The sequence below is a fragment of the Pogona vitticeps genome, chromosome 6 (assembly GCF_051106095.1).
Source record: "Pogona vitticeps strain Pit_001003342236 chromosome 6, PviZW2.1, whole genome shotgun sequence".
Classification (NCBI taxonomy): domain Eukaryota; kingdom Metazoa; phylum Chordata; class Lepidosauria; order Squamata; family Agamidae; genus Pogona; species Pogona vitticeps.
In genome coordinates this window covers 83,833,153-83,954,397 of record NC_135788.1, presented here as the reverse complement: position 1 = coordinate 83,954,397, position 121,245 = coordinate 83,833,153, and the positions used below count along the sequence as shown (strand labels likewise).

Genomic DNA, 121,245 nt, shown 5'->3' with positions numbered 1-121,245 from the left:
GCAATCACTGTTTGCACAATGACAATGTTTGTGCAAGTGACACAAGCATGCATTACTGCACTGCTGGGACTTTCTGCTTAGGGGAAGAGTGGCTTTAGTGTTTAAGGTGTCACAAGGCATCTTGCTTCAAAGATCTTACTTAATGGTTGGCGTCCTACTGGTGTTAATGTACGGTTTGCATACATTGCCATAGCTAACTGCAAATAATACATGAGGTGCCACATCAATCTTGATTACACAATGAGATATGTGACTAAGGTATTATCACACATTTTTTCTCATATTGAAATTAATTCTTCTTCATCTGTCCTTTTCAGAATCTAAGACTGTCTTAATTTCATCAAAATGTTTTTATACCCATTTGCTCAATGCATTAGAGAGCAAAGAGTAAACATGTTGTAAGCCATTGTAATTTGAACAATAAAAAAGGAGGCCAGACATGTTGGGAAATAAACACACTTTCAACAAGCCACGCTTAAACTGACCAGTTTCGCTGAAGAAAAAGTGGTTTGGGACCCTGCTCCACAAGCTGCTTCCATTTGGATAAGGACTCCACTGTTATTTAATTCTTAATACTAAGAACACATTTTATTGTTCGTATTAAGGATAGCAGAGAGAGCAGCAAAAGGAGCCACATAAAACCAATCCATCAAGGCACTTTCTTAAAGAATTAAAGCAATTTTCTTGGCATAGATTTCAACAGCTATGGACCAAAAAGCCTTCCCCCAAAAAGAAAGATTTTTGCTGCCCGAAGGGAAACAATCAGTGAAAGAAAACTGTAGACTCATCTTAAGAAGGCAATCCAGAGCATAATGCACGTTAATTTAGTTAATTTGTTTTTGCATTTTAAAAAATGATGAAGGGAGGGTCTAATACTGAACCTACATGACTAAGAGTAAAGAGTTGGAACTCATTAATTGTTATATGAAATATATTTTGTCAGTTTGCAAAACATGCTCAAAACAGACAAACAAGGTGCAGCAAGAAACCAAGGTCCAGATTCCTATTCAGACAAGAAGCTAATTACCACAGGAAATCTAAAAAGTCAATGAGCAGATATTAATGACTTTAATGTAATTCCATTTATTGTATTTCTGAAACAGAAGAGAAAACATTGATAACAGCTTTCCTTTTCACATGGAACTCTGTGGAGCAAACTGTTAGGATAAAGATAATTATATATATTTAAACATAGTAGGTAATTGTGGAGTAATTAATATAATGTTATTTCACTTGTAGATTTTTGTTTGACTGCAGATGCAAGATAATGATATAATGAATAACTGATATAAAACAAAAATACAATTATCATGTATTTTCGTGTCCAGAAGAATTCCAGTACAATCACTGCAAAGCAAATAGTGCCCCATATGGAGCATCTCATGCATCATCATCATCATCATCATCATCATCATCATCATCATCATCATCATTATTATTATTATTACTACTACTACTACTACTACTACTACTATTATACTGAAGACTATTAATAATAAACACTATATATTGTAGTTGCATGTGACAGATCAGAATAAAACTGAAAAGAGATTTTTATACAGTTTCCCTGAAAATAAGCTCTAGTATGATTTTTCAGGATGCTTGTAATATAAGCCCTACCTCCAAAATAAGCCCTAGTTAAGTGAAATCCTGCCTTCCACCATTGTGTAGCAACCAGAAGAAGATGACCTAACTGTATTTGAATAAATGTAGATTGTTGTACCTGAAAAAAACAAAACATCCCCTGAAAATAAACCCTAATGCATTTTTGGAGCAAAAAATAATATTAGACCCTGTCTAATTTTCAGGGAAACAAGGTACTTGTTATGCTTATTAAGAATGTTTCTGCACATTAATGCACAATGGATGAATAACTGATATAAAACATAAAATCCAGTATTTGTTTCTGTGTACAATTTTATTACTATGTTGAAATAATGTTTTGTTCTTTTGTATGTACTGGAATTCCAGATAAACTTCTGTACGCAAGGCTAACTTGCATATTCCTCAGGGTATGAAAAGGAAGCCGTGCCTTTAAATAAAAGTTAACACAATACAGTACAGTAGATCCTGCCGGACGCTGCAAAGGCACACGTTCTGTTAGATGTGTCAGTTAGTGTGTGTTTATTGAGAGCGGGGTGATCTCATCAAGATATGGAGTTGGGTGTAATCACTTAAAAAGGAACGAATCGAATGTACAGTACAGTACTGTAAATGTTTCACTACGTCGAAAAGCAGAAGCCACTGCCTCGTTTCTGTTCGCTTTCGTCGAGGACTGACCCTCGCTTGATGCCGTACCGAGCTGGGACTTGGGCGGTCGTACAGGAAGTGAGGAAGATGGCGGCCTTAAAAGCGGCGCGGAGGCTAACAGGTCAGGGAAAGAGTGGTTGGGCATTGCGTTTGGACAGGAATTCTGTAAAAAGACATAGTTTCTTTTTTTAATCATTGGGGAGAGGGAGCGGTGTGCTTCTTTTAGCAAGCTCTGACGCAGCGTCTTGACGTAGCTCCGAGAATTGCCTGTATGAGTAGTTGGTGAATTCATTGGACCGACCCTCTCAGGCTCTCTTGGGTTAATCGAAGGTATTAATAATAATATTTAGTTCTAACAAAAAACATTCTCTTTGACTCTGAACAAGACTGTATTAGAGTAAGTGAAGGCAGTGCAGAGGAAAGTGTGTAAGATTTTTTTTTTTATGTGGGAAGGTGGACTGGGGTTGGTAATAATAGATTTAGATATGTATCTGTATATGACCGTGGCATCGCAGGAAAGGCAAACGTTGTATTCAGTAGGTTCTTTCGGCATTTGCTTCATGGAGGCTTTCCAAAATCCAAGAAAACCAAACCCCCCCAGCAGCCAAAAAACAAAAACAAACATTTCATCATCAGTTTATACTTGACAGAGGAACTGGGAAATTGAGAGTAGAATAGGATGGAATGAAAGCTGCAGTTTAGCAAATTTTGTAAGTCAGCATGAAACACATACTGTACTTCTAAACTTAAGAATGTATGTAATTTTGTAGAAGCAAGACGGGCTGCAAGAAAAAAAGGGTGGGTATTTTCACCTAGGAGTTTCTGATGAGTTTTTTTGCAGACTGCAGTGTGCTCTGTTTTATTTGCTGTGAGCTCAGAATCCTTCCTGGTGGTTGTTTGCAGAGGTTTTCAATCACCCATTTATAGATTGATGTTTTAGTTGGGAAGCCAGTAAGCGTATCCCCATGTCATCTGGTCAATGGGAGGTTGATCTGACTTGTCATCTTGGACTAGGTCCTCATCCTGTTGTACAAAAAGTTTCATAAACCTTACAGTGATGAGCCATACCTGTCCCAATATTGGCCTGCAGGGATGGGATTTGGGGGGGGGGGGGAAGAACTCCCAGTCCCATCATTCAGTGTGAACACCACCAGGATGAATTATGGGACTGGGGCCCACTAGATCGCAGGAAGTAGAACAACCCTTTTATTTCCAGGTGGTTCCTGCATAATTTTTTTGCACCTTTTAAAGGTATACCACTTCATTTTTGTGAGTTGCAGGGGATCCCTGTAGGCCTTATTGATATGTCATGATAGACAGAATTCCTGATGATTATTGTTAACAAGTTATTAACTCAGATAACTTAAATACATAGAGTCTCAGATATCTTTCATTAAGGTCTTCATGTTATACAGTTTGCATGCAATGTCAGAGACATATTATTTATCATTGTAAAAGAATATTCTACACTCCATATAATTTTTCATTTTTTACGGATGAAAAAAATGGGGAAAAAGTTTGCCCCCAGTTTTTCCATTCCCCCCATCTTCCTATGTCTATTAATAACTAACTACCCTTCTAGGTTGCCTTTGATTGCATCCATCAGATGGTGGGAGTGACTAAACCAGGAAGCGTCCATTGTCTAAATCAGATCTCTAGATTTTACTTTTGTAATAGTTTGGAACCATAAGCCAAGAGCTGACTTTGAATTACTGTATTATTTTAGTATGCGAATGGACCAACAAATCAGATTTCAAATGTGATGTTAAACAGATCACTGTTGAAATTTTCCTGTTTTGTTAATTGTTTCCACTAGTACAGGAAGCAGAGTGGAGCTGTTGAACAGTGTGCCTTAGCACACATGCTTGTTGTAGGTTAGCTAGAATGCATTCTGACTTGTGTCCAAATAGACCCATTATTTTCAGTAGTTTCTAATGGTCAGAACTCATATGTGAAAGGCCAAATAGGGAAAACAAAGGTGCCAAGCAAAGATGGTACTTTTGGCTTTTTTTTAATTCCATCACGCATATTTCTCCAGATCTTCCTGGGAAGTGTATTCTTGCTGACTATTAGGCTATATGGAGGGTTGGCTCCCAAAAAACTATATCTCTCAGGTAGCACCGTGGCAACTTCCTTGTTTTTGAAAGTAGATAAACTGAAATAGCTAAAGAAAGGTGGTCTTTAGACTTCTCCATCTCTCAGAATTCTGCCTGGGGAATTCTGGGAATTGGAGTACAGTACAGAAATTCCAAGTTGTATATCCCTAGTGCCCAATTCCCTTGCCCATATGCATTCTGTACTCCATACTCAGTGGTGTTTTCTTTCACTTCCTCAGGGGTTTTAAGATCGTTCTGCTCTTTGGTCCCATCAACCTATAACAGCCCTTGCAGTATTGGTCCTATTGCACGACTATCTTTGCTTCACACCAACAATGAGCAACTATTAACAGTATGTACCCGAAGACCTCTTCTTTCATTTGGCAGTGCTTCTTTTGGGCATCCAGTCTCAATAGTGAACAGGTAGGCATGATGAAAAAGTTTAACAAGGGGCTGGTGGATGGTTAGGTTCCCTTTTCCTCCTCTTCCTATGCCCACACAGCATAGGAAGAGGAGGGAAGGGATCAAAGGGATCCCCCAGCCGCTGCGTGATTGCTTTGATTCCTGCTTTCCCTCCTCTTGCTATGGAGGGAAGGGAGGGGGAAAAAGACCTGATGAATGACGAATTAATTCATTGTTCATCAGGTCACTGAGGGGCAAGTCATGGGTCATCAGGTTTGACAACCCACGAACCAAAATGAAGCATCATTTTGGTGCTTCATCCCCATCTCTAATTGAAATGTTAGTTTGTTCTGTTCAAGCGAATTGGTGGAAACCAGGGTGGGGATGCTCCCTGTGTTCAGAATCCAGTTTTTAAGCCCGTACCTTTTTGGGAGCCATATTGTTTGCCCTTCCAGGTTAAAGCAAAAAGTGAATAAGATTTCACACTTAAAAAAAGAAACCTCCTCTCCTGAAACAAGGAGCCACAGCTATTGTTGAGGAGTATCATGCTCCATAGGTATAATTTTTCTATTTTACAAACTGGGCAAAATGGCATTGGGTGGCTGTGGGAGACACAAATGACAGTGGGAGGGACAGCACTGTTGTAAATCGGTGACATTGAGACTGTCATATGCTACATTCAGTATTATATAACTATTTCATTACATTTATTATCTCTAAATGTTTTTTTCTTGATTTTAAACAAACTACAGTGTAATACCTCTGTTTCCAAGTATCTTTAATCAGCAAGCAAGGACTGTCATCACATATAGCTTGCGGAAAGGGAAGAAAAAAACTGTAAAACCTGTGGTTAAGAGATTTCTCCGACTGCACTGTGGCCTTTGGCTACGAAGAAGGGTAATAATTATTACTTTATTAAATACTAGACTCCTCCTAGGTATATAATTTATGATTGTGGGACATCTATATTTGTAACACAGTATTTGTGGTAAAAACATGGAAGACACATAGAAAGTCTCTTTAGTTGAAGCTTATCTGTGTTGTGGCTAGCCATCTTTGTTTTTGTCAAGAAACAACTTGTTTATTCCAGTAGGCTTTTCCAATTATGTTGTCTATGGATCCTACTTAAACTGCAGTTAACAGCCTAGAATGATACGTGACTACTGCCAAATTAAATGTATTAGTTATTTTAGAATGCATTTTAAATTGTTTGATCACTGTTATACAGTGGTGCCTCACTTGACGATGATAATCCGTTTCAGCAAAATCGCTGTAGAACAAAATCGTCATCAAGCGAAAGTAAAAAACCCATTGAAATGCATTGAAAACTGGCTCAATGCATTTCAATGGATGAAATACCTCATCGTGCAGCGAAGATCCTCCATAGGGTGGCCATTTTCCGATGCATGTTAAGCGAGGAATCCATCCTAAACACAGCGGGGAGTCATTTTGCACAGCAGGCAGCTATTTTGGGAGCCGCCGATCAGCTGTTCTAAAATCGTCGTTTAGCAAAAAATCAGTTCCCGAAGCAGGGAACTAATCATCATAAAGTGAATTTTCTCCCTTTTAAACATCGTTTTGCAATTGCGATAGCGATCGCAAAAACCTCATCGTAAAGCAGATTTGTCGTGGAGTGGGGTAATCGTCAAGCGGGGCACCACTGTAATGTTTGTTGCACAGTAGAGTTATTGTTATGGTTTTATACTTTCTCTGGGTTTTTACTGTTTAATGCTGTGAACAGCCCAGATTGGCCTTTGGCTAGATGAGTGGTAAATAAATTAAACAAATAAACAGTCTTAAAATAATTTGTTTTTGACAGGCTGGTTACAAGAAAAAGCTGTGGAAAAAAACCTCTATCCGGAAAAAGTGCTTGAGAGAACATGTATTCTGCAATAAAACACAAAGTAAGCTCCTTAATAAAATGACCACTTCCTTCTGGAAGAGAAGAAACTGGTATGTCAATGATCCCTACTCGAAATACCATGATCGTCCAGGCTTTCCCTTCTGAATAGTCAAATGTGGAATTGCTTTGGCAGTCCAAATACTGAATGTTAGAATGAAAATGGATTATTATTATGTATTATAATTTCCTATATGTGTAACAAACAAATAAAAACCTTATTAAATTACTGATGAAAATTTAGCTATTTCGATTATTTGTCTTAATGCTTTCGTGGTCAGTCAGTGTACCTGATAGGCAAAATGTGATAGATGCAGGTTATGTTGATTGCGAGATCTACATTTCCTCATACATGTCAGGAAATACAAATGGTGTTAGTGACAACAATTTACTTATTGTTATAAATAGCTCTGCACAGTTTAAGAATATGAATTTTTTTATTAACTAACGACACATAAACCTTTTTAAAAGAACATGGCTTTCTTATATTCCTAATCCTTGATGTATTTCTTGGAAAAAGCAAGCACATGCTGTGAGTCTTCAACAGTAATTGATACTATAAAACTTTTGTTCTGATTGTTGCTTGCTAAATTATGCTTAAAGTGCAGTAGCACCTTCCCATATATATTCTCCTGTACCTAGTATACAGTATACTGCCCATTATAGTGTAACATTATGCTCCATGAGTTTCTGTAATCTCCTTTTAAAGGCATTCAAACTGGTAGCCATCACTACACTGCTACAATCTGTTGCAGATTCCTTGTTTTGATTTTGCAAATAATTGCTTCCTTTTAGGTGTCCCAAATCTCTTTATTAAGCTCTTGGTGCTAGTATTATGAAAGAGGGAGAACCTCTCTTCACTTTCTCTTCATCACTCATAATTTTACAAACCTCTGTTATGGCTCACCTATATTTTAAGCTAATAAGTATCATTGTTGTAACCATTCACAAGGAAGTTGGTTTTGTCCCTTGATCTCTAGTTCCCTCTTTCTGCCCTGTCTTCTAGCATTTGTTGTTAACAAAAAGCAACTCCATGTAAAATGCAGAAACTCCAAATTGGTAGGATAGAGTAGAATGATGAAGGGTCCCTTAGTGAGCTGTATGGCTGAGAAAAGAGTTTAAATTGGTGACCTTTCTCTGCCAATATAGCCCGAGCTCTACAGCATGTTTATCCTGATTGGCCTATACCTATTAAGATGCCAGTTTTAGGGATAACACAGATATTATAAAGACGTCAAAGAAGTATAATATTATTATTTGGCCTACACAGAACAGAATGACAATTCACCTTTTTAAAAGAAAGTTTAAGACTTTATTTTCAAGATGTATATCAAGCAATATAACAAAACATAGACCTTTGGAATACTGTCGTAGTGCTGGGTCTTATAATGCATTCGTAAGTGTTCTATTCTAGCACATCTTTGCTACAAGTGACTGAAAAGAAACTATATTCAGTGCACAGTTATGACCCTCAGATATTGGCCATTTCTGTAACTTCCCAATACAGTATTCTTAACAATTTACAGTGTTCTTTACAATTTCAAATAGTGCAAAACAGGTACCCACAAAAAAGGGAGGGGAAAGCAACAAACACTAATTAACAAGCATTTAGGCACAAGTACATGTATCAACCACTTAACATATTTATCTTGCAGAGCATGGCTTGAGGATAGCAGGCTGTTTATAAACTGGTCAAGGAGCATTCCACACTGTATGTGACATTTGTAATATCTCAGTTTTTAAAACAAAATAATAGAGATGAACTTCTTCCACCATACTTCTGTAGCTTTTCTCTTAAATTACCAACAGAATTCTTCATTTGCATTGAAATTGTTTTTGTGTCTAATATAGAGCAGCCTTCTTAGTTACACAGGAAGCTGCTTTGTTCCAAGTTAGACTGTTTATGCTTTATACCCAGCATTATCTCTTGTGACTGGCAGTAGTTCTTAAGAGTCTCTAGCAGAAATCTTTCATATGACCTCATAGCTGATCTCACAATTGGATAGCTCAGGGATGGAACTGGGATATTCTTTATACAAAGCATGTGCCCTAACACTGAACAATGGTCCCTACTCCTTAAACAATCAGGTTTGATAAACCATGGTACCTACATTAATACTGTATTGATAATGTGAATGAGGGCTATCAAATCACAATAGCATGCTCTCTTCTGAAGAAAAATCTGGATTGGCTGGTTTTATACTAAGTGCAGACAAAATGCAATTCTATGCTTGTCTATGTTTGGGAATCCTTATGTTCTAATTTTAGTTTACAGTACTAAAATTGCAGCAGCAGGAACCTCAGACCTATGTGCGTCCTTCACTGATTGGCCTTTTGCTCTCTCCATCTCTGAAATGCAAAAACAATAAGGACAAGCTGAGGAGCGTTGGTTAGAGTTGGCTATCTATAGATGCACACGACTCTCACTATTGGTCCAAGGCAATAAGACAAGAGAATTGGAGCTAGACAGTGGAGCACATCAGTCTTAAGCATATATGAGGAATGCTCACTGCCTTGCCCAGTATAAATAAGTAATACTACATGATGTGTAACTTTTCCACTGATAATTTATAGCCCTAGTCATTTTGCAGAAAGCATGTGCCTTGCATTTGTAATATGCTAGATGCTCTGGTTTGCTGAATATCTGATGAATAATAATAGCACCCCAGGCCAACTTCTTCTAAACAACCTGCTTCCATTACAGCACAGATTAAACATCTGTTGAACACAAGTGTATGCTTAATGACCCATTTATGTTTCCCACTGATCTATACACAGATATATAATTTGGCTGATAAATTAAGCACATCTGCCAGACAGCTTTTACTTCTTTTTTTACAGTGAATTGATTTGAGAAATAAGGCAATTAAACAGGTTCACCTTAGCACTTGAAAGGAAGTCCAAAACAGTCATGTGTTTGATAAAACAGCGGGTCAGATATGCTTTTTTAACTCTAGCTAAAATAAATGTTAATACAGTATATGAAGATACACTTAGAGATGTATCTTTTTTTGGCATAGTTGAATATAACTTGGTCAACTTTTCATTTTATTCCATCACATATAGCATGATAGCAAAACATTGATCTGCTTGCAAGATAAAGTAATTTCAGCTAATGTGGAAATTTTTAAAGTGTGTGCAGAAAAGGGGACAGCTATGGACACATAGATTGCAGATTATTTAATGAATGTCCAAGTCAAAAGATTTTGAGGTACATGCACTAGCTTTTCATATACAGTATTGTCCAAAGTTCTGTTGCATAGTTATGATTGTGGAAGACAAGTGGTGTGATGTGCAGTGGCTTCTTAATGACAGTTAATGATTCCTGTTTGGATTTTGGGGCATATGCCAACCCACTGGACTGACATACATCTGAAAATCAAAGCAAGAACTTGTTATTTAGTAGTGGGAAGCCACTGCTAGTTAACACATTTTGCCTTCTGCACGCATAACTAAGCAACAATATAGAAATGGCAGTAAATCCAAATATGCTGCTTTGGGAAACATCTTTCTTATAGAGCAGAAATCATGTTGCTAACATGCTTAAGCAATGGTAGAATATTTACAGCATTCCAGAAATCTCAGAAAGTTCCATGGTAGCATTTAGAAAGCACCTGGGGGCAGGTTGGGATATGGTTCCTTAAGTTCAAGACAGTAGTATTAAAAAGCAGCTTTGTAATGTTAATTTTGGAGCCTGAAATATAGTCACTTGTCATTACCAATAAATTAAAGATGTTAGTTGTATCATTTGTAATCTGCCCATCTTTTCTCAACAGCAAGATCTTTTATGTCCTACAATATTAAATGTTTTCTAACAAGATAGATCCAAGAGCAAACACAGATGTCTACAGAAATAACTTCTAGATTTTACATGCTTTACACTTACAGGATACACCAATGTGAAGTACAGATACACAAGCCCTAGCACATTTTTCTCATTTTGTACTTCTCTATAATTACAAATGTACCACCCAATCTAAAGACTATTGTGACCTATACCAGAAGCTATACTACAGCCAGAATCTCTGAATTATATGAAGGAGTTCAGCTACAATGGTCTACTATCATTCTGTCAATGATATGTCTACATGCATGCTGGGTACACTTTAGGATTAAAATCCATGTGCAAACAAGGTTGATTTACACCCAGATCAATCGGTATATTGCTAATGTGATTGTGGCATACATCCTAGCATTATTATTTTTTAAAAAAAGATGTGTTATGAACATGTACAAAATGGCCAAGATTTATAAGTTTTTTTTTCATTTTATACACAATACAATTCTTATCAATGCAATTCCAATCTTCTTTACTTAGATGGCAAAGTCCAACTGGTTTCATGAGGTACACCTGGTAACTGATGAACAGTAAATGAAATATTAACAAATTGTGATGTTACTATTAAGACTTTGATGCCTCTACAACCAAAAGAATTAATGACTTCCCACACAATTCAGAGTCTTATAAAGATAAGATGGATACAGCTTAGGTAGAAAAAAAAAACTGTGGCCCCTGTTAGGCTGCTTTATACATTGTGAAACCTAAAATAAATACAGTTGTTCCAAATATTTAGAGCAAGTGAAGAATTCATTTCCTGATTGTATTTCATACAGCTAAAATTAAGGTGACACAGCTAAATAATTACAAATGTACATCTTCAGCATGGTAGCTGAAAAAATTGCTATTTTGCAAATAAATCCAAGGATAGCAAGAAGCATTGTTGCAAGTTTGCAATGCACACAAATAGAGCACAAACATATGGAAAAGGAAGCATGAAAGGCCATGTTTACAATGCTGCAATATCAGAAACACATCCATCTCACCACTGGTTTTCCTCTTACATTATTATCAGAGTAGATCTTTTAAGGCAGAAGAGAGACATTCTGTTGATCTCGGTGCTAATGGCTCACCACACTCACATGGTTTCAGTGGCAGATGAGGAGGTACTTTTTTTCCTGAAACGAGGTCTAAGGCTCCTAGGCGGTGCCTGTTAAAAAAAAGCAAAAAAGTTGTCCTGATTTCATTTCCATTCATTTAACTTCCATAGAAAAATGTATAATTTGTATAGGAATATATCAGTTGAGGGTTTCCCTCTTTAAAAGGGAGCTGAGTTGGGCTCATCCGTTCTTAGAAAGCGACACTGGAGCAAAAGCGATCCTTCGTGTTATGCATGAACAGCATCACTTGAAACAAAGTAATCTGGGGCATTCAAAATCAGTTGTAGAATTGTAAGGATCCTGTTGTAGATTAACTTCCCAGCACACTCCCAGCATGGATTGTAGCAATGGCACCTGGACTTGGAGTGGGACACACACTTAGTCTTGTTAAGCTGATGACATATAAATTCACAAGCAGAAAAGGTAGGGCATGGAATTAATTTAGCAATTCTGCTATGTGGCAGTAAATGCACACTGCATCTTGGTCCTCCTATCACCATGCTTTGAGATACCACTTCAGAGGTGGCATATGGCATGTTCATTGATTAAATAAAGAAAAAATATACAGTATAACGGATCCAACTCAATGAGGGTGTTTCCTCCCTATACTGTGTCCCAGACCCTGCTTTATTTACCTGTCCCTTCCTCCACTTTTTCAACCCATATATGCATATATACCTTCATTCCACTAGCAAAAAGGTATTTGCCTTTAAACTCTCATACCACAATCAATTAATTAGATTCCTTGTTTCTTACATCAAAGAAATGCCTCCCTCCCAATTTCTAGTCTACATCAGGGGAGGAGAGGGAATCCTTCAGTAGGATTTTTTTAAAGTGATGTATTTTTTAAAAAACTTTTTTTAAAGTGATGTATCACTGTAAATGTAAAAACATAAATACAATTTGTCCTTTCCCCACTTGTTAATTTTTTTTCTCACAACTTTACTGCACGTTTATGGGTTTATATTCTCAACAGCTTCTCAGTCTGCATCTGGAACTTTGCCAAAATATGTTTAGCTACACCTCAAAATGCAAGAACATGTTGCCTTATTCTTATTGCCATGGAATTATTTTCAATGTTAGCTGCTTCCTACTTGTACTGAATTATAACAGAATATAACATGATTAAAAGAACTAGCATTTGCTAACATGATTGAATTAAGAGAAGATCACACTACTTGGACAGATGTGAGATTTCCATTTTTCTCCTCAGGGTTAAAAAAATACATTTTTTCTTATAAAGTTTCCTTTGATTATACAGTGGTGTCTTGACTTACGAACATCCCAGCCTATGAACTTTTGAGTTACGAACAGCTCCGTTCGCAAAATTTTGCTTTGACTTGCGAACGGAGCTTTGATTTACAAATGGAAAAAAGGCAGGGAAAGGGGCAGGAAATTCAAATATACTAACTGTTGGTGGCGAAGAGGCTGCTTCTTTGTAGCTCTTTCGCCCCAACGGTTAGAGCAGGGGGTCAGGGAAATTTGTAACTTTTACAGTACAGGAAAATACTGTACCGGGAAAGGGATGCAGCAGGGGCTGGGCCGCTGCTGGGTCCCATTCCCACCGAGCCAGGGACTGAGCACAGCCTGCTGTTGGCAGGTGGCTCCTGGGCTGCTCTTCGGGGCTCCTCGCCTGATGCAGCCTTCCATTGACCCAGTAGCGGTCAGTCCCTGGCCAGCAGGAACGGGACCCAGTGATGGCAGCAGCATTGGGCAAGGAGCCCCGAAGAGCAGCCCAGATTCTCAGCACGGGGCAGAGGGGGCCCTGATCCCGGAGGAAGGGTCCTTGCGCACAGCCTCCTCCACTTTCCTGGCAGGCTGCGCTCAATCCTTGGCCCTGTGGGACCGGGACTCAGCAGTGGCGGCGACATAGGCGGAGATCGGCGAGAAGTGCCGAGGACCGACGTGGCCACCCTGGTGAACAGCCGCAGGTGCCGGTTCTGGAGCTGGATGTGGTATTGGGAACCAGCAGCAGCAGCAGCCCACGGAGGCCATCGGAGAAGGCTTGGGACTGCCTATTAAGGTAAGGTGCAGTTCTTGGTTTCTAAAACTGTTCTGGATTGGTTTTGCAGGGCTGGGGGGTGTTGTTTCTATGGTGTGTTGTTGTTTGTTTTTTGCTGTGTGTTTTTTGCAGTCCCAGCATAGGGCTTGCAGTGTTTTATTTTTATTTTATTTTATTGAGGTCCGTGTGTTTTTGGCCGGAAAGGATTAATCGGTTTTCAATGCATTCCTATGGGAAATGCTGATCTCACTTACGAACCTTTTGGCTTACGAACATCTTCTGGGACGGATTAAGTTCGTAAGTCCAGGCACTACTGTATTAAACCAGAACTGAATGATTGAACTAGAGGCAATGAGTTAGAAGTCAGATGCTTTCATTATCAGTTGTGGCGGCCATTATCCTGTGTACTGGCTAAGATCAGGCCCATCTTCACCAAGAGTAGAAGATTTGCTTGTTTCTCATTTTTTAGATATATCACAAATTTTCTCAGATATATGAGGTTTTGGAAGGCATTGCAACTACTGATAACTTGCTGACTACCACAGATCCTTATGAGAGGGCTGACACTGGCTTGCAGCTCTATGTCTTCCATGTCACTTCAGGGTTCCACCTAAAGGTTGACAGAACACAATGAATGACTTCCTTTCCTGAGCTAGTATTTGGTAGAAGTGTTAGCTTTGGCCATTGATGCAAAGAACACTCTAAGGTGAGAGGAGGAAAAGGGCAGGAAAGTTCCTGCACAAGTAGCTTTATACCAAATGAGATTAGAAAAGAGGAAGCTACTGGAGGCCTAGAGAAGCCTGCAGGGAAGATGGAGAGAAAACCAGGTACAGAGACACAGAGAAGGACTGGGGTAGAGTCTAAGAGTTCAACAGAGGCAGAAGAGGAGAGTGGAGCCAAGGAATGTGCTGATGCTTTGGAATGGGCATGTGGGGTCAACAATTCAGGAGTCTATGCCTGCTTTTCCAGACTCACATTGGTGAACCTTCTCAAACTGAATCCAGAGTTTCCCAAGGCAGCAAGGTTTTAGTGTTTTGGTTCACATCTGAAAGATATGAGCCTATTGTGGGTCAACAGGAGATCCTTCCAGCAGTATCTGGCAGGACTCCTAATCCAAAGGTTATACTGACCCTGACCCAACTGAGAAGGTGGAGACATTAGAGACAGTTTAAGAGACTGTGCCAGATGGCCAAGACTTGAAATAAGGAAAGATTATACTGTGCCCTATTTCCCTTTCTGTTTGTGTTTAAGGACTAGTACTACCGGGGTGAAATGGAACAACCTGGATGTGACAAAGAGACTGGACAACAGGGTAGTGCAAGGTTGAAAACATGTCAATGGATCCCATGACTCCCTTGTAAATAATAGATCTAGTGCTCTATTTAACATCCATTAAACCATGGACAGATTGAACCTAGTCACAATCCTATGTGCCTTTTGGGGAGCTATAGTGCATATATAGCATTGTCATTACCCCTTTTCTCAAGATTAAACTTAAGCATGTGCAGGGGAAAGGGCGGACTGTGGTGAGCAAGATTTTGACGGACAGGAGTGACTAACTTTGTTGATACTGATACACACAGCAGTGTAGTTAGTTGTTCATGGTCTCTCAGCAGTAATGATAAAATACACTAGTAGCAGAAGACATGGCAGAGCTCGTCCGATAATGCTTGCAGCATCACTGTACACATCATTCCGGTCAATGCCCCCTATATTGTCCATGAAGAGAAGCAACCAATCAACCGATAGCAGAAACATCAGGGTATCTTCCTTTCCCCAACACAAGGCCAGCCACTACACAAAAAGTTTTACAGACTACCACCTTAGGCAGGTAAACATGTGCGATTACAGAAATACATCACAAAGTCATGTACTGTATCACCTAATTTGAATTACACATTCCATGGCAATGGTTTATAAACTGATACTGTGGTACTATAAAATGTTAGTTGATATCCCATGTTCAGCGTAGTTAGGTGGGTGGCATGTAGGTAGAGTGCTATAGCCACACTGGACTCTTAATCAGCTCAGTAGGTATACCCTGATGATTAGGTAAAGATAAAGGTTCCCCTTGATTTTTAGTCCAGTCGTGTCCAACTCTAGGGCGCAGTGCTCATCCCTGTCTCCAAGCCGTAGAGCCAGCGTTTGTCCATAGACAGTTTCCATGGTCACATGGCCAGCATGACTAGACATGGAAAGCCGTTACCTTCCCATCGTGGTGGTACCTATTTATCTACTCGAATTTACATGCTTTCGAACTGCTAGGTCGGCAGGAGCTGGGACGAGTGACGGGAGCTCACTTCATCGCGTGGATTCGATCTTACCACTGCTGGTCTTCTGACCTTGCAGTATAGAGGCTTTTGCAGTTTAACCTGCAGCGCCACCACTACACCTAAATAGTAGCGCTCTTAATTTTACTTTTATGTACCCTGTTTCCCCAAAAATAAGACCTAAACTGAAAATAAGCCCTAGTATGATTATTCAGGATGCTCGTAATATAAGCCCTACCCTCAAAATAAGCCCCAGTTAAGTGAACCCCCCTCCACCATCGTGCAGCAAGCAGAAGAAGATGACATGACTATTGTGATGATTGCCCCATGTCACTCCTGCCAGTCATAATCATGAACTGATTTGCATACGCCTATGAGAGGATTGGAGGGGTGGAGTCAGAGGATACATGAAGGTTTGGCAGGAGGAGGGAGAGTCAGACAGTCAGAGAAAGATACAGATAAAGAGAGAGAGATAAAGAGATAAGAGACTGGTTAGTCAAAGAGAGAAGGAACAGATACTAATAGAGATAAAGCTGGTCAAGATAAATGGATAAAGTGGTAATTATATGGCAAGAGAAAAGTATGTATTGAGAGACCTGTTAATGATTTACTTGTGTACAATGTTCATCTGAAGAAATTCTGTCATTGTTAAATTGGCTTCACTTCAATATATAAGTTTTGTTTGCATTCACAAGACAAGTTTTTTGACAAACTTCATTTATATTGTGGATTGAGGCAGTCCACTGGTGGCAGTGAGAGGAAAACATGACTGGATCTTTTGTGAGGGCACAACACGTAGGTGCCACAAGAGAGAAATTAACAGTCATGGGCACTTCACACAAAAGGCAATTGGCCAATCCTCCCTCCCCATTTTTTTCAAGCTGTAGAGGGTGTTGATCAGATTGTAGAATGGCAGAGATCCAAATTCCGGTAACCCTCAGGTCCTTAGAAAATGATTGCTTCTACTTTCTATGCTGTCATTAAATTGTAGGAGTTGGTTCTAACTGTTAGTTCCAACTAGATTAAACCCATTGAATCAATTACACTTGCATTGGTATTGATATAACAATTTCTTTTCATTCAGTGGGTCTACTCAAATAGGGACTTTCAATTGAATTTAGCTCAAGAAAACACCAGTCATATCATTCATGAGTCATATCCCAGTACTGAAGGGATATGCCTATGATAGCACAATACTTTTCAGGAAGCAACAAAATCCATTTAATTGAGTTTCAGCCCCACCATCTTTTCTACTGCAACTCTGTTTTGGAATCGGGTGTGGCGGCCTTTAAATTTTAATGCCCATTTCCAATGTGGAAGTACCTCAATGAGTGGATCCTTCTTTTGAGGTATTTTAGTCTTGAGTTTGCAATCCAATGAGTCCTTTTCTTCATCATTTGAGGATACAACGTCAGTTGGTTCATAATTTGTCACAGGTAACTTTTCAAAGTCTGACTCATCCTCTAGTTCAACCACTTAGAATAGCCATTTAAGATCTAAATGGTGAAGAGCAACAGGACATGGAAAGGTCAAAGAAGACACCCAGGAGTTGGCAAACTGATTCACAAGTTCCCCACTGCACAGCTCATGCATTTTCCAGGGGTTAATAATATCAGTGCTTAAAAGACACACTGTAGTAAGAACAGCTTTTGTCATCACTGTTTGCCAGTGTAGGTTGCTTCAGACTTCAGCCTAACTCCCCCCAAAATTCTGAACTACGTATCCCTATACTCACTTGAAGTAAGTCCCCTTGAATGCAGCAGGACTTACTTTTGAGTAAACTTGAGAACACAAAAGGATTATAAATCTAGAAGCCTACATTTATTCTCAGATGGCTTGGTGTGCATATTTTTCATCCCTGTATAAGATCACAAAATGAAACATGATTTATTAAACTGACAAAATGCCTAAAATCTTGCTGCTTAATTACATACATGGAAGGTATTCCATGTAACAATCAGTCACTTCTATCCCTGCTAGAATTCTTGAGTACACACTCAATCCAAGAATTTCAGCAACAACTTGTTAATTGTCAACTAAAAGAGACTGGCCAGAACACTGTTTGCCTTCTGCACGTGTAATTAAGCAATAGAATTTCAGCCACTGGAAACATTTATTCTACCACTGTCCACAAAATAAGGAAATACTGTAATATGCTCAAACCTTACACAAGGAAACGGTATTTAATATGGGTGTCCACTGATTGCTAAAAACCCCTTCTGTTAACGTTACTGATGGTTTTATAGAATGTAGAGGCTAATTCCTTTAGAACTTGTGTGGAGAAAAGTGGAGAATAATGTTAGGGGCTATGTTGTGTTGGTTCCTGCAAATGGATTTATCATCACAGAACTAATAGGAGGCCGGGGTATCACCATAAGAACATGAATGTTTATTAACCTCCTTTTGAAGAGGCCAGGGTTCAGCTGGCAAGAACAAAAAAGAAGCATTTTCTTGTTGTGTTTTGAATTAGGAATCAGGGATATTGTTGTAGCTGTAGATATTATTTATAGATTTAGGGAAAACTGAGAAATACCTAAGGTTCTCTACAGAAACGAGATGCAAGACAGAAATCTGCTTGCTTCCAATAGATTTTGTATTTTGTGGAGATAATAACAACAATAATAATTCTTTGTGTATTACTGAGATAATAACAGTCTGTTTCCAGGCCCAATTCAAAGTGCTGGTCATTTCCTATACAGCTTGGGTTCAGTATCTGAAGGACTGTATCTCCCCATATGAGTCTTCTTGGCATTTAAGATAATCAGAGGAGGTCCTCCTATCCATCCCACTGCCGGTGCAGGCACGGTTGATGGGGGCCAGAGAGAGGGCCTTCTCTATGGCAGATCCCAGGTTACGGAATGCTCTCCCTCGGGAAATCAAGCTGGCCTTCTCTCTTTCGTCCTTCTGCCAACAACTGAAGACCCATCTATTCAGGCAGGCTTTTAACAATAATGGTTGGGTCCCTGAATGCCATTTTTAAGTTAAGATAGTTTTTAATGCTTACCTGTTTTTAATTATTCAACTATATTTTAATTAGGTACAGTTGAATTGTGTTTTTTTAATTTTATTATGTTTTTAATTCTATTTTAATATTGTGATCTGCCTTCATGAGAAAGGTGGCCTATAAAAGAACAAACAAGCAAGCAAGCAACCTTGCATGCACTAACACTGGGTAACAGTGAGAGGCGGCACTTCACAACCTAAAGTGATTCTCCTCTGCTGCTAACGGTTTGCGGAAGCTCTTCCCAGCACTGGATTGCCCTTCCCATCTTCTTGTTTGTTTCCTTTGCTTCCTTTGGTTGTTAGTCTCTTTCTCCTTTCCTGACCTCTGAGCATGCAGCAAACATGGGAGAAGTCTTTCCCACATGCAGAAACTTAATTTTTCCTTTTTATTCTTCTGATTGTTACTACTGATGGCAATTGTACATAAAGATACATTTTCTTCACCTAAAATGTTTCCAGAGTGAACGTTAACATATAAAGTTCCAGTCACTGTGAACAGGGGCGGGCTACTCTCTCACACTTTCTTTGTGCACCCTGCTAGCTATAAAAGGAATTAACAAAATTCTCCAATAGGCTATTGGCCCAGACAGAGCGGTTTTGCTCAGTGGGATGACTAATCAGTACTTTTCAGGTTTGTTTCTTAGTCTCTCTCTCTCTCTCTCTCTCTCTCCTTTCCTGGTGGGCTCAAGTAACCTGAACTCAGCTACTAATACTGTATTTGGAAGATTATATATTTTCCTATATACCATGTTTCCCTGAAAATAAGACAGGGTCTTATATTAATTTTTGCTCCAAAAAACACATTAGGGCTTATTTTCAGGGGATGATTTATTTTACAGTCATGTCATCTTCTTTTGGTTGCTGCACAATGGTGGAGGGCGGGGTTTCATTTAACTGGGGCTTATTTTTGGGGTATGACTTATATTACGAGCATCCTGAAAAATCATACTAGGGCTTATTTTCAAGTTAGGTCTTATTTTTGGGGAAGCAGGGTATTTGGTTACAGGTTGGATTTAGAAAAATGGGTGTCTGTGTGTGATGATTATGCAATCAACACCTTTGACCACTAGATGATGCTGTTCCACATGTTTAGCAAAAGATCTATGCCTTCTTTTTGCTGTGTTTGGGAAGATCCTGGAAAATTCTGCTGTGTAGTGGAGGCCAGTGGTACCAGAATAACATGGCAAAACATTAATAAGCTTTCTTTTTCAAATGAAGTATTAGACTCTGTTAACAGGGAGTGTATCTGGGAAAGGTTCTGCAGCTGCTCAGTTTCACAGGAAGGACAGGAAAAAAGAGATTTTTTAAGACACATACAAGAAAGTAAAACACACACACACACAGAGAGAGAGAGAGAGAGAGAGACAGACAGACAGACAGACAGACAGACAGACAGACAGACAGACAGAGAATGACACAGCCCCATTACCATAACTAGTTCAATATACAGTGAGTTAAACGTTTGCTACTGTACTATAGATCAGCCAAAAATCCACTATTATTCACAGCTGGCATTCTTACTATCTCTGAGGCTTCAGTTAAGCCTGTAAGATGATGACAAGTAATACAGGGAACTTTGCAATCAGAAACAGTGTAGTTATCCTCTAACATCTTTTACAGTTTTGCAAGCTGCAAGCTAGTTTGCATTTGTCATCAAGCTGATTTTTCAAACACAACATTTATGAAGACACTGTTCTGAGGGAATAACATTTAATTATGAAACTATCCATCCCTTCTGTCCCCACTCAATTATTTCGCAACAGAAAAGGAGTTTAGAAGGACATTGGACAATCTGTGCTTATGTGTTAGCAGGACACCTGCCTCTTTCTCACAGAATTATATTCAGAGTAACTGAATAGTGACCCTGCTTGCAGGGAAATTCTGGGGATTGCAGTTTAAAAATTTAACATTTCCAAGCTTTATTTGTGTGAATCACAGAAGCATCTTCCTAACCACTGTAGGTAACAAGATGCTGGAGGAACCTTGTTTTGATGCAGCAAGACCCTTAACAGATATTTAATACAACACAGGATAAACGTTGGGTGCACAACTAAAATTATTATTTTGCCTCATGTTGCCAACTCCTAACCTGGCATCGTAAGCTCATATCAAGGGCAAAAAGGTTTTATTACACCTTAGGGAGCAGACAGCATAAACTAGGCATGCTGCAACTGTAATTCTATGGAGCAAAAGTGACATAAAAGATTTCTTAGGTTTTCTATCATTCTGCTGCAAATTTAGTATGTCAAGGTGCATTTGGCACACTTTGATTAGTCAACAAAAGACATCAGATGCAACATATACCATGTACATTGCACACAGTATTCACCCATCTGAATAAATAGAGTTAGAAGGTTCAGTCATTTAAGCAGATAAAATCTGGATTAGGCACGCCAAACCAAGACAGAAACATCCTATACATTACTGAACTCTGAAAGGTAAGTGATTTTTAAGTCACACAGTACAGTCCTATGCATATTCACTGGAAAATAAATGCAGGTCATGCAAATTGATAACACTTACATCATTGTCCAAAACATTTACATAAAGGGAAGAAAGAAATATAGTGAACAGAAAGCACTTGGGAGGGAAAAAAACAATACATGTTCTATCTTAGCAGTCTTTTTTTTTTTTGCATGGTCACAGTATATGATTTGAGGAATAGTTATTAAACTATTTCAAACTTCAGAACAGTTCAATTTTATTATAGGAACCACTGGACATCACTGAAATTTATGGTTTGATCACCATGCTGCAATAAATTAATGTTTTACGTAACAGGAAAGAATATATAATTCAGGAAGCAATTTAAACAGCTAACAATACTCAGCAAGAGTCACCAGAACAATCAAGAATATTACTTTAAAGAAAATTATTTCTAATTTGTCCAGTGACAAAATTAATAACAGTTCACATTCTAGTTAATAGACAAAACAGCATCCTTTCTAAAATGTTAAGTATAAAGAAGTTTGGAGTCAATTCTCTGCTTATGTCTGTTTGCCCATAAACATAAAATCCCATAAAATGTAGTTCCAGAATATAAGGTTTTGGGTTATAGTAATCAGAAATCATACACAGAGATGTTTCAAGAGTTCTTCTGACTTCTAAAAGGAAATACTCAATAGCGTTCTACTGAGCGCACTAGCAGACAGCAAAGCTTTGATATAGTAAGAAAAACCAAAAAAGAAAACTTGCAGGTCTTATAAAAGAATAGGATACTAAAAGAAATATTGTGTCTATAATGAATAATTATACGTTGAATAATTCAGCTTCAATTAGAGTAGGATACTCTAAACAGGACCATTCAAATTGTTAGTACTTTAGCTCACTTCAAGCCACTTTTTTGACCATTATACTTGGTTAATGCATTCAAGTTGACATCCTACACATGTTCAACCATCCTTGACCTTCAGGCTGCAATTTACAGTTGGCAACCCAACTTCAACTTTTAAAATGGGAGATGCAAATACTTTTGTAGGAAGTCATCCCCTCTCTAACCTAAATCCAATGGCTGCATTCTACCCAAACTCTCCTTCAACGGATACAGTAATCACCTTTGTATATTGGCCAATGGACCAGATGACTATTAGATCAATCTGTGGTAAGCACCAGAAGAATGAAATAGAGCACACAGACACAACCATCAAAGATAGGGAGGGTTCTGCTTGGCTTCCAGGGGAAGCTATTCCTCGGCCACTGACTCTATGCATATGCTGCAGGAAGAGAACAGGATTTTTCAATTCTAAGGGGTAACTGCATTACCCAGTGGGGTACACCAAGCACTCTATACACAATTAGGGCACTCTTCTATGCCAGTGGTTCCCAAACTTGGGTCCCCAGATGTTTTTGGAATAAAACTCCCAGAAGCCTTCACCACTAGCTGTGCTGGCCAGGATTTCTGGGAATTGCAGTCCAAGAAAAGCTGGTGACCCACTGTTTGGAACCAGTTCTATATTGTTACTTCAAATCTTATAAAACTGGATGCTGGAAAATGGCTAATTCCTGACTGAAATTAAATCAAGGAGGGAGTTACCCGCTGCAACTCAAATAAAAGAAATGAAAAAGGAAAAACAATCTATGTTCTGCTGCAAAAGCTCTTTCTAACACTAGTGACCTTCCGGTTAAATCACAGAGCTGTCTTTCTATTCTTTTGGATCCGCCTTTCACACAGAAATGGGATGTCCACTGGCCCATTTAGTCCAGTACTGTCAAATCTATCCAGTAGCAGCTCTCCAAAGATTCAAGCGAGTGTCCTCATCCTGCTTGCACATCCTAATAAAGCCTGACGGTGGTCCGCCATCCATGTGCTAATCAAATCTGATCCAGTTTAGCCTCCAATAGCAGATGAGATAAGTATGTTCAAGGTGGTACAGTGGTGATCGTACTCTGTTTTGCTTTCCTAATTTGGGCTGTGATTAATTTTTGCATGCTACCACCCCTATTTTTCACAGCTGTTCCTTTAATTAACTAACAGAGGAGACAAGGTGTTAATTACGTGCTGTCAAGTTGATTCTGACTTACTGTGACTCTTGTCTGTGTTTCTAAATAAAAAGTACTCAGAAAAGGTTTACCGCTCCCTTCTTCTGGGGTCAATCTAAGACTGTGCAGCTTACCCAGCTGGCTTTTCTTATGTTAGGCACACAGGGAAATGGAACTCTTGACCTCTGGCTCTGCACCAAGATACTCCAACTCACTGAGCTATCCAGCCAGGTTCATATGGGCAGAGGCTGCCTTTGCTAATATTGCTTCTCCACACAGGAGACTAGTGATGCTTTTTCTGAATTATGTGAGGTACTGGGAAAGGATGGGTAAAGCAGTTGCTTCCTTTGAGCAGTTTGCTATGTGTTTTTCAGACAACGTCCATCAGATTCACCTTGATGTGAATTCTGATATTAGTGCAGGTCATCTTGCTGCAACTTTGGCAACCACTTGTCCTTTTAGCTGAGATTCTTTTCAGCTTATAGGTCTCAAGGATGTGGACAGAGTGCTTGGAGTGGTGAGGGCTACCACCTGCTCACTTGCTCCTTGCTCCTCCTAGCCAATTAAATGCACCAAGGGAGGACTGATGCCATGGTGAAGGGAGGTGATAAATATTTCCTTAAAGGAAAACTCTGTCCTTTCCGACCTAAAGGAAACGGTCATAAAACCTTTTCAAAAGAAATCCACCTTGATCCAGAAGCTTTGATTAAACACAAGTCAGTCTAAAATATATTATTTTTGGCTAAGATACTTAAGAAAGTAGTGGCCCTTCAACTCTGGGCATTCTTGGATGATACTGATTATCTGGTCCCATTTCAATCAGCCAGGATATGGAACTGAGACTGCTTTGGCTGTCTTGATAGATAACTTATGCCGGAGACCGGATGGGGGTAGTGCAACCTTATTGATTTTCCTGGACTTTTCAGTGGCAATACCACCCACCATGACATCCTATTGGATCACCTGGTTAGGTTGGGTACTGGAGGTATGGTATTACAGTGATTCTAATTCTTCCTATCAGGTTGTACACAAAGGTTGGTGTTGGGGGGGGAGCATTGTTTGGTGTCACGACCTTTGGTCTGTGGGGTTCCTCAAGGCTTCACCTTATTTCCTCTACTGTTTAACATTTATATGAAGCTACTGAGAGAAGTCATCTGAAGCTTTGGAATGAGGTGCCACCAATATGATCACATGCAAAGTATCTTTAATCTTTAAAGCCCTAATTGCCCTATGGCCTGGATATCTGAGGGACCTGTTGTCTTGTTATGAGCCTGTCTGGACTTTAAGAAAATATCTGGTATAGCTATTTGGGACACAAACTGCTGGACTCCCAACCTCACCTGTTTTAGTGGTCTAATAAGGGTATTGCCCACCCTTGTATTTGGGCACTCTCCCTGAAGAAACTCAAATGCCCATTCAGACAGCTACTCAAGCCCTATTAATGCATTCCTAGTCTGAGGTCTGTAATCACATAATACGGAGCGGGGGGTGGGTAGAATGCTAGCTCCAAAACTTACATGTTTTTGCTGTCCCCTGTGTTTGCAGAAGAGAGCTATCTCTATCCACGGAGGCCTTCCTCATGATTTAGAGAGAGCTGTTTCCCCAGAGTCCTGAATGAAATGGAGAACCTCTATGGGTAGTGGAGACCCTTCTTCAGGCTCCTTCCTCCAGTGGCCGTGGGAGCACAGGTCACGATCGCCAGTGATGGGAGGAGCCAGAGATACCCAGCAGGACTGGGAGGAGGGAATGGGTGTTTGTTCAGGCATTCACACACAAACACATACAGGAGTAGGTGGACAAGTCTGCATTCAGTTAGGCACTGCCACACGTCCGTCCAATTCATGCACCCTGCAACTCAGCAATGGAGCAATAAAAGTTGCCTTCCTCCCAAATTAGGAACATTCCTACCTGCTGCTGCTTTTTTTCTGTGCCTGGTTTCAAAGTTGGGCAGTTGACTCTTTCACTCACATTCATACAAGTCATTGTCCTTCTCTTCCCCCACTCTTTTCTTCACTTGCATACACTCACATGGATCTTCATGGGTGCGTGTTTCAGTGGATCACTCTGCCTAGAATTCTAAATGTATTTATTATTTTAATGTATACATACAGCCACAGTGTGTTGCCATAGTCCACAAAATACATGTAAATTATGCTAGCATACCACTATGGGCTTTGTTTGCGCCTGGGAAAGGATTTTAGCCAATATCACAAAACCAAGAGAGAGTGCTAATTAGATTTTTTTTATTATTATTTTTCATAAGTTTGAGCCTTGAGACACAACCACCACATGTGGTAATATGAGCCATAACCTTGACAGCTTCTCCAGCACCCAGAACTAATTGTGCTATTAATCTGATTTAATCTTTTTAGGTGTGCTTGATATTATTTTGTTATATTAACATTTGCTATATTTGATGCATTAACATTTGACGTATCAGATATATTAACATTTTAGGTGTACTTGATATTATTTTTCTAAGATAAGCATGAATTTGGCAAATGTCTTTTTCTTTCTATGAAACTGCGATGTTTTCCATTATTAGTATTATGGTACCATTTAATCTAACTAGAAACCAGCTCTCCAAGTCCAAGTTCTCATACCGGAAGTCCAAAGTTATTGCATACAAGAGTGTCAAATCATGCAGTTAATTCAAAATTAAGTGCGAACTTGGTTTTTATGCCTTGTTGTGACCAGACCAGTTTAAAAGAGGATGCAAGGGGGGGGGGGGACAATCTTAATTTAGGCCAGCCATGACTTTAAGGCCCATGGAACAACATGTTACCAGTAATGGCACTTGTTAGTTTAAGTAATGCTTACTTCACGTCTGTTGGCATAACAAGAAACATCATGTTCAACGTTGTTAAATGCCTTAAGAAAAAAATCATTTAGTTTGTAAAACACTTATAGAAAAATTAAAAGAACACTATACAGTCTGTAGAATTCGGTTCAACAGCTCACTGCAATGGCAAGTTATCAAAACCACACACAGCAACACAGCATAGATTTTGGAGGCAGTTACCACAAACTTAGCAACAAGCCCAAGACAAGGGATGTTCGCTGGGGATATGCAGACTGCAGTACAGAAAACCAGCACTCACCTTGGACAACTCTGCAAACTGTACAACAAGCACAAGCTGGAAAAGGAGCCAGATATTAAGAGTCGTTCATGCTAGAGTGAGAGGGCAACTGGAGGGTAAGAAGCATTTCCATTTCCCCAAGCCATTCTGGAGGCTAGGGAATGGATAATCCCACACCACTGTAAAAGACAGATCTATGTTCCACTAGAAAACATTGATGGTGATGTGTACAGGCCTACCTGTGACACAAAGGGATATCATTTGTCCCATATACTGTAGTGCATACAGACATAGTATGTTTATTGGCATTGACAAACAAAGTGGAAAATGCTCCGGGACTGGGACAGCCTAATTCACAATCTTTTCTGTTGACTACATGACATACAATTCCATGTGAATCAGACTGGAGTCGCCCCCACTCCATATCTGCAGTTTTTTCCTCCACTTCTGGGACTCCTACTTCTTCAGAATCAAATCCATCTGCATTGGTTCAGGTAATGTGATTGCTTGAACTGATGTGGAGTAATTTGTTACCGTACTATTTGAAGGATTCCACCCGACTACAGCAGCAGCGACAGAGTCATGGCAATGGAGAAATTGGCTTTTTAATCCTCTCCTCCCCACACCTGGTGCCTGGATCTGCTCACATCTTCCCTTCCCTCTTTTTACTTTTACTTTACTTTAATTAGATTTATACGCCGCCCCTCTAGACCAGGTCTACTCGGGGCGGCTTACATATATAAAACATAACAAAATTTTTCTTTTCTTTTCCCATTCTTTTCCTTTCCTTTTCAAGGCTTTCTGATCTAACACTAGGGCAGTTAGGTGACCAAAGGAGTGGGGGAAGAGTGAGAAATTGGCTGAGAGAGAGGAGGAGGTTTTAAGAACCTATGTTGTAACTGTGCCTCCTGCAGATCTGGATGCCCAGAGCAGAGATACCTTAATAATCTGGAAACAAGGCTGACTGAAAACTTCCTCCTGTCTCCTTGCCAATTTCTCTTTTTTTTAGGATTGTATAGCTTGCCCAGACTGGCTTTATTTGAAGGAGGCACAGTGAGGAATCAAGCTTCCGATCCATGGCTCCAAGTAGTCCAACTCACTGAACTATCCACTGAGTTAATCTTCCTTTAACCTCTTGATAATATCCACTGTATCACAGGGTCTTGGAAATGGAATCAACCACCCATACAAATTAGCAACATAAAATAGTAACTAGTCTCATAATCTACATCTCTCCATTTCCATAAGGAAATCAGACTGCTGGACCACAGAGTATCAAATTCTAAGCACTGCCATAAGTTACTTCTCATTGACTTGAAGTACAATTAGCCTCAACCCTCAGGCCAGCAGGCCACAGGCAATGAGAACTGGAATCCAGCAAGATCTGGAGAGTCACAGGTTGCCAAAAGGATGAGAAGAGAGACTTCTCTGAACATGTAGCTCCTGGGTTTCAAAGTCTCAAAAAGAGTGTGCCTGAAAACCAGCCTTTTACAGATGTTCTTCCAGAGCTGTATAAAATTCCCTTTCATCATGTTTTCCCACCCTTCTTATGCTTATTTATTGTTCCATTTGGAGAACTGGTGACAAGAGGAAGAAAATATCTGAAGACTAAAGGCACTTCAGACACCCACCTGAGCGCCCAATACTGTCAGATGCACTTTTGGATGTTCTGGGCTGGCTCTCCTTGCTACTTGACCGCATTGGAACTGATGAGGCTGGAGGAGGCGGAGTCACTGTGCTGCTGCTTTCTCCCCTAATTGTTGTGAGATCTTGCATGCTAAAGCTTCGAAGTCTCTCCGACAGAGCTCCTTGACCCTATGGAGATAGACAGAAAAATAGGAAATACTTTTAAAGCAACCAATTTATTGGCTACATATCTTTAGGGCAACATTCAGTCAGTACACATGTGAACTAATATTGAGGGAGAAAACTGCTAATATTTCCTGAATTAAAATTGGAGGCATCTTACTCCTCCATTCTAGAAGACTATTTGTGTGTATGTGCATGTGTGAGAGCAGGGGCGGGGGTGTTCATCCAGACAAGTTGTTGTTATGTATCAATGTGGGTTGGAGCTGTGGTCCCTCTCCTGCATTGAACTAGATTTACTCCCTGCAAGATTTCCTTACTGTAGTCAGTATTTATTCAGTGTAACCCAAACTGAGTTTCTATATGCCAACATCCCTCCTACCGTCTTCCCTCCCCATTATCCACCCCTTGCCTATTTCCTTCCCCAGTACTGCCTGATTTGGTAGCAAAGGTTTCCATTCTGAAAAGAAGGGTGTGTTGCTTTCTTCCTGAAGAACAGCTTAGAAGCATTAGCTCTTTATGTCTTTTTTTTAACCAACATGCTACATTTATCTTGCTAGTCATAAAACAGAGGGTGAGAGGCAGCTGTGCTGGGGAGAAACTCCCCCTCCCCATTTACAGAGTCAGGCAGGGGCAGCTCTGCTCCCTGCTAAGGCTATTTCAAGGGGAGTTCTACTTGTACATTTCCCCCATAGGGTTTATCTTTGTTTAGGAGGAAGGGACAGATGGGGTAACAGATCTGGAAAAACATGGGCTAAGGTAAAAGAAAAACAACTCACTTCAAAGTGAGGTAAAATACCCCTGAAATACAAGGGAAGGGGAAGGGATTGATCCAAGAGCCCAGTAATGTCATGAGGCTCTGTTCAAATAATTGAAATCAATGGGCAACTGAACACCTCTCTTCAAATAAGAGCAAATAGGATATATGAACAGGCTCAGAAATAAAGACTGTGCCCAGTACGAGTTCCTTCACTTGCAATTATAGTTCTATTCAGGCATTATAATCCATGTAGAAAGTCCAAGAAAAAATGGAAATGTTCTACCTGTTCTATGTATGTATAGAGGGGGAAAACTCTGGGGAGGAAGGGCAATCCATGGGGGCTCTCCACATGCATCGGGATACAGAAAAATGAAGGGATGAAGGAGGAACAATACTAGAGCACTCCCCTTTGTTGTTTGAGCTTTCTCTATAGAGTATAATGGCTTGATAGGGCTTATGTCATTACCCATTACCCTGTCATTATAATGAGTGAACAAGTTATAGAGTGCTGCATTATACTGTGTCAGAAAATTGGCTCACCTAGCTTAGAAATGTCTACCCTGACTAGTAACTGCTCACCAGGGTTTCAGACAGGGATCTCTCCTAACGCTACTTGAAGACATCTGCTTTAGCAGTCTTATGGCTCTTCCCAGATCTCTCTTAACATAAAGTGATGGATGAACCTAACATCAAATGGGTGAGTTTTTCAAGGGGCACTTCAGAGATCTCAGCACACAATTTAAGAGACAAGTATGCTGCTGCAAACTTCAGACAAAATTATACCTCAACACAGTGAGGTACGGAACACTTTTTACCTAATACAGTGGGGTCTTGACTTAAGAACGGCTTGAGTTAAGAACATTTTGACTTACAAACCACTCTCATAGGAAAATATTGACTTGACTTACATACTTAGATTTGAGTTAAGAACTGAAAAAAAAAAACCACGTGGGAGGCAGGAAAAGTGCAAAAGTTGAACTTTCAGTTAACTGTTGGCCAGTGAAAAGGGTGCCTGTCTGCTTCCTCACTCCCAGCGTTAACTTTAGAGAGTTGATTTGGAGACTGTCTTCCGACTGCCTGGTACTGAACTGCCTGGACTGTATTTTCCCTGCCTTCCCTGAACCTTCCTTGACCTAAGAAAAAAAAGAAACAAAATATTCCCCTCTAGTGGTCAAAGGCGGAATAGCAGCTTCCCATTAGTTTCTATGGACAGAAAAGAGCAGATACGGATCAAATGGTTTTCAATGCATTCCTATGGGAAATGCAGATTTGACCTAAGAACTTTTTGACTTGAGAACCGCCTTCCAATACGGATTAAGTTCTCAAGACCCCATTGTATTGTAACTCTCCTATGAAGAGTTACAATACTGTATCTTCCTACAAAGAGTTAAAATATTTGAACGTATCGTCTACCTTAGTTTTACTCTCTCTGTTGCTGTAACTGCTGTCCTCCAAGCATCCTTCTACAGAACACTTTGATTTCTATCACCCTAACCTCTTCCTCCTCTTAAAAGTATTACAGAATACTGGGGTGCAGCAGGAGAGATGTTGGTTGATCAAATATGTAATGAAATAGCAAAGTCCTCTTTAGGGGGTTGCAATATAGAGCAAAGTACATAAATTAATAAATAGACATCAAGGAAAGAGCTGAGGATTATCAAAGATTGGGAAAACCGTAACAAAGATTTATTGAGTATGTGAATGAAAAAAAATACAACAAATGTAATATCCTCCGTAACCTATTGCAGAGAATTAGATTTTAAAGTAGGAACCAACCATTTTTTCTATAAAATAATCCATAAATCATGAATTAACTGTAGCTTTTAAGTGATGCAAGAATTTATCTCTAGTTAATATTTTCCAAGTCTAGTCATACTATCACTAGCTACTAGATTGTTCTTTCCATGCAGATAATTTCTATTTCCCAGATTCTATGAAGGTCGTTTTGGAACGTTATGAGGCAGCATAAAAACTAAAATTGATCCATTTATGAAACTTTTTTTATTCAATTTGTGAGAGTTACAGATTTTAAGTCTAAGCAAATATTTGGGTTAGAGTTTGTAAGCCCCTGTTGAATTTCCAAATGAGTCTCATACTGTATATGGCATCCTCTGTTCAGTGTTTCTTCTATTAGGTGTCCGTGCAGTGTGCTCCATTTGATGGGTCAGAAAAAATGTGCCATCAAGTACAATAACCATACGTACCTCCTGAAGCATCTGTTTTTCTATCTAGATATTCCAGATAGAATATTGCATTTTCTGATAAAATAGTATTTTTATTTTTCTTTCTTTCTGTGATTTAATGTATATCTGTTCCCTGAGCAAAACTCCCATCATACCTAATATTCCTGTCTATGCCAATGAATCTCAGTTAATTAAACTAACAAATCTGGCAATATAACTTAATGTTAAATTACATCAGGACTGGGCAACATACAGTCCATGGGATATCCCCAGCCCCCCATATTCCACTTTCACCCAAAAAAACTCACTTTGGGCAATATGTTGGATGGCTCAAAATATCCCCTTGTGTTATCTAGGTGATGTGGGGGAACAATTCTGCCATGTTTGAGCCCCTCAGCACTCTTGCCCCTTCCCAATATCTGTCAATTTAAAATTGTTTAGAAGAAATGGTAAAGGTTCCTCTTGACATTTAGTCCAGCTGTGTCTGACTCAAGGGGGTGGTGCTCATCCCCGTTTCCAAGCCATAGAGCCAACATTTTTCCGTGGTCACGTGGCCAACTAGAGAGTGAAAAAAAAGTACCAGTATGGTGTAGTGGATAAACTGATGGGCTAGGACTCTGGAGATCAGGGTTTAAATCCCCATACAGCCATAGAAACCCACAGAGGGAGTAGAACTGGTAAAAACACTTCTTAAATATCTCACATACCTTGAAAGCCCTAACAGGGCTGCTGCAAATTGGTTTCAATTTAATGGAACATAATTAACTAGAGAGTGCAAGGGGCCTTTCAAAGCTTTTTAAAAAACCTTTCATAGAGGGGGAAATTGAGGTGTGGGGAAATGGAAGTGGAGATGGCCTTCCAAGATACAGGGACAGACATGTGTGATCCTCCAGACTTCTAGGGATTTCCCATCCCGATGTAGATCTTATGGTACATTAAATCCTATGGCCAAATTTGCTATCTGTCTACCTACTACTGATGAAACCAAAGTAGACTTTAAAGCTACATGCACAAAACCTAAAGAATGAAATGGAAACCAAACTAGTATCAGTATTGCATAGATTAGTCCCAATTGTAAAACAATGCATCATTTATTACAGTCACCAGATTAAAAAAAAGTATACAAGTCATATCTATAGAGTCTGCAGAATTCATATACTGTATAGGAATGTTAACACTGATACAACCCCTGGGAATCTTCTACCAGTAGCTATATGTCTTCCAGCTATTATTGGTAGTCATAATGCTGGATTTCTATTTGATACTTTGAAATAAGAACAGGCAAGACAACCAGGTGAACTAGTCAGTAGAGAAATAACATTGATTGCCTAGTTCCATCATACAGAATTTGAAACTGAAGAACATGCTCTACAGATTCTACCTCTTGGTTATAACATACACAGATCCTTGCAGATAGAGAAACACCAGCAAACCAACCACTTAATGAATCAGTAGGCAAAATGTTAGATTGAGCTCACATAAAAGCCAAGCAGTATTTCACTAGATACAGATTACAGAAGTAGGGGGGAGCTAGTTGATAGTGACCATAGCTAGTTTTTCTAATTGCTACATTACCAACCATGCTAATCACCACGGTTAGTATTGTGGAGTTAGGCGAAACATTCACAAGGTTACCTGCCATTCTTTCAGATCCACATAAATGAGAACAAGAAGAAACTGGGAGATCTATTAGATGAAAAAGAAATCCCATTGTGGCAACACATGGCATGAATTTGGAGAATACTCTAAGGCAATGGTCCCCAACCTTGGGCCTCCAGATGTTCTTGGACTTCAACTCCCAGAAGCCTTCAACACCACCTCTGCTGGCCAGGATTTCTGGGAGTTGAAGTCCAAGAACATCTGGAGGCCCAAGGTTGGGGACCACTGCTCTAAGGTATGGTAGAAACTTTGACCCTCCAAATGTTTTAGGCTCCTCCTCCTACAGTTTTGTATCATTGGCCATGCTGTAGGGGGGAAGGATTTGGGAAATGGAGACCAGAAACAACTTGGCAGCCAAAGGTCCCCATCCCATCCATCAGCTGAAATCCTATTGCTTAGCTCAGTATGTTACACTAGAGTAGGCCAACTGAATCAGTGGGAATTTAGTGAGAACTCTGTAAGTTTCACAGACCCAAATGGGCCTACTCTAGTTGCAACTTACTTTAATGTAGTAAGTCACAACTAGAGTAGGCTGATTTGAATAAGGGAACTGAGATTCAGTGGACCTACTCTAACTAGCATGACTTTATGTGCCAAGCAATAGGATTTTGACCAACATGTAATCCCTGTCCAAAGATCTTACTGATCTTATTGAGGGAAGAATGAGCAATACATTGCAGGGAGAATGTTGCACATGCAGCTACTTCAATGCTGAACTCTAGGATCTTAACTGAGAACCCAATACCAATAATTTACTTAGGTTTCAGATAATGGTATAACACAGCACATTGCAGGTGCCAGCTTTGTAGTTCTGTCTTCCACTCACAGCAGGGATGGACAAGGTGTGGCCCATGCACTGCATTTGGCCTCCAGGCTGTTTTTGTAGTCCATCCCACTGATTATCACCCCACCCCAACCCCTTTTTTTAAAGGTCACTGAGTGAAGATTTTGCATTGAAACGAAATGCAGGGCCAGTCTGCATCTTGTTTTGAACACAAAACTTCTACGTCAAAACTGGAAGTTGACAAAAGGAAACAGGAAAAATTTAAAAAGGAGAAATATTATAGCACATTTTGCCTCCCACCCCCACCCCCATTTTTCTTTTTCCTCTTTAATTTTACCAACATGCTGGGACAGATTAACATAACTACTTCTCTGGAAACTGCTAAAAAGAAAAGTGGACTGCTAGCCACCTCAAAATTTGATTTTTATTTTTTTGAAAGCTGTTTGGGACTGATGAGTTTAGGACATAAGGACTTTCAAGCAACCTGGCTTGATTGAAAAACCCCATGAGAGAGCATTATATCACTCTATAATAAAGCAGGAAAGCCTTAAACACAATGTCAAATTATAAATAAATAACAAGTAGAACAGCATACTCTTCTTGTTCTCTTTCTGATGCTAGCTAATAGTTTTCCCTTACTAAACTGAGGCTTAGCTATGAGGCAACGATTCCAGAGGCTAGAGGTGTAGAAACTCTTTTTTAAGGTCACAGATATCTTGTGAATGGAAACATTTATTTCTTTATTCCACATGTGGCCTTTAAAGAAATAAATTCCACAATACATAATTGCAATACTGAAGATATTCATTCATTCAATCAATCAATTTATTAATTTATTTGTACACTGCCCATTTAGCCAAGGCCACTCTGGGTAATTCACAACATAATCAAATAAGGCAATACCACAGGTAAAATAAAATCAACATATAAACATAATAAAAGAGAAACATTAATTAAACTGCTACATAATTAACAATTAAACATTAAACATTTTTAAAGGCAATAGGATTGATTCATGGCTCAACTTTTCAACAGGTTTCCATTGACAGAAATGCCTGCCTAAACAACCAGATTTGTAATTATTTTTTAAAAGTTATTATATAATGATAACAAACAATGATTTAAAGTGCAGTTAAATCTTTAATATGTTTCAGGAGTTTAAGAAGTCCTGAAATTTAAATATTTTCTTTATAAGAATTAAATTATTTATTATAAAATTATTTAATAATTTTGTTGTTGCAATTAGGTATGATGAAATTCACTCATTCTATGGTCACCTGTGGATTCAAGAAATACTTCCCATCACAACTTATCTGCTTAGTTCTCAAAACAACAATAAAAAAAGAAATTAAAGCACTACAGTCTAGCTGGCTACTTTGTACGCAATTTGAAATGTATTTTGTAGAATGTCAGTTTCAAAATGTAATGAATGCTCAAAAGAAAAAAAAATAGTTACATATACACAGCCATTTCCTGATACGTATAAGGCACAGAAGAGTTACAGTTAAGTATTCTCAAGAGGGCTGTTTGCTAGTTTTGCAGGCAGACACATTCTTCTGTTATGTCCTGTGCTGATAACATCATTTTTTTTAACACCAAGGCTAATTTTGGGTGGCCATAATCTCAAAACATCAGTCAATGGAAATCTTGAATGCTCAGGGTTATGTATTCACAATAGGATTGTGAGTTTTTAGACATCTGTGACCTTCCTCAATTTATTGATTGCAAGAGGGCTATACAAAATAATAATAATAATGAAGGAATTCAAACTGTAAAGGGATGGGGCACAGATTGTCACTGACTAAGAACAACATTCAGTTGTGACATTAAGGTTGCCACGATAGCCTGCATTATCCTACTGGTTACCTTGGAAGCTGCCATCACAGCAGCTGTAGCGGCAACATTTAACCCCCGTTTCCCAAAATGTACCAGGGCATCGTAGCTTCGATCTTTTGCTTGGACAAGACAGTCATCTATTTCCTGTAAGGAAAGACAAAAAAACCATATCAGAAACACACTCAAAAGGAGAGGCAAATCACACTTTTCTTTCCTTTGGCTTGTCATTAGCCAAAGGGACTCCTTTTCCAAATCCTTTCTCTGTATATTTGAGTCCTATGTCGTTTTAAATTTCAACAACAATGACCTGGAATTAACTCAGGTTCGTCAGTTTGGGTGATACTCCTTGTACCAGCTGGGGTGAAGACCGTTTCAACCAGGGTTAGTGTCAGAAGTGGGCAACCTGCCTAGCCACCCGAGGCACCAAGATGAAAGGGAGCCAAAACAAGCTTTACGGCTCAGTATTTCTGCTAGAACAAAATAAATAGCAAGACAGACAAATGACAGACCAGGGCTTTAATCTCCGCACTCCCAACTGAGGAGCCTTGCTGGTTGTTTTAGTGCCCTCTACACAAACAAATTCCCTGTAAAATTAACTTCACGTAGAGCAGAAACAGACATAATAAGTTTCGATAAGAACAGGAAAAATCCTGAACTAACGAAAGCAACAAATGTGTAGGGGCTTCCCTCACCTCCTGGAGGCTGCAAATCAATTTGTCTGGTGACTGGTCCTCCACATGAAACTGAAAGTGACCAGAGGCCCACTTCTGACTTCATAAAAATACTTGGGTGAGGAGATTAGGCGTTAGAGAACATTTATCTCATTTAAAAGGAGAAACACCACTTCTGAATGGTGCTTTTCCCCTACCCCCTCTGTTTTTTGGTGAGCAGAACAGGGCTTTACTCTGAAGTCATGTTACAAAGGTCTATACAGCACTACAAATACCATAAAAGCAGGAAAGATTGCACAACTGATGGGGCACGGGTACTACAGGCATACTATTTATTTTAGAGCCAACCTGGTTGCAACTGGGACAGCTACGCTTGTTTCTTCACATCTCTTTCTCGTGGATGCACAGAGTGCGGGAGGGAATGCTGAATATTGTTATCAAAAGGGAGGTACACGAGAGGAGGACTTAAACCATCCCTCCTCTGTTTTCTGTTGCTGAACTAACAAGTACAGACAGGTACAGTAAGAAAGACTGCATGCTAAAGAAAGCATGTACACAGTTGTGCCTCGCTAGACAGTTACCCCGCATGACAGTTTTTTCACTGGACATTGGCTTTTTGCGATCGCTATAGCGATTCACAAAACAGTGATTCCTATGGGGGAATTTCGCTGGACAATGTTTGGTCCCTGCTTCGCAAACCGATTTTCACTAGATGACGATTTTGACAGCTCCCTCCATGCTCGCAAACAGGTGTTTTTGGGACCTAAGCTTCGCAAGACTGATTTAAACAGCTGATCGGCGATTCGCAAACCGGCTTTCCTATGGCCGATCTTCGCTAGACAACGACGATTCTTCCCCACTGGAATGCATTAAACAGGTTTCAATGCATTCCAATGGGGAAATGTTTTTCGCTAGACAATGATTTTGCTAAACAGCTATTTCAGTGGAACGGATTATCATCGTCTAGCGAGGCGCCACTGTATCTATTTATTTGGCTTTAATTTGGCTTAAATTGACTGTTCCTGATGGTTTAACTGAATTCCTAATCCCAACTCTGTTAGAGGCAGGCCAGGCCATTGAGCAATCTTCTTCCTCCCAGCTAAAAAGAAACTCTTGACTTTCAAAAAGGCAGAAGGGGAGTGGGGGGGGGCAGATTGCCTGTGACTGTCCTCAGTTTTAAGAGATGGGCCATAAATTCCAAACTGCTAGCTGAGGAGGAGCTTGAAATCAACATGCATGCTGCAGCTATTTCCATCTAAGAGTCTAACCTGGCCTCTGCACCACCAGCCACATGAATCTGGGACATTAATAACAGCACATAAGTTTAGAACTGCCCACAAGAACTTGATGCACAGCTTTGAAGAAGATGATTTATCATAAGAAGCTTGAAGTTTGTTTTTTATTTTATTTATTTTGTTTTATGTTCTTAATGGACGATTAAAGGTATCACCTGCTCCTGCATTTGTATCTTTTCTTTTGTATCCCTTTTGATGCCAACAGTAAGTTACCAGACACACGCTTTATGTATGAAGACGGAACACATGTGATAGAAGGGTATCCCTTTTAGTTCTGGCCCAGTGGCAGAGCCACAGGCCTGTGTGGAAATGGCACCTCTCAGATTTCCTTCCATTCTCCTACATCTGCCTGAAACAAAGAAGCTCTGGCACATAACTGAGTACCAAAAACCAAATACAACCCAAGTCGAAGCAAGGTGTGGTGACAGCTGCTAGTCCACATAACTTCTAGCCAAAACAGATAAATTGAATCTCACTAATAAAAGCTCCCTTCCACCACCCCATCGCTGAGGACAAACAACAGATGGAGGCCATCTTTTTCACAGTGCCACTTGCAAACATTCAGATGCATCTACTTGGCTACTCCTGGGAACAGAAATATGGGGTAGAGGGCCTCCTCATTCTACCAGGCAATCTTTATTTTTCTCAAAAGAAGTCCTCCAACATATCCACTTCTTATTCTTGCTAGAACCCAAGCTATTGTGACTTCCGAAACTGTGTATCATTCTCACAGTGATAGGTGCATTTGGCCATCACTGCTCAAATTAATTTGACTATGACAGTAATGGTTTTGGTTTTTCTGCATACGCTTCTGCAGTCTGTAAGAACAAAAGCCTAAATCCAACTTGACACTAGTTATGTGAAATTCTCACTAGTGTATGTCTTTTGCATGGCACTGCTGTGCGAGTATTGCAATTAAAGATGAGCACAAATGATCAGTTTGGTGATTTGTGCCTGTTCATTTATTGGCCAAACAGGTGTTCGGTGCTTCCCTGCCCCACCTCCTCTGGGAGCTGCCTCTGAGTGGGCGCCTGCCAGGGAAGGAGGGCGTGGGAAGCACTGAACACCTGTTTGGATGATAAACAAATGGCCACAAACCGCCAAACCATCATGGCCATCTCTAACTACAACACCACTTGCACAATCTCTTCTGCAACAAAACCAGCTGTTGGTTACCACCGTTGTGCTAACTCTTAAAATGAACAGCCACCACAGGCAGACACGAAGACTTAACTGAATACAAACCAAGGCATTGTGAATTAACAGTGCTCAGCAAATGAAAAACAAATGAAAAAGAATTGACAAGGAAAATGCACCAGTAAAACGAGACAAAGGCAGAAAATGTAAATAATATACGATAAATCTTGTAACATATCCAGTCAGAATCCAGTCCAACTGAATTCAACAGCATATCTCCCCAAGTAAATGCGTGTAGGGTTCCTTTATAATAACTCTTGTCTGAAGCACCAAGAAACCTTTACAATTACCTTTTCTTTCGAAGACAGTGTTGGGTGTACAAATTTCCTGTATAGAAGGCTGGAGCCCTTTGTGTAAGGAGACAATAACCAAGCTACAAAAGCTATTTTGAGTTCATAATAAAAGGGAAACCTAAAAGAAAACAAAGTGACATATTTACTTCTGGAAATGGCATTCAGTTACAACTGAAGATCAAAGCCTTCTGCAATTAGTTTTTCTGTTTTAATTCTGGGTGGAAATCTAGAATTCTACATGTGTGACTCACACCCTCAGACATTTATGGCATTGGTTTTGAAAGGTGGAGTGAGTAAAGCTCATAGATTCGCAACAGTTCTTTTTTTCAGTTCTTAGAAGGCCAATTATATTTGAGTGCTACCACCAGAAGGATGGGTAGGAGACCTCATTCATTACAGCTTGCTGATGTATTTCAAGAATAACTATGCTGACTCCTACTAAGTCCTGTCCTGTTCACTTTCAGGAGACAGCACCTCAAACTTTTTTCTGCGTTACCGACTTTTTCATGGTGCCAGCATTTAAAGGCTGCAGGTTACCATTCCACATTGATCATTTCAGTTTTTTCCCCACTTTTAATTGTTCTTTTAGAATGTGCACAAATGTCTGGCATAAGCCTATGTACTCAAGTTGTTTTCAAGTCGGCAGCAATATCCAGTTCTGTACTTCTTACTTTTTTTTAATGACCACTGATGACGGCAACATGCAAGCAAACCATTTATACCAGATTAGATTTCAGGAAGCCACAATATGTTCACCATGGAGTTGCCCAACTCTTTCCATTACTCCCTCAATAAATGTACCCATATCTACCCTGCAATGAAAATACTAGATGATGGAAGAACAACTAATATAAATATGGACTAACAATAGCAAACAACCGCCTAGAGTGGTCGAAATGACTAGATAGGTGGTATAAATAAATAAATAAATAAATAAATAAATAAATAAATAAATGAATGAATGAATGAATGAATGAATGAATGAATGAATGAATGAATGAATAAATAAATAAATAAATAAATAAATAAATAAATAAATAAATAAATAATAGAGAGAGGAAAAACATCTCATTCTGCTTGTGCTTTTCCTGCAAGATTCCTATCCTTGCCTTACCTTCTCTTATGTTTCTTATGTTTTCTTAATTTTCCTACCATTCTCTCATCCCATTCTCCAAGGCTGGTTGATTTGTTTCATGGTTATAGGATGCATGCATACAAGTACACGGCAGGCATGTCAGGGCGAGAGCTGACTGTTCAACTTGCAACCGCAGTGCTGCCCAATTTGAACAGCAGCCAAGTCCCACCTACTTGCTTCTTTCTTTTCTTCTTTCTTTCCAACTTCTCAAGCAGCCACTGCCAACTTACTCTCCACCTACCCATAACTTCTCCCCACTCCCCTTAACGATCACCAGATGGGGAAAGTGGAAGAGGATGGCCAAGTGGCAAGTGTGGAGGGAATAGCCACCTCTTCTTAGCCATGTCTTACAGCCCAGTTAGGGTAGCTGTGGAGCTGGAAGCGATGGGTTGCTTTCCCTCAGCAACTGCACTTGGGTTGATTCAACTGCCCTTCCCAGCAGTTCTGGCAGCCCTTATAAAATTTAGAGGTTGGTTGAGTCAACACCAGCACGCCATCCTTCCACAGGCAATTCTGAAGTACTTGTTCTTTTTATATTAGGAAGGTGGAATATGCATTTCTGCATTAATATTTTCTCTGCTGCAGTCACATTGTCTCGCATCCTCTCTATTATTTCAGTTACTTTCTCTGGGGCCGAATACACCTCAGATGGAGACAAATGTAATGCTACCAAATATAACAACTGCACAGCATTTTTTTACCATCTCTGACATTTTATTTTGTTCCCTAGCCCCGCTATACCACCCCACTCTTATATTTCCAGTGGAGGAAAGATACAGTTTCCACAAGAAGTGTTCTATGCAAAGTGTGTTATTGAGCTCCTCCTGATATTATCTTTTTTCCCATTAAAAATAACAACAGCAATACCAACAAAAATGTATTTTTACTTTAAAAAAACATTTTCAGGAACCAAGAGAAGAACTGTGACAAATGGATACCAACCAGCAAAGAAAAATATCCGTGAATGTCTCTGCTGTTGTGAAGAGTGCAAATATGATCCAATACATCATCCATTTTACCTAGGAAGTAAAAAATGGTTATAAGTATTCCTTTGCATGAATAGTCAACTCCATACCATTTCCCAAATTTCCTGTTTCAATTTTATATACATACATTATGCTTTCCTTGAAAAGCACATGTTAACCGTAATTCATACAATTGAAAATTCCATACTTTTTCATTATCAGCCAATAAGAATTTTCATCAAATGCCTAAATATTTAGTGCAGTGGTTGCATGCCAATCTATGGGGATCACAAAATTGAGACTTTAACTGTTCTTGTAATTCAAGAATCTAAGGCTATCTTATCAGGCAAAATCCAAAGAAATAAAACAAAACAAGACAAGACAAAAACATATAGCACCTTAAAGACTATTATATTTCAATGTGAGCTTTCGTGAACATGTCCACTTTGTCAGAAATATGGAAACAGAATGAAATGTTGAACGAAATATCAGTTTCATACTAAATATTCATTGACCCTTGAATGTATGTTACATTTACATACAGTAATTTATAGCTTATGTTATATTGGGTCTCTGCTGTAAAAATTCTTCAGGAGACAGTAAACACACACCAGACCTAGGCAAAGATGCGGGGGGAGAGAAGAGGGATGTATGTGGGATGTTAAGATTGGAGATTCACTTAAAAGGCTACCTTTATATTCAACCTGAGGGAGAGTGTATAGAAGGAGGCTCTCACTCCTTCTGGGTAAGATGAGAACACAAATTATACCTTCAAGATGTAGAGAGTTGTAACTGATTCTCCTCCCTATAGAAGGAGCTTTCAGAATGATGTTAATGAAAGCTTGGATTTCTGCAACAGGTGATCAAGTGCTCAGTATCAAATACCCTCAGTGCACAGATATGCTGGAATGAATCTTAGAACCCTAATTAACCCCAAGTCTCTACAGTAACTGAACTATGCAGAAGTTACAAGCAGATGTCCTTACATTACAGGATGTGTTATTTATACTTCCACGTGTTGCATGATATTCCTGCAATGCTCTCTTGTACTAAGAATCATTAGCTGTCATCTGCTTAGCCCTTCAATATCAATATCAATGGGAGTGAATACATAGGCATTTGGCCCACTGCTTGGTGTGGTATTGGGATGGACTGGTTTGCTCCTTTTGTCGGTGATGGTGTAACTGATACAGTTGGTGTAACTGATAGAATGAACAAGCCTGTACCCAGGGCATTCCTATCCATATCTTTCTGGGTCTTTGTCATGAATTACTTTTTTTAAGCAAGATTGCTCCATTTTGGTTTGTTTCTAGAACTTAACTCAAATCTAAGTATGTAAGTCAAGTCAATATTTTCCTATGAGAGTGGTTCTTAAGTCAAAATGTTCTTAACTCAAGCCGTTCTTAAGTCGAGACCCCACTGTACACGTTCATACATTAAACACATTTTGCCCTTATTTTAATTAACTTAGAAGGAAACATAGTTTTGTCACCCAAAAAGGGAGTTTAAGAAATGGAAGAAAATCTAACAGTCAAATTCAGGTTCATCCAGACAGTCTGTTACTTAGACAAACAGACTTTGTGTAAGAACTACAATAACTTTCCTCACAAATGTTAGAATACACAAACCGATTCCACATTTCCTGTCTTTGTATCAGGGCATGTGTTTTCATATTATCTTCAAGTTAACTAATAGGGAAATAACTTTTTTAAGTTTTGTCATATTCAGATTCTTTAAGGCAAAGTGCCATAGAATTATAGAATAATTGAGTTGGAAGGGGCCAATGGGACCATCCAGTTAAACCATATTGCTCAATGCAGGAATACAAATCAAAGCAGATCTGACAAACGGTTGCCCAATTTTCTCTTGAATGCCTCCAGCACCAGAGCGTTCACCACCTCCTGAAGTAATTAGTTCCATTGTCATACTGCTTTAATGGTTAAGAAGTTTTTCCTAATATTCAGCCTAAATCTGACTTAATGTAACTTAAGTCCATTATTGCATGTCCCGCACTCTTGAATGACTGAGAACAAATCCCGCCCCTTCTCTGTATGACTACCTTTCCAGTATTTGAAAAGGGCTATAATATCTCCCCCAGTTTTCTTTTCTCAAAGCTAAATGTGCCCAGTTCTTTTAGGCTTTCCTCATAGGCTTATTTTCCAGTCCCCTAATCGTCCTTGCCCTCCACTGAACCTGTTCCAGTTTGTTGGCATTGTTCCATAAGTGGATACAGTACTCAAGATGAGGTCTAACCAGTGTTGAACAGAGGAGGACTAATATGTCACAGGATTTGGAGACTTCTGTTAATGCAGCCTAAAATAGCGTTTCCCTTTTTTTGCAGCCCCATCGCGCTGTTGGTTCATATTTAGCTTGTGATCCACAACAATTCCAAGATCCTCCTTAATAGAATACCTTATACTGAATATTTGATACAAAAAAGAATGCAGAGAAATCACATCTGAAACTCTAAAGTATATAAGGTCTTCTCTGCTTTTCCTAAAGAGCTGAATACAGTATAGACCATTAGAGGGCATTTTGAAGGCAGAAACCTAGGTTTACCTTAATAATCCTATGGCTGCTGCCACAGGATATTCCCAGAAGTGTTACTTACATATTCTTTAATATCCTTTGATTTTACAGCTTTGTAAGAGTAATATGCAGGGTATAGAGTGCCAAATATAAGCCTGGAAGAAAAAGAAAAGAAAATTCATTTCCAGTCACAGTAAAATATCGGTTACTGCATGTACCGTAAATGAGTACACTTTCCCAGGAAAAAACTGATCACAAAGCTCTTGTTATACTTTTCACTGAAAGGAGTTAAATGGAGATCAGAGCAAGAACGCATAAGTTAATGGAATGTGTTACTCTGTACAGCCACTTAGGGTTTTTTTATGTATTTTCCTGTTTAAATGGTCAGAAAACTAAACACAAAATCCTTACTACTGTTATGTAGGTATGAGTGGACTAAATTAGTTGCACTTAAACCCCACTAAAATCAACAGAGCATTAGTTGTAACTAACTTGTCCTACTGATTTCCACAGGACTGCATTTAATTAATGTAAGATGCAATTCTATGCAAACTTACCAATATTTCAGCCTATAGATTTATTTACTAGGTTTGTGCAGTCACTCCATAACTTGGGTTTTCTGGCTGGTTAACAAAACAATTAAACGAATTAAAATTTAGTATATGCACATAAAACACTAATTAAAGTTATCATGGTTAAAATATAGTTTTAAAACAAAAGGACACTTTCACTAACAGGGGAGTAAAGTCCATTGTAGTGAATAGCTATTACTTCTGCATAGCTATGCAGAAGATTGTATATCTAGGTGCCTTAAAAGATATACTGTACAATTGTTCCTTCAACAATGCTGGGATTAGCAGTGGCAGACTCCCATGTAGTTCAAAATCTGAGAATAACTCTTACGCGCCCCCCCCCCAAATATTAACTCCCCTGACCTGCATCAGCCTTCTGACATGCCCCAGCACCCTCCCTGGCTAACACACGGCACTGCCATGTGAGGAGAGGAGGCCGTCTGGGCCCCCATCAACAAACCACCACACCACCACTTCCAGGAGCCTCAGTAATTTTATTTATTTATCAGAATTATATACCGCCCATCTAGAACGTGTCTACTCAGGGCGGTTTACATATAACATAAAAAATAAACTAAGGTAAAATCCAGATTAATGACAGAGTCCAAGATGGGAAAGGAAGAAAAGAATAAAAAGAAGAACGAGAGAGGGGAAAATAAGAAAAGGGGAGATAGGCTAGGTAATGGCTGTAGGGAAGGCCTGCCTGTATAGGCCATGTCTTCAAGTTAGTCTTGAAGGCCCTCAGCGAGGGAGCCAGGTGGATCTCTACAGATAAATTGTTCCAGAGGCGAGGGGCCACTGCCGAGAAGGCCCAATTTCTAGTTTTTTCCCACCAGGCCTCTCTTGACTTTTTTCAGGTCACTTCCTGGAGATGAATAGCAGCACGGTTTATTTATTTATTGAATATTTATTTACTTATTCAAATATTTATTTATTGGAAACAAAATCAATGTATAACCAGACCCATGCTGCTCCAACCCATGTGATTCAAGGAAGAAGTACGCAAGCACATTCTGTCTCGAATGCGGCTGAAAATATGACACCTGTGAAAATTGTTAGGAGGAAACGAATACACATCTGTATTTAAATGAATACACAGTACACAGAAGAAAAAGACTTTTTTTTAAAGAACACAACAATTATAATATAGAAACAAAACTTCAGGCTAGTAAAGCACCAGCTGGGCTTGAAAACAAATTTTCACCACTGAGCACCCAAAGGAATTTTCAGGTAAACCTGGAAAGCATCAGTTGGCCAGCACGATACATGAAGGATGCGAGATAAATGAAGGATGCAGTTTTTTTCACTCCTGTATCTCACTTGGCATGGGCAAGCTGCCCAAATATCTTATTTCCTTATCTATTAGAAGGTACAACTGGCTTGACCATGCCTCCTGAACTATGCTCATGTTGGCTTCCAAAGACTTGCAAAGAAAGAAGATCAAATGCTGTCCTGACTAGCATTCTGAGAAACAGTCTTAAGGCAAACTATTAAATAAACCTTTTCTTATGCCCATGATATAAGGGATTTACGGGTCATTTTCTAGTTAATCAGCCCAACTACTGTTTCCAAAAGGAAGCTGCAAATCACCACTACACCTATGGTCTATAAATATGCAACAGGAGATGAATCACTGAAGGTCAGGTTTATTCCAAAACCAATTTTTCTCCTCCAGTTTCCTAAACTAACCCAGCCCTTGTTCTTGGTTCCTACACCAGTATAATAATACAAAGGGAGAAAGTGGTGCCAGAAAGCTGTTCTGTCATGTGCCAACAATAATCCAAGCATTTCTATTGTCTGAAGTGGGAAGCAAATCTTTATACCCCACACATACACTGTGAAGGGGTTGTCACCAAAATCCCCATGTTGCTGGTGTGTGCAACAGCTCAGCCCCAACAACTGCTGCACCAGAGAGGGAAACACCTGGCCCACCTGTCATAGGAGGTGGCAAAGCTGAAGATAGTGCCAGCTGTGGTACAGACACCAGCAACTCTCCATACTCCTGGAAAGAGAAGGAGGGGTACACGGAGATTGGTTCTGGTTAGAGCCAGCTGCAATTTGAATGCTCGGTTCCAGAGAGTTCTCATAGCCAAAGCATTATGAGAGAGGTGACCTGAGAAATTGCCTGTGCCACAGAGGCAGCTGCAGTAGGCCTCCCCAGGCCTCATGGTAAGGCCATCCATGCCAGCTGTTATAGCCATCATTTCCTGCCTATAATTTTGGTTGACTTACAATTCCAAAAGTGGCTGAGTGAGCCTGAAGTGTGGCTGCATGGAAGGAGAACTTCCAGGTCTTTCTCTATGTCAACATAATGGGAAAGAAAATACTGAGGGGAACCAAGGAACAGCTATTAGAATTGTTTGGGACACCCCCCCTCCGGTCCTGAACATGGTGGGAGCAGCACTCACAGCATCATGTGAGAAAAAAGGGGGAAAGGGTATTGGTTGCCCCTAAGGTGTCCCCAAACTTAGATAGCTTGGATAGTCTTGGTCACTGGTTCTTAACCTTGGGTTACTCAGGAGTTTTGGACTGCAACTCCCAGAAGCCTTCACCACCAGCTGTCCTGACTGGGGTTTCTGGGAGTTGCAGTTCAAAAGCATCCAAGTAACAAAGGTTAAGAACCACTGGTCTTGGTGACAGGAGCCCTGTGTTGAAGCTGCTACTGCTAAATGCCAAATCGGTAAACGGTAAAACAACAGACATGCAGAACCTGATCCTGGACGAGCAGACAGATCTGGCCTGCATTACAGAAACTTGGTTGGACTAGTCTGGGGGTGTCAATCTCATCCAGCTTTGTTCACCAGGATTCTCTGTGCAGCAGCAGGCGAGACCTGGGGGGGGAGGTGGAGTTGCAGTGCAGTGGTCTATCATGATTTTATCCCCCTCACCAGGTGCCACATCCCCTGGTTTTCCAGGTTTGAATGTGTGTATTGGAAAGTGTAAGCCTGGGACAGAACAGGGAATCTGTTGAGCAGCCCACTCCGCTGCTCAACAGTCTCCCTTCCTGAGCTCATTGAGCTGGTCTCGGGGGTGGTGTTGGAGTCTTCTTGACTTGTTGTGCTGGGGACTTCAACATTCATGCCGAGGCAACTTTGCCAGGAGTGGCTCAGGACTTCACGTCTTCCAGGACAACCACAGAACTGTCTCAAATCGTATCTGCCCCCACTTACGCTGCAGGGCACACCTTAGACATGGTTTTCTGTACTGGGGTAAATGTTGGTGATCTGAGTGATCTGGGTGTGGAGGAACTGTCTGCAGTTCTGTTGTCATGGACATATCATCATCTGGTGGGGTTTAGACTCACTTGAACACAGAGCCCCTGCAGGGGTGGAGGGGGCCAATTAAGATGGTCCACCCCAGGAGGCCAATGGATTCAAATGGTTTCCTAATGGCTCTTGGAGAGATTCCAGTTGCCTTGGCAGGTGATTCTGTCGAAGACCCGGATGACCTCTGGAATGGGGAAATGGCCAGAAGGTTGACACAATCACTCCTAAGTGCCCCCTTCCACAAAGTAGAGCCAAACTCTGGTTTACTGGGGAACTGGTGATGATGAAATGAATTGGAGGCCAAATAGAGTGCCAATGGTGGGAAGCTTGGAATTAATCCAACCGAATATTGGCTAGAGCCCATTAAAAGGCACAATCCATGGCAGTGGTGGCAGCAAAGAAGTCATTCTTTGGTGCCACCATTGTGTCTTCAGAGTTGCTCAGCAGAGCTTTTTTGAATGGTCAAGGGCCTATTACATCATGGCACACAGGAAGATGGTGTTGATCACTCTGCAGCTCACTGAAAAATTTGCACAGCACTTTGCAGGCAAAATTGCTCAGCTCTGCTCTGACTTGGATGCTATAGTTCGTAGGTCCTTAGCCTGTGGTGTGTGGACCCCAGGGAGGGCTCAATGTCCTAAAAGGGGTCTGCGAAGCCACGAAGAAATGTTATGATCTTTTCCAGTTAAAACTGAATTAATTAATTAATTAATTAATTAATTAATTAAAGCAAGCAAACAAGAAACGTAGAACAAAATTTTTATTTCCCTTGGTCGTTTGCACAAAATTTCACTTTTCTAACTTGCTGGCTCCATTAAAAGAGAACAAAAAACAATAAAATCAAGACTTTGGTTTCTTTCTTAAGGATCCCCAGTTTTAGCCAAATTGTTGTTTCTTATATTGAGCCTTTGTTTCTGTTGTTTTCAAAATATTCTCCATTTCCACTGCCTTAAGTAATTTTTCCTTGCTTGTACTGATATAATCATTTAGGCTTCTTTTTTCCTCCTACCTGCTGTATTTGCATTAATCCTCCTCCTCCAATTATTATGATTATAATTATCATCATCACCACCACCACCATCACCATCACCTCCACCACCATCACCTCCGCCGCCACCACCACCACCACTACTACTACTACTACTACTACTACTACTACTACTACTACTACTACTACTACTACTACTACTACTAATAATAATAATAATAATATGTATGTATGTATGTATGTATGTATGTATGTATGTATGTATGTATGTATGTATGTATGTATGTATGTATGTATGTAATAATTCCCAAAAATATTATTATAGGAGTGTGTACATTAACAGATTGACTTATTTCTCCCTTCTCTCCAAATCTGAAGACCCTTCATGGGAAACATTAAATAAATATCTGATGCACTCTGGAGTTTTAAATCTTAGGTTGTGCCTTGGTGGTACATGGCAAAAACAGATATTTAAAGGGGGTTCCTGGTAAAGAAAAAGTTAAGAATCACTGGCCTATCAAATCCTTCAGCAAAAAGGACTGGAAAGTGTTAAATCAGCCTTTGTGTCATGTAGATGGTACAAACTACTTTGAATGCAGGTTAGTTAGCCATTAACAAATTAAACTATCCCTACCATATAAACGCTGCCATACGAGTGCAGTAAAAAGAGGGGTACGATTGCCTGCACCCCTTTAAATACCTGGTTGTCAGGAAAGCTGAGAATGAGTATCAGTCATTAACAGAGCATGTCACAGGGTGGCAATTATTTTGAATCAATATAAGGTAAATGGGTGTATTTTGGTGCTATTGTCCTGGCCAAATCTGCATGCAGGTTTTACAGCACAGCAGAAAAATAAAAGAGTCTTGACCCACATCTAATAGTGAAATATCCATTCCAAATGTTTGTTTAAGTTTACAATAGAACTTTATCCCACAAAGCAGGAAACAAGGACTTTGCAAGGCTTGACTTTTTCCACCAATCAGAGTAACAACTGCATGCAATCTCTCCATCTCTGTGACTTTATTTATAGTTCAACCACACTTTTTGGCTTGTTGCTATCTCATGATCTGTGTTTCCTACAAAACAGATTCCAGCCTTAGGCACTAAAATTGGCTTCCTTCATTTATCTTAACAACAGAAGCTAACTTGGTATTACAGGGCAGCAGAATTTACCGGCCTTGTGGAACATGCTTATATATGGCAAGGCCTTGGACTCTTTCCTACAGGAGAAGCAGAAGGAATGTTCTATACTTCGCACACATCTCTAAATGTCAAACTACAGGTTACACTGGAACTCTGTAACGAGAACTTCAAATCTCATTTTCCTTTTAAAAAGTGGTAAAAACACTAAAGGTTCTCTTTTTTGTAAACAATAATGCTTGGTCCCAAATCTTGTTGCTAGGCGATAGCAAATCACACTATAGCAGGCCCACTGAATTTGGTGAATCAACTCTTCCGTAAGTTCCATCATTTCAAATGGGCCTATTCTAATTGCAACTTACTTTAACACAGTAAATCTTACTTTAACATAGTAAACTGCAATTAGATTAGGCCCATTTTAATCCATGGAACATATGGAACTTGCTAAATCCTCAGTGATTCAAGAAACCTGGGTTTGATTTACTATGTTAAAGGCGATCTACTATGCTAAGCAGCAAGATTTTGGCTGTTAAAATATGGTATAAAATAGAATTATTATTTAATGTGCTGTCAAATTGGAACCAACTGATACTCTAATAGGGCCATCATAGTAAGTGAGATATTTAAGGAGTGGTTTTAGCAGTTTCACTCCCCCAGAGATGTTCCAGGGCTGAGATGGGATTCAAAGCCAGGTCTCCCGAATCCTAGTCCTTCACTATATCCATGACACCACACTGGATATGCTAGAACAGGATACCTGAAGTATAATTACAAGTACATATATCATATCATATCAACTACAAATGTGCTTTTAAGATATTTTTTGATACGTTTTATCATGAATTAAACAGAAATGACCAACACTGGGAATAAAAAGAATAGACCTAATGAACTTCGATAGTTATTTTTCCAAAGTGTAAAAAAACAAAATCCCAAATTCATTTGACTGCAGGAAAAAATGGATACAGCCTTGAGGTGCCTTAAGGACTAAACAAATTTATTATGACATGTTGACGTTGACCAGAGCCTACCAATCCATCAAAATCCCATATCAAACAAAACCAAGTTTTCCATAATTCTGTCTACAAATCATTCATTGCAATCTCTTACGAGAGCAGAGTTCTCATAAGGTGGCTTAAACACAATAATGTACAAATGGTACTTCTAGAATTTCAGGTACATGATCTGCAGGAACAAAAGCTTACTGAGGGGTGTACATCGACAGTTCCAATACAAAATATAAGACTAGTTTTACTATAACATCTCAATAAGACATTGCCCTGGAATCCTGGCTATATGATTTTTGGTGACCTGAAGCTTAAGCTGAGGTATATCCTCTCCCTCCACCCAGTTTTCTTAGACCCATTTAATTCAGGTGACACCACAGCTTGGAAGAGTTATTTTCATGGACTTCAGTTCCCAGAATCTCCCTAGCATGAGAGGTGGCCATATTTGCCGAAAGATTCTAGGAGCTGCAATCCAAAAGTAGCTTTTCAATGTGTGCTATGAATTTTATTTAACTTATATGCAGAATACATCATGCAAAAGGCAGGACTGGATGAATCCCAAGCTGGAATAAAGATTGCCGGAAGAAATATCAACAACTTCAGATATGCAGATGATACCACTCTGATGGCAGAAAGTGAGGAGAACTTAAAGAACCGCCTAATGACGGTAAAAGAAGAGAGCACCAAAATGGTCTGAAGCTCAACATCAAAAAAACAAAAAACAAGACTAAGATCATGGCCACCAATCCCGTCACCTCCAGGCAAATCGAAGGACAAGATATGGAGGCAGTGACAGATTTTACTTTCGTGGGCTCCATGATCACTGCAGAGGGTGACAGCAGCCACAAAATTAAAAGACGCCTGCTTCTTGGGAGGAAAGTGATGACAAACCTAGTCAACATCTTAAAAAGCAGAGAGATCACCTTGCTGACAAAGGTGTGCATAGTCAAAGCTATGGTTTTTCCATTAGCAATGTATGGAAGTGAGAGCTGGACCATAAAGAAGGCTGACCGCCGAAGAACTGATGCTTTTGAATTGTGGTGCTGGAGGAGACTCTTGAGAGTCCCCTGGACTGCAAAGAGAACAAACCTTTCCATTTTGAAGGAAATCAACCCTGAGTGCTCACTGGAAGGACAGATCTTGAAGCTGAGGCTCCAGTACGTTGGCCATCTCACGAGAAGAGAAGACTCCTTGGAAAAGACCTTGATGTTAGGAAAGTGTGACGGCAAGAGGAGAAGAGGATGACAGAGGATGAGATGGCTGGACAGTGTCTGCGAAGCAACCAACATGAAATTGACAGAACTACGGGAGGCAGTGGAAGATAGGAGGGCCTGGTGTGCTCTGGTTCATGGGGTCACGAAGAGTCGGACACGACTAAACGACTAAATAACAACAAAATGAATTTTTAACATGTGGAAAAATGTCTGAGCCCCACTCTGTCCAGCCTTGACTTCCCCTTATTGAAATGGAAAGCCTGAAGAGTTTGGCTCACATACTGTGCAATAGTGGTTTGCACATACAGCACAACTGGGACTCTGACTGTATGAGTTTGTCTGTGTAAGTGTTATCTGGGGTCAAAATAGTTTTGAGAGGGAGAAATTCTTGAGGATCCCAAAGGGATGTTCCCTTCAATATTAAAGATACAAATTATGGCTTTTTATGGGATGGAAGGGAATGAAGGCTTCAGGTCTTATTTCAAGTCACTCGTTCTACTATTTTGAACTTGCATGGATTTAAGAAGCCAGGAGAGAGTAATGGCATTTACCTGGCAATGTTTCTCAGCATCCCATGACAGAAGGCAAAAGTGTTTGCTCACTAATTGTCCAAATCTGTATCCACTGCTGGTAAAGCTGAGCCCATGGAACGTTTAGGAAAAAACACGTCCAGTACATACTTCTGCTGGTGACAAAGGCAGCAGCATAGCCTAAGGCTGTCCCACAAACAATCAGAGGACATGGCCAAGAGTACAAAGGTGGTCTAAGACCTTTCAGTACCCTGGACAGATCAAAGTGAATGGAGAACCTAGGAAGAGTCCCTCCACCCTACACATTCTCTATGACAGAGGTCATCAACCTCCAGTCCGCAGTCCGGTGCCGATCCATGGCCTGATCCAGACCGGGCCACAAAGACAGACCTTCCCCCCCGCACGACCTCCCCTCCCCACAGCTGCTTTGCATATGTGCGCATGTGCCAGCACTGGCATGAGTGATCACCCACCCCTTCACGCATGTGCCCAAGTGCCCTGGCAAAGGGATGGGCGGGTGGGTATGCAGGCACCCTTGTGTATGCGCAAAGGGGTGCAGGAGCGCTCACGACGGCGCTGTCGAGCGGGTGCTCCCCCACTGCTTCGCATATATTCCCGAGAGTACGTGTGCACCCACACGCACATGCAGGGGGGGCACCTTCCTTGGAGGATCAGCCGGTCTGCAATCCCAAAACAGTTGGGGACTGCTGCTCTATGACAGAGTGGTAAATGACCCCTGTGGTTCCTTACAGAGCAATGGGAACCTTTAATGTGATGGTCATACAGCCTGGAACTCTGACCTATTTTCTGCCACGTATGGTCCCTAAACTGATGAGCACAAGGACCTTGGTGGCAAAATTTCATCCCTTTCAGAAGAATCTAACCCACTTAAGTTCATTGTCAAGGTCCAGGTTTCAGACCTTTGGGGTTTGCTAGCTCCCTTCCCTATGGCCAAGGCATCTAGGCCTATAGTGCCACTTCTTATAATGAAGGAGGTGCGGAATTCTAATACCACTGAAGGAAGAAGAGAGAGGAGAAATCAGCACAGAAACTATAAACAGATGACAACAAATATGAATTACTTCAGTAGGTCTCAATAGAACATTGTGTGGCTTCTGACAGAACTGTCATGTGGTATACATGGATCTCTGAGTTATGTTTTGGAACCTTTTTTCTCTTGTTTTTATTGTCTCTGCTATTACTGTTTATGATTTTGTTCTCCTTGTTAGCTGCCCAGAGTAGTAGCCTGGCTACTAGTTGTGTGGGGAGAGAGAGAGAAAGAGAGAGAGAGGGGAGGGGGAGAGGGAGAAGGGGAGGGAGGAGAGAGAGAGAGATGTGAATGTTTGGTGCAGCCCCAGTACTCCTGTAATAGTGTGTAGCAATGTTAAAACTAGAAGACAACAATTACTACTGTGGCTCAACCTTTTAATACTCATTGGCGATCCAATTGAATATCTTTCCATCTTTTAATTAGTCTTTCACTGTAAACAAATTGCCAAAATGATTCTTTAAAAACATAATTGGAATTTGTACCATTCAAGTGCCCTGCGTGTGGGGACAGAAAATCTACAGTGGGATGCCATCAGCCACAGTTACTTCAACCTCTTGCAGATTAGCAAAGTAGTAGAGCAAGTACCTCAAAATGTTTAGATGGTTTTAATCCAAATATAAAAGCAAAGGGTATCCCAAAGGATTCATAGAAGAAACATTTCATGAATAGAAACAATAAACTGTAAATATTTTGAAATATGTGAAATATTAAACAACTTTAGATGCATAGATCTATACCAATTACAGTGGTGCCTCACTTGACGATGTTAATTCGTTCCAGTGAAATAGCTGTAGAGCGAAATCGTCGTCAAACGAAATTAAAAAAACCATTTAAACGCATTAAAAACCGGTTAATGTGTTTTAATGGGCGAAATACCTAATCGTCCAGCGAAGATTCTCCATAGGACGGCCATTTTCCGGTGTCTGTAGAGCGAAAAATCAGTCCTAAAAACAGCGGGGGGGGGCATTTTGCACAGCGGCGGCCATTTTGAAACCCGACAATCAGCTGTTGGAAAATCGTCGTAAAGCGACAAATCGGTTCCCGAAGCAGGGAACCGATCGTCACTAAGCAAAAAAACCCCATTCAAACATCATTTTGCGATTGCTTCGTCGTGAAATGGATTCATCGTTAAATGGGGTAATTGTTATGCGGGGCACCACTGTACTTCATTAAACAAACTACTAATTAAAGGGTCATACTGTATCTTACTCTTCTTAGATGCACACCTTAATGTCTCACCAAAGCTGAGAGCAATGCTGTCAGGATCCCAGACTCCATTATGAGCCTGGATTCCTAGCAGGGTCACCAAAGGTGGAACGGTCACAGCTGAGACACCAGACTAAGATGCATCCACTCTCTTCAAGGCAGCTATTGGCAGCAGCAGTAGCTGATGGTGACACTGGCAGAGGAGGAAGTATGCAATGGTAAACCCTACTGAACTTCCCTTACCATGAAAACTCTATAATGAGACTGTCCAAAATGAAACAAGAGATAGTGCTAGAAGATGAGACTTCCAAGTTGGAAATCATTCAATCACTACTGGCTGTTACTGGATTGACTGACATTCAACACCACTGGAGAAAAGGTAAAAACACATTAAAAGCATCATATGCAGGTTGCAACATATACAATACTCTCTACCAGGGAAGACCCTTACAGAGGTTGCCCTAAGTCAAAATTGACTTGATAGCACACAATTATTACTATTATGTTCCCTATAATAAAAAGAAACAGAAAAACTAGAAATTCGCATTATTTCTAATTCAGGCTTTGTTTTATACAAACTATGTTTTTAATTGTTTTATTTGTATTTATTTGGTTATTTTTTGTCCTAAAATTTTTAAACATTTTTTCTACCTACAGTGTCTATTATTTCTAGCCAGGAAAATGGCCAATGGCAACCCTGCAGTGCAGCTTTCTTAATAGTATGGGTTAGTGATGCGAGTTTGTCTAGTGTGGATCTCTAGCCAGATATTCCAAATGTACAAACAACTCCTCCGTTAACAACTAATAATATCAGGGCCTGTGTACATTAAAGCAATACTTTGGAATATGTGTCAGTGTAAATTTATATCAACTCCAAGTCACATGACACCACCTGGTGTCTGAACTGCAGTTTGCATTCCCTTGAAGCAAACATTTAATCCAATATTTTTGAAGGGATGCCCTTGCGAGACATGTGCGCTCTCTCTCTCGTGCACCAAACCAAGGCTGGAATTCAGAGAGTGTGCATGCTCAGAGGAGGGAAGTGCAATAGGAAACAGCCAAGAAATCTGTTGCTAGAAAAGCCTTTGTGCACACAGCAGCACCATGTGCGTGTTGAGGCATGTAGGAGAGTCCGGCGGTGATAGGCAGCTGACATTTACTAAAAATGCACAATCCACACGCATACACAACCATGGCAAAGGATACATGGGCTGAAACTAGATGGTTGGAGGGGGGGGAGAGAGATGGTGGTGACAGCGTTGGCATTTTGCCTGCCTGCCTGTCTACCTTTCAGCTGCCAGTTCTGGGCTTTGTGTGCTGGCTCGGAGAAGTGACACCTCCTTGTGTTGATTTTGCCTTATCCATTCTCCCATCCCCCACCCCAGGTCTAGAAGAAGAATTGGATGAACAAGTGAGGGGCAAAGTGAGGGGCAGGTAGCTCCTGAAGGCCGCTTGGCGGCTCTCCTTCTCTCCACAACACCCCCACTTTTAACACAACAACAGCAGGGGGAAAGTGGCTGACTAAGGCGGACAGAGGTATTCACATAGGGGGAATCAGTTGAACGAGTCAGTTCTACATCCATGTTAAAATAAATAGATCTCTGGCAGAGAAGTAAAAAAAACCTCCCTGCCTCTCAAAAAAAAAAAACCACACAAAAAACCAACAACACACAATTCCCCATCAAATTCACTCTTACACATGCCTTGTGGCGTCACCCAATTTTATAGTGACCCAAAAGAGCCTAAACCCAAATTAAATACAGTGTTTTTAAAATCAATCTCATCATCATCATCATCAATGTAACAACATTGTCAAATTACTTAAATTGTCTCCCCTAAATACATTAAAATGCATATGTCTGAATATATACATTAAACTGTATGCAGATTATAGGCAGCTCATGACTGGGACAGGGGAGCATCATCTCCAAGTTTTGACACAAGCTCCAACCCCAGCTGATCCACAAACTGCCCAGCAGAGATCTTGATTGATTTACCAGTACTTCACTACAGATGTGCTTCACTGTCCAGTATTTAAACAAACAGAATAAAAATCACAGTCTCCACACAAAGAAAGTACCTATTAAGAAAAAGTCACCTCTCTTTGCTGATGTTGTGCAGTCATAGTTCTATCCAAACCCTAAACTTCTGAGGGCAGACATTTCCTATTTTCTATGGGCTACTGCACTCCCTGGCACTCAAGGCCGAAATGACACTCAAAGTCACATTCTGTGTGCATAACCAATTACTGTAAGTCTATGGTTTTGACAACACAGCGGGAAGACAATAATTACTATGGCGGGGGGGGGGTGATGGAAGCTGCATCTGGGAATAGATGGCACTTGTGAGAGAGACTGCTTCTGGTTACTTGATTATTTTAATGAGCAGGGCTATTTTTACCTTAACTTTGTAGAAGCAGTTCCCTCTAGTTATCAATGTGTTAATCCACACAAACAGGTGAACATTTAAACAGACCTAGTAACTATTTGACTAATATTCTGATGATTTCTATTTCATTAATCAAGTTTCACTCCAACAAAAAAAGTGGAATAAACTTGACATAAAGGTGTATCAAACAGTTTGGGCATGAGAAAGACTCCTGACAGATTTCTTTTCAGGTTTCTCGCAGATTTGTTACAAATCACAGTATAAACCAGGCTTGTCCAACCTGCGGCCCGAGGGCCGCATGCGGCCCAGGTCAGCTCGTAATGCGGCCTAGTGCAATTTTTTATTTTTAAAGAAATTCCAAAGTTTCAAGTTACACTGCCAGCGCTTGCGGCCAGAATGTGGCTGGGGCATGTCACAACAGTAGAGGGGGAGAGAGGGAAAGGAAGGAAGGAGTGGGAGGGGAGGGGACAGGGGAGCTGCGTGACTGCATTGCACCATCCTCGTCAATAGGCGGACCCCCTCCCGGCCCCATAAAGCCGCCGGAGTCGAAGCTGGCAGCCTCTGTTGTCTGAGATCACAGCTGCTGGTAAGTGCGCTTGGAGCGGGGCTGCAGAGGACAGCTAGGGCTGCCCCCCATGCGGCCCAAACCAAATGTATGTGCGGCCCAAACCAAATGTATGTGCAGCCCAAACCAATTTTTCATCTTCTAATGTGGCCCAGGGAAGGTGAAAGGTTGGACACCCGTGGTATAAACGTTCTGAAATCAGAGCCTGTGCAACCACATTCCTCATGGAAGTTATGATAATAATAACTGGAGAAAATTAAGAAGAGGTGTGCAAACAAAATATGGCAGAAGAAATCCACATACCAAAGTAGCTTTGATATGTGGAAAGCAAACACTATATATTCACAAACTATTATAGGAATTGCTTTGCCCTTCCATAGTGACAGCAAGGTCTGGTGATCTTAAGTGTCATCTCTCCTGCTATTACAGACAGATAAGAGTTCAGAAGGAAACCCGTTGCTAATTTAAGCAGACCTGCCCTACTTAAAGTAAGGTCTGACTTTTGCCAGGGGACTCTGCATCATTTTGGCTTGAGTGACTGGACACCAGTTGCTGGATACCCGTGAACAGGTGATGAGACTATTCACTGAATGCAGTCATGGACAAGAAAATGACAATCTAGCCTGTTCTTCCCAATGCATTTTAAGAGCTCACCTCTCTTACCTTTCACTCATCCACTCCTTCTTAATGCACAGTGGGGAACTGGATTACATTTGACCAGAATTCACACTTGGGTAAACAAAGTTGATAAAGTTTCTTAGCTCCAAAAGGATGGCCTCTGTCCAGTCAGAAACTAGACTCATCTTCTTGACTACCCATTTCATCTCAATCACTTTAAAGGTTCAGTGCATAGTGACACATATAGTGTTTAACTTCCTATGAAGAAAAAGCACAGCCTGGAGCAGCCCCCCCCCACCCTTTTTAAAAAAAAATTAAAGCTCCCAGAATGTAACTTTTTGGATTCAAATTTCAAACACTTCTGCTTCCAGGGAATAGAGAGATTACTTACCTGTAACCATAGTTCTTCAAGTGGGCCTCTGTGAATCCACACAAATTGGTTAGACTGCACCTGCGCATGACTCCTTGAAATATTCTAGAGCTTAAAAACATGTGATTAGTAGGACGTTTCCCCGTGGCACGCATGCTCTGCCCGCCCGTAATATCTCAGTTCCGAAATGTCTGCCGCTGTCAAGGCTCTAATTGTAACAATGCTCAAGAACCAAGTGACGGACAGCGGGGAGGATGGGTGGGATGTGTGGATTCACAGAGGACCACTCAAAGAACTATGGTTACAGGTAAGTAACCTCTCTTTCTTTTTCGTGGCCTCTGTGAATGCACACAAGCTGTCACGCCAACATTGAAGTCAGTACAGCCCTTCCAAAGGTATTATGGGCAGGTGTAGCATGCGTGCCACAGGGAAACGTCCTACTAATCACATGTTTTTGGGCTCTAGAATATTCCGAGGAGTTCTGCACAGGCGCAGTCTAACCCATTTGTGTGCATTCACAGCGGTCATGAAGAAGAATCTGGACATTATATTCTAAGGCCTCGATATAACTATTAGTTTCAATTAGAATAGACCCACTGAATCAATGGGAACCTAAATCAATATTTTTGTAAGCTATACTGATTCTGTGGGTTTGATTTATTTGAGATTCACCATTGGACTGAGGACAACAAAAGTAATTGTCACAACTCTTTAGTTTCTGTTATTATTCATAGGCTAAAATCTGTAATGCAAAAGGCAAAATCTGTAATGCAAAAGGCATAACTGTTGGAGGCAGCCGGTACACTTCTAGACATGACTTTATCAAGTAAGAAACTGGAAAGAAACTAGAAACATACAAAACTTTATCAGCGTCAGATTACTCAATTTAATCCATTACTGTCTACTCTGATTGATAGAAACTCCCCATGGAATTGTTCAATCCCGCATGCATCAAAACTTTATTAAGTAGAAAAAACAGGAACTAATTCTTGGATTTTAAGCATGTAACTTATTTTCACATCCAGTGACACTGTGAATAAAAGAGGTACCTCCTACCCTCTAGCATTTGTGTTACTGACACTAATTTGTGAAAGGGCTGATAGCTCTCTCTTGCTGATTTTGTTAGCAGGTACAGATTAATATAGCTGATGTCAGATTTCTAAGGATGCAAGTATATTGGAATTATTCCACTTTGCTGTGATTTGATTTTCAAGCAGAATTACATCTGGCATCACAGAGTCCACACAGAGGCTGTGGATTGACATGAAAGTTCACAGTTCATTGTGGTTGTGATGTGAGTTACATTGCAGCCTAAAGCCTCCCTCCCTTCCTCTGGTCCCACCTCTGCCAATCTTGCTATCCTTCTCTGGTTCCACGTTTGCTAGCCCTTTAATAATTTGCAGAGAAGCTGCTTTCTCATTTTAAACTTCAAACTTCTACATTTTTCAAATACCTTTCTATAGAAAAACAACACTGAAAGGCACTTAATAGTATGCTGTAGTAATAGAGAACATCAAAGGTGTAAAGAGTAATTTTACAAAATAGATCACAATTCACACGTCAGAATGATTCCATAACAGGGATTGGCACCACTTTCCCCTTCCCATTCATTACTCAATTTCCTTACTTTCAAGTGACACATGCAGGTATTGTCTCATCTCTTGTCATGTCAAAGGTCAAAGAGCAGAGTTTATTTATCAACTATAAGTCATTAAAATACGTTAAAATAAAATAAAAGCAGCAGGTGAGATAATTAATTAAAAAGCAAATACAATGAGACGTAAATAGGAATCAAAAAGACAAAGGTACAGGAAACAAGCGAGCTCGGATGTTAATTGCAGCCAAGGCAAAGTTTGCCACGTTTAAGGTGGTATTGGCATTGATGTCATGTATGGTTTTAAACTATATTAACTGTAAATTAAATTTTCTATCAAATCTGTACAAATAATGTTTACAGGAACTTTTGGCAGATTTAACAGACATATTGACATGACTGTGCCTTAAATAAGCAATCAACAATTTTTTTAAAAAAATCTTATTTTCTGTGATAAATTAGTTCCATGCAGTGCTTGCATTTTGTAATCAGAAGGAAAAAAATTAAATTATTACTTGGTAATTTTAACTGAAATTCAAATATTGATGTTGCAATCCTGTACTGATTTACCTGGGATTAACTCCACTGAATTCAGCACCACCTACACCCAAGTAGACATGTACAGGATTCCACTATAATGATAAAAATCCTACTTGAGAGCATGTCCCATTGATTTAAATGAGACTTCAGAATACATGTGTGTAGGATTGTGCTATACTGTGTATTTTAACTATACTGCATTTTTGACAGTGGTTGAAATCCAGTAATAAGTCGTGACTAGAATAAGCCCATGGATTCAGTGGAAATTTGTTAACTCCTCTGTAAGTTCTGCTGATTCGATGGTCCTACTCTAGTCAGGACTTCCGACAGTATTTCAGCCACTGTCAAAATCTATAATATTTATCAAATGAAATTGGAGGCATTTTATCTAAATTACAGCTGAACATGCATCCTCCAGTTCTCCTGAGAGGCCACATGGTTTCACATGATCCAGTTCAGCCTGAAGTATTTCAGTTTGTGTTCTGGATCCAAAGGGACTGATAAATTTGCACTGCCAGCCTCCCATTCAATTCCACCTGAAAACCAAAATAGTATGAATGTTTTAAATTTTCCACTGTATGGGAAATTCAGAGACCTGACAGATCCTCAAGGGGAAGAAAATATGCCAATGTTTAGCTTCTGGGGATTGTATGTGTCATCTTTAATTTTGGGTATTTTTTAAAAAATATAACATATACTTCCTAAAAGCATGCATAAACAGATGACGACTCAATCTTGCCCATTCATGCTGCTTTTGTCCTTTCATTGTCCTCTTAATTATTGGGAGCACCCTCTTAGAGACCTTAGAAACTCTCAAAGATTAAAGCTAGAGCATTGCATTAAAGAACAGCCGTCTAAAAACGACAATGACAACAAAAGCAAAGCAAGGTTAAAACGAAGAATTGATAGTGCAGTGCGCATTTAGAAGGCACTGATGCCCGGCAGAAGCAGGAAGACAGAAACAGGCAGCTAAATCAAACATCAGCTTTCCAGGTGGGAAGATTCAAGGCTTCATTCCTGGAAAACATATTTATGGTTTGGAGCTCAAAGTTTACATGCTGCTGCACTGAACAGTGTAATAAAGACCAAATGATATTTTGCTGAATGTATACATATGAGCATATGTGTGCACATGCATGTGTGTGTGTGTGTGTGTGTGTGTGTGTGTGTGTGTGTGTGTGTACACACATGCGCGCGTGCATGCGCACACGGAGAGAAAGCAAATCAGGCACCTAACTTGCTTTATTTTCTGTATGCGTTCCGTGTCGCACTGGCCATGTAACCATGGAAGATTGTCTTCGGACAAACGCTGGCTCTATGGCTTGGAAACGGGGATGAGCACCGCCCCCTAGAGTCGAACATGACTAGACAAAAATTGTCAAGGGGAACCTTTACATTTACCCAGAATAGTAATTTGCCAGATGGATTGCATAAAAACTGAGTGAGTGAGTGAGTGAGTGAGTGAGTGAGTGAGTGAGTGAGTGAGTGAGTGAGTGAGTGAGTGAGTGAGTGAGTGAGTGAGTGAGTGAGTGAGTGAGTGAGTGAGGCCAATCTGGTGGGCACTATCTAAAACACACCCAAAACTGACACAAAATAAATGGACCTTACACAAATAAACCAATTTTAACAACAAAAGAAAGATTAGCCAAAAGGCTGATGGCATCACACTATCAAGAAAACAGTTGGATGACTCAGATTAAGCTCAGACTAAAATCAGCATAATTCCCTCTCAAAGATCTTCTGCTCTCTCTGTTAACTTTGCTGAGTCTGGCAAAAAAAAAAAAAAAAAAAAGACAAAGAGATGCATTAGATAATTGAATATATCACTTTAATGACCTCACACTGTCCTTCCCTACAGGAGCTGAGGCTGGGAGCTGCGGTGAGATTCTTGCCTCAGACTGCATGTTAGAGCTGTCAATGAGCAGTCATTTCCCTTCCCAGTCATACCAACTTGTTAGAGACGCATTGTCTGGCTTTTTGTCATTTGTTTTAGGTATCTGAATCTCCAGACCAGTCCCAAGTGCTCTGAACATGTTCACTTTCTCCCCAAATCCAATCTGTTAATTCTATTTTAACCTAAATGTCATACAAATTGGTCCAAATCAGGCCAATTTGTTTAGTAATTCAGTCTTCAGCTATAGCTGGTGCACTACGCTGAAGTAAACTAAGTCATTTTTTGAGAAAGGACTAACCTGTTAGGCATACAATACATAATTCATATATTATGTCTGAAACTCCCCCCCAAAAAACACTAAAAGTTCAGGAGCTCGGGATGTGAGACACATGCAGACTCCACCACCACATCTCCTTCCCACCTGGAAGTCACTCAGACTTTCACATGATGAGTGTGAAGATGGAAGCAGAGCCTTAAGTGCTATCAGCTGAGTGCATTTACAGTGCTCCCATGACTGGGACCTGTGATAGTCCTATTTACAAATTAAAAGTACGCATTAAAGTATACTGGGTTCTCAACACATACTGAGGAGGGCCTGGTCCTGGTTTCTCTGTCATTGTTTTCTTAAAAATTATGACCAATTACTCTGATGAGGTTTCTGCTCACCTGCAGACTCTCCATTGAAGCAAGAATCCTGAAAAATCACGGAGAGTCTACACACACCTTTCCTTTCTAGAGACATTACTCTCAACATGGAGATAATGATGATAGAGAAAGAAGGGGCTAATTCCTGGTCTCTAAGTATGTTGGAGAGAACTGGACAAATAACAGTTGAATAGGGCTGATAAGGCAGCGCTCATGACCCTAAGATATCTACGCGGTAACACATATACGAATGATCTTCACATTCATCACACCAAAATCTAAGTTGCTTCTAACTGTAGAGGGGTGTGTGGGATTTAGGCTTATGTACACACTCCTGTGCCAACTATCAGGGCATGAGGAGTGTATTCAAGAACATCAATAACAGAATTGGGGCAAATCTATAGCTAAAAACCCAGAAAGATGTAGATGTAGCTATCAGAACTGAAACAAAGGTTAAATTTAATAAAATGATCAGATGTGAAACACTTTGATTCCACATTCACCCACCCTGCAAGGTCCTTGAAAATTCAACAGTGTTTCCCACTTCAAATCCTGAGGAAAACTTATGCCATGGACACACATGATTACCACCCTCTCATCCTCACAGTGGGCCAGAAATACACTCCACATCCTTAGTTGACACCTGCCATTTTAGGAACTTTTATAAAGGCTGTATTCTTTGTTTTATTTTGAATAAGGTGGGCACTCCCCCCCTGTATCTGTCCAGTGACAGAACTTGTGTATTAAAAGCCTGCATTCCAATTACTAAACTGGTTGGTTCTCTATAAATTGAGAAGCAAAAGCGGGTGCCCACAGAGAAGGCAGGGAACACTAGAAAATCAGCCCTCCATGTACACATTTCATGGTCTTAAAAATAACAAAACAGTGCGGGTCTCCCTTTCTAGAGCTAGAATGTACATCTCTTTCTTGGACGTTGCTAGCAGCAGAACCAATCTTCAGATCCATTAGAGATCATCTCTTTGAGCGCAATTTCCAGTAATGCTGTTACAAAAGCATCATCATTACTAAAATGAGACCCTAAGCAATCAATTAAGTCTAGCCACTTCTACATAAATATCCCATTGTCTTCATCAAGCTATCACTGCAGTGCTGAGGCAGAACAATGTGATCACTTTGAGAGAGACGGTTTTAAAGTAAAGCTTCTTTCCCTTCTACTTGACTGGCAAATGGTAACATTTAATGCAGTGGTTCTTAACCTTTGTTACTCAGATGCTTTTGAACTGCAACTCCCAGAAACCCCAGTCAGGACAGCTGGTGGTGAAGGCTTCTGGGAGTTGCAGTCCAAAACTCCTGAGTAACCCAAGGTTAAGAACCAGTGATTTAGTGCAGTGGTTCCCAGTCGTGGTCTCCAAATGTTCCCGGACTACAACTCCCAGAAATCCTGGCCAGCACAGCTAGTTGTGAAAGCTTCTGGACATTTTAGCCTAAGAAACATCTCAGGATGTCCAACATAAAATACAACATAGACAGGTGTTTTTCTTATCCACCTGCCACCTGGGAAGGAAGATGGAGACTAAATTGGAAGGAAATGGTGCCAAACTTAAAAACTTGTTCACTTGCTGAATATGAGTTTCTTTAGTGGTTAGAAATAAGGTGCTGGAGGACAATGTTTTGTGGACCACTCTCAGCCCTCTAAGCAGTGGTGGATAGATACTCCAACTTGGGGAGAGGGACAGTAAATCCATTCTGTGTTTTAGTTTGCAGGCACCTACAGGAACTGTCCAATGTTACAAAGATCATCTTCATCTCATCCTTTTAGCCTGCTCCATAGTTTCAGGCATAGCATCTGTACTGGGTTGTTGTACAGCTACTATTGACAGGTCTACTTTATTCAGCACCTTGGATAGCTCATATAAAGGATAGGCCCAAACCCAGGATGTATACACAGCTGGTAGGAGCCAAAGGTCAAACAAGTCTGGGTCACACAGGGTTGCCTATCCTTCTTCTCCCCGCCTATCCATTATATTATGGGGTAGGAACAGAAGCAGGCACTTCATCCTGCACACCACAGGATACCGGTATGCAAATGATATCCCCACCCTCCACCTGTCTCCAGATATCTTTGAAATCTTTTATAATAGGAATGAGGGGACATAAAATGTTCATTCATACATAAATATTAAAGACGGGGTGAGGAAGTGAATTTCAAATCGGACAATGGAAATTGCATTTAAAGAAAACATGAAGCCAGAGTCTCCCCTCAGTCGGCATGCTGCACATATAGGCTCTCAGGGCCACATTTGCAGGAGAAGGCGGTTCTTACAAATCCACCCAGGAAGGATATCTAGCAGCCACACTTTGCAAGATCTCTCCAGGAGCAGAGCAGGGCAGGGCACTTACAAGCAGGGTATGAAGTCAATGCTTCACATACAGTCCATTATTCTATTGCACTGTGCTGAATGCAACACAATAAAATGGCATAATAAAATAAATTATTTCCAAGCTGTGGGATTCACATCAATCTAAGTTGTCGTTTCCAGCAATCGTTCTCATTCACATAATGGATAAGAACATTTGACAACATTTCAGCTTCTCTACATAAAAACAGCTGCTCAAGATGCAATGTAACTTAATCTACCACAATGGCTCTCAAAAATGCAAGTAGCTTTATATATTGAACCAACACTTATGCAAAGTTTGTGAAAGCAGAATGCTATACGGAAATAATACAGTATAAGCCCTCTTGTTCCTGGAACCAGTGACATGCATTCTCAATGGCCCATGTCACATGCCATTGTTTCAAACACTTAAACATTAGAAAGGTATTGAAAGAATTTAACTTCATCTGAAAGCCAAAACTCTTATATATCTGAAACAGTAGCTGTGATATATTATTAACATATATTCTCTGAAATAAGGCTTGTTGCACAGAGCAGAGGGTTCTCAAACTCTGGGCCTTTGAATGTTTTGGATTTTAATTCCCAGAAGCATCAGCCAGTGTGACTAATGGTCAGAGATTCTAGAAGTTGAAATACAAAAATCAGAAGGGCTAAAGGTTGAGAATACCTGCTTTAGACATAAGGGGAAATTCTGATAAGAGAAAACTATGGAGAAAAGGCATTTTGCACACTACAAGTGTATTTTGCACAAGATTTTCCCTTGAGGCCTAGCCTTTGTACAAAATTGCATACAGTGCTATTACATTTCTGTTCCTCTAAGATGTAGCCTGCCTCAAGATTCTAGGCAGAAATAAAAAATAACAGCCCCCACTTCACTGAAACAATCATATAAAAGCTATTGGATTTGGGGCTTTTAACACTAAGGTGTCCACCGTCCAGACTTTCATGCTCACTCAATACTCTAAGCTGTTTAAAGTTCAACCAGGTAATTGTCCCTCATTCCACTCTCTATGCTCCTCTCCAACTGGCCTCCCTAGTATTACATACCTTCTGGAGATCGCTAAGCACATTCAGACCTTTTCAGGCTATTTTTTTTCTGTCCTTTTAATTATAAATTAATCTACTTATAATACTTCCTTGTAATTAAAACCGAGATATTTCTGTATATCTTAAGGAGTCCCCTAAGGGTACAAAAGCAACTCTCTTCTCTTTGGGTGGCCTTTTTTGCTTCTCAATTGACAGAGAACCAACCAATTTAATATTTGGAACACACCGCAAAATATGCTGTGCATTCTCAACTCTTAACAGCCTGGGACAAGAGCCTTGGGTGTGACCACACAGTGAGGTAAATGTGCATTCATTCACTGTGATGCTGCATCAGGGAATTTTCTTACAAAAGGTGGTCACACTTAAATCAAATGGCTTACAGTTCTATGAGATGTTTATGACATACCTTTTCATTGTCTTCTTCAATGTGCAGCCCTCTTGAGTCTTCCCTTTGGTTTTACCCATCCTTTGTCTTACTAAAGAAAATCCATTATGAAAAAAATGCTACATAATGGACTTTAATTTGAAACTGCAGTAAGTCTCAGTCTAGAAGTACCAGCCCAGATAGGAAATTGGACCAGATAGTTGACTGATGCAATTGGTTGGACTGATGTCTAACCAAGTAACTAGGGTTCTTTCTTTCTTTCTTTCTTTCTTTCTTTCTTTCTTTCTTTCTTTCTTTCTTTCTTTCTTTCTTTCTTTCTTTCTTTCTTTCTTTCTTTTTCTTTTCTTTTCTTTCTCTCTCTCCCTCATTCCTCTTCTTCCTCCTCCTCCTTAATATACACAAACCATTCCCATCAGTATGTCATGTGTTTGTTACTCTCTGTTTTTGTACTCGTAACATGTAAACAAGTAATGGCCAAACTCCAGAGGGCCAGAAGCTGCACATATCTGTCCCTACATTTTGCAGCTTCTGTAACCAATTCCCCCAATTTTTTTCTTACAAAAATATTTTTGTCCTGAAAAAGCCTGTTTGCACCTCTGGTGGCCAAATGCAATGTGATGCGATACAAAGGGATGTGAACAATCCAGGAATGCTAGGAACCCCTTCCAAACAAGACAAAATTCCTCCCCATCCTCCTAGATAACAAAAAACAAACTTTTGAGCCATTTGTTTTCCAACACACACCAATAGAAAGGGTTGTGTGGGGAACCATTTAACAGTGGAAGTCAACTTAAACTGAGGTAGACCATTAATTCATTTAGCTTAGTAGTGCCTACTGTATGCCTTCTGGTTCTTGTGCTGGCATCTCCAAGCAAGGCTGAGGTGACAGAAGAGGAAATCCTGGAGAGGCACTGCTATTCAGTGTAAACCAGGGTGGGGAAGTTGTCAGAGGATGCTGGACTGAATGGTGATTATCCTTCACAATTGACTAGGCTGGCCAGGGCTCATGGAAGTTGAAGTCAAAGAGATACAAAGCAAAGCAAAGCAAAGTGTGCTGCTTATATACCGCCCCATAGCGCTTCAAGCACTCTCTGGGTGGTTTACAATTTAATTATGCAGGCTACACATTGCCCCCCCCAGTGTGCTGGGTACTCATTTTACTGACCTCGGAAGGATAGAAGGCTGAGTCAACCTTGAGCCGGCTACCTGGGATTTGAACCCCAGGTCGTGAGCACAGTTTTAGCTGCAGTACAGCGGTTTAACCACTGTGCCACAAGGCAACTAGATATCCGTCCTTGGTCTGCATTGATCCACCAGGGCTTCATATAGTCCTCAGCCCATCACTATGGCGGCAGGGATTGAAACTGGAACACATGCAAATACTGGCCTTTTTCACTGAGCTATAGCCTTTCTCCACATATGTTACTTCAGACAGAAGGAGACAGCTTCTCAGAGACAAATTATTCAGCCCCCTCCAGAGACCTAGATTTCAGAGAAGAAGCAAGGACTGCATTTCAGATACTTTACCCAGAAGGCAGATTATTTGGAACAGTCCATTCTTCCCACTGGCAATTTCAACATGGTGAGATCACGCTCCTTAAACAAGGAGGTGCCTTGCCCTCTGCCGCACCCCAATCTGGCCCTCTGGTTGGGAGAGTGGGTGGTCCAAGCCTTTCCTATGTGTATCTTTATCAGGTTTTCATGCATCTGAAAAAAGGATGGGTATACAAAAGAAAACCCAGCCCCTCCCTGCTTTCCTTTCACCTTCTTGCCCTTTCATCCATCATCAGAGGCTGTTGCTGCAAGCAGCGAAATGGACAATAAGACACATGATGCAGAGCAGCTCATGAGGCGAATGGGAATTCCAAAGAGGAACAAAAGGCAGTACATTTCTGTTCTGCCCCTGGCTGCAGCACTCTGAACCGAGCTCAAGCATTTTGGAATACTCAGATCCAAAATCACCCAAAGCTTCAGAAACATGTAGTTGAGGACTCTGTATTCTTTCAGAATTTATACTCACGAGTAAGACATAATGCGTGACCTGATCCATTGAACAACTTGATGAAATGCAAGAGTAACCTCCCCACTTAACCCACAAGCCATCCCTCGCAAGGCATGTTAGACTTGTTACAAGGCATTATACTGTCATGAATGACATTATCTTCATGGATTTTAATATTATGTGATGTGGGAATATGCTGGGCAAATGCGATATGACATGATGGAATCTGGCTTATTCTATCTAAATTCAATCCAGAAAAGCCTTCGGGGACCCTATATATGTCATGCATCAGAGCCACATGGAAAGAGATAATTCCATCTCTCACTGAAAGAGTCATCATAATGCCCCCTTAAGCAATGTTTGACTTAGATAGGCAAATCACCAAACAGTCTTAGCAAACAAACAAACAAACAAACAAAGGTAGGCATGTAGTCCAGAAATTATTCTTATCCATCTGGCAACAAATATTTTTCTTAAGTGTATAACTACATCATGGAGCAAATAGAAATCTCTGTAGGTGAAAATGGGCCTGAAAGCATGTGCCATGCATTAAAAATTAAATAAGCATACAGAGAAAGGAGGCAACTGAACTACACAAGGCTTAGTCTGCCCTACATTTCCTGGAAGCATCTTCATAATACATAAAACAATAAAACTGCAGTGATACTTGGACAAAGAGCTAGCTTTGCAAACTACATTATGCCAGGAGAAAGGCAATTTTAAGGCACAGAATTTCTATGTGAACATCATTAACTACAAAAATCCATTAAACCAGCACATTTCCATACCAGTCTAGAGGGTTTGGATGGGTGTATGGGAGGATCACTATTGCACTTATTATACAAACTACACACCTTCTTCCAGCCAGGGCAGCCTTCAATTAAGAAGCAGTAGCCTTTCCCAGGAAATGCATTGCCTTTGTCCCAAGATGTTTTTTAGGGACCTATGAAAGGACTGGACAGCTTTAGGTAATTTAAAAATGGATGAAGACTCATAGTGATCAATAAATGGAATGGCAATCATTGTTTTCCTTCATTTCCAGCCATTATACTTTGTACCTCCAACCAGTTCTTTTCTAATGGGCATCACCCCTAATAAGCTTCAGTTTAGTAGTTCTGTTCATGTCCTTATGTGTTCTTGCTTTTTCCATTTATCGTGCTTACAAGGCTGCACACCTGCTGACTAACCCTGCTTAGTGCAACAGCCACACACACACGGAGTCCAAATGTGCTCCCCCAGCTCTGTCACATTAAAAAACTGAAAAAGAAATTGGCTCAGGAAGTGTACATCATCTTGTGCCCTCTTAGGGGGGAGTGAGGGCACTGGATCCCAGAAACCCTGAGGTGTCTATACCCCTAATTTAAAGGGTACAATGGGTTTTCCCCCCACTTAAAACAATTTTTTTAAGTATTTGCACATCAATGCTTTTCCATACTCCCATCCGTTCCAACCTTTTGTAAGAAAAAACTGGGGATGGGGATGGGGGGAAAGAGATTTGGAGGAGCAAATATAGGTCTCCAAGGCCCAAGGTGAACATGTGCACGCCCCAGATCCTTGGAGGATGCTTCCCCACCCCCGCCCCGACACAGGGTGTAATAAAGATATTTCCTGATTGCGGATTTTGGAATGTTTTTAGGGACCAGCACAGATCCCTTTGCCGTGTAACGTTTTGCTCAACAGTTGCTGTCAGAATATTGCTCCGGCTTCAAAGCCACCAGCTGCTGGCCAGGTGTTCTTTTAGCATTTGTACTTCAATGCCTTTCCATACCCCAACCCCCCCCCCCCCGGTTCCCTTAAAACCTTCAATGCTTCCTTCAAACGGGCATGTTCTGAGTCAGCACATATTAATTTCAAGAAGCCAACGCCGCAGCTGTGAGGAGGCACTTTGAGCCTCCCCTGGGTTGTGTGGGTCACTTTTAATCAGATCCTTATTTTCCTGCCCACAACTGAAGCATGCAATTTATTTAAGCCTTAATCCAATTTGTATAATCTGAGCAAGTATTTAACATTGTATCAACATAACGACAGAAACCAGAATGACAATCTAGAATGGTTGGTCATATGTGAAACTGCTGGTATATTAGGCATAAACGAGTTAGGGGGTACATTTTTCTGCCATTGGGGGTACATTTTTCTGCCTGGGGATCATGTACAACAAAGAAACAAATGCATTCATAGGGCTCTTTTCTCCAACCAATCGTAAATTGGATTGATATGACTTCATATCCATGATGATACTTCCTTGGGTGGCCTTTGTTTCTGAGAACTACATACCAAATCAATATTTTTTTTCAAAGAGATTTCTCATGATGAAAGCAAACAAATAAACATATTGTTAGATCTTTTAAAATAAGCTTATGTTAAAAAGTCAAATTATCGCATTGTGACCAACACAGAGAAGAGCACACGTGTTTCTTAAAACATGGACCTACAGCTACAAATGTAAATTACCAGAACACATGAAGAGAAACACACAACTTTACAGGAACAAAACCTCAAGTGTTATCTCATTGTTTAAAAGATCAGCAAGAGAGTCATGTTGCTGGGAAAATGCTTATTTAATATTTAACACAGTTTATTCAAGTCCAGTCCAAGCTCAGCCTCAGTCAGTGGCAGCTGCAGGTTGATCGGGATTGTATCACGTTGTCCACATCTGCTCCACACCCCTCAAAATGCTTTGTCACTTAAGCGTATGATCTTTCGTCAAGGCACTTTGGACTGCTAGGAAGAAGAAGCTAAAAATCAATCCCACCCTTTTCTCATCTCTCGATGTGCTGGCAGAGACAGAGGCCCCATGAACAAACTCAGCTTACCTTAGCACATCAGAGTGGAATCAACCCAAACAAAGATCGTTCTAGGCCTCTCACAACAAACCGTCTCCAGAATCTTAAATAGTCAGGCCCAGGAACCTTGACACCTATCTAGTTTTCTCCAGTCATCTTCCTAATCTTGGCAAGCTACATTCCCAAAAGGTCCATCACAAAATACATATCCTCATTTTGATTCACACATCCCCCCTTCTTGTGGGGTTGTGGAAAGAGGTTCCATTGTTTCCTGGTTAGGGAGCCGTCCCAAGGAATTCCTGTACACACCCTGTGTTTTAGGCTCTTCACGACAGGCAAGGATCACCACCATGACACGTGTGGAAGCAGCCGGCTGATCCTCCGACCCTCCCAAGTCACGAGTGTACTCCTTTTAGTTCATGATCGCAAGAGGAGAGAGGCCGTGCTTTCCTCTTTGTACATAAGGTACAGTGAACAGCAATTAAGAAAAATTAAGACCCTTCCCTAATTCCCACCCACCCCCACCTGCGGGACGGCACTACACAGCGCCCCCTAGCGAGTCTCAGTTGGAAACATATTTGCCAATAACAAAGCGGTAATTTCCTTACTCTTTTTTCTAATGCTCGGTTTTGGCCCCGTGCCTTGCCTACCCTATATAGCCGGTCCCATTCTCGAGATGGAAATCCGCAAAAAACCACCCTCTTCTGTAGCACCCTTCAAATGCATCCCTCCTGACTTCACCTGCCCATCTGGTGCCGCTTATGCAGGAATAACAGCTATTGCAACCCAGAGCCTATTCGGTTTGCAGTATTTAAAAAAAAAAAAGGGGGGGGAGAAATGCCAATTTAAAAAGAATCCGTTGCTTTTTGCGGCCGAGTGTAAATAAAAACCAGGCAGCGGTGGCTGCAGGCAGCCTGTACGGGGCTAAATTTAGACGGCTGTTAATCTCGACCAGTTATTCTTAGCGGCCGCCTTCGGTGGAAGCTGCGCGTTGCCGATACGGATAGATCGCAATAGGCAAGAAAGCTGCTTTCTTGCAGGGGGAAAACCGGGTGTTCAGAGAAGCACAGCGAGAGACACCCCACCCTGCCCGTGCTGTTGTACTTACACCACTAGCCTGGAGATGATCCAGGAGACCATGGCGCTTGGAGGCTCCTGTGACAATAAGGAGGGGATCGGTTTTTACCCCCGGCGCGAATCCGCCCGCCTGCCGTCGCTAGAATGAGCCGGGCAGGCGCCTCAGCCATTCGGCATGCCAGCCAGCCAGCCAGCCAGCCTCCGCGCGCAGCCTCACTGGGGAGCGGCCGGAAGCAGCCGCCCAGGCTCGCCGAGCAAAGGGGGCGCGGGCGAATGAATGGAGGCGCCCCGGGGCAGGGCACGCGCCGCCGCTTGACACCTGTCACCAGCGCATCGCCGCCGCCGCCCCCCCCTCCGGTAACCGAGAAGCCCCCTCACAGGCGACCTGGCCGTCGGAATTGAGGGGGGGACACATGTGATGGATCAGAGGCTGTCCTGAACAGCTCTTCCTAGGGGAGGAAAAAAAACACCACCCCACCCTGGCGCTTGTCAACTACTACTAAGGCCAGAATTAATAAGGCGTTGAGAAAGGCCTGGTTTTTTTAATTAAAATACATGTTGGGATTAATGGATCCACGTTGGTTTTCTTCCAGTTCCAACTGTATTCCTGGATTCCTTTCAAAAAAAGGGATATTCAGGTATGGGTTGTTTTTTTTAACCAATCGCAAAATGTGTAAGGTGACTGAAAGCCATAAGGACAATTAAATATCATAACGCTGAACGTAACCTTGATGTTGTTGTGTTTTTTTTCTATTGATGCTTTATTTCCATCCCGCTCTCTCCAACCACCCACTTGACTTCCCATACGCCTGTATTAAGTCCTGTTTTCATGGCAACTGTTTTACACCCAGCCCCTCTACCCTCAGGTGCACTCCACTTCCTTTGTCAGGTGGATCTGACCAGCTTAGAGGGGATGACCGACCTGCAATTTGGGAGAGGCACCCTGTCTCTCACCATCCTGATTCACAAGTTGCCATGCCTAAAATGATATGAACTGGTCATGTGTACCCGAGGCATCTTTTAGACAAGAATTAAGTGCACAGGATCTGTCTTGTGAGAAGCCATACTCTGTGGCAGGGGTGGGCAATGCATTGCCTTCCACCAACTGGATCCCAGCCCTCTTCAGGCCACACTGCCAATGGCGAGGGATTCTGGGAGGCTGACACATCCTATAGAAAAGTAGTTCTGGAGCTAAAAGTCAAAATAAGGTCTGGCCATGAGAATAAATTATTTACCAACAACAGCAGATGTTGTTCACTTTCAATAATTGTTACCCTATTTCCACCTTGGTACCTCTGAACTATAAAAGGAATATGTTACTACCCTACTGTTGTTATTGTTGTTGTGCTGCCAAGTTGCCTCCAACTTATGGTGGTCCTATGAATGAGTGATCTCCAAAATGTCATTTTCTTAGCTGCCCTGCACAATTCTTGTAAACTCAAGCCTTTGGCTTCCTTTAGCCAAAGGAGACAGTCCATCTCATATTTGGTCTTCTTTTGCCTTCAACTGTTCCCAGCACTATTGTCTTTTCCAGAGAACTTTGCTTTCTTATGATGTGCCCAAGGTAAGACAGCCTCAGTTTCATCATTTTTGCCTTCAGAGATAGTTCAGGCTTGATTTGATCTAGGACTCACTTGTTAATCCTTCTGGCAGTCCAGGGAATCCACAAAGCTGTCCTTCAGCACCATATTTCTAGTGAATCCATTTCCCCCCCTCTCAGCTTTCTTAATTATCCTGCTTTTATATCCATACATGGTAATCTACTCTACTAGTAGATGGGTTACTGAGCCTTGCACCAGTAAGGTAAGACATACATGATCTCAAAAATGCTTGGTCTGTTTGAAGAATACAAGGAATGTTAACTTCCCTTTTTAAATAAAGACTTATGGGAAAAATCTGTAATTGGGCAAGCAGATAATCTTCCCACATGTCTGCCAGAGAGAGCATTTTCTCTTCATAACTTTCTTCAGAGATGCCTGGGCTTCTTGGTTGGGTCAGTCATGGGTGTTGACAGGATAATTGCCACTGAGATAATTCCTACAGGTGCTACATTTCATGCCAGGCCGTGGTTGTAAATTTTTTTGTGATTTTATTAAAATGGGATACCACAGTATATTAGGTGCTATCCTTGGTTATATTTCTGCGTCTTTTCATCCCTGAGTAGTTATTATAAATCATATTTGCTTAAAACACTTCAAAATCCTTTTCAAGCTGTGGATTACATTATCACTTTGTTTCACTTTTGAGGAGTGAGTGAGTGTGCTGACCAACAATTAGGTTGTGGGTGTCCTCTTTCCCTCCTGGAAAATACCACATTTAGTCATTCAGCAGTGAGACTCTACACTGGAAGAAAATAATTTTATACCAAATGGTATCATGGGCAACAAGGTACAGTGGGGTCTTGACTTTAAGAACGCCTTGAGTTAAGAACATTTTGACTTAAGAACCACTCTCATAGGAAAATATTGACTTGACTTACATACTTAGATTTGAGTTAAGAACTAAAAAAAACCACGTGGGAGGCAGGGAAAGTGCAAAATTTGAACTTTCAGTTAACTGTTGGCCAGTGAAAAGGGTGCCTGTCTGCTTCCTAACGCCTCCCAGCGTTTAGAGAGTGGATTGGGAGTCTTCAGACTGCCTGGTACTGCCTGGACTGTATTTTCCCTGCCTTCCCTGAACCTTTCTTGACCTAAGAAAAAAAGAAACAAAATATCCCCCTCTAGTGGTCGTAGGCAGAATAGCAGCTTCCCATTAGTTTCTATGGACGGAAAAGAGCAGATACGGATCAAATGGTTTTCAATGCATTCCTATGGGAAATGCAGATTTGACTTGAGAACATTTTGACTTGAGAACCGCCTTCCAATACGGATTAAGTTCTCAAGTCAAGACCCCACTGTATGTCCTCCGGGACACCCAGGAGAGCCACTCTGAGATCCTAGGAGGTTTGAATTCAGCACTTGACTTAAGATTCCCACCTCTGTATTAGCTATTTGTACAGGGATACAAAGGTGAATGAGGATCAGCACAGTCGCTGTCTAGACAGGAGACAAAATTGAGTTACAATGATCCTGTCAGTTTCAGATGAAAATGTCTGCAGGAGTTTTATCAAGGGAGGGGAAAGCAGCATAGTGATGTGTGAGCAATAATGTGTACACAGTGTACACTACAGTAGCACACAGATCTGTGTATATACATGGGCTTTAAGCCTTAGTGTCACATTCAGTGACACTTAAAAGCCTACAAACAGTGGGAGGAGACCCTCGGGATTTGATAGCATTAATGTAGAACCAGGAGGCATTGTGAACCCATGTTCTAGATACCCATGTTCTAGAATTATTTCTTTCATTCTGAAAACATGGCAGTGATGCTGGGGTCTGTATGAAATAGATTTGGCAGGTGGAGGGAGAGGGAAATGGTTGAGGATTCAGGAGGAACTGATTTTAATTTATTCTTCACTGAGTTGTCCAAAACTTTTTAAATATATCAGTTAATACAAAGTAATTTTTGTATCTCTTTACTTGCCAACTTACAAAATGTTCTTCTGGAATGGTCTGTTACATGTGTGAAAAGCAATGATAATAGGCCTAGCAGGATGCATGTATATTTGAGTACAGTAAAATAGATAGATAGGTAGATTGAATGATCGATTATTCAGAAAGTGTCCCTTTTCTTCCCAACATTCATTAGTGGAGGATGCTAGGAATTTATCACTGCTCATTTTTCTGGAGTTCTCTGGGCCCTTTTTCATTGGATTGAAGCCTTTTAGTCCCGTATTTAATACAAAGGAGCAAATGTTCCCAGAGCCTCCACTACGGTAGAGCATCTCAACAGAAGAATGGCAACTTGGTAGTCTACAATTTTGAACAGACTGAGTATGATGAGATTGGGATTTAACCACCCTAAAAACACACAGAGGACCCAGGGAGATGACATGGGGTGTATGATCATCTTTTGAGTTGAAAAGAGGCAACCAGATTTTGGCCTGGATCTGCCACGTTATATAAATAATTTTCTTTACAAAATTACATTTGTGATAGGGTCGTTCTTTATTTAAAGGAGCTACTGTTTGTTTCTAGCTTAGGGGAACATTTATTTACCGATATATATTGGAAGATAGATAATATGTATAACTATGATCACAGCAGTGCACGTAAACATTTCAAAAAGTGGGATCTTCCAGATGATTTGATTTCCCAGCACTTCCGCCCAGCTCTGTGCTAGCTGGAGTTACTGAAACATTAGGCAGGTCCCAGGTTGTGAAATTTTGGCAGAATAATAAAAGTAGGAACAGTTGGCTTCTTAAATGTTTGGTGCTATCTGGCTCAAAAAGTGGAGTGGGGGTGGGGAAATAGACTCCTCTTCAGCTGTTAATTGCCCCCTTATGTCAATCGGCTGAGTTTAAAGATCTGCAGAAAAATTCTCCCAGCGGTAGATACATCATTCCATTTACAATCAACCAACGGCAAGGGACGATGACAGTAAGTGGTGGTCCTGTTGGTGTGCTAGAAAAATAAAATAAAAATTAACAAATGGTAAAAGAGTCCTGTGGCACCTTAAAGGCCAGCACATTTGTAATGTAATACATAGGGCTGTATGTATTAGAGCCTGCTTTATCATATGCATAAGGTGTAATTCAGAATGTCAGGTGTGTATGAATGTATGTATGCATATATATGTATGTGCATACACACACGTGTGTGCACACACATACATAGCTACAGGTCAAATGGAACTGTTAATATTGAAGTTAGAGAGAAATTAAATGTAAATAATAGTGAGAGTGACAATTATATCATTATCACTTGTTCTTAAAACAGTTGCTGATATATAGAAATAAGCAAGCACACAGCAGCTTACATTATGAAACATTAAAGTCAACATCACAAATATATTCCTAAAAGTCACTTTAAATATTAAAAGCATCAGATAAAGTTTCTGTTAAAAGCCAGGGAAAATAAATTAGTTTTAAAACCTTTTTAAAAGCAGGCACAGATGGGGACAGCTGTATCCTCAGTAAGTATTTCAACTGCTGCACTCTTCTGACAATTGCTGAAGGATAATGCCTAATTCACAGCCTCTTGAGATACTTACTGTGTTCCTTTTACTGGCCTCAGGGAACAGGAATTGGCAGGGAAGCCCAAGGGTAACATGGCCAGGCTTACATGTTGCTGCCCTCTTTCCAGCTGAGCTGAGGGACAGGACTCTTGATAAACAGAGCAGCGGCTGGGTATAGCTCACAGCTCAGTAGCTGGACACTGCTGAACAAAAGGACACAGCATTTATGTTAAAAACATTATTATCGGTTTCATTTAAAATAGACAACCTCATCTCATTAAGCACTTTTCCAAAACATCTGATGGCTAAAAGCAGTGGAGGGTTTGTTGTTGTTGTTGTTGTTGTTGTTGTTGTTGTTGTTGTTGTTGTTGTTGTTGTTGTTGTTGTTGTTGTTGTTGTTGCCCTAATATATTAAGGCTACAGTCTTAGGAGCAGCCCCCCCCGGGGGGAGTAGCTGTGTGCCTTGGGATTCCCCCCACCTTGGGGCCACATAGCCAAAAATGTGAAAAAATGCAGCCCCTCCAAAGTACTGAAACCAAAACTGGCCGTATGTTTCATTTCTGGTTTTTGAAGCCGGGGTAGGGGAGTCTGAGGGGGCTTTAAAATAGCCTTGGGGGTGTATGCAGCCTCAGGCTTATACTGTACTTCCCCCCCCCCCACTCCTGCTCTGTATGAGCTTAACTGATAATAAGACCCATGGATACAGTGGGACTTATTTCTGAGCAGAGATGTATGGAACTGTATTGCTAAACACTGGAATGATTTCTTAGGCAGATTAATTAAATTAATTTAGTTCCTACAAATACACACCTTCTCTCTGCCTGAGTCCATGACTACTACCTTTAATCGTTTTTTAAATTTTTATACCGTGTTTCTCTGAAAATAAGACAGGGTCTTATATTAATTTTTGCTCCAAAAACGCATTAGGGCTTATTTTCAGGGAATGTTTTATTTTACAGTCATGTCATCTTCTTCTGGTGGCTGCACAATAGTGGAGGGCGGGGTTTCATTTAACTGGGGCTTATTTTGGGGGTAGGGCTTATATTACAAGCATCCTGCAAAATCATACTAGGGCTTATTTTCAGGTTAGGTCTTATTTTGGGGGGAAACAGGGTACTTGTAAAAGCTACACATTATCACTTTGGCACACACTAATCCTGCTGGTGCATGCACATAATAATGTATGCCATGGCCTGATTTTGAGCAAATGTAATTAGAAGCGTTGCCAAGATCCCTCCGAAGGCTGGAGGTCTGTGAATATGTCTGTCAGAGTGAGTAGGCACATTGTCTTTCACTCACTGTAGCAGGGGTTGGGGGAAGGCTCAAGAAAGTATTACTGATAAAAACACGGGAGTGAAGTTGAGTGTTTCGTTAGATAATGATGATGACTAATGTAACCATGGATGACTTGCATCCTTGCCAGAGAGAAGTGACTGCAAAAACCGAAATGGTGCTTGGTGATTCAGTTAAATGACATGTTTTGTTTGGTTAAATTCTCATTGAATATGGGTTGAACAATCTTACATGGAACATAAACATTGCTACAGGGTACAATGTTATATACGAAATGTGTTTGTCTAATTGGTGTGAAAAGTCAGTAATATTGAGTGGAAAATGTATGTGATATTTCTGCTATCAATGTTAGGGGTGAGCTTGGGCCCAAAGGAAGGGGCTGGCTCTACATCTCATAGATTCTCCCATGGTTCCCTCTGCCGAGGATATATGGTGGGCATTGGATGGATCCCTTCTCCAGGGTATTACCCCAACACGGTGTCTTTTCTTGGAGCCGGAGGCAGGGTGGACGAAGAAAGGCGTGGAGGAGAAGGAAGGCAGGAAAATGTCCACTAGGGAGATTTCTTGTCAAAAAGATATAAAAGATGTGGTTGCTTCAGGCCTGCTGAAGAAAAGTTTGGGCTTCAGTGCAGAAGAATAAAGCAGGAGGGAGAAGCAGGCTGGTGCTCCAGAGTGTAGTGGTGCAGAGTCTGATACCACTCCTTATGCAGTCTACATTGCCTCAGAAATAAGTCCACCCTTGGGGCTGTACAATTCACTCCTAACAACAGATTCCAGGGAGGTATCGGTAGGGCTCAAGGTCAGACAGGGAGTAATGCCTTAAAGAAAGAAAAAGGACCCTGTTGGTGGTGAATCAACTCCGACCCAACTGGCATCATGAGAGACAATGTAAAAGACTGTGATTGGTAGGAAACTAGCCTTGCTTGATGGTTGGACTGCTTGGGCACAGAGTATGATGAAGGTAACCTCACTCTTGTCTACCTGTAAGTTAACTAAAGGTAATTTCCTCATGGAGAATACACCGACTTGATTCAGATGGTGGAGATAAGGTGTGTGTTGTTTTGAATAAATGTTCTTTGGTTAAGTTGACAGCTGTTTCCAAGTCTCCTTCAGTATGATGGATGATATTGGGCTATCTTTTGTGCTCCCTGTTTCTTCCTGTGAAATATATCTATTCACAACATGTATTAAACAGGGCAGCTAAATATAAGGCAATAGTTTTCAGCTGCTTCCATGCCATCAGTGATAATATCCAAATTTAAGTGCAACTTGACATCATCTCTGCCTCTTCACTGGCCTTGTATGATGTGTGCTTTTAGTTTTACTTGAGTTATAGATACATGATGGGACACACCTTCATTGCATGCATTAATGGGACGTGGTGGCACTGTGGGCCGAACCGCAGAAGCCTCTGCTGCAGGATCAGAAGACCAGCAGTCGTAAGATCAAATCCACGCGATGGAGTGAGCTCCCGTCGCTTTGTCCCAGCTCCTCGCCAACCTAGCAGTTTGAAAGCATGCAAATGCGAGTAGATAAATAGGTACCACCTCGGTGGAAAGGTAAAATGGCGTTCCCTAGTCACGCTGGCCACGTGGCAACGGAAACTGTCTTCAGACAAGCGCTGGCTCTACAGCTTGAAAATGGGATGATCACTGCCCCGTAGACTCGGGACACAACTGGACTAAAAATGTCAAGAGGGGGAACATTTAATATTTTTATGAAATACTTGTATTTGGGGAGATTTTACTGTCCTGTCCCTCACATGTTGAAAGTATGGTTCACAGGATCATAGAGCTGGTGCATCTGTCTGCTATGTCCCAATAGCTTTGCATTTGGCAGTCATGTGAAAGGCCTTTAAATGTGTGACAATTTACACATTATGATACATGTGCATTGCACACTGTACTTAAAGAGGACTCTTGAGCTAGTCAGGATTGGATCTAGTAATATAGTAGTACACTGTGGTATGTTAGATGATAATCACAGCAGCTTTCAGTATCAGGAATTGTAAAACCAGTGGGTCTTAAAAGCCTATTCAAAGCAAAGTCCCCACTGCCCACACTATTCATAGTAACAGGGTTAGCACACAACAATATATGGTTATTGTAAAATTAATCTGCCTCCCATGGCTTCAAGACTTATGTGAGGGCTGCATCTAAAACTAGAAAGAACAGGGAAGGGTGTGTGCATAGATGATTTAATTGTTGCTAGGCAAAAGATTCTGGTCCAAGGCCTGACTCTCCTACAGCTTTCCCACATGGCCACTGAATATGCAGTGGGACATTGTGAGGAGGGAGCTGGCCTGCACATTCATACAGAAGGTGGATCTAATCACCATGACCCTGCAATCCTGTTGTACTATCAGTGGATATATGATGGATATATGAGAATTCCCAGTAGTGAGACACATGGCAATGCACATAATAATTGGGTCAAATCTATATGTAGCTTCTTTCATTTCCAATTTTAGGAGGTGACAGGAGTTCAGGGTGTTGGTGAATGTCCTGGTATCACTGAACTGCTGGTTGCTTTGCCCTCCGGATTGTAGAGTACAAGGGCCCTTTTGTACAGTATATGGAAAGCTCTCACCTTGAAATTGTCTCCCAGTGTTCACTACTTCACATCACTTAAGTCTGTCATTTTTCTTTGAGGCAAACTATTTTTATAGGATATTCACAATTTCCTCAGTAAATTTTCCAGATTTCTCAAAGCTTTTAGAAAACTGTTGTTTTTAAATGCACAGGCTTTCCACTGTGTCACTTTGCATTCACCAGCAAATGTTCCTGTGCCGCCCCGAGTAGACTCTGTCTAGAGGGGCGGGGTAGAAATTGAATAATAAATAAAATAAAAATAAAACTGTAAACATCACCTCCAACTGTAAATACTTGCCTCCTCAGAGGCTTTGAGTAGTCCAAGGCTGTGGGAAATAGTGTTGAAGTTCACATAGCAGTTGTGGGTCCTGAAGCTGCTAAAACAATCTTCCTCATGAAAGGCATCAATGCCCAATGAGTAAATGTGTATCATTTCAGCTCCTTGATCATTCAGGTAGACTGTGTTTGTTGCACTAGAAAAATGTAATATGTGGTGATTTCTCCAGTTGCACGTGTTTGTTAAGATTGTCTTGGTCTACACTGGGGATGAAAATAATGTCAAGAAATTGTGAAAGACTGGTGGTTTCCTAAGTCTGAAGCTCATTTGGGTCTGAGTTGTCTTGGAAGAAAGGAGATGATGAAAGGTCACCTATAGGACAGCTGCGGAGATTAAATCATCAATCCTATTTAAACTCAGGGTTGAAATGTGGTCTTCTGGATACTGCTTGTCAGGAAGCAACAGTGAGAGTGTTACTACCTTCATGTGTTGATTGTGGTCTTCCCAGATGTATCTGGTTGTCCAATATGGGCCTCTTCCACCATGTTTGATCCAGCAGGGTTTCTATATTCTTGAATGAAACGTTCAGATATCAGTGGAATTGCCAGGCCTCAGCACATCAGGTTCTTGGATAGTGCAACAAACTGCAACAGAGCACTGACAGAGTTCCTACTCCTGTCCTCTGAAGATGTTGGCCACAGAGACTGGAGAAACGTCAGGAAGAACAACCTTCAGAACACGGCCAAAGAGCCCGAAAAACCCAAAACAGCCATCAGATCCCAGCCATGAAAGCCTTCGAGACCACAGAGCAACTTGTGGCTTGTATCCATGGCTACTATAGATAAATGTTGCTGCTGTCTTTGCAGAGTTATTATTATTTTATTTATTTTATATACTGTATATATCCTACCTTACTTTTACTTCCAGGGCCCAATATTCCCTCTCCAGTGAGCTCTGATGATACCTGCATGGCTATCTGATTTGTCAAGCCATATTTTCAAACCAGAGATTTGACTGCAGTTCTCCATGGAATAAAACACCTGGCCATACATTTAGAATCCATGCCCCCCCCCATATTATTTTTGCTGTTGCAGGAAAATAAGTTGTACAGCAAAGATCAACAGACTTCAATGACTTAATTTCTATCCACCAGAGGGAGCCTGTACCACATAACATTTACACAGAAATAGACATCTTCAAGCAACAAGGACTGCAGAGCTTGCATTTCTATGATGTTTGGTGTGATGTACTTTTATTGTGAATGTTAGAACCACACAATTTAAATCCAGACTAGGAAGCTGAAGTTTACTGAAGAACATAAAATATAACAGCTGTTAATCAAACAGCTGTATCAACACATCTTTAAGGGACATGTGCTTTAACACATTAAAACAAAGAATACTACTCTACAGGCAAGTTTAATGTTTAGCCAAGATGAAATTTTAATGTCAAACATTTTCACCATCTTGTTCCTTCTATAGATCCAAACACAAACTACAGGATTCCAATGCAACTCTTTAAAACGATCTGATCATTGTCTTGAAGTTTTCTAACCCAGCTGTGTCTGTGTGTAAGTCAGAATGTGCCATGGGGCCATCCATAGGGGAGGTATGAGAACTGAGATTACTACACATGCCCAGAGGTAAATAAGAATATGGAGGGGCTGGCTGGAGTAGTCTACTGGGTTGGCATCTAAGGATAGTAATCTTTCCAATGGCCTAGGCCACAGATAGGCCAGCTCTGGGAGCCATTTTTCCAGCCCCAGGACTCACTAAGGATGATCTCAGCCTCTCCAAATGGAACTGGAAGTGTCTGGAAAATCACTTATCAAAACACTTTCAACACAACAATTGTTAAAGTGTGTTAGGACACACAAGAGACTTTAGAAGAGATTTGTTCCACCTAGAAATACAGTGCTAATGTTATTCAGGGAAAAATATTTTGTTGGTTTCTTCTTTCTATCTGTGGGCTGCAAAAACAGCCTTTGGTGTTTGTACGAGTATGATTCCTACCCAGGCCAAGGCCTTCAGATTCATTTATCACATTATGGTATCTATCTATTTCTGAGCAGAATATCTTTCTGTTCAGTACTGTTTGTTTTCACTGTGGCTTGACCTCATAATGATCTAATTTAGGTGTGATGCAAAGTTTCCTCAGAAATGTATTCTTCTTGGTCTTTAAAATACCCTATTACTATTATTGCTATTTATAATATTATAGTATCTCTATTTTGGTGCATTTTTTTTACAAATGAAGTTTCAATTGTTGGTCCTCTCGTTGTTAAGGGTTTAGCTGCCAGAAGCAGCAGCCAGCATCTCCAATTGTCAGGGTGCATATAGTCCAGGGTGTGTATAGACTGTGGAAATCCAAAATACTTGGGTCAAAAGTTGAGAACAATGTAACTCAGTCAAATGTTCAAAAAAGACCCAAACATCTACTTAAAAACATAACTTTAAGTCATTAACCCGAGGAAGGATTGTACTTTGCTTGTAACATTCTAGTTTTAAAAAGAGAAATCTCTGTTGTTATGCCTCTTCTACTGACCCTTATAGTTTTATGAACAATTTTCACCTGAAGAATAGCTACAGTATACATCTAAACAGAAGTTTGGTAGCTGAGGTTGTATTTTAAAAAACTATTAGTTGCTTTATGTGTCCATTGTACCTGAAAGAAATAGCATTTCACTAAATACTACAAGAAAGTGTTAAAAGTTGTTTATTAAAATTCCATTAGTGTTTCAGAAATGTACATAGGCTATTATAGTAGCTTTATCCCACAGAGGACAGTTCATAAACCATATACTCTTTTAAAGCTTTTATTGTTCGAGAATACATATAGAATCTTCTCTCCATTCCACCAGAGCTGCTTAGAGCTGACATAGGCTGACAGAAAAAAGTTAAAAATAATATCTCTCAAGGCAAACCCACAAAAAATATATATAGGAATATATACAGGGAAGATTTTTGGGTAGAGTTTTATATTGTAAAGGCATGTGAGAGCAGCCCATAACAAAATGAAGAAATAACTGTACTGCTATTGTGTGGTTAACTACGAAGAGTGGCTAACCGTGACTGCATGGCTTCAATATCTTCCTCTTCATCATCATCAACAACAGCAGCTGCTGTAGCTCCTTCAAGCTCATGTTCTGGAAGAGCATCTGTGACTTTACTTGGTGCCTTACCCAAAGCTCCTGCAAAAAAGGAAAGCAAAAAGGAAGCAGACTGGAAACTGAAAAACAGCAATAAGCTATACAATGAAAAACATGTCAGTGCTATATCAACTTTCAGCTTAGTGGGCTGGTGACACTGTATCATCACAATTCTACAAATGGCAGAAATCAGTCTCCTCCTGTTTTTATGAACCAGTTTCAACAAAAATATTGATCTTGACTGCAGAAGATGAACTCGGGGAAATACTGGGAAGCAGAAGATAGCAGATTCCTCACCTCTTCAGGCAAAGAAAGCTGTATGAGGAACTTAGGGGCAGGACACAGAGATAGCTAATATCACACAAACATGTAAAAATCTATGTACATGTCCATCACCCAAAATCCTTGTAACCATCCCTTTTAGTGAAAGGTACAGTCCTCCCGCCCCCCTTCACGGATTGCTGCCTTGACATGGTGAAGGGGCTTGAGTTATTCAGAGAAGCTATGGGCTATGCCGTGCAGGGACACCCAAGGCGGACAGGTCACAGCAAAGAGTTCTGACTAAATGCAATCCATCTGGAGCAGGAACTGGTAAGCCACTCCAGTATCTTTGCCAAGAAAACCCGATGAACAGAAACAAAAGGCTAAAAGATATGACACTGGAAGATGAGCCCCTCCGGTCGGAAGACATCCAATATGCTAATGAGGAAGAGTTGAGGACAAATACAAGTAGCTCCAGAGCTAATGAAGTGGTTGGGCCAAAGCTGAAAGGACGCTCAGTTGTGGATGTGCCTGGAAGTGAAAGGAAAGTCCAATGCTGCAAAGAAAAATACTGCATAGGAACCTGGAATGTAAGATCTATGAACCTTGGTAAGCTGGATGTGGTCAAATAGGAGATGGTAAGAATCAACATTGACATCCTGGGAGTCAGTGAACTAAAATGGACGGGAATGGGTGAATTCAATTCAGACGATTATCATATCTACTATTGTGGGCAAAAATCCCATAGAAGAAATGGAGTAGCCCTCATAGTCAACCAAAGAGTGGGAAAAGCTGTAATGGGATATAATCTCAAAAATGATAGAATGATTTCAATACAAATCCAAGGCAGACCTTTCAACATCACAGTAATCCAAATTTATGCACCAACCACCGATGCTGAAGAGGCTGAAATTTACCAATTTTATGAAGACTTACAACACCTTCTAGAAATGACACCAAAGAAAGATGTTCTTGTCATTATAGGGAACTGGAATGCTAAAGTAGGGAGTCAAGAGATAAAAGGAGATAAAATGAACAAAAGGCAAGATTGGTCTTGGAGTTCAAAATGAAGCAGGGCAAAGGCTAATAGAGTTTTGTCAAGAGAACAAGCTGGTCATCACAAACACTCTTTTCCAACAACACAAGAGGCGACTCTACACATGGACATCACCAGATGGGAAATACAGAAATCAGATTGATTATGTCCTCTGCAGCCAAAGATGCAGAAGCTCCATACAGTCAGCAAAAACAAGACCTGGAGCTGATTGTGGCTCTGATCATCAGCTTCTCATAGCAAAATTCAAGCTTAAACTGAAGAGAGTAGGAAAAACCATTGGGCTACTCAGGTATAATCTAAACCAAATCCCTTATAAATACACAGTGGAAGTGAAGAACAGATTTAAGGAACTAGACTTGGTGGACAGAGTGCCTGAAGAACTTTGGATAGAGGCTCGTAACACTGTACAGGAGGCAGCAACAAAAACCATCCGAAAGAAAAGGAAATGCAAGAAAGGTGGCTGTCCAACAAGGCCTTACAAATAGCAGAGAAGAGAAGGGAAACAAAATGCAAGGGAGATAAGGAAAGGTACAGAAAATTGGATGCAGACTTCCAAAGAATAGCAAGGAGAGACAAGAGGGCCTTCTTAAAAGAACAGTGCAAAGATATAGAGGAAAATCATAGAAAGGGAAAAACCAGAGATCTGTTCAAGAAAATTTGAGATATTAAAGGAACATTTTGTGCAAAGATGGACATGATAAAAGACAAAAATGGGAGGGACCTAGCAGAAGGCAACAAGAAGAGGTGGCAAGAATACACAGAGGAATTATACCAGAAAGATCTGGATGTCCCGGACAACCCAGATAGTGTGGTTGCTGAGCTTGAGCCAGACATCCTGGAGAGTGAAGTCTAGTGGGCCTTAGAAAGCATGGCTAACAACAAGGCCAGTGGAGGTGATGGCATTCCAGTTGAACTATTTAATATCTTAAAAGGCGACACAGTTAAGGTGCTACATTCAATATGCCAGCAAGTTTGGAAAACTCAACAGTGGCCAGAGGTTTGGAAAAGATCAGTCTACATCCCAATCCCAAAGAAGGGCAGTGCCAAAGAATGCTCCAACTACCGTACAATTGCACTCATTTGACGTGCTAGCAAGGCAGTGGAAGACAGGAGGGCCTGGGGTGCTCTGGTCCATGGGGTCACAAAGAGTCGGACACAACATAATGACTAAACAACAACAACAATAGTCCTCCCAGTGATTACAAAAAGCAGTTAGGAGTAATCGCTGGGTCTAATTTCTGTAGATTCATGGAATCAACATTTTTATATATGCCATTGGTTCAGAGGGTTCGTTCTAGTAGGGACAAACAGTTAGGTCTTAGTATCCAATACTAACTCAGTTCATTTCGTTATGCAAATCATGGGTGCTGGCATTCGCCTTTTGAGATTCAGCCTACCATAGGAAGCAACTCTTTCCATGACACACAGCCTCCTCCTCATTAAGATTAACAAATAATGTTTGTGAGTTGTCATCTCATCAAGCTTGGAACTCAGTTTTTCCTGTTAATGCCAGCATTACAGAAGTCTCTCCCTCAGGAAAGCCCGTGTGTACTCAACGCTCCTTAAACAGTAGTCCCCAGATCTTCCCCCATGCTCCTTCAACACACTGTCCTGCATCCCAGGAATACCCGCACCAATAAATACAATAAAATAATTCAAAGAAAAATCTCTGTGAAGCAAAAAGTCTGGATGGTGAGATTGAAATCAACAATGGCTGAAAACAGTAACTAGATAACACTATGTAGAATCTAGTGTCTCATTTAGTCAACAGCATCTATAAAGGCCAGAATTTTTAAATTAATACAGGTGGTATCACAAAGAAAGAAGATCAGGTTTCCCATTAATTGATCAAAAGTACCAATGGCACAATTAGAACTATGCATGTGACTGTACACTTCCACTTACCAGCTGTTATTTCAAATAAAATTTTGTCAATCTCCATCTCTGCTTCCTCTTCCATCTCCTCTTGGTCCTCCATATTTTCAAAAGTATCCTCTAACATGTCTTCTATGATACCAGCCTAAGGGAAATACAGAGGCTAGAAGATCAAGTAGCTGTTATTTACAAAACAAGGTAAGAGAGCTGCAGTCCTTGAAACAAAGGCATCTTCTCAATCACAGTTTAGAGAAATGGGGAACTGCATGTAATTAATTTTGCCAATCAAGAAATGGAAATGTATGCCAACTGATCTGCTCTGAAGAGATGGTTCAGTAGCCTTATCTGGCAAAATTACGGGCAGATGAAACCATTCAACTTATTGGTGGCAGCAGGGGAGTGTGGGTAGCACTGGGTTTTGGGATTCAAAGGGCTGTGAATCTTACCTTCATCATTTCTTTTGATAACTCCCTCATCGTAGCCTGTATTTCAGGGATTTTTACTAAGTTCTGCATGGCTTTCATGACTTCTGTGCTCTTCTGTAGTGAGCCAGCTACCCTCAGGACGGCTGCCAAGAGAAGGAACATAAGGCTCTTAAACAAAGTTCAGAACAGTGGAGTGTCATCTTTGGCAATGAAAGTGTTCATGGCCACAGAACTGCAGAAACTGTACTATGTGGAAAGAGTATTATTCTTTTAACAATTAAAGCTGGGGAGGAGTGTACATTGAATCAGGATGTGTCCAAACCCAAACACATACGTACATACAGTATATCATGTATACTGATCCAATCTGGCAGGACAGAAACTCTAGGATGAAAGGACCTGATGCTGAAAATCACAAGTATCCTTACCCAGTTGATTCTTCATCCCCATCAGCACTGAATTCATGTGGGCCTTGGAGGCGTAGAGTTTGCTCACAGCTTTCCGTGAACGGACTACCTCCTTGGCCAGGACCATGCACACATCTTTTTGGCCCTTTTTGGCAGCATCTTTTATTGATCTTTTTACTTTTTCCTCTTCTCGCTGAATATCTGGGTTGGAGAGAAAACACAAGCAAAATTCAATAGTATTGGTTTCACCTCCGGGTTTTGTTTTGTTAGTAGTCAGAAGTCTCCTTCTAAACAACAATTTTCTCTGAGGCCTCATGTTATACAGGGAAAAATGAGTTATACTCAAGTTCAATTCACTTGTCACTAAATGCCTGCAATCCAGGGGTAAAATCTACAGTTTATCACTGAACACCTGCTCATGGGTAATGCAAAATTTGGATTTCTGGAGACATGGAAGTGTAACAATCTTCTCCCTAGCCTCATCTTATAGACTGGATGTTCCTGGCATCCTGCTCCATAAAGTGGCCTTCTCTTGCCCCTTCCTAGGTCAGTTTTGTGTCTATTATTCAGGCAGAATGTTTATTTCTGTGGAAGTTTCTCCTTATTTTGCTTTAAGGAAATTTTTATGGGCTTCATATCTTCAAGGAGAGATGCTGGTTAAGAGTTTGGCATTGTAGCAAGTTCCCAATGCCTGTATTTTTATTATTTGCATACAAATGTAGTTTAATGTTTATATTTTCTACCTACAAAGAAAATCCTGCAAGCCCAGAAAGACTGAGAACTCTTAAGTATGCCACTACCTCTCCTCACATGAGGGTTAAAGATGTAACTGACAGGATGTAATAGGGCCAGATAGGGCTAATAGTGTTACAATGACAAAGTTATTTGTCAGAGAAAATATGTATGTCAATAAGTCAAGAACATGTATGACACATACCAAATGTCTAAGCACTATAAGTTACATTATATTTTACAGATGTTTATAAGCAGTAAAAGTTATTTAATGTTTTAAGCAAAAGCACAAATGATTATTTGACTATCAATTTCTGGTGCAAACACACATATGGGAGGCTCACCAAATTTTACTCTAGAATAGTGGTTTTTTATCTTTACACTTCAAGCTACTGTATACTATATAGAACTTATATATTATTTATTATAGCCAAAAGCCAATATAAAAATGGGAGACAGTGAGGAAAAGCAGGAATGTGAATCACACACAGCTTCTTGAGACCTCACTAAAATAGAAATGAAATGTTTTTGCCTGCAGAAACCCAGACATGTTAAACCCACCCCTAATTCTAATATCATGGCTGACTGAGAAGAGATGAGGGAGTGAATTCAAACCGTACTCAGAGACCAGCAACACAGCAGCCACCTGCACCAAAAACAGCCAACCACACCACCATCCATTCAACAAGATACATTTTCTTGCCAAGTCAAGTGTGGCTTTCTATAAAGGCACATCGGATCATTTTGCCTTTTGTGATTTCTGTCTGGCTCGTACATGCAGGATGGAAGGGCATATTATGACTGCCTGGCAACGTTGGACTGGAAGAGAAAGGAAAGCTAGCATGAAATTGGCTTACACACCCACTCTGGAAACAATCCTCCCAGGACTGTTTCTCAATTCTTGTGAATCTGCCAATTTGCAAAAAACTTCCCTCTGCAGGCAGAACAATTTGCCCAGAGCTGGCTCAGGACAGCACTGCGACATTATGAGGAGAAGAGAGGGAAGGAGCAGCACACAAAGAAGAGCACCACATTTTGGTACACATATTAAAAAAGGTAGATGGTAAACATCCATGTTAAAGCTGGCAGACAAAACTGTATCATTCTGAAAAGGCATTTGGTATTTAAGGCATTTAGTATTTAAAAACAGCTTTTAAAATGGCTCTTGGAACTGTTTTTTAATCTGGAGTTCCTAGTGGGCAGAACTCTGATAAATACATCCTTTAAATAAATAATAAACAGGAGATTTGTGTGTGCATGGATGGAGAGAAAGCTCCCAGTTCTCCTAGGCTGAGAAAGGGAACCTCTGCCTCTTCCCCTTCACCCACCTGTCTCCCTCAGGCTGGTCTTCTGTAAGAGGGAGGGAGGGAGAGAGGGAGAGCCCTGGCAGAGGTGAAAGAAGCTGTTGTCACAAGCAAGGAGGTAAGTGTGTTTATTAAAAGCCACATTTGTGCCAACATTCACCTCTGTTTCGAGACTGCTAGTGTAGTTGGTAGATTACTAAGCCTGAATCACTGATACCGGTATTCAGATCTCTGCTCTATCATGAAAACTACTAAGTAGCCTTGGCCCAGCCATTCACTCTCTGTCTCTGTTCATTTCAGGGGGCTCACATACACTCCCTCTGAAAATACAAAAGTGCAGCTTGCGGGTGCTCCTGGATTCAACTCTGAGCCTGGATGCCCAGGTTTCGGCAGTAGCCAGGAGTGCCTTTGCACAGTTAAAACTAGTGCACCAGCTGTGCCCATTTCTTGAGAGAGGTCTGATCGGGCCATCGTGGCACATACCCTAGTTACATTCCCGCTGGATTGCTGTAACACTCTCTATGTGGGGCTGCCTTTGGAAAGTGTTCAGAAACTCCACTGGGTCCAAAATGCCACAGCCAGATTGCTAACTGCGGCTGGTTACAGGGAACATATTACTCCCCTGTTACAGCAGCTCCACTAGCTGTGAATCCACTTCCGGGCACAATTCAAAGTGCTGGTTTTAACCCATAAAGCCCAAAACGGACTGGGTACAAGCTATCTAAAAGGCCGCATCTTCCTCTATGAGCCTGCATGGGAATTAAGATCCTCAGACGAGGCCTTTCCTCGGCCCCGATACCGTCACAGGTGTTCTTGGTGGGGACATGGGAGAGGGCCTTCTCTGCTGCTGCTTCTCAGACTCTGCAATTCCCTCCCATGGGAAGCTAGGCTGGCCCCATCTTTGCTGTCCTTCCGCAAGTAAGCAAAGACTTTTCTCTTCAGATAGGCTTTTCCTTAGAGTCTGGCAGCCTGAGAGAGTTTTTTTTTAATGTATTGTTGTGCTCTGTTGTTTTTAAATGTGTTCTACTGACCGTTTTAAACCAATGCCTGTTTAATTCTTTTTAAATATTTGTATACTTTGTTTTTAGCTTTTAATTATTGTCTTTTAATTGCTGCAAGCCATCTTGGGTCCTTTTAAGGAGAAAGGCAAGGTAAAAATATTCTAAATAAATAATAAATAAATTCAACAAGTTCTTAAACTGCAACTCCAAGAAACCCTGGCCAGCACAGATGGTGAAGCCTTAGTTCAAGAATACCTCGGCTACGCAAAGTTGGGAATCACTAGTGCAGCCTTAAGTGTTTCCAACAGTGACTTCCTAGACTAAAATGGTTATTTCCACCTTTCCTCTCATTTTTAGTTCCAAGGAAATATAGAAGAATCTGCCTTAAATCCAGTGACACTCTGGTGGTGGAAGACACCTCCTTTGAAGGCCTGACTGCTGATGATGCTAGCTTTGTTACAGCTTAAAGTAAAAATTTACAGCTTTTGGAGTCTACACATGGGCTCTGATCGGGTTATGGATTCCCATATGTTGTTTTATCCTGCTGACCATGTAATATTTTTTATAATTATTTGTGTTGTTTTATTCTCTTTAACCTGGCCTAGAATATCTAAGTGTAGGATAAGACAAAATAAATGTAAATAAATAAATAAATAAATAAATAAATAAATGAAACCACCAACAAATTAACTAAAATTCACTTGAGATCAAAACAACAGCATATCTAAAACCCTAAGCATATTGCCTAGTTAGATGGCAACTAGCATATCTCCCATGATATTAAGTGGTTTTCCTGACATGTCTCCTTTGTGTTGTTTCCATGAAAAGAACAAGTGTGTCTCACCACATGCCTTAATCTTTCATAGATTCATATCATTCTCACAGGCCACTTATGTGTAAGTCACTTGAGTAAATTCAGAGACTGTTGATAACTTAGGTCTATAGTATGAGTGCTGCTTTTGCATAAGTTCTAGGATGCACGTATAACCATAGGAAAGAGACAGCACTGGTGCAAGAATTAAACACACATGTAGCATAATTCACCATGTGAAATGTTATTAATTATTGTGGGACCCATTCACGAGGAAGCAACACACACCTCATACAAGTAACTTATGAGTTCACTACTAGATGAGTGTAAGGCAGGGCAGATAAAAATCCATGATTAAAAAAAAAACAAATAGATTTAAATCACAATTTAAATTATTAAAAAATATTTTCTTTTCATCTAAATTATTGAAAACCCATTTTTAAAATACATTTAATTTAAATCAAATCCGCCCTCATGTAAGGCAATATAAAACTCAAGACTTACACTGATTTAATGTATTCTCGATTAGCCTGGGTTTAAGCCCCAGCAAACTCAATGCCGCACATCTTTAAGTAGATATGTATAGGATTACAATGTTAATATTTTATCTTTGCGTACTTTGGCTATCTGAAAGAATAGTCATTCTGAGTAAACATGCGGGAATACAGACCTCTAATCTGTCTATCAATCACCCTCATTTCTTTTCGGATCTTCAAAGACCATTCATTGACCTGAAAAAGAAAAGATAGGATAATTGAATGCAGTTTTATAACAGGCAGCCATGTTAGTCTGTTAACATATCAGGCCCCAAACAAAAGAAAGCAAAAAATAAAGAAGGAAAAAATGTGGTGGCACCTTAAAAACTAACTGGTATATTTTAACGTGAGCTTTCTCGAACAAGTCCACAAGATCTGAGGAAGTACATTTGTCCATGAAAGCTCACATTAAGAATTAAATGGACTGCAAAACACAAAGCCAACACAAAAATGAAAACTGCATGTATCATTTAGAGACATTTCTTCCCTATAAAATTTAGGGAAATTTAGCCTTTTCCTTATGCCATTAAGGGAACGTATATACTATTTCTAGATAAACCAGCCTTCCCCAACCTGGGTGCTGCTAAACATTTGGTCTCCAACTTCTTTCAGCTACAGCTGGTATGGTCATGGATGATGGGATTCAAGTTGATAAAGGCTGAAGTAAAGCCTTTCATCAGGCAAGAATAGTAGCAAGGCAAAAATATTAGAAGATATTATATTCAGTACATTTTTATCCCATCTCTCCACTAAATGGCACTAACAGTGTCAAACAAAAAAGTGAAATAACTCATTAAGGCCAATAAACAATTTTAGAAGACAAGAAAGTTAAATAACTCATTATGGCCAATAAACAATTCTAGAAGACAAGTGAAATCCAGAATTCCAAAAACAGACAGGGGAGTTCACTTAAAAAATTACAACCGATCTGATTCTGCAACGATATAGTTCTACTAGGATGTCAGATTTTACAGCAAGAAGTCTTAAGCCTCAACTTGCACTTTCTTCAGTTGACAACAGCGACAGCACCATGTTTGGCAGATTTAGTTTTCATTTGGCCTGTCAGTAGTCCAGGCACCTACTGCAAAACATGGAAGGTTTGGTTCCTCAGATGAAGACTATAAGAAAACATCCACTGCCCTGTGTCTGGTAGTAGCCAGCAAGTACCTCTGGAACCCCTGTAGGCAAGAGAGCTCTTTCACTGTTTCCCCCCGGGCAACTGGGGAGATAGTGTTCGGCACTTCCAATCCCTGCCTCCTCCAGTGGGTGCCCACTCGGAGGCAGTACCCTGACTTTCCTGCCCCACATCCTCCAGATGCTGCCTCTGGGTGGGCATCTGAGGAAGAAGGTTGTGCTTAGAAACACCAGCCAGTAAACAAACTGGCACAAACCAGTGGTTCATGTCTGTCTCTAACTGGGAAGCTGAGAAATAGTTTGTTTCTGAAACCTAGAGATTGCATATTGTCAGAGCATGGAAACATTACTTTCTTGGTTAGGGGATTGTGGGCAATGCATAGCAAAAAGAAATATTTCCAAGCTCTGCTTATAACCATCATGATTGGCAACCAGTGACAGACTCATTCTCCATGAACGTAATCTTCTCTCTTAAATGGCAGCCTAACAATCATCCTCTCATCACATCATATGGCTGTGAACTCCATACAGTAATGACCAGGGCTTTACTTCTGAATGTTATTGATTAGAAACAGAGTACCATTCCAGTGCTGATGTTCTTTGCAAGCAGTCGTGAGCAAGTAGTGATCGCACAGGCAGAACCCCTGCACACTGGTAGGATCTCAAATGTCCATTTTGTAATAACATCAGTTCACATCCTGAGCTGCCATTTTGTAAGTGATGCAGGCAAACATATAAGCAACTCCAGTTTAAGTCCCATTTGAACAACCAAGGTTTCCTGGAGAAGAGTGTCCTCATCCAGTGTAGCTTAGCTACTCATGCCATCTTTCCAAGTGTTACGGGCAGTTTTACTACACACTGGACATGTGATGAAGCAGTGACCTGTAAGTTCATTGAAAGATGAACTGTGTAGTGCTGAGTAACAATTTATGACATACTGTAAACATCCTGACACCTTAAAGACTACCTGCTATATTTTAATGTGAGCTTTTGTGGACAAATCCATTTCCTCAGACGTAAGAGTGTGACTAAGTGACAAATCCATTTCCTCAGATGTAAGAGTGCAACATGGTCCTGAAACAAAGAGACTGTTTCCTGGGTACAAGTTGATAGTGGGGCATTTCACACATGAGATAATTATGACATAATAGGTTGCCATGGCACCCAACCACATGAGAAACTAACTGTACCATCTTGCTTATGTGACTTGGAGGGCTGAATCCAACTCTTCTACACCTAACCTGGGAAGCCTTATCTTCAGGAAGAAACACAGGCGTGTTTAAATTTAAACAAGTGACCGGGAGCACAGAATAGGGAAAGTGTGGGCAGGTTGGAGGAGGTACATATAGGACCCTGCGCTCTTCTTTTCGGACTGTCTCGAGGATCACAGGGGGCGCCACTCCCTCTCCCCCCACCGACCCCCAGCAAAGAACAGCAAAACAGCACGTGTGTTTGTCGACCGATAAGCAAGGCAAGGAAGGCCCCGGCCAAGGGGAACTCCTTGCCTTGCCTCACCCACCCTTCACCTTCCACGTCCCACCAACCGCCCGGGTCTCCATCCTCCTTCAAGTCCATCCACTCCTGTCCCGCCTCCTTCTCTCCTCTTTCCCAAAAAGACCATTACCAGCTCCTTCGGAGGCTTCTCTGGAGTCTTTCCGAACAAGCCCATCTCCGACCACTAGTCCTCACTCTCCGCTTCCGGCTTCCTGTTCCTTCTCGCACGGGAACCAGGAAGTGGGGCAGACCACAGAGAGGGAAATGTAGAGCGGCCGTCTCCCGCGCGGTGTGCAAACAGCTGACTATGAGGTTGTCTGAGACAGAAGGCGCCCCTCCTTGCTCCTTAGCGTCTCAGTCCCGCTCCCGCCGCTGAAACGGGGACTGGTCATAGAAAATAGGGGGGGGGGTGTATCATTTTAGCTAGGGCTTTGGAAAAGTTATCGTTTGGAATGCAAGTCCCAGAATAGCCCCCAGCTGGCGGATTTTTAGCTTATAGTTAAAAGGCAAAAGCACAATTCATTCGGTATGCCAGTGAAAGAAGGAACCTGGTTTCTATTGAGAGTGGGGGTCGTGAATAGAGGAGTTTCTGCTGCGGCAGGATTTGTGTTTTATCCGGGGCAGTTTCTGGCTGAAATGAGGTAGCCGTGGACAGAGTGAGATAGGTAGGTGGGAATGATCAGCTCCACAGGATTTTTTGTTGTTGTTGTTGTTGAGTACAGTTATTTTCATCTTAGCTTTCAACATATCCCTACTTCTATGGTAGCTGTGATGGTAGTGATGATGTCATCTGCCTGTCATTGCTGTGGCTGGAGTTCATCTGCCTATAGCAGGATGGGAGGTGGGACTTCAGAGGGTGGAGCCATGGTATTTAAGGGGGGAGTGAATGAGGTGTGAGTTATATAGGGACTTGGTTAGGGTCTGGTTAGGGACTTAGGGAGTTAGGACTTATTCCTGTCATGTAGTACTGTGCTATATTTTGAGAGAAGGTCTGAAAGAGAGTGTGTGTGTGATACTTTATATTGATTGCCTTATTATTTCGTTGATACAGTGATTTACCATTTCTTCTGTTATTCTAAATAAACACAAGTTTTCATTTTAAAAGTCATTTATTTGCCCGAAGAGTCTCAGATGAAGGAATGGTTGGTGGCAGCGTGAACAAAGTGTGTGTATGTAAGAGTGACGTGACACATCCTTTGTGACGTGAGAGGAGGCCATCACAGTAGCTTACAAATAATGTGAATAAAACTTGGTCACCGGTATGAATGAAGCTCATGAGGATGCCTCCTGCAGGATTGTTGAGAGTAATAGCCTGGTGGACTGAGAGTGACTGACCGGGGCTCAGGAGACACCCCACTCGGCCATGGAAACTCGTGGGGGTGGGGAATAGAACTGGGGAAAAAAACACACTTAAATATCTCGCTTATCTTGAAAGCCCCATGCAGGTCGCTATGAGTCAGTTCCGACTTGAAGGCACATAACAATGGAGGTTGGTTTTTCTTCCTTTACTTTGGGAGGGCTCAATTGCTTGATTATTTTAATACACTTTGCTAAGCAAATGATCAATCCAAATCAAGGTTCAAATTTGCCAAACCATTTCAAGGGGTGGGAAATATCCATGAGAAGGTGGTAAAGCCTGATCGGAATAATGAGTTTTGGGAAAGGAAGTGATTAGCCTCTTCCCGATGGGCATTCTCTAATCAGAATTATCCACTATTCGCATAAGGCAAAATCCAAAGAAACAAAACCGGGTGGCACTTGAAAGACTAACATATTTTAATGTGAACTTTCGTGTTTCTTTGGATTTTGCCTGATATGCTTGCACAGAGTAACACGGGCTACCTCTTCTGCAACTACTCACATAAGCTGATTTTTTTGTTGTTGTTGGAAGCCCATGGAGCATAGCTCACCAGGTTAGGTGCCCACAATTGCCAGGAGGATATGCAGCCAGTTGTGAAAAAAAAAGGGGGGGGTAGTTCTAAAGAGGACTGAAATAACTCCTTTATTTTTATTCCAGTGAAAGACAGCTTGATTTGTTTTTATCTTTCTTTACCTTCTAGTGGACATCACTGGAAGAACAGGACCTAAACTCCGTATGAAGGTAATATGTGTGTGTGTGTGTTAAATTTATATATTCCCACATATCGAAAGATCTCACACAGATACAGTCAATAAAATTCTTTAAAATGATGTGAAACAATGAATGAACCTAACAAATTTCCCTGGTTGTGGTACCAGTGTTCTAACCAGTACAGTACTCTATGGCAAGGTCATAGATTTAATTTCCAGCAGTGCCCAGAGTGAAGCTAGATGAAGGCACTGTACAAAATTAAAATGATGGCTAGTTCTAGCCATCAAGTACTGTCTAGAATGTCAAGCTAGTTAAAATAAAACAACGGAAAGAACAGGTACACTGTGAGCTCCTGATGAATCTTGAGTGATGATTTAGTTGTTTTGTTTGGTAGCAATGAGTGATAGTTTTTTTGGTTGTTACAGTTTCCATAGTTTTATGGAATACATAGTTGCCTCAATTAAGTCATAAAAATAATACTATGCATAGGTGTGTGGTTCATGCTTAATGCTATAATATTAACTAGTTTGATCATTCCTAGGGACGTGGTGGCGCTGCGGGCTAAACCGCAGAAGCCTGTGCTGCAGGGTCAGAAGACCAAGCAGTTGTAGGATTGAATCCACGCGGCGGAGTGAGCGCCGGTCACTTGTCCCAGCTCCCGCCAACCTAGCGGTTCGAAAGCATGCAAATGCGAGTAGATAAATAGGGACCACCTCGGTGGGAAGGTAACAGCATTCCGTGTCTAAGTCGCACTGGCCATGTGACCACGGAAGATTGTCTTTGGACAAACGCTGGCTCTATGGCTTGGAAACGGGGATGAGCACCGCCCCCTAGAGTCGAACACGACTGGACAAAAATTGTCAAGGGGAACCTTTACCCTTACCTTGATCATTTCAAAGTGGATTATTAATTCCTAATTGTTTTTATTTGTGTGCCAGTTGTTTTTTATGTGAAAAGTCATTACTTCTAACACTGTCTACCTGCCATTTAGTTGTTTGCATCTTAAGATGTTGGGGATTAATAGAATGTATATTGTAGCACCCCGTCCTCTATCTGCCTGGTAGCAACTGCTGGCCTCAGTTTGTAGATTCCAGAGGATCCTGATCTTAATGGGCAGTTGGTTTAATCAAGAATAATATGTGTATATCATTTTGCTACATATAATAATGGAAGATCCATTTCAAGGTCACCAAAACAATCAGTCTTACACAGCCAATGCCAAATGTTTTTTTTCCTCCAGTATCTCTGCTCTGGCCTGTAAAAGACTGTAGGTCTTGAATCATAAAGTTGGTAGAGATCTTGGAAGTCATCTAATCCAGTACATGTTGCAGCAACAACCAGCCAACTTCTGCTTCGAAAGCTCTTCCAAAGGAGAACTCACTACAGTCTAAGGCAGCATGTTATAGTACTGAAAAGTTCTCAATGTTTCTCTTAATGTTTTTATACCTGGTTGTATAATGCATGAATAAAAATAAATTTAAGATTATGGATATTAATATTGATTGTCAAACTCAAAAGATTCTGATGAACGTCATAGGAGCCAATTGGAAGATCCCTGGAATGAGATATTTAGAAATTGAATGATCAGACAATGGCCAAAGTCCTGTTTGCCTCAAATTACCCAACAGAGGCTGAAGATGTCATCAGCAAGTGCAGGTAATATTTAATTTAAACTAATTAAAAACTTCCTATCCCCCTGGTATATGGAGGCTCCCTATGGCTCCTTTTTAAAGGGGGACCTATAAAAGTTTTTTTAAAAATGCCACTGAATAGGTGCCACCAGGTTTGGGATTGCCACCAGTGATCTGGTGGCAATTTTTGACTATTAAAATCTACCCCACTGTTCTTAGGTCCCCAAAGGCTTCCCCAAGGCAAAAGGGAGCCCTAGGGAGTCTCAGAAGATCAGATGGGGACAAAGGAGGCTATTAATTAGTTTGAGTTAAATGTTACTGATGCCAGCTAATGGCATCATCAGCTTCCACCACATAAATTTATGTAAACTTTCTGCAGCAGATCAGAAGTTTTAGAAACATATGATGGGAATGTTGCAAAGTATTGTTGCACAGTACTTATTTCAGACATTTTAACCTGTCCAACTTAGTGACATGCACTGCTCTGGGTGATTAACAATATGTAAGCTATCCCAGCCACCCCCAAGACCAAAGAAACTCCCCATAATGCACAACAAATGTTAGAAATTAAACCCCCAACAAATAATCTAAAGACAAATTATGGTGGCCAGTGTAAGATGAATCTGGATCCCACAACTACAGTACCTTGGGAGAGAGATATATTTAAATCAAAGATCCTTAAAGCAACACTCTCTTTAATTTTCAGCCCCACTGGCTGTGGCTCCCACTCTCGTGTGCATGACTTTATCCCTTGTGTGCATACACACATGCGGGGTTCCATCGCAACCAGAACCAAATGGGCTGCGTGGAGGAGAAGGAGTGTGCACAGCCACACACCTTAAATGCTTCCTTAAAGAGTTCACTCTTAAGCATCTTCTTAAAAGTAGAGAGGGAGGAGACCTGAAGAATCTCCAGTGGGAACCCATTCCATAAAGATGGGGTCACAACAAAGAAGGCTGAACTTCCTAGTGGAGACTTTCACCCCTTCAGCATGACAACCTGTAAGAGTGAGGACTGGGTGGAATGACTCACAATCTTTGGGAGAGATGCTCAGCTTTGTACATTAGTCAAAGCCTTGAATCCGGTTCAGAAAGGAACAGGAAGCCAGTGCAGAGAAAATATGGTCAAACCTGTTTACACTAGAGATCAATCTTGCTGCTGTGTTCTGCACCTGCTGCAGTCTGTGAGTCAGCTCAAGGACAGCTCCACATAGAGAGTATTATAATAGTTGATCTTTGAGACTACCAGCAAATGAACCAATGTCATCAAGGACTCCCTTTAATGTCAAGTAAAAAAGTTGTGGAGAAAAGTAATGGAAGAGATACTGCTTTATGGCATACCTTTCGAATCATAAATTTTCTTACTGACTCTGGGTGTGACCACACCGAGAAAAAAGTAAATTGATCCAATGTGAAGTTGCACTTAGATTTCCCCAGGGAAATTCACATTAAATAGGCACATAAGGAGAGAGGAGCAAAGTGACACTGTTTGCAGCTTGTTAACATAGCTCTCTTGTAGCTCTCTTTATCTGCAGGAGTCATGGCTACGGAGGAGTTACCTTAATAAACTGTAATCAAGGGCTGAGTATCAATTTCCTTCTCTCTCTGGCATCAAGGTGCCCCAGTGCAACAGGAGCTGCACCTTCTTTTAAAAAAGAAATTGTCTTGTTTGCAAAGATCCAGCCTTCTCAGTATTTTAGCAGAAACACACCAAGCCTGCTGCACCATGGTGCCAATCTGCAGCACCCCTGCACACATTTTTCTTAATCAGTTCAGTGATCATACTGTCTGAATAAATTAGAATGCATTGACTGTCAAAGAAAATAGAAGCCTCAGCAGTGGAGGGAAAAACTATGGAAAGTGAGGTGGTCTGGGCTGATTCACATTGGCTTTTACATTGCGTGGTCAATAAAAAAATGTGAAGCAGACCATTCCAATCTTGTAGTATTTCCTGCAACAACAGTAACCTGTTTGACACCAGCCATTAACCACTCCAGACCCAGCGGTTAAAGAACGAAAACAATATCTTTTTATTACATAGGAACAATTTGGGAACAGATTTAAGCTTCAGTTGTTCTTCAGTTACGACAACCCAACAACAACCCTTTTTCTTAAGTTAATTGTCCTTCTCATCACCTCCCAGCTCCCTCCTCCTTCAGACTCCAGGATAGGCTGGCTGCATGCACTACCTAGCCAATCACCTTGCTTCCCTCAAAGAAACAGAATGGTCAGGGTTCCCGTCATAGCAGACTTTTTGTGTATCTTGTATATTTGAGGTAGAAATATGTGTGTGTAACTATTTTATATGCTATGTATTTTTCTGTAGCATGGTTAATTTAAAAAAAAAAAGTTAGAAAAAATCTCAGGAGATTGCTGAGTTTAGAATCTGGAAGCCATGCCTCTTTCACCTTTTGCCCTGATCTTCTGAATGTTCTTTCTCTTTCTCCTCTGTCAATGTCTGGGATTATTCTATCAAAAGCTATGAAATGAAAGGAGGGCAGTACATGTCAAGTTACAGAATGGCAACTGAGAAAAGTTACATTTTGGGAAGTGTAGGTGGATGGTGGCAGAGGGAAATGTTTGGTGTGAAATAAGGAGATGAGTGCCTAAAGAAGAGCTGGATAGGATAGGTGGAGGAGACATCAAGAGAAGGTGAGGGGAGAGTGTGCAGAAGCAAGATGTGAACTAATGAACGTTTGAAGAGCCTAACCATGATTAGAATAATCTGGACTCTTTTGTACCAGATGTTGTTCTATGCATCTGACAAATGGTCTTACTAAAACATTTTAAAAATGGACAATCCCCCAAAAACCATAAAGAAAAAATTTGGAAGGTGAGACTCAAGTTATAACAGACTGGTTTTATTGTTTATTTTCATAACATAAATGCTTAAAAGTAGATAGAATGCTCTGCTGTTTTTCACTCACCCTATACTTGTCCTTCCCTCAGTCCTAACTGCCTACTCCATTATGTTCTTTCTTGTCTCCCTGGTAACCACCCCCTTCATTTTAACCCTCCCACCATGATCCAGCAATAGTTGTCACTGTTGGGAATCAAGGGAGGACTGATGGAGGTGGCTGCCCTCCTTAGAACTGACTGGAGCCCCTTTCCATACTCTGTTCCGTTTTGTGGCCTGAACACAGAAGAAGCCTCCTACCGTCAGATGATAATCTCCATTTTGCAGATGGGAGCTGAGGTGAAGTGAGCAGTGGTTTGGCTGAATTAACCCACTGAATCTGAAGATGGATTGCCAGCCTACTAGTCTTCAACTAAGAAATAAGTTCTTCAGTGTCCACTTTACTATGTTTAGACTGATACAGCTGAAGTGTTCTACCCTTCTCAATTTTAAACATTGGCTTAGGTGATAATACACTAGCTGAAATCCTATTGTTGATCCCACTGAATCAGTGGCGATTCGGTGAGTCAATTCCTCCATAGGTTCCATTGATCCAAATCAACCTACTCTAGTGACTTATATAAATCAATTAGAGTTGGCCATTTTGAATCAGTGGAATTTTTAAAGGAGTTGACTCACTGAATCCCCATGGATTTGATGAGTCTAATTTAGTGCAATGTACTACACAAGGAGGGATATTAAACTGCAAAAGCCTCTGGGCTGCAGTTCGAATCCATGTGATGGAGTGAGCTCCCGTCACTTGTTCCAGCTCTTACTTAAAACATAGCTGGTCATCAGAAACAAACCAAATAGTTATATGCTTGCCTGATCACCCTCTAAATCAATGCTAGATTAGGCCTATTTGAATCAGTGGAGATTGTGGAGGCAGCTTCTTGCCAAATCCCCACTGATTCAGTGGGTCTACTCTAGTGCCTACCCTAGCAACAAGATTCTGTCCAGAATTATTAATTGAGTAAGTCTTTCCATAAATCTGCATGTGATGCCGGAGGAGAAATGTCCTCTTCATTTGAGTTTACACATTATGTAAGTGGATAACAAGTTTTTTAAACTATGCTCTTACCACTTCCTTGTAAAGCATGGACTTGAGCACTTAGGTTTTTCATAAATTTTGGCATACCAATGGGAAATGGTAATATGTGTCATGCCCTTCCAAAGGTCTATAATAACCAGCCTGGCAGCTATCAGAAAGTTGAGATAAGCTGTTTATGTAATAAATTAGCATTTTCTAGTTTAAAGGGTTTTGAAGTACTTTTATGAGGATTTGAGATTTTCCTATTTAAGGACCAAAGGAAGAACATCCTTCTTTCTTTAGAATTGATTAGAACATCTTCTGGATTCTCTGATAGAGCACTTCATCCCCAAGAAGAAACTTGATTTATCCTTGGTATTAGTATGCTATTTCATCATTTATTTAAATTTGTAAGGTGGTCATAGTAACTACTGCCATGATATGGGCAAAATTATGCAGAAAACATTTGCTTATGTCACAATTTATGTGAAGGTTACTGTAGCGTTCCCCTTTATTATGTCAATGGTTCATGTTTGTGATGTTAATTGTTCATGCATATTCATGTTACTGAGAGGCGGAGCCAAGAGAGATGTGATAAGAGGCTAAGCCTGGGAGAGTGAGTCAAGGAGTCAAAGAGAGTATGAGTAGAGTGAGAGAGTGGAGAAGGGGATAGAGTGTGGAGTTTGGGGAAATCTGAGGAGTGATTATAGTTAGGAGTGTATTATCAAATACTGTAGAAGATCGTTATTAATATTAAATTTACCTAAAGAAGATATTCATGAATCACTATCAGTTTAACAAAAGTTATATTTAAAAGACTTTGAAGTGTGGATCTTCATCTTCATCTTCCTGAAGTAATGGTGATTTAGTGATCACCTGGTGGCAGCAGTGTAAAAGAGGGGATTGTTTGCCTTCGAGTGCTCTGAGTCTTGACAGTCAAGTAAGGGGGCACAAGGGGCGAACACCACAATTGGTGTCCAGTGGCGGGATACGAAGGAATCCAGTGAAGCCCGAGTTTGGACTTGAAGAACTCCAGTCAAGCCTGATTTTAAAAAGAATTTTCTTGAGTCAAGGGTACCTTTTAGACAGAGGTCTGTGGTAAAGATGTTTGGTTCCTCACTAGAGCTTTTGGGAAAAGCTTAGTGGTGGGTGTTTCTGAACCCAGATCTGCGGGGGTCTAAGTTAGGGAACAAATCTGAAAGAAAATTCTTGTAATTTTACCTTATGATTTGAAGACCCAGTGGGCTACCTTAAGGCTCAAGACTCTTAAGAGTTTAGAGAGCGCTTGTGAAAAGGCAGAAACCAGGGGTCAGAGCAGATCTGAGGGAAGAGAAGAAAAAGCTTTTGCTTGAAATAAAATTATTTTAGTGACTGGAAGTAAAAGACAGGTCCTTTTAAAATCAATAAACACTCTGTACTAATCATCCCAGAAGTAAATATACCACCCAAATGTACCAAAAGGGGGAGTCCTGAGGTTGAGGTTTTACCTCAAGAAATGGAGGGAAACGGTGACCCTTTAACTCAAATAGAACAGGAGGAAATTGATGAGGGTGCCTCAGAGGAACAAAATGAATTAAGCTCCCAGGAGTTTGAAAAATGGAAGCTGGAACAGGAATTCATGCTAAAAGCCAAGGAATTAGAATTTAAGGAACTACAGCTCAGAGCTGAGCAAGAGGCCAGACAAATTGCTTTTGAGCAGGAACAAAGACAACTAGAAATCAGAGCTGAGCAGGAGCAAAAACAACTAGAAATCAGAGAAAAAGCTGAAGCTGAGGCTAAACAAATGGAATTACATCAAAAGGAAATGGACTTTCAATTACAGATGAGACAATTACAAATTTCTGCTCCAAACAATAACCTTAACAATAACAACAGTGTTGGAGGAGGAATTCTCTCAAAAATTGATCTTAAGAAGTTCCCCCAATACAGTAGTTTCTATGGACGGAAAAGAGCAGATACGGATTAAATGGTTTTCAATGCATTCCTATGGGAAATGCAGATTCAACATAAGAACTTTTCAACTGGAGAACCACCTTCCAATACGGATTAAGTTCTTAAGTAGAGACCCCACTGTATAAAAGAGGGGACTGTCCTGAATCTTTTCTCATTGCTTTTGAGCGCGCCTACTGGGACTTTGAAATTCAAGATGATGATGTTTTGAGAGCTCAAATAAGTGGATGGAAAGGGAGGAGATCACTTCTCTAGAACAAATGAAGAATTTGATTGGGTTAGAACAATTTTACTCCATATTACCTGGGGAGTTGTGTTACTTAGTTAGGGACAAAAATCCTAAAAATTTACTAGAAGTGATCCAGAGTCAGTGGTAGAATATATGCACAGGTTGCAAAACACCCTGCAAAGGTCTCTAGAGATAGCCGGAAAGAACTTAAGGGCTGCCCAGACTAAGCAGAAGACCTGGTATAACAAGAAAGCCCATGAAAGAACTTTTGGGCCTGAAGATGAAGTTCTTTTACTAAGGCCAGTCAAGGGTCACAAACTACAATTAGCTTGGGAGGGTCCCTATAAAGTAGTTTCTAAAATGAACAATGTTAATTATGTAATATAGGAGGAAGATGTAAGCCCTGATGCCTTAAAGAGGGATGGATCTGAAGATGTTCGGGAGGAGCAGAGGGAACTGCCTACCCTTTCCCTAGCTGAGCAAGTGAAGCCCCGAGCCAGACTTAAAGCTGATGTCACTAGAAAATGACCAGCAGACATCCAGGGGTCAACCGAGTGGCCAGTTGACGGGAAAGGTTGTGGAGGAAGGAGCCAGTGGTCGACAGAGGGACTCCTGAGTGCCAGCAGAGATGTGTCCATCTGAAGGAGATGACAACATCTGGACCAGTCCATGGTGCGCCAGACTACTACGGTAAAGTGAGAGACTTGGACTTTGCCAATTTTACCTTTGCAACAGAGGCTCAGATCATGCCTTGAAAGCCCAATGACTGATGGGGGTGGATAATCCAAGCTGATATTGTATTATAAATGTTCTGTTTGTAAATGTGATGAAAAATTGAATTGACAGACCAAAATGTGAAGAATGATTCAAGGACTTTTATTATAAACTGAAATGGACTATAATTCACAGTTTAAATTACTTATGTAAAAGTTTCATGATTGTGATTTCTGTATGGTTGAAAATGTTAAATGTAAATAATAAGGCAAAGTATATTGCTGAATAGTAGTGAAATGTTTAGAGTATAAGGTATAGAAATTGTTATGTTAAATGTGTTATAGGGTAAGTAAAGTTAAATGCAAGTGTGCCTGTTTGTTTGGGAGGAAAAATGCATTTCCCCTCCCAAGCAAATATATTTAAGGGGGGAGGTCTGTAGCATTCCACTTTATTATGTCAGACTTTGAAGTGTGGTTCTGAACCTTCATCTTCCTGAAGTAATGGTGATTTAGTGATCACCTGGTGGCACAGTGTAAAAGAGGGGATTCTTTGCCTTCGAGTGTTCTGAATCTTGATGGTCAAGCAAGGGGGCACAAGGGGCGAATGCCAGAGTTACTTATACAGATTTTTATGTGATACATATATGAGGTATAATACATGTTCCAAAAGTGATTTAGATCCAAGTATTTGAAACACAAATAAAAATAACTGAGATTGTCCTTATCATTGAGGTCTCCTGAGAACTGCATGAAAAGACAAACTCATCCCATTTATCTCATCAGTGGCTTTTGGAAACATTATGCCAGCAATCAAGACAATAAAGATGCCATACACAAAGTCAAGGACTCTTAGCATTGCAATATACTTCTGATGTAATTTAAAAACCTACTAATTTTGCTATCAAGGCATAGGTTGCATTGATTCTAACAGGTCTACTTTAGTTGTGATTTACTTTTGCACAGTAAGTTGCAACTAGATCAGGCCCATAATGGAACTTAAAGAGGACTTGACTCACCCAGTCTCCACTGATTCAGTGGGCCTACTCTAGTGCAACTTACTGTGCTAAGTAATAGGATTTCAGCCATCAACCCTAGTGCAATAAAACAAAGTATATTTGATTGTTATTGATACAGTTTAAGCATTACAATTTGCAGCAAATTTAACTAACAGCATGCATCAGATGGTGGAGAAATCAGTCCATATAAGAATGCCTCTGTCTTGGGACTTAGAGGACAGACTGATTTCTCTGTCCCTCTTTTAGATTTCCCTTCTAAGCAAGGCCTGCTTCAAAAGGAACACAGAAAGCAAGGGTAGCCATTGTGCCAACAAGACAAAATTCTAAAACTGTTATTGTGTCAACATTTTAATTATGCCCATCAAAAGGCACAAAAATCTGCAAACATTTGAGCCCACCAGATTTCTTTATCAGGCTGCCTGCATGTTATAAAATGCAGTTATTTTTTTCCCTTAAAGTTAATATTATTTACACAATGAAAGAGAATAACATATTTTTTTTGCTCTTAAACCACTCACCAACCAGACTTTTCTGACCAGTGTACAGCCTATTTTAGTAGCCCAAAGATTCTTTTCTGCTGGTGGAAGGTTTAAGTCAACCTTCTACTCGCTCTCCAAAGCAGCCATGTACTGTACAAATAATCAAGGTGTATCAGCAGTGCTGAAGTGATAAATTTCTGAGTGTTCATTATAGCAATGTAAACCCCTTCCCTTGAAAAGCAGCAATACACAGAATAGTCATTTTATTAGAACTAGTTTTATTGCCCGTGTGCCTAAAAAAGACAGAGCCAAAAAAACAAAAAACAATAAAAACCCCAACCCCCCCCCCCAGTACAACATGATTTATATAAGCTTTCCTCTGATCAAGAACATATTTTTGTATTAAATGAGGCGTGCTTTGTTTGGACATGCAGTATAACCAAGTTTTACGTTGTGAAACTTTTCAGTGTACAGTGGTGCCCTGCATAGCGACATTAATCTGTTCCGGATTAATCGTCGCTATGCAAAAACATCACCAAACGGATCAAAAAACCCCATAGGAATGCATTAAACTTTGTTTAATGTGTTCCTATGGGGCCCCAAACTCACCGTCAGTGAAGTTCCTCCATAACGCCGCCATTTTCGCGCCCTCGCTAAGCGAGGGCAGGGCGCAAAATGGTTGCGGTGGCCATTTTGGGTGTCCAGCGGCCATTTGGGAACCGCCGATCAGCTGTTTTAAAAACATTGCAATGTGAAGATTGGTAAGCGAAACGCTTACCGATCATCGCAATGCGATGTTTTGCCATTGAAAACATCGCAATGCGATCGCATTAGCAATCTGAAAAAACAGATCGCTATGCGGATTTGTTGTTAAATGGTGCGCTCGTTAAGCGAGGCACCACTATATGTTACTTGGCTAGAAGAAAACATACAGTTATAATAACTAACACATTACCCTATTGTTACTTCTGGATTGTTTATTTAAACATATTCATACAGCTTTCTGCAAAGCTAGAAGATTGCAGGCTGCGCTGTAGAGATTTTTCTCACTCTTAGTGATCTTTCTAGCACTGATTGAATGTCTGTAGAGCTGTTTCTCTCTCTTAGCTATCCTTCCAACATTGGTTGAATGTAGGGCCTTTTTGGCAACATCTGATCTCTAAAAGTCCTTCCCTCAAGATGTCTTCTTGCTTGACTATTAACAACCAAGCAGATAATGAAGGCCTTCTCATTCTCTGAGAACTTTAAAGGCAGAACATTTTATATTGCATTGTTCTGGAACATCAGTTTTTAAAAAGCATACCTTAATACTTAAAAAAAGGCAATAGAGATAGTTGGGCAAGATGTAACATTTTAAATAAATAAAAGTGATTGGTGAAGTTTCATATTTATTTGGTATTAAAAGCATCATCAATGCATTTTACACTTTAAAGAATAACTAGGGTGGTCATAAGCAAAACAGACAAGTCTGGGAATGACTAGGTAATGGATGGGATCTTACTAAGAAACACTGAAGTTTTTATTTCTCAGAACAAGGACTGCATAAAAATACAGTGAGTGAAATATTGTTTGCATAGAAGAGAGAAAGCATAGGCACACAACTGTTACTAGAATGATTAATGTGACAAAATGTTAACCTTCTTTTAAAATAATTTATTTCCATGGATTTATTTTTAATGTATTTTCACAAACCATACATTATTCAACAAAGGTGTGCTGAACAAAGCTAAAGGAAGAAACATTTAAATAAAACAATTATTCCTTCGAGAATACAATTATTCCTTGTTAAAAATCTCAATCTTTACCCAAATCCTATTCTGTTAAACATTTGCGGAAATATACTTTTGTTGACAAATGTCTGATTTTGTGCTTGCAAAAATAAGCAAACTAAAGAAACTTATGTTAACTTTTGAACTTCCCAATGTTGTAAACAAAAGATGTAATTGTACAATATGTATTCATTATTTCAACATACAAGGCAACCAAATGATTCTGTCATCAACGTTAGCATCATGTTTATTTTACTTCACTGCACTAACATTTAAACTAAAACTTCAAACCACACGGTCTGTTTTGTGATTAACATTTAAATGGCAAGCAGTAAATATGTAGGAAGATTACAAAGGACATTATCAGTGCCTAGCTAAGATGAGCTGTGGTTCGATAACAGCTGATGATGTGTGTATGGCTTCTTCTTCTTGTAAGAGGCCCATCGACAAACCGGGCAGCAATGTCGCCCCCCAACTAGCCACATCACAATGCAATTCTGGTGAAAGACATGGCCACATGGTAAGCCCATTAATAAGCAACCATTCTTGAAATTCTCCAGACACACAACACATTCTGTACAGTGTAACATACCAACAGGCCAAGCTGACCAGTCAGGCTCCGTATCTTCTGCAGCATTAGATGATCCGTATGATCTAGCTTTGGCACATGAACAGGACTCTGCATTGCATAAGGGTTCTCCTTCACAGGAAATTTGCTCATCCTCTTTGCCATGACTTAGGACATCTCTGCATTCACTATCTGAGTCACTTTCACTCTGAGAGATTTCCACTGTTTCCTCTTCCAAATGCCCTCCAAGACATTTAAATCGCCACATAGGTAAGTTCTTAATGTAATCAGTTGGTATCAGAGGGTGAAGCCACAAATCAGGGAAAGCTAAGCGCTCTAGAAAGAGATCGGGGTCTTCATCCCAATCAGATTCAAAGGGGAAATGCTGAAATGAAGTGATTGGGTGGAACAGATAGCTAGTATACCAGTCCCAAAGGCTTGAGAGCCACTCTAGATTATTGGCATTAATTTCATCGCTGTTGTTATTGTGCCGCCTTTTCTTCTCAAAATAATCTATTAGCAAACCATGACCCAGATATGTGCTGAGGAACAAGGCAGGGTGTGAAGAGTAGAACATCCAGTCAGCTCTTACCCATGAAGCTAGGGTTGTTGTATTAGAATACCGGAATAGTTTTAAGCTGTATTCATAAAAGCTGTCTAGATAAGGTAACTGCAAAAACCCCAAGACTGGTAGCCAGGAAATAATTAAGAGAGAATTATAGGTTCCTAAAGTGCTTATAAGAACAACAAAGCGCTTTATAGTAGCACCCTGAGTAATAAAAAGGTCCATCCAAGCCATTAAGTTGACTAAGACTAAACTTAAAACAAATAAATCGTTAACTTCAGGTTGTAAGGAACGTAAGAAGGAGTCCATGGCACGTAGGGATATAAATTCACCAGTGTTATTCCCATACTTGTAAATTCCTTCTGGAGTTCTAAGGATGTAAGATGGTGTCTTATAGATGCCCAGCTCTGCTATGTAACTCTTGTTGTCCCAGTTTTCAACATTTACGAATATAAACTCAACTCTGCCAGTAAACTTTACACTTAGTGCAGAGAAGAAAGCTGGAGGCTGGTCTAATTTAGCAAAGAGATATATTTTCACCCTATACTGATAGCTTTTATTCCATTCTTCTTTCAAATGTTCCGACTTGAAGATTGTTTTGATGCGAGAAGCTGCATGGGCTGTTATCCATTTGAAAATATGCTCCGTCTCAATTTTTCGCCCACTGTATTCTTTAAGCATCACTTTCCCTTTGGATGTACTAGTTTGTGGAACTGACATAATTAATGTGGACCTTACCCAACCTCTTCTCCTGCAGTATCTACAAAGGAAACATTAAATTAAAAGACCTCATATATCATTTATCTTAACATTAAGTGTTTAAGAATCCACGTGCCTTGAATGCAAAGTCAAAAACATTTTGTCTGTGGCATTTACAGAAAGAACAAAAATCTTCCACTGCTCCCCACTGTTACCAGGAAAGCATCAAGCCTCCTCTTCCAATACAATCCATTCAGTAGTTTTAGAGATCATTTGTGTGTCCAATACTTCTAAATATATATTAAAATATGAGTTATAATCTTGTAAGACTAACCTAAAGAACTAAGTCTTCAATGACAGTGGAATCTGAAACACAAGCATTCCATACTTCTGTTAGTAATTCCCATATTCCCCTGAGTCACAAAACTGTAACAACATATGGCCTCAACCCTATAACTAATGTCATACTTTCCCCTCTTTGGAATAGTCTCTTCTCTATACTCTCTTCCACTTTGTCTGCAGGAGATTTTGATTCAGGGCAGCTGAAGAAGGCCAAAGCCAAAATGCAGAATTTTAATATATCTATTAAATAATATATTACTCCAATATATATGCCTTTTGGAATATTTTGATGCAGGATAGAGCCAGAGGTGGCACTGATTATGTGGTGGAGAAGAGGGTGAATGACGGGGAGGATGGCAGGGAGCGATCAGGATATAATAGGATGATAGGGACATTGGAGGGAGCAGACAGCTACATAGCAGCTAGCTCCTCATAAGATTTAAGGTAGATGAATGGGAAGAACAATGCAAGTCTGGAATGAGGAATTGTTGGAGAAAAGAAAAAGAGTGAAACACAGAAGCAAAAATAGAAAAGCAGATGACTTAAATGTTCGTATTTAAAATGGAGCAAATTCATTAGTAGGACAAGGTAGCTGGGAGAGAAGGGCAAAAAAAATGAGAGAGAGGCACTGGAAGTTTCTGGTGTAGAGTAAGGAAGCAGTATGTGTACTTCAGTCAGTTTTCAGAGAGTCATGTTCCTTTGTTTCCACATAATAAAAAGAAAGGAAAGAGAGTCTTGTACCTTTAAGGCTAACAAATTTATTTTCATGTGAGCTTGTGGATTTTAATTAATTAATTCCATGCTGCCAAGTAAATTTTGACCTATGGTGGCCCTTTTCTATGTTTTCTAGGTAGAGAGTACTCAGAAATGGTTTACCACTCCTTTCTCCTGGGGATGTCTTGGGACTGTGCAGCTTGCCCAAGGCTACACAGGTTGGCTCTTTACTCGGAGAAGGCGCAGTAGGGAATCAAACTCCCAGCCTCTGGCTCTGCAGCCAAATACCTAAAGCACTGAGCTATCAAAAAACGAATGTGAAAATATGTCTTTTAATTTTTGTCTCATCTGAGAAATAACAAAAGAAAAAAGAGAAAGTAAATGTATTATAGAGGAAATCAGCTAATAGTTTTGTCCTCAGCAGTATAAATATCTGAATTGGTGGAGTCTGCTAGGATTTGGAAGCAAGAAAGTTTTCCTAGGAGCCAAATGTTGAAAACAGACAAGGGAGTAGGCAGAGAGCAGAGAAGTGAAAAGGTGGCAATGCTTCAGAAGACCTCTTCAGTGACCTCACTTCCAGCATCAAAATAAATCTGAGGGAAATGTGATTTTAGGGGACAGACTGTAGGGTGGAAAGCTGTGGGCAGGGGCTTGTGTGATTATAAAATCTGCCAACCACCTACCCTACTTTCAACATAAGCAGGCCAAACCATCATTTGAAATTTGGGTCTGAAGTGTCGGTGTCTATAGTATGGTACCATTTGTCCCTTAAATGTAAAATAAAATACTAAAGGGAGCTATAAAACGATGGCTCATTAAAAGGCCTATCAAAGTATAATATAAGCTGTACTACGAATGCCAGTACAGTATATAAATTCCACAAGGGCCTGTGATTTGAACAGGGAGAGGAGGCTTATCCCACACAACAATGTGTGGTGCCACCACTCTGCTTGTAGTATTCACCAGTGGTAATAAATTCAAATATAAAGAAAGAACTACAACTCCTGCATTAACAGGATTGCTTGAAAGCATGGAAAAAACATTGTTCTTGTATCCTCTGTTGCTATTTCTGGCTAATGCACAAAACAGGTCTCAGTGAACGCCAAACTGCAGAAATCTTTCATTATGGTAATTATTCATTTGTTCACTTACAATGGCCAGAATCATACTGGTATCTGTGTAAGGTTTTGTTTAATTTGCTGTGGCTAATTGCAGCTAACTGATGATGTGCTGGGGCATATCTTAATTATGCAGTCAGGCACATGGTCCAGTATCTTGTCAATCAGCTGCAGCAAGTTACACAAACCTTACACAAACACCGATAGGGCTCTGGCCATCATTTGTATATTATATTTCAACAGAAAAATTCACAAAGTAGTCATCAAGACAGATGGTGCCATACTATAAAGGCAGTGTTGGAAACATTTATTTAAAATGTCCTACAACATTTTCAGGAACATACCTTGGGTCGCTGGAACAATTAAATGTTCCTGTCCGTATGCCAAACCTTGATACTTTCTTCACCATTTTCTCCCAATGGACCTTTCCCATCAAGGGGCTTCTATCATTTGCTATAACCTATTGCATACATAAAATATATGTTAAGACTATATAAAAAGAACTACATAGTTAAAAACTTTAAATGCATTCTAGTAAATTAGTTTGTGTATTTTTAAACAGTTAATTAAGCTCACAATGAAAAATATTCCCCCACCCACCCATTTATCCTCACTTATCCCCTTAGTTTAATTTAAAAAAATGTAAAAACACACATTTAACTGTGGGGGGTGGTGAAACTTTTTTATTTAGAAAGAACTGCAATTCCTATGGAGCAAAGGATCATAGCCATCGTTTGTACACTGCATTGTGCTCCAAATAGCCACGGGCATACATGCTTCCAAGCAGTTGCTTCATTATACCAGACACAGGAGAATACTGGGATCCTTGTCAAGAGTAATAACTTGATAGGCACATTTCACTCAGTTTGTCCTAGTCTTGAAGCCATACAGTGACTCCTGGAGCAACTCTTCTACTTAGAAGTATGTGAACATTCTGGGCAAACAGGCTCCTCTGCATCAGTGATTTAAATTTCACTTGTCCACAGAGCTCACAGGATCCTTTATGACCACACTGCAGAGATGGCACAGAAGTATGAACTAAATGCTTTGGTATGCTTTTCAGGAGTCAAACTGCTGAATTATTAGAGAGCACAAATATCCCAGATGTATCACTTCTTTGAATTGCCTATTGTTTCAGGCATGAAAGCAACTATTGCATGAACTGCATTAGTTAGGGCATTAGAATTCTGTTTTCAAGACTGCCAAGAGACAGTGGCAAAATTAGAGGAACTATCTCAAATATCTAAAATACTGGGAAAATTAATGCCCAGGGCACAGTTTGCATGGAAAACTAGGACAGAAAATAGAAGTTTAAAACACAGAAGAGTTTTTTTTATGTTTTAAAGAGAGTCAACAATATTTCATAATTTCTTATCAGCAATACAGGAATACAATTTTATTTATTTATTTATTTATTTATTTATTTATTTATTTATTTATTTATTCATTCATTCATTCATTCATTCATTCATTCATTCATTCACTCATTCACTCATTCATTCATTCGATTTTTATTCCCCCCCCCCCCACATTTAGACAACATCTACTCTGGGCGGCTTACAGTAAGATATCATAATAACAATTAAAACAACAATTTAAATCAATAATATTAGTATTATTCAAGATGGAAAAGTATAAACAGAAAGTTAAAATAAAAAGTAAAATCAAGTATTGACAGGAGGGAAGGCCTGCCTGAAGAGCCAAGTTTTTAACTGGCTCTTAAAAACACCCAGCGAGGGAGCAAATCTCTGACGGAAGGCTGTTCCAGAGTCGAGGGGCTACTGCTGAGAAGGCCTGGTTTCTTGTTCTTTTTTTCCATGCCTCCCTCGGCGTTAGGCTCCTCAGCCGTCTTTCCTGGCTATAGCGAGTGATCCAAATAGATCTAGGTGGGAGAAGGCGATCTGCCAGGTATCGAGGTCCTAAACCCTTTAGGGCTTTGTATGTCATCATTAACACTTTGAAATCAATGCGGAAACGAATGGGCAGCCAATGCAAGGCAGCCAGAGTGAGAGAGATATGCTGAAGTTTTCTCATCCCACTAAGGAGTCTGGCTGCCACATTCTGCACCATTTGAAGCTTCTGCATCAATCTCAAAGGTAGCCCCACGTAGAGTGCATTACAGTGGTCTAATCTCGAGATTACGAGCACATGGACCAGAGTGGTGAGGGCTCCGCCATCAAGATAGGGACGCAGCTGGGCAATCCACCACAAATGGAAATAGGTGGAGCAGACCACAGACGCCACGCCACCTGGGTTTCAATGGTAAGCGCCGGGTCCAGATGTATCCCCAAGCTGTGAACCTCACTCTTCGCGGTGTCACACCCCCCCAAAAGAGAGGGAGTTTCCCAAACCACCAATGGAGGGGCCAACCACCCTCAGGACCTCCATCTTGTCCAGGTTCAGCCTCACCCCATTCTCCTGCATCCATTGCAGTACAGCGCTGAAGATACAGAACGGTATCGACTGAAATAGGTGAAAACGAGATGTAGAGCTGGGTGTCATCAACATACTGATGGCACGAAGCCCCACACCCCCTGATGACCCCACCCAGTGGCCTCATATAGATATTAAACAGCATTGGGGAGATAATCAAGCCCTGCGGAACCCTACAGTTGAGACTCCACTGGGCCAAAACACTCTCCCCAAGCTGTACTCTCTGAAGATGGTCCTCCAAGAAGGATCGCAGCCAGGCAAGTGCCAGACCACCGATTCCCAGCTCAGAGAGCCTCCCCAGGAGGATACCGTGGTTGATGGTATCGAAGGCGGCCGAGATATCGGGGAGGACCAACAAGGACATTTTGCCCATCAGTCTCCCTCAGCAGGTCATCCAACAGTGCGACCAGTGCCGTTTCTGTGCCATGGTGCGACCTGAGGCCCGACTGGAACGGATCCAGGGCATTGGTTTCATCCAAAAGAGCCTGAAGCTGATGAGCCACCACCTTCTCCACCACTTTACTAAGGAAGGAAACACTGACGACGGGCCTATAATTGTCAATATTGTCCACCAAATTTGGTTTCTTCCTAATGGAACCAATCAGTGTCTCCTTGAGGGCAAAGGGGACCTTGCCCTCCTGAAGAGACCTATTAATTATTGATGTGGCCCATTCTATTGTTATAGGCCTGGCTGCTTTGATTAACCAGGCCGGGCAAGGGTCAAGAGAGGAGGTGGTGGCCCGACAGTGATCAAGGACTTTGTCTACCGTATCTGGCATCACAGGCTGTAAATATTCGAGTCTCTCTGGGCAAGGTGGAGTACTGGACATCTCTGCTCGATCCACTGTATTAGAAAAAGGAGAGAGGTCCTGGCGGATGGCCTCCACTTTAGATTTAAAAAATACTGCAAATTGGTCAGGTGAGATATTAGTAGGAGGCCCATCACTTAGACCAATTCTGGATAGATCACGAACTATACGGAAAAGTTCCGCCTGCTGATTTGAAGCTTCGCTTATCCGGTCAGTGAAGTGTGATCGACTAGCAGCTCTCACCTTAACCAGGTAACAGTTAGTCGCGATCTTAACAGTTTTCTTATTATAATCCGTTGGATCCCATCTACAATTGCACTCTAGCCGTCTCCTATTTCACTTCATAGCTCGCAGCTCCTGGTTAAACCAGGACGCTGGCCGAACTCTGCGCTGGAAAGGGCATTTAGGAGCGATCGTGTCTACAGCCCTAGTGGTGGCAGCAAGCCAGACATCAACCAGAGCCTCGACAGGAGCGCCAGTCAGATCAGCTGGAATCCCTCCCATGGTATCCTGGAATCACAATTAAAATAGGACCAAGCTAAAATAGGACCAGAAACACAGTTCTGATGAAATAATTTACTGTAGAACAAACAAACGTTGGTTGGGATATAATGTTAAAACACAGTTGCATGAGTCATACTAACTGTAAGATGTATATGAGTGAAAGAGTGCGGTGTGGGGGTGTGAGTGAGGGAAAGAGAGATAGAGAGAGAAACTGTGATGATCTCAACATCACTTCCTCTCTTAAGATAATCCCTACCATGCTGTCTCTGTATTGGCAAGGCTGGGGGCAGTGGTTTGAAAGAACAAGGAGTATATGTGGTGACTCTGGCCACAAGCACCACTTGTCACCAATTATGTGAGTGTTGCTCCCACTTCCCCTAAAAACATTATCTCAAAGGGAATCTCGGTGGGAAAAAGCTTTTCCACTCCTGGCTTAAAATCAGAGATGGTCACTTCCGTAGTAGGACCCTGAAGGCAAGGGAAGGCAGAATGCAAGCTTAATGCTCTACATACTTTCGGCCCCAACTGAGCATAACATTAGGGTTTTTGAGGACTATGAGCTACTTGGGGATGAAGACTTGTAGAAGCAAGTGTATGGAGAAGGAGGAGGATGATAGGCAGAAGTTTGCTTTGCCTGACAGGCAATTTTAAATGCCATGATTGATCATGCATGACTCATTATGCCCTGCAGTTTTTACATACCCTGATTATTTTAGGAATGTCTCATGTGACTACAAGTGGCTGACTAATTATTTTAACCCTGTATTTCAGTCCTCCAAGTGGATGCACAGTAAAGCCAGCCTTAGACTTGCAAAGGCAGTAAAGACAGCTTTGTTAACCAATAAACAGTCTAAAATACATACTGCGTATCATCAGGGTGATATTGTTATAAGATCAAAAAAAAAAAAAAAAACAAGGAGGGTAGGGAGCATCACAATTGTGTGCCAGCTTTCAGACCCGTCTATCACTTCCCTCCCCCATCTTTTGTAATGCCATGCCTGATGGAGGCGTCATGTGACCCTCAGAGCTAGGACACAATTTTGGGTCTCTCCCACCCCCTTTTGGTTTGGACTAATAAAGATAATCACTCTAAAATGAGATTTGGTTTTTGAATCTTGGAAAGAGAAATTTCCATGGGTTGAATGTTCACCTTTCCTTTATGAAGATAGCCAAATAGAAATTAAAAACTGTACTACAACAGGAAGGAACCAACCAGATGACCAGAAACTAAAACAGGTAGGTAAACCACAAACACATATCTCTCTGGAACAACAAAATCAAACCAAATGACACTTGGCTATTGGAAAGGAAATGTAACAATCTGTTTTAACAGTATATGGAGAGAAATAAACAAATTCTACTTACTTTTTCTGTGTCTTTCTAAGAATATCTATCAGTGAACAACATGACCAGCTATCACTGTGTGAACTAAATACTCGTGCATTTTGACAATTTGCATTGAATGCACTTTTCCAATATAAATGCATTATTTATCAATGAGCAATAACTTTGTTACAGTTATTTATATATCCTTATACTATCAAAATTATTTTAATTCACTGCAAAATGCTCTTGCACGTGACTTTTCTGATTTATTTCCCTTGCACACGTTCATCCCACTCATTTGGAATTAAGTCCCACTGCTGTAAAACATTGTTACTTGTAAGTTTAGAACTAGGATGCTAGCAACTATTTAATTTTTAAACAGTACTGATGGCAAAAAGAGCTACAAATTGAAATATAGTAAAACCTTGACATCAAGGAGATGTCCAGATGCATTTCCACAAATTTACCTGACATAGCTATGATGATACCATTATTAAAGAACACCAAATGAGACTTGTGACCAGGGCTTTGGTCAGTCTGGAGCAGGAATTTTTTATCCACAGATGAGGAGTGAGGATTTCTGGAGCAATAAATGGATAAAAGAGCTCCCCCACTCCCCGGTATTACATATATTTAATCAGAAAGCTGCAAGCCCCAGACCACAGACTCTCTTCAAATTACGGGGAATGGAAAGAGATGCAGTTCTAGAAAATGAATTAATCCTCTACAGTGCGGAAAGAGGAATTACTGAATAATTCTTGTATTATTTGTTTCAAGAACCTAATAAATGATCAGGGGCTTCAGACAGTCAATTCTTTGTTTCCTCCATGCTTCTTTTCAACTGACATCCACACATGTTTTCCTCTGACATCCTAACAATTCATGCAATACCCTGCTCCTGCTGTTGGTCCTGAGTTGCTGGTGGTCTGGGGCACACTGCCTCTGCTTCTGGAAAGAGTACAGCCATTATAATCCACAGCCATTGACAGCTTTCACTTCCATGATTTTGCCTAATTCTCCTTTAAAGCAATTAAAGCCAATGATCATCATCATCATTCCCTCTGGTGGTCAGTTCCACAGCTTAACTGTTGAAAAAAGTACTCTTGTCTTCTTGTCCCTAATCTCCTGCCATTCCATATCATTGGATGTCGCACAAATTTCTAGCAAACAACCCTCCCTATATGTACAACTTTATGGGCTGATATACTATCCTCCCATTTTACTAATGTTTTTAACCTTAAAAAAACCCAGATGCTGTACTCTTCCCTCCAGCTCTCTCATTTTTGCTTCCATCTCTGCAATTCCTCCTGTTCTTCAATATAATTTTAAAGATACTGCAGCCAAATCTGCTCAGTATTTCGTGGGTAGTTAACAGTTCAGTGAGCTAGATTGCTTTGCCAGTCAGCACTGCCAACTCAGGGAAAAATGTAATAGTCTCTACATTTAAATAAATATTCATTTGGACCCAAGTTAATTTTACATTCTTCTATTTTAATTATCTTGCTACTGGCTCTGCAGCAGCTGGATTTGGGGTCTGATATTTGTTATGATTCAGTTTTTAAAGAAATCACTGCTATGCTGATGTTATCTTTAGATATTACTCTATGTACAATTTTTGGAAAAATGAAGTCTTATTCTCATGACAAAACAAGAAGTACTGAACAATTATGTGTGTATCAGGAATGAGGTGGGAATAGCCAAAAATAATATGGGGGTTAGAGTCAAAGTCTAACCCTGAGTGTTTTTTTAGCTGCGCCTTGTTTTTAATCATTTTCATCCCGATGTTGGAAAAAGGCAGGACAGAAATAAAATAAAGCTGAAGCAACTGCTGCTCACCAATGTGAACTTAAGAACTATACAGTCTTTTTCACTTGTACAGAGGTCCTGATTTTAGAGCACCATCCAAAGCAGCATGTGTGAAGCTACAGAAAGCAGCATATTTCCAGTGAGCTCAGATAGCTGAGAGATAAATAAGAAAAAGGGGCATCGCTCCCATATGAACTCCCTCCTCTGAGAGATGCATAGACATATGTCTGCTCCTGTTTACATATAACCCCCTTCAGACTGCTTACTCAAGATGAATTACAGCACAAGGCTGTGATGCAGTGTGTGTAGCCTTAGCAGGAGCTGGTAAGATAACAGCTTGATAATGAACAATCACTTGCATTGTATTCAGAAGCTAAAGTTAGAAAATTAGAGCTTCCATT

At 40.6% G+C, this 121,245-nt stretch overlaps 4 protein-coding genes and 2 long non-coding RNA genes across 12 annotated transcripts in view; 2 read left to right on the top strand and 4 right to left on the bottom strand.

The window, feature by feature from the left end:
* The first annotated feature begins 2,060 nt into the window (after positions 1-2,060).
* Positions 2,061-6,887, top strand: MRPL35 (mitochondrial ribosomal protein L35). Its single transcript, XM_020796061.3, has 4 exons — positions 2,061-2,371; positions 4,586-4,769; positions 5,501-5,645; positions 6,568-6,887. Exons 1-4 carry the CDS (start codon positions 2,215-2,217, stop codon positions 6,754-6,756), a joined length of 675 nt encoding a protein of 224 aa, XP_020651720.3. The 5' UTR covers positions 2,061-2,214; the 3' UTR covers positions 6,757-6,887.
* Positions 6,888-7,937: 1,050 nt separating this feature from the next.
* Positions 7,938-73,051, bottom strand: REEP1 (receptor accessory protein 1). 3 transcript variants are annotated; one of them, XM_073004034.2, is made up of 10 exons: positions 72,808-73,051; positions 43,616-43,688; positions 40,982-41,058; positions 38,902-39,022; positions 35,479-35,592; positions 32,805-32,855; positions 28,052-28,235; positions 26,442-26,477; positions 17,182-17,333; positions 7,938-11,636 (listed from the first exon to the last, which is right to left on the bottom strand). In XM_073004034.2, the coding sequence occupies exons 1-10, from the start codon at positions 72,837-72,839 to the stop codon at positions 11,565-11,567; spliced, it is 912 nt and encodes a 303-aa protein (XP_072860135.2). In that variant the 5' UTR covers positions 72,840-73,051; the 3' UTR covers positions 7,938-11,564. The 3 variants fall into 3 exon arrangements, with proteins under 3 accessions (XP_072860135.2, XP_020651723.3, XP_078233848.1); XM_020796064.3 differs by lacking the exon at positions 32,805-32,855; XM_078377722.1 differs by lacking the exons at positions 17,182-17,333; positions 26,442-26,477; positions 32,805-32,855.
* Positions 73,052-76,705: 3,654 nt separating this feature from the next.
* LOC144583599 (uncharacterized) lies at positions 76,706-78,400 on the bottom strand. Its single transcript, XR_013537488.1, has 2 exons — positions 77,868-78,400; positions 76,706-77,278 (listed from the first exon to the last, which is right to left on the bottom strand). It is a non-coding gene; the product is annotated as an uncharacterized LOC144583599 (long non-coding RNA).
* Positions 78,401-84,691: 6,291 nt separating this feature from the next.
* On the bottom strand, positions 84,692-96,547 carry CHMP3 (charged multivesicular body protein 3). Its single transcript, XM_020796030.3, has 6 exons — positions 96,308-96,547; positions 93,684-93,744; positions 89,187-89,366; positions 88,780-88,901; positions 88,364-88,478; positions 84,692-85,182 (listed from the first exon to the last, which is right to left on the bottom strand). The coding sequence occupies exons 1-6, from the start codon at positions 96,350-96,352 to the stop codon at positions 85,037-85,039; spliced, it is 669 nt and encodes a 222-aa protein (XP_020651689.3). The 5' UTR covers positions 96,353-96,547; the 3' UTR covers positions 84,692-85,036.
* A 144-nt stretch (positions 96,548-96,691) lies between these two features.
* LOC144583598 (uncharacterized) lies at positions 96,692-107,534 on the top strand. Of its 3 annotated transcripts, XR_013537486.1 has the most exons (4): positions 96,692-96,842; positions 97,613-97,666; positions 98,238-98,278; positions 99,489-99,623. It is a non-coding gene; the product is annotated as an uncharacterized LOC144583598 (long non-coding RNA). The 3 variants fall into 3 exon arrangements; XR_013537487.1 differs by lacking the exons at positions 96,692-96,842; positions 99,489-99,623 and adding an exon at positions 106,371-107,534 and having other exon boundaries at positions 97,529-97,666; XR_013537485.1 differs by lacking the exon at positions 96,692-96,842 and having other exon boundaries at positions 97,529-97,666.
* Positions 107,535-109,823: 2,289 nt separating this feature from the next.
* The window catches only part of RNF103 (ring finger protein 103), a 20,077-nt gene continuing 8,655 nt past the window's right edge, over positions 109,824-121,245 (bottom strand). For 2 of the 3 annotated variants that reach the window (XM_020796028.3, XM_020796029.3), the window contains exons 4-5: positions 114,311-114,426; positions 109,824-111,853 (exon numbers count right to left, since the gene is read on the bottom strand). In XM_020796028.3, coding sequence (XP_020651687.1) covers positions 110,335-111,853; positions 114,311-114,426 — 1,635 coding nt within the window. In that variant the 3' untranslated portion in view covers positions 109,824-110,334. Of the gene's footprint in view, positions 111,854-111,970; positions 112,159-114,310; positions 114,427-121,245 lie in introns of those variants that run through there. The other variant, XM_078377721.1, reaches the window with a different exon arrangement.

What these genes read in the sequence shown, in the direction of transcription:
- MRPL35 (XM_020796061.3), top strand. Translation starts at nt 2,215, where the DNA reads ATGTTTCACTACGTCGAAAAGCAGAAGCCACTGCCTCGTTTCTGTTCG. An exon ending in AGCGGCGCGGAGGCTAACAG is followed by an intron (nt 2,372 to 4,585) that starts GTCAGGGAAAGA and finishes TCACTTCCTCAG; the next exon opens with GGGTTTTAAGATCGTTCTGC. An exon ending in GCCTTTGGCTACGAAGAAGG is followed by an intron (nt 5,646 to 6,567) that starts GTAATAATTATT and finishes TGTTTTTGACAG; the next exon opens with GCTGGTTACAAGAAAAAGCT.
- REEP1 (XM_073004034.2), bottom strand. Translation starts at nt 72,839, where the DNA reads ATGGTCTCCTGGATCATCTCCAGGCTAGTGGT. An exon ending in CAAAGGATATTAAAGAATAT is followed by an intron (nt 41,059 to 43,615) that starts GTAAGTAACACT and finishes TTTACTTCCTAG; the next exon opens with GTAAAATGGATGATGTATTG. An exon ending in AGTTTGCAGAGTTGTCCAAG is followed by an intron (nt 17,334 to 26,441) that starts GTGAGTGCTGGT and finishes GGCTATTCTAAG; the next exon opens with TGGTTGAACTAGAGGATGAG.
- CHMP3 (XM_020796030.3), bottom strand. Translation starts at nt 96,352, where the DNA reads ATGGGCTTGTTCGGAAAGACTCCAGAGAAGCCTCCGAAGGAGCTG. An exon ending in AGAAGCCTCCGAAGGAGCTG is followed by an intron (nt 93,745 to 96,307) that starts GTAATGGTCTTT and finishes TTTCTTTTTCAG; the next exon opens with GTCAATGAATGGTCTTTGAA. An exon ending in GATTGATAGACAGATTAGAG is followed by an intron (nt 89,367 to 93,683) that starts GTCTGTATTCCC and finishes TCTCCAACCCAG; the next exon opens with ATATTCAGCGAGAAGAGGAA.